Source organism: Bombus fervidus, chromosome 15 (genome assembly GCF_041682495.2).
Source record: "Bombus fervidus isolate BK054 chromosome 15, iyBomFerv1, whole genome shotgun sequence".
Lineage (NCBI taxonomy): Eukaryota > Metazoa > Arthropoda > Insecta > Hymenoptera > Apidae > Bombus > Bombus fervidus.
The window spans coordinates 4400515-4544693 of NC_091531.1; the positions used below are offsets into that span (position 1 = coordinate 4400515).

Here is a 144179-nt window from a genome sequence, read left to right on the forward strand (position 1 = left end):
ACTTGAGCCGTCACTGCGCTCTTTCCAGTCACCAAGTTCACTCGTCTCGCGCGATCTGCAATCGTTCGGCTGTCGAGCAACACATAAAGCGAATACGCCTGTAGCGGCGCATGAGCTAGAGGACAATTCAAATCATGTTGTTTTCTCTCGGAGTAGCAATATCGTTAGGATAAACATATTGTAATAATAAATAAACTCCGGGTAAAACAATGTCGCCGCTACGCGCAGCCGTCAAACGTAGACGAATTCGAATTTTCCGACCCTCCCCTGATTAGTATAAATAAACGCGATCGTAAGGAGTTCAGTCGAATCAATATCAGTTTTTATCAGTAAGTTAGTTGTGCGAATCGATGCACTGTCTTTAGGGAATATTGTCTGTAGTTATTTATTTATTATTTTAAAATACACTCGAGGGTTTCAACAACAAGTGATCTCGTCATTCAAAGCAACTCAATCAACAAGCCTCTGCACGCGTTTTGCACAATCAGGTTACGACGATTAATACGACAATAGTATACAATACGTCGGTAAAATAAATCGCAATAAATGGCAAACGTCGGAATACTCCTGCGCATACGTTGCCCGTTTACGTCGTTCGCGATTAACGATAGGTTGGACACGCGAGTAGCAGAAAATCGGATTAGTCGCGTCCGAAATTCAGTAGGTTCGTGGAAACAAGACGAGTCGCGTTTCTCGCCGTGTCACGATCCATTCGCAAGCGGAAAAGGCGCGATCGCGACAGGTAGACTCGAGAAGAAGGGCCGGAGAAAAGGAGTGGAACACCGCACTTCCGGGCGTCATCGTCCTTCGTGACACGACAATGAGAAAAGGTGGGAGCGAGCCGGTGCGCAGTGTGCTCCGTTGAAAAGGCCGTACTCGACGTCGTCGCGGAACTCGAGTTACCTTTTTCACCCCTGAGGCCGTCGAGTGGTAGCTCGAGGAGGGCCACGATCTGCCCTATCGACATCTATAGACCGTGGAGGGCGCTAAACCGTTTAACGCAGCCCTCTCTCCTCGAGCCGCCTCGACAAGTGCATCGGTTTTCTCTCGCACGGTTTGTATAACGATACCTCGAGTGCCACTGGTTCTCTCCCTTCAGCCGCTAGTCTCGCGGATGTTCGCCGTTTCATCGACTCAACTGGCTAACGTCAACCTCTACGCCTTTCCATTTCCAGGCTCCAGCGATCATTCAGTCGTTCCGACTCTATTGTTCTCTCGACTTTTTTGCCGATTAAGCTGCTACGAGAGGCTGGTTGTCGTCGGATAAGGTCGCCACACTTAAATCGAGGATCGAGACTTTCTCGTCGATCGAGGGGTTGCTGGATCTTTCGACAGGCGGGAAACAAGCTCGTAAAATATTTGCAGAATGAGTCGCTCGTGCTTGATAACGAGGTAGGCGTGTCTGGTTTTCCGTCCGTCAGGATGAAAAACTCGGGAACCTTGAAAATCACGTCCCTCGGGGCTGAGGATTTACCTCGGCGCGTTCCCTCGTCCAATGTATTCTCTCATTCTCCCGGGAATACGTTCAGTTTGCTTTTCTACCGTGTACACGTGTTTTCTTATTTTCCTGCCGGCCTGCGACACGATCGCCTTCCTTCGCCACGTGTACGACATTTTAGCTTTCGCTTGAAACACGTTTCTTTCGTGCTTTTGTAACAGTTGCTGAGATTTTATCCATTTTGAGTAGACGAAACGAACTAAGATCGTCTCTTAATTGATACAATAGAGCTGTAGTTTAGGCGATAGCGCGGTAAGGCGCCTAATTCACTTCGTGCGCCAGTCGTGGCCCACGCAACAAACGCTGAAGCAGACGGTGGAGCAGTGTCCGAAATTTCTTGAAATATTTCTTTCGTAATTTCTCGTAATTATTCCAGTCTAGCGACAAGTTGAAAAATCGTGAAAGGACGATTTATATTAATATGTATATATAGTATCTATAGTATAGTATATATAGTATAGTATCGAAATAAAACTCAAAATTTTAGTAAAAGGCACCACAAATGACATTTAATGGTACGTTTCCTTTATACTTCCAGTAAACCTGCTGTGTATTTTTTAAAAAAGTGTTTGTTTTTCTTATTATATATAGTTATATATAATCTTTTAGTATTATATATAGTCTTATTATATATAGATTATTCTCTTTGGTATATCGGCTATGCTCGTGGTATAATGCTTTCTGCAAATTCATTCGATGACTTTCGATGATTTGTGTATTTTACTTTGTACCGGCTATTTCCCGAATTCTTTTCTGCACTTTACTATATTATTTTCTGGAAGTTTTCTAGATTTTTAACAACGATACCATTCTCAACGACGAATCCTTAATTTTTTATCGAATAAGAACCCTTTCTCGTTTTGCTTTACGTTTTTCGTGAAACGCGGAACCATTCGCCCTGCGGATACTCGTCGTTGCTTGATTTTGTCTACGCGTCCCGTAAGGAATTTTTCATACTAAACTGCGCAGATTAATTTGTAACATTTCATTTATAAGAAGATATATGATTGCTAAAGCCATTTATTGCTCAGTTTACCTATCGCTCATCGTTCTTCTTATCCTAAGAATCGCGCACGTTGGAAGCTTGAAACGACGAAGTGATCGCGATTGGAAAGTCTACACAGCCATAGTAAATAACGGTCATTGAATTTTCGCGTCGATCCATCACCGAAAGTATAGTCTCCGGTGTTCGAAGGCTACAGCCGGCAATTACGAAGGTAGAAAGGCGTAGGAAGGATCGGGCTGTCGGGAACGTGGAAAATATCGAGCGGTAATAACAGAAATTAGACGCGCAGCTTCCGGTGTTTGACGGTTCCGATTGTTAGCGCTAGACTACCGTATAACCACAGATCACCGAATCATTGGGAGCCGGGTGAAGGTGCGCGAGAGAAGAGAAGAGGAGGAGATGGTCCGGTGAAAGGAGGGTTCGTTCAGGACCTGTTATTAGAGTAGGATCCGACGTTCGTCACGTGTCAGACGCTAATCACGCCGCGATTAACCGCAATTAGACCAATTAAGTCGCGTTACAGGCTCCCATGGCCTCCTCTTATTTCGTCCGAGTCACTCGTAAGCTAATTATAGAGTTACGATCGAACGTAGCTGTCTCGGGATTCGCGGCCAAAGGGTTTCGAAACGGCGCTAATATTTTTTCCAGCGTCGTAAAACTGCTTTAAACGCCACTTTTTTCTTCCTTGAATCGCATGGAAAAAAGGAAGATAATGAGTGGGGGTGTGAGGGTCGTGATGGAACGAAGAGAGAGAGAGAGAGAGAGAGAGAGAGAGAAAGAGAGAGACAGTAAGTGGAAAAGTTAGAGACCGACTTCTGGACGCGCCGTAAAATCGAAAGGTATTGCCCGGGTTACCCTAATCCTCGGGAAGAATACGAAATGGCTGCAGTCACAAGGACACCCCGCATCGAAGGGTGGATCGTTATTTACGACCGCTGAAATCGATACCTCTGCAGATCAATTATGACAATATAACCTTGCTGATGGTCCTACCTTTGTCTATTTTCAACGATTTCCTTTCCTTTCTTCTCTTTAAACGCTTACGTCTCTACAACCTTACTTCACCTATACAAACAATGTAATACGCATAAAGCTTCTGGAATTTTGTTCCCGATTGTACGTCACATCACCAGATACACCGTCCACGAGGCTCTCTCCTCGTGGAAAAAAATAAGAACGAGCAGAAGATGGTCAGTTTCGAACGTGGAAAATCCCGTAGCGAGGAAAAGCTCGTTAATGAGAAAGATGGCGGAATAAATCGTAGCTGGCTGCGTGAAACGCGGGGGTGCACGAGATGGCAGGGGTCTCGCGTGAGCACGAGACGTTTTTTACATTTTACGGGGTTCGCACCGACCATAAATCAACCACGATCGACCATAAAACCGTGGTATTCGCGCCGAAGGTATACAGAAGTAAGCGCAGCTCGTCTCATTCCTCTCCCACTGTCCTGCAGTAGACCAGAGGAGCGAGAGGAGAACAGGCAGAGCGCAGGCAGGGTGCCCGACACAAGGACAATGGATCTTGGGCACATAAGACATTGCGACATTTCGGAGCGACACATTCTCAGGACGTTCGTGATCCCTCGTACCTGCGAGCTAAGCTGGCTCAGACTGTTCCATCGACTAATCGGCTATCAATGTCGCGAGAAATCAGCGAGAGAATTGCAAAGTAGCTGCACGAGAAGCAGATTCGAATTTCCCTCGATTTTCGTTTAACGAAGTTCGAGCGCCAATCGTTTGGACGACGTATGTTCGTCACGGGACACGTTCGCTTCGACGGTCTGGCTCGACTGCAAATATCCTGCGAGACGACACAGACCCGTTTCTAATCGCGTCTATGAAGCACAGGTGAGTCAGGTAAACGTCTCAGCGGGCTGTGGCCGGCACATCTTACCGTAGATCCCCCGGTGTCATCGTAAATATCGGTAATGCGAAACTGGGTCACCTCTGTCTCGGCGTTTCTGCCAGGATACTCGAGGTTCTAGGTGAATTTCCGTTCGGCCTATTCGTGTCGAGGCTCAGGTAAACGCGTCGCCCTTGCCAACAAGAGGAAACGGGGCGAGAAGCTTATTGTAGTCGAAGAGCGCACGAAGAATTCTGCCAGAAGCGTTCTAGAATTTTCGCATTTGTTTATTCGTTTGTTTGTATTTGTACTTTGTTAAGGGGGTGTCGTGAATTAGAATGTCATGACACAGCGTCTTTTTGTGATTTTTTCTAGAAGGGAAGGAAAGAAACGAAGTTATTGAATTTTGAGGTTTGGTTTTGTATGTTTAACGAATACAAAACAATTCTTTTTTAAACAATTTTCGTGGAAGTCTCGTCGCTGCAGTCTTCGATCGGCGGCAAAGATCCACCTCGTAATTCTTGACTGAAAAGAAAAACCAAAAAAGGATTAAATTGTTATATATTTTTCCTCTGGGTGAACTAAAAAAGTTCGTCAAAAAGTTTATTTAAATAATTGTTACAGCACCTTGAAGTTTATTCTTTCTTTTTTAAAAACACATTTTTTCCTTAAACCCGCCAAAATTTTTAATTTCACACTATTTTCTGCCTTTTGTTTAGTTCATCGGGAAGAAAAATATATAACAATTTAACCCCTTTTTGGTTTTTCGTTTCGATCAAGAATTACGAGGCGGATCTTTCACGCAGATTGAACACTGCAGCCCATGAAATAGAAATTTGTTACAATTTTTTTTTTACTTAACAAAAATTGTTTTGTATTCTTTAAATATATATAAAACCATTCCTCAAAATTCAATAATTTCATTTCTATTTTTCCCTTCTGAAAAAAATCACAAAAAGACGTTGTTTTAGAACATTCTAAAACAGTCGAACGCAAGTAAATGTTCGGACAGGTTGGTCGATTTGTAGCGACAGTAGGTGAAATTTAACCAAAGTATAAAAATTGAATCGATAATAATCAATAATTGCATCAATTATTATACAATTAGACGTAGCACACGCTGTTGTTTTATGGAACCAGCGGAATATTTGTATTAGAAGTTGTGTTGCGTATTAAAACACGCGACAATAATTTATTTTAATATATAGTGTGTAATATATAAATAATAATACACTTATAGAGTGCCGTGAATAATTATAAATTCAATTGCATTTTCAAGCTTCTCGTAATATCGAAAGAGTTGACGCAGTCGTTCGTACAATCGTGTAACAATACGGAACAAAATATAAGATAGGGGGACGAGAAATTTGTTTTCTTTTGGCGTTTGAAAAGTAAATTTTGTTTGTACGTTTAAATGTTTGTACATCTTCTTTCACTTTGTTCATCTTCTTCACATTTAACATTTAATGGATGTTTCTCTATCTTTCCTCGCTTCCTGACCGTTAGGTATTCTCTTATTTACATTCTTTCGTGTTTGAGTATCTGCTTTCGTGCACATTACTTCTCCTTTTAAGTTCTAGGGGATTTTCTATAGGTAGCTACTCCTGGTCGTAACCTTTTTTTTTTTTTTTTGCCGCAATCCTGCACAGCTTTCGGTCGGGTTTAGATCCGGGCACTTAATGTCGACCATCGTAACAATTCTACTCCGAAATCTGGAAGCAACTCTTTCATAGCGACGACCATACGAATGGGAGCATTGTCTCGTTGAAAAATTGTCTTTCCGCTTTTCATTTCGATTATGAAAAGCGATAATTCGCCACGTAACGTCTCCTCGTATTTTCTAGCGTTTACCATTTCCCAAAATTGACTGTTTACCAATTACAATTTCGCTTGACATATCCAAATATGGTGGATAGTTTTTCGAAGATATTTCCAGTTTGAGTGTATAATTTCTCACAGCGTTGTAAATCTGCTGTTCAATCGCCGGATTTCTTCGTCCAGGCAATTCTCTTATTTGTTTAGAATGTCCTTTTTAATTTGTATTACGGTTGGAGAATTAAGGAATTTCGAGATAAACAGCTCGAGCAGAGAAAGCAAATAGTTTCGTAAGATACGACAATTACAAACGCTGATTTTATTGCCGCGTATCGACTGCTGTGAAAATGAATTTGTACAGATTGTGCTACTATACGTAGCTACTTACGATAGGTAATTTTATGGAGGAGCAAACGAGCAGGCTTGGGTTGATTTCACTGTGGTTTTGTAATTAAAGCAAACGTTCCAATGCTTTTGATCGCCAGGCTACATATTCGCTTGGCGACTAAGTGACTGTGTATTTCGAATAGGAGGGAAAATTGAAAATTAGCCAGGCTGTTTTCAATTTTGTTGAATGCGATATTTGAGCTTCTCTGCGTTGTGCTATGACGATCTGAATCGATACTGGCCTTGATATGGATCTCATCAACTTCAACTGCATTTGGCAAACTAATTTTCACACTGTTTTTCTTTCCAGGAGCACGTAACTTCTTGTGATTCTGTAACGCGTTCTTGCCTTTTCGCAAATAATACGACAAAATATGTTTGAAATGCACGTCTTGTTCTTCTATTTTTGAGTTGGGATAAAAACGAAATTAAATAATTAATCGATACAATTTTTTACTAAATTAAAGGTGGCAGTCCAAACAACAAGGATACGTTGACGAAACAAAAGACAAAATCCGCAGTCGTTTAGTTGCCAACCCATTACACAGTAATTCGAAGAATCGATCGACCGTGTGGTCAGATTTCGAAGGAAATTTCCTTCACAGGGAGAACAATAAATCATGTTTCGTATAAATTATTTTCATTGAGATTAATGGATGCTAAAGGATAATTTGAAGAATTAGAAAAAGGTCGCCTTCGTCTGCCTTGTTTAATAAAAATGAGAAATACATAAATTGAGTCGGTTCGATCGGTTAGTTGTTAAAAACACGTAGCAACAAGATTCTTCGTTTACGGACGAAAGGAAACGGCACCTTTCCACATCCAATACCACCGAGTACAAAAGCCGAGCAATTTTTCACGCTAGAAAACTTTGTATCTCTCGTTGCGTCATACACTTTTTTTCGTCCATTCCTAGCAGTTTTTCTTGCCCGAGACGAATTGTATTTTACTTTGGTCGTCGATGATTCCAATGTCGACCGAGCTCTTACGAACGATCATCCGCCAATGATCGGAAAAGTGTAGCTTTCTCGACTACTCGTAGTGAGATTGAAAATATCACGTGAAAATAAAGAAACGAATAGTAGAGAGATAAAAAGATAGATTTCGTGCGTTTGCGCGCTAATTGGTGGTCGTTCGGTAACCGAGAGCCACCCTGTGCACGCGCAAAAAGGCAAACAAGAGGGAAAATTACGTGGGTCCGAAAGGGGTTGTCAATCGCGGGTAACCGAGGATCGATGGCTATCTACGAGCCAGATAACCGGTTTCCTCGTGAGAATCCGCTAGAAAATGAATACGATAAGCTGGCAGCGTGGAGCGATGGACGAGCTGACGTTGGTATCCGAAGGAGATCGAACGGGCCGGCCACTTATCTGCTGCTGGTCCCGGCCAGATAACCGCCGCGTGGTTTTACACGGTGTCGGGGCGTGTCGAAGATACATCCAGGGTCGGGGCTCTTTCCTCGTTTGTTCGAAATTGAAGTTTATCGATGCGGCTGTTGTCCGTCGGTCTTATCTCCGAGGCGTGGCTGGCTGGCCGTGGCCCGAGCCTTTTACCGTCGACACGAGCCGGAAACACGTGTAATCTCGCCAATTCGAAAGGGTTTCCCGGCGTAGACCGATTTCCGGTCGGACGACGGTCGACTTTTTACGAGCGACGAGCTCGATTCTTGTTTTCGCAGGACTACTACAGGACTACAACAAGAAGTTAGAACCGATAAGGTTGGGGAAAATTTGGCGGCGATTTAAATGTATCAGGCGCGATAAATTCATAAAATAGCCGGGCCGAGTTTAAAACATTGAATTTTATCGGGACGAGGAATTTATGGTGGAAAAGTTTTCGAGGCGTGGACGTGCCGTATTTTTATGCAAATTTCCTTAGGAGGGCCTGGGACACTTTGGAGCAGAACGATTTTAGGGTGAAAGGTCTGGGATACATTGTGAACCTGGCGCCAGGCCTTGTAACCTCCGAGTGCCGTTTCCCTTCTCTTCCACGCCCGCGGCCCCTTTCTTTCCTGGGGGTTAGTAAAAGCTCGATGGCTTCGTCTTACGCCGCAGTATTCCTTTTCAACCACTGTCCCGTGTCGTTTACGACGTCTTTATGCATTCACGTTTCACGGCTCTCTTTGTATTATCCGCAGACGTGTACGTGACCCGACATAAATAATCGCCTTTTCAAATGCTTAATTCAATTAACCACGCGACCAACGCGTGGCTATTGCGAGGAGTTTCGTTTACCGACGATCTACGAATCCAGCAATTCGAAGAATCGATAATTTTAGAAATTTGAGAATATTTAATTGATTAGCTGTGTTACGACGAGCCCTGATTAATTTAATTTTCTATGGTAGAACAGCTATATATACTCGCTGTTTGGCGAGTATACTCGTCGCTTACTTTTTACGACACGTTCTAGATACACGCCTTTCAATGTTTGGTTTCCGATTACGTTTAGATTTTTTTTTTTTTATTTAATTTGTACTTTATAATTTGCCCACCTGGACATTTGGTTAATTTTTCTAACTTTATTGTTAAATAACATTTAGATGGCTATCCCCAGCAGAATAACATCTTCGAGTTTGACTATTTTATTTCTACGTTTTGATTAATACGATTTCCGAAATCTCTTTTGCTTCTCTATTTTTCCTTATTTCTTGTCATATGATTTTTTTTTTTTATTATTATTTAATTTGTACTTTACAATTTGTTCAGCTGGACGTTTGTTAAATTTTTCTAACTTAATTGCTGAATAACACGTGCACGGCTACTCCCAGCGGGTTACCACCTTCGAGTTTGACTATTTTATTTCTGTGTTTGGATTAACACAATTTCCGAAATCTCCTTTGCTTCTATATTTTTCCTTATTTCTTGTCTTATATGTTTTTTTTATTATTATTTAATTTGTACTTTACAATTTGTCCAGCTGGACATCTTCGAGTTTGACTATTCTATTTCTACGTTTTGACTAACACAATTTCCGAAATCTCTTTTGCTTCTCTATTTTTCTTTATTTCTTGTCTTGCATGGTTTTTTTTATTATTTAATTTGTACTTTATAATTTGTCCAGCTGGACGTTTGTTAAATTTTTCTAACTTAATTGCTGAATAACACGTGCACGGCTACTCCCAGCGGGTTACCACCTTCGAGTTTGACTATTTTATTTCTACGTTTGGATTGACACAATTTCCGAAATCTCCTTTGCTTCTATATTTTTCCTTATTTCTTGTCTTATGTGTTTTTTTATTATTATTTAATTTGTACTTTACAATTTGTCCAGCTGGATGTTTGTTAAATTTTTCTAACTTAATTGCTGAATAACACGTGGATGGTATCCCGCTGGGGATTTCGAGTTTGACTGTTTTATTTCTACGTTTGGAATAACACAATTTTCAAAATCTCCTTTGCTACTCTATTTTTCCTTATTTCTTGTCTTATGTGTGTTTTTTTTATTATTATTTAATTTGTACTTTACAATTTGTCCAGCTGGACATCTTCGAGTTTGACTATTTTATTTCTACGTTTTGACTAACACAATTTTCAAAATCTCCTTTGCTTCTCTATTTTTCCTTATTTCTTGTCTTGTATGGTTTTCTTTATTATTTAATTTGTACTTTACAATTTGTCCAGCTGGACGTTTGTTAAATTTTTCTAACTTAATTGCTGAATAACACGTGGATGGTATCCCGCTGGGGATTTCGAGTTTGACTCTTCTATTTTTACGTTCAGATTAACACAATTTTCGAAATTTCTTTTGTTTCTCTATCTTTCCTTATTTCTTGTCTTGTACGATGACTCGAACAGTTTATTCAATTTACTTATCAAAGTATAACGCTAATTACATACAAATCCCCAAAATTACTATTATTATTATTTAATAGTAGCGAGAAAGCATAATAAACAAGATGCATCGGCGGATAACGTAACATTTTCATTTATAAAAATTGAAAAATGATTGCATATCGCGACGAATCGTATTAAAGTATGGCAAACAGCTTAAGTAAGGTCCTTCTTCAAGTTTCTTTACATTTTCCACACAGCGTCTTTTGTCAGCATGTTTGCTCTGTTTCTTATTTCACCACAACGTCACTATGCTACGTCGTCGATGACGTTCACGCGAATGATAACACACATCAATGACGTTCATGCATCCTGCGGTCGTTTTTATCAGTCGCCCCACTTGGTTCGTCTTAATTTTCATCTTTTCTCACCGGACTACATTGTCTACGAGCAATTGTGTATTTGCTAAACGTAAAACCTAGATTTTTCCCAGTTTTCTAGCCAACTAGATTTCCCGCCGATATATAAATACGAAAATAAACACATGAAAATATGCGTTAAATCGCATCTGCCCGATTTTCCTCTCATTCAGCCACCGGTTGAGCCGCTTCATGGCGCCAGAAATTTGTTTCTTTTTATCATTCAATTTCTACTTTACAATTCGTTCAGCTGGACATTCGGCAATTTTTTCCAACTGACGCTAGAAATTGTCGCACGCGAGAGCTTAAGCGCCCCGGAAATGATATTACCTGTGCAAATATGAAACTGTCGAGCCGAGATGGAAGCCTAAACGGTAGCCGATTCTCGTGAAAGTGTCCATGGCAAATTCCGACGAATGATTTATGCGAGCGCGTGGCCGCGCGCGAACCCTTGCCTTTGCGGAAACGGAACGTCAACGAAACGTCGTCACGCCCTTAGAGGACGTCGGTCTGCCAGCTTCGCCGCAACGTAATTGCCAGTGACTCCCTGACTCCATGGGTCGGCTTAACCTTTGCATAGTTAATTATTCGGCTGGGCCGTGCTGTTCCGTCTCTGTCCGGACTCGTCGCAAACGGGAAACCGGTGTCCAGGTGCTCGGCGTAACGGATTTACGCGGCCGTCTCTGCTGGCGCAAGTCTTGGAAATCCCGCTACCTCTGGAAATCACCTGAGCCTAGTTTCCACGATCGTCGGACGATTTTCATACGGTTTGTCAGCGACGAGTGGCGCGCGCGACCGAGCGACGCGAAAGTGCAGAAGCAACGAAGCGATAGAGGCCGCACGATGGTAGTAAAAAGAGTAGCATTGGAGAATGCCGGTCTTCTTATCATCGTGGCATCGACAACCGTGAAAGATCTCTTTTCCAAGGTGGACGTTGCCCTCCTCCCCCTCGTCTTTCTTTTTACCTTCCACGTCCGCCTTCGTCTTTCCTTCGTGCTGCCTCCTCCTGCTCCTCGTCGTCGTCGTCGTCGTCGCTCCTCTGCCTCCACCAGCGCGACCGGGCCTATCTCTCCTCCAAATAGGTCTTGTAGTACTTAGGGTTCATCAAGATAACTCCGGTCTGGCTTTGTGTTTCTTCCAAGAGAACGCTGTCGAGCTCTCTCTCTCTTTCTCTCTTTCTTTTTCTCTCTGTCCGTAGGTGGAACGCGCCAGAGGGGCGGGAGAGGTCCGCGAGGAACGGGGAAGACATTGTACGGCGGTGCGCGTGCTTTATGTTTTGCCCTTTTCGAGATCCTAGCCAGCAGCTTTAAGCAGTTTCTCCGCGTTCCTGCGCCTCGCCGCGTTTCCCCGTTTCTGCGCCTCTTTTTACGCTGCCCCGCGCTGCCTCGCGCTTCTCGAGTCGCGCGGACGCGCAGCTGTTGCCAGCCTCTCATCGTCTCCGAGCTTCCTCCTGTCTGCCGGTCAAATCTTTTTCATTTTTTTTTTTTCCCGGAATTTCGAAGGATTCGCTGCCAGTTAAAAAGGAAAGGCGAGCGGGACGAGATGATATCTGGTGGAAGAGAGCCACGAAAATCCTCGGAGAAGGAAAGAGTGGAGGGACGCGTCGTGAAAAGTTTCTGTCCTCCTGCCATTGTCGATGGCGGACAAAAGGAAGGCACGAACAGTTACGATCAGCACGCAAACAGATCGGCGAGTCTCTTTGTCCTAGGCCCGGCGATCGATTGTCGACGATCGTTTCGATGGAATCGAGTGCCTCGGTTCCACGACACGAGACCAAATCTTCGTAGTTTTGTTTAGGAAATCCTCGGCTACCGAATAAGAGACGAGGAATTCGTATCGTTTAAGGAAGACGAGTGGAGATTTAAAGGCGCAGGTGAGGGAAGTATCGCGCGTAGAAAGCATCCTCGTGGTCGGTGCATTAGCGTAATCACAGAGATCCGCTTGGGCCCTCCTTCTTTTTTTTTTCTCCCTTTTTTTACGCCCGCCCCGAACCGCTCGTTTTCCGGGAGCCTTCCATCCGGTCGATGCAACACGTTCCTGACACGCGTCTATATATTACAATCGGTCCACCTACTCCGCTTCTCGCCCGAATCTGCTGCGTCGACTCGCTGAAAATATCTACAGCCTTGTCAACATTCGGTGAACTTGAACAGTTGCTTCCTCGTGCGATTCTGCGCCACTTTCCTCGCGCACCACTCTTTCGTAAAAGGAAAATCCAGTTTAAAGTTTACGAAGTTTCACGTTGCCGTGTGAAGCTGAGACGCGAAAGGAGTGTACATTTCTTGCAAATAGAATGATTCTTCTATTGCAAAACGTAATCGTAGGAATAAAGGGACGTATCTATACGCCTATAGGTTGGTTAATTAAATTCTTACATAAAAGGCAATTAAAAGAACTAGGGCGATAAGTGCGTCGCAAGAAATTTATTGAGAAAGGTGCCGTTTAAAGGCACGAGCGAGTGGCTTCTCGATCGCTGCTCCTTCTCTTTCAAGCGCGAACTTTCGGTTCCATCGTGAAGAATTTAAGTCACTGAAACGTCGAAAGTGTAGGATCGCAGGTTGGAAAGTGGAGAAGCGGAGATGGGGTGCGAGCCGAGGATCACTTTGGAAACGTACTGTATGGAGAGGCGGGCTGTGACTCTGCAGGAATTGGATTTTTGTGGGCTGAAAGCCGACATGATATTTCGTTGCTCTGGCTCCCCACCCTTTTCCCCTTATCTTTCCGATTATCGAGGCGATCGTCAGGCCAGAAGCCGCTATCGTTTTCAGCTCGACAAATCAGGCTGCGAGTTCGATCGATCGATGGAACGGAGATCGCCGCTCGGATTTAATCGCGCCAACCGGCCGATACGACGAGCTTCGTTTCGTTAAAGGCTGCATTATCGCATTGGTGGCGAAGCGGGCGATAAAAAGGATGTGGTTGGCCGGCGGTAAATCTGCCAGCAACTTCTGAAGAAGCGCTAAAGTTCCACGGGCCAACTTGCAATCGGCGCCGAAGAAAATGGCCAATTTCGTCCTCTTTAATCAGACGGCCGCGTTTCCTCCACGCGGAGCCATTTTTACTTGCTCTAAACTGCAGAGTCTCGTGCAAATTCGCGTTTCTCGGAATATTCGCTTGGCAACTAAGTGATTACGGATTTTATCGTTAGATGGTATCGACAAAATCCTCCAAGCCAATGTAATCGAGCTTTTCACGGACATTACGTGCATTTGCTGCAACGTTACGCTTTCCAAAAAGAAGCTACGAAACGTAATTTATTGCGTAAACCCGTAAGTATGCCATAAACGCACGAGAATCCGCGGCCAGTGTATGGAATAGCAGAGTTTCTCTTTTTCGGGTTGAGCTGCCCGAATCCCAAAGAATGACGTTTATGTGCCATTCGTTACGATCTGCTGCGACCCGTTTGAAATCGACCCGTGAAACTGAAATGGGCAACTGTAACTGGACTTAACAGCGAGAAGCGTCTTAAATCAAACTTCCACGCGGGAAAACTCCTTTCGAATCCCGCGAAAAACAAAAGGGGTCGACTGTTCTTTTTTTTCCTTTTTTTTTTCGTTTCTTTTCTCTCCTGGTCCGTTACCTGACCAGGTTGTCTCATAGCTGAGGTATCGATGTCCTTCTAACGAGAATCGTTGGATCTCGCGGTCAGGGTCCTGTAAAGTGTCTGTGTTTTACGAGTCCAAGTTACACAATGTAAGAAAGTCGAATGGACCTTGCACTGCAACAGCAGACGTCGTAAATTAGCCGAACGAGGGTAGGCAACCTCTCGCAGGAAAGCTCCGTTCCTTGTTTTTTCAGGCCTTTCTCCCGGTAGTTTTCTCCGCATACTCGTCCACCATTGTTTGTTTATCCCGACCTTGGAATTCTTTGCAGTGGGCTTCTCGCCCTGTTCAACGATATCGCTCGTTTACTCTGTGACATAAGTAGGCGAAACGATATATGTATCATAGAGTCAGTGATAGGCGCTGGAACCTGAGTTTCCAAACGATTTGATGTGTCTCAAGGCTACCGAAATTTGAGTCACTTGGGATAGGTAGATTTAGATTTAAACATTAGTCACTAATTATTCACGTTATAGTACCACGTCAGAATAATTTATTTATTTCTCAATGAGAATTGATTGCAAAAATTCTTCCAAATAAAAAAAAAAAAAAAAAAAATTGGCTGCTGAAGCGAGCAGAAGTCTCATAGAAAGAAGACTAAAAAACACCCCACTGACCTCACTAAAGAAATAAAATAGTGAAACTCGAAGATGGTATCCTGCTTAGCCATCCACGTGTTATTTAGCAATTAAGCTAGAAAAATTTAACAAATGTCCAGCTGGACAAATTGTGAAGTACAAATTAAATAATAAAAAAAATCATACAAGACGAGAAAAAAGGAAAAATAGAGGAGCAAGTGAGATTTCGGAAATCGTGTTAATCTAAACGTGACGACGTTTAAATAAAAGAAATAAATAATAAAAGAAATAAAACAGTGAAACTTGAAGATGGTATCCGACTGGGGGTAGCCATCCACGTGTTATTCAGCAATTAAGTTAGAAAAATTTAACAAATGTCCAGCTGGACAAATTGTAAAGTACAAATTAAATAATAAAAAGAACTATATAAGACAAGAAATAAGGAAAAATAGAGAAGCAAAATTGTGTTAATCCAAACGTAGAAATAAAATAGTCAAATTCGAAGAAGGTATCCCACTGGGGGTAGCCATTCACATGTTATTCAGCAATTAAGTTAGAAAAATTTTCCAAATGTCCAGCTGGACAAATTGTAAAGTACAAATTAAATAACAAAGCGAACTATATAAGACAAGAAATAAGGAAAAATAGAGAAGCAAAATTGTGTTAATCCAAACGTGGAAATAAAATAGCCAAATTCGAAGAAGGTATCCCACTGGGGGTAGCCATTCACATGTTATTCAGCAATTAAGTTAAAAAAATTTACCGAATGCCCAACTGAACAAATTGTAAAGTACAAATTAAATAATAAAGAGAACTATATAAGACAAGAAATAAGGAAAAATAGAGAAGCAAAGGAGATTCTGAAACTTGTGTTAATCCAAACGTAGAAATAAAATAGTCAAACTCGAAATCCCCATCTACGAGTTATTCAGCAATTAAGTTAGAAAAATTTACCAAATGTTCAGTTGGACAAATTGTAAAGTACAGATAAAGTACAAATAAAAAAAAAAAAAAAAAGGAAGAAACTTGGAATAGAATTCGACGCCCGACAATGCCAATTTATGCTATTTCACTTTACAGCGACACGTTAAATGCTGCTTCCATCCTCGTTTTATCAGTAGATTTTAAAAGTTTCGAGCTTTCATGGCTTTGCTTACTTTCCTGAGTTTCGAAAATTTGGCACTTAGTTAATAGTTAACAAGCATTTGATACGCTTTGCTCCAAACGGTATGTCATCGACGCAAGGAATTACTTTACGAGAACCTTTGCTTCCGATAACATCGGGCGGTGTCGTTAAGCACAGGTTAAACATTACTGTCCGATGACATCACGTTGACATTACGTGCAAGTCGACTCTGACGTAAAGTTTTCGAACGTGGAACTTTGTAAGGAAAATCACCAAACCTATCTATCGTTCAAAGTCACTAAATATTAAACTGATGCATAAGAATCTTCTTTCTACAAACACGTGTCTTTTACAACAATTTTATAACAATATGAAAATCCGTCAAATGTTGTCTTTATTTTAACAGAACAAAATGGATCATTGGTAGTTGAATAAAATAAAAATAATATTCGTAGTTGAAAGCATTAATCGAAAGTAGTATTAGTATTAAAATAAAATTCGTAGTTGAATAAAAATTAATAAAATCGTCGTGCATCTACTATTTCCATATAAAACGAGGGAATCTTTCAGCACAAGCTAACAAATTTACACATACAGCAAACCGTCGAAGAAACCGTAAAAAGTTCAGGATATTAGAAATTCGGAATTTCATTTTTTCAAGATTTTCTTCAAGGAACCCTCGGACGAACAATGTGTATGCGTTTTAGGATGTTTCGATTCGAAGATGCCTCGCACAGTTGTTTTGCCACGGAGTATTAACACTGACCAACGCACATAGTATAATAAAGAAACTCTGGACAAAGCAATTTCGTTGCTACGTGAACCGACATCCAGCCACAAGTTCGAACCTTCCCCCCTCGATTAGTATAAATAGACGATCATGTTCTCCAGACACAGTGAGTCAGTCGTACGAATCAATATCAGTATCGAGTCATGAAGATCATCGGTCGAGCGAATAAGTATAACAATTAGTATCAGTACCGCAGTATCGCGCGATCTTACAACGAATAGCATCGAGCGAGCAGCGCTTGCGATTAACTTTGTATTCTACAATTTAAAATTAATTAATTAATTTAACCAACAACGCGTCCACCACAAATGTACGCTATTTGCAATTTTTCAGAATTCTCAAGGCTATTGCACGTGTGCGACATTACTGTAACCTCGGACGATTAACAAACAGTATCGTCAAACGTTTCGATATTATCGATAAATATGGAACGTGTTAGGGAAACGCAGTTTGCGAATAACGCGGATTCGCGATAATATAACGATGGTTCGAGGGTCTGTCTATTTCTCGTCGGTTTTGCAAAATTAAGCAAACGCGTTCGATCGCTCGACGAGCCATCGCCAACGACAACCATTTGCTCGCGTATTAGCTTTTTCTCGCAAAGGGTCGAGCTTGGCTGTCGAAGACGATTCAGGCTGGCGTTTCTAGCGAAAATAAAAGTTGGTCTGCCGGTCGATAAGGGACTGCTGTCGGATAAAGGACCTTCGGAAAAGTAAGTAGTCGCGCGGCTGCGGCGCAGAAAAAGCTGTGGCGCGGTATCAAACGGTGGAAATAAACGGGCAGAGGAAAAAGGAAAGAGGGAAGGCTCTCTGGGGTCTGCTTTCAGATAGCGAGACTTCTTTTTCTTCGCCGGCTGACCTCCCAGAAGTCAAATTTTCCCCGATAATAACTTTTCTTCCTTCCTTCTCGCGCGTCTTCGCGTATCTCGCGACGAAACTTGCAGCAATTTATTTACCGGGAAGCTTGCACTCGCGAACATCGTTTAGCGATCTACGGTTCCAGCTATGAGCAAGAAACGATATCGCAGCACAGATTTTCAAAAATCTGACAGACGAACGTCAAAAACTTCTGTCGACTATCTCGGTCGTTCGCTTCGAGATTGTTCGCTTTGCCAAGAACTGTCGTCGCTGGGCTGGTAGTTTGATAAAGCGATAAATAATCCGAGGGAAAAACATGCGAGGATCGTTAGCTACGTTCTTATTAAATTGCTTGCATACCTGATTGTATAAGTAAATCGTCTTAATCGATAAAAAGATGAAACTATCTTTCCGAGGAATATAGCGCACCTGGTGCAGAGGTAGCCGATATCGATGTTCCATATTTGCAACACGATTCATGTCCGTTTAATGTTAATTCGATATTGGAAATTGTTGGCAACGTTAGGAATAAAAGATTGCACTGGGCGAGCGTAAAAACGTTGCTCGACAGTCGCAAACATCCTTCGCTCGTTGCGATTGATTTTGCAAGGAAAAAGTTTCAAAGACAAAATGGTATTCTACGTTGGGTCGCTTTTTTCTGTAGTCGGAAAATGAAGGTTGACGGGCCACCGCTTAAAGTGATTTCGATAACGACGCCTAACGATGGTAATACTCGATGGCTCGTCGTTGACCATTAGGCCAAACTCATTATGCCTCGAATTCTTCGTCGCATTCGGCAATGGCTTTCGAATTAGCCATTGAAAGAGACTGTCGTGCTTTCAGGATAAAAAAAAAGATAAGGGACACTTTGTAACAGGGTTTTGTACCTGGACTGTCGGACAAACCACTCGTCCATTGGTCTCTGCCGCAAATTCGCGGACGCTTTATCGCAAATTGCCTACTCGCTGAACCCGTCATTTGCCGAAGAACGACACTCCTTTGATGATTTTATTGGCCTTTAACTTTCCAATCTCTTTCTAATTTTACTTTTAATACCTTAGACGCGGTGTCGAGCTTCTCGAGCTTCCCTCCACCAAAATCAAATTTAGTCTTCTTCGTAATTGGTCGAAAGTGCTCGCTATTTTGTCGAATTTGGAAAAAGACAGCGCGAGCGGAAGAGAAAGAGGACCGAAGATCGGCTGGGCGGATAGAAACGCATCGATGTTAATGCAACTATTTTACTTTCACAAACAAAACCAAACGCGATAGAATTTGCGGTACTCGCGTGTACAGCCACGTTGATTTATTTCCTTCTGTCTGTGATATACACGCGAGTATTTACACTCCTCGTCAGAGAGGCCAAAGAGCTACCTGCAGCTTAATATTACTGAAAATTGCTGGGCAGAATGGAAGGCAGTATCAACACGTACAAAAATTAAAATTGTACGTGCATGAGATACGTTAAATCAAAATTACATGCAGAAACTATATAAATCGATAGCAAATCGTAGAATATACGTTTGATAAGTAATTATCAGTTAACAACGAAGCAAATAATGGAAAAATCTAGTGTTAGTGCCAGCGTTTCAAGTGTTCCTCGAGTTCTACTATCCTGCAAAAATATCAAGAGGCTAAAATTGAAAAAGAAAGCTTCGTTAACAACGAAGCACAAAGTAGAACGTTTACGCTTCGCAAAAGAAAGAGTGCATTGGAAAAATAAATGGAGAAGTATGCCATTTTCAGACGAAAAATATTCAACTTGGATGGTCCTGATGGGTTCTAATATTATTTTCACGACACAAGAAAAGGGACAATGTCGGCAATTCGACGACGAATGGGAGGAGGCAGCGTGATGGTTTGGGCCGGCATCGGTTGTTTCGGCAAGACAAGTATCAAGTTCATCGTTGGGAGAATGAGTAGTGTCCGATACATAAATTTAATCAAAGAACAAATAAAGAATCATGCGGAACGCATTTCTGGACCTGATTACATCTTTCAACGAGATAATGCACCTGTACACGCATCAAGATTGGTCCAATCATACTTTAATGAAAATAATATATCTATTTTGCCGTGGCCTGCACGCTCCCCGGATCTTAATATTATTGAAAATTGCAGGGCAGAACTTGTTCACGGCGTATACGCGAATGGAAAGCAGTATCGACGCGTACAAGAATTAAAAATGCAATTGTACGCGAATGGGATACGTTAAGTCAAAGTTACATGCAGAAACTATGTAAATCGATAGCAAATCGTACAATAGAAGTAACAGAAAATAAATGGGGATGTAGCCATTATTAAATAAATATATACGTTTGATAAGTAATTATTGTTAATTACAATTTAAGTTGATTATTATTTTCTTATTGTACATGTGCTATCGTTTCGTTCTTAAAATAAAACAATTTTTTTGTTACGCACTAAACCTCGTAATATTTTTAATTATTTTCAACGAACCGCACATTCTCAGCTTATAGTGTTTTGATATTATACGTTACACACGAAAAACTTTACGCTCGTCATGGAGAAATTAAAGATTGCTCACGTGGGCTATCTCTTTGACGAGGAGTGTAATAGTATTTCATTTTATGCAAATATTCTTATGTTGCCAGAAGACTCGTTTTAAACAAGTCGAAGGTAAAAAGGTACGTAGCGGCACATGAGCTAGATCATATTGTTGTTTTGCCTCGGAGTAGCAATATCTTTAGGATAAGCACAATGTATTAATAAACAAACTCCAGGCAGAATAATGTCGCCGCCACGTGCAACGTCGAACAAAGACGAATTTGTATTTTCCGACTTTCCCTCGACTAGTACAAATAAACGGACGAGATCGTAAGCAGTTCAGTTATCAACCAGTTATCTAACAGTTATCGTTCAGTATTTATCTATCGAGTATTTATCAGCGATTTTATTTTGCGATTCGTACACTGTACGAGTCTCAGGGAATATTGTCTGTATACTAATTTATTTAATTATTTTTAAATACATTCTCGTCTAATAAATCTCACGATCGAACATCCCCTACACAAGTCCTCTGCAGGTACTTTGTCGTGGGCGATCGAATTCGAATCAGGTTACGCTACTCGGAACTTGTGTCAAGGAAAACACAATGGCCCCTCGAGGGCAGCTGCCCCCCCGTAATGTTCACGACGATCGATCAATTACCAGGAACACAGGGATCGATTCTCGCGAGTAGGATTTTTTAAGAAATTCGAGAACGAGATTGCGAAGTCAGTGGCATTAGCCGAGAACTCTACACGAGCCATCCCCAACAACTGATCTTCTTTCTTCCTTTTTGCAACGCTAGGATCGCCGACCGAATGGCTGAATAAAATGTCCAAGCGAATTGCCACCGTGTTACCGTGGATATCCGATCGACGAGTTGCTGTACGCGATGCAAGTGCAGTGTATCGCGCGAAATGATCATTAGAGCGACGCATAGAGCAGTCAATAGAGTAATCGTTAGAGGTGTGATTTAATCGTGGCGCAGCAGGCCGAAAACGAACTCTCGCGGTCGACAAATAATTCGATCGAACTTTATTCGCGACCGCTGCCGGCCAAATGAGTTTCCGAACACATTTAACGATAATGAGCTTCGACCCCGGTGAGAGGCGGGATTATTTCGCGCGCCGCTTATTCCAAAGGCTGCTTTCGCTAAATCTGGATTATCAGGTGGAGGGTGAGGCAGAAGGGGGATGGTTGTGGTTAAAATACGCGCTCGGTGAAAGTGCAAGTAGTCGCGATAACGTGGCAACCCGATGAACCTAAGGTCACGCGCGTACAGAGACAGAAAATTATCGGCCAATTGCTGCTCTATCGGGTGAAACCCTGATAATAAAGCGACGATAGAAGCTAGAAATATCGGATAATTATTGAGAAAAAGTTACCGATTTCGTAACCTAAATCGCTATTGTTACTCGCTCACGAACAGAACGCATAAGTAGCTGTACGTAACTAAATATTCCGAATAATACTCGTGGCGCTATACCTTCGAAACGTAAGGTCGACACGCCTAATGTACTCTATGCTATTGATATCCCTGTTCTTCTTTCACCGAATATTCGGAAGAATGCATACGCGGCAACCTAATAAACACGCGCGTAGAGGAAATATCGAGGTAAGCGATAAGAGGAAGTGACATGTTTAGCGTTATAGCGAAGCAAACACAATTCGAGATACGTGGTTATTAATTGATCGTTAATTGTTGACTGCTGATTGCCAATAGTCTGAACATAACCTTTTTCGTTGAACATCAAGAGTGTTTCTTGCGAGCACTTTCAGCAACAACCACTTCGTACTATACGTGGTACCTTGAAAATTACGTTCGACCGTAAAGTAGCAACCCGAACGATGGAATCTAAATAGGTAGGTACCTACTTAGGTGCTTTTGCGCGTAGGTACTTGGAAGATTAAGATCGAGCCGAGATTACAAAGTTGTTTGGACGTTGTATCGACGACGATACACGTTCGGTTCTTCGTACATCGACCTATTTCACAGTTTTCGAATTCGGTGAGTTGTAATTAGCGAATATCGTGGTCTGCTCGCGTTGTAACTCGCAGCTACTTGGGGAATCGATGGCCGGAGCGCGCCGATTTTTATTCGGCTCGCCAGCGGATAAAGTTAGGGGAATGGCCATAGATCAGGTGGCTACGTGAGTCTTCCTGGAGCAAAGATATCGACGCCGATTTATTATTCCGGATGAAGGAGTACGCAGGACGAATAGCTAAGCAGTGCTGGTCGAACTATTCTATACGAAATGGAGAATGGACAGGGCAGCGTGGACAAATTACAAGGTCGGATTATCGTTAGGGCTGTTAGTAGCAATTAGAGGCTGAACGAAGGACAATTTGGAGAATAGAAAGTCACTCGAAAGCGTATTATCCCGGAAGAGTATCCGGCGCTTAGATGATTTACCCTCGTTATCCTCAATCTCCGAACGATCTCTACGATATTTTCCATTTCCGATTTTCCAGACCGAATAACCGCTGGGAATCGAGACGCACGGCCCGTACGTCGGCAGAAGATCCCGTAGAGCCTCGGGAAGACGGGAGAACGGTAAAGAGAGAGAGAGAGAACAGAGAGGGGAAATAGAGAGAGAGAGAGAATGTGTGAGAGAGGGGAAGAGAGGGGAAACAAGAGCGGTAAAAATGAATCGATAGGCGGAGTTTTTCATGACGCGGCGCTGGAGGCGCCAGAGGGTGGGGGTCGCGATAGGCGGAGTCTGGCTGATTTAGGGCCGCCATTTTGTGACAATGGACGAGAGGGGGGGTATGCCTATCTGATTGGCTGATCTACGGACTTCTCTCGTCCCGAACAAGCTTCTACAGATTGTTCGGTTGTACTCTCCGTCGGTACTCCAGCCACCCGGCGACCCGGCAACGCCGCCAACCCGTCCACGTCCCTTTCCCCCACCACCGCCGCACGCACACCGCGCTTTTACCCCCACCCAGCCGACCCGCAGCGCCGTGAAAGCGAGACACGCGTCCTTCCCGCCACGGAATCGAACCGACTTGGCCCGACCACAGAATCACCGAACCCTTTCCTCGCCGAGATGCTTCTTTCGGTAAAGCGCCTATTACGTTGTTCTTGCGATTAGCCGAAAGGCTGAGAGCTCTTTTCCCATCCTAGTTCGGATCCTGCCGATCTTGGAAACCGATGGTCGATAAGACAACGAAGGAATATCGTTCGTTGTAAACGGTCGCCAGGGCATTCCGCCGTTTATGTTGTTATCGTCTCGAGATTATTTATCTTCCAAAACTCGTCGTCCGTCGCGATGGTCCAACGAGCACGCTATCGTCGTACGAGGTAACAGCGCGACTAACAAGTTGCGTGGAAGGTTGCTTCCTGTCGCGTATTTGCGTCACAGAGAAGAGAAGCAAGAAGAATAAAGGACAGGAGGAACACCGAGGAATGGAGATAAGAAAATACATACGCATGCGTATAAATAGACAAAAATGGGTGAATACGTGCTACAAAGTATACCGAAATTCTATCTGAAAGCTAATGTTCCTCGAGAATCATCCCCAGCCTCGAAGGTAGAAAGCGGTTCGGAGAACGATCGCGCGTCCAAGATCGTTGGCCCGTGAACAGATCCCGAATCGACGCGTTTAAAAGACTTTTAGGTGGAAGACAGATTCGAATTGCGTGTAGAGGTTCGAGAGGGCAACGTGGAAACCGGTGCAGTAACGCGCGGATCGTTAACGCGATCTCACAGAGGAAGCATAAATCAACGATCGGCCTTTTTCTATTCCTAGAGAAATGGACTTTGCTGGCTGCAGTATTTTCCAGTAGACTATATTCTTTAGAATTTGAACAGGTTTGGAATTACGCGATAGGACGAAAGAAAGCTGACGCGTTATCGATACCTATCGATCGTCGGAGTCAATCGGTTACTCGTTAACGCCGTTTGGCGACGTTATCGACGAGTTCTCGCGGCTGCATCGCGATAGAGCGGATCGGAAAAGTCAGCCGCTATCGGATCGCCCGACCTGGGCCAACTTGTAACGCCAGTCGGTGCACTCTTGTCGTCTCATCTCTCGTTGCTTTCCGGCCTCTGGTTTTCGGAGGAGGGGCGTGTATCTTAATCGTCGTATCTCATCTAGATAGGCCGCCGGCATCGAGATCGGCTTACGGAAACGCGTGCACGCGTGTACCTGTATCTAGGTAGGCACGTAAGCTCTGTATGGTCGCCCGACCCGCTCCAAAACCGAACAACGTATCATCGAATTACCAGACGATCTCCAACCTGATTCTGTCGCTCGTCATTTTATCCGTCCACATCTCCGACATACGAAAATTATAATGGCGAATTTGAGTCTCTAACACGTCGACGATCGATCTTTACTTGCCGCGATGTCGCGTGGCAGCAAGATCTTCCTACGGTACCTGTCTTTCGCGAAATTTAACTTTAATGCATCGCGAAATGTGTATCCTGGTTTCTCGTAATTTCGGAATTGTTCGGCCACGTTCGAGGTTGCCGATAATTTAAAAGTACGCGTCATGTAGAACGCTCGGCGTAGTTGAATGGGCGGATGAAAAATTGGAAGAAACGGCGGACGAGATTTCTTCGAACGGCACGCGGAATCGCGCAATTATCGGCGGCACGCGGTGAATATCCGCGGCGATAGAACGAGCGCCAGTGGAAAATTCAATGTTCCCGAGCGAATTTAATGCAGTTCTCACCACCGATTGGCAGATACTGCGGCTCGACGCTGCCAAATCGTTCCATCAGACCGTGCACGTACCATATGCTCGTACGGCCTGCTTTGAATACATTAATAACCCCCGGCGACTCGGAATATTTGCACGACAAATTTGCGTAGATCGCCGATAACCGCGCGTCTAACCTAACGTGCAAAGTATTTTACAATGGAACGCCGGCGAAATTTACAAATGTTTGCCCGTTATAAATATTTCGGCACGTTACCCCTCCGCTACGTGTCTTCAACAGTTTTCGCGAGATCCAGCGACCAAATTTCACCGTTTTAAGGTCCGTCAAAAGAAGAAACCGCGTCATCCAAACTGGCGAACACCGCGTTGTTGTTACACAGATTTCTTATTGTACGAGTTTTATCGTACAATCCAACTAACTTTTGTAACAGGCTTTTGTAATAATTCGCGTAGGCAGATACAAAGATCAACTGTGCTAACCTTCGACGTATTTCTCACTGCAGTTGATCGAGACAATCGTTTCCAGAGCGAGACCTACGAACGTCTGACAGCGTACAAGGTAGTTCGTTATCCTCGCGATGAGAACATCTCGACGAATACCAGGAACAACAGTCTCAACCAGTCAGACTGGGAAACAACGCAAACGTCGGAGACTAGGAAATGTGACTGGGAAAAGTGGACACCGTGGATGGTGACGAACGCGGTATGGATGATGTATAATACCTAAACTGTTACATACAAAAATATGGTAACTAATTCGGGTACGTTGCACGTCCGGCGCACGGAAACAACATTGCACGGTTGTGTATAAATGCACCTTTATTTGTTTGTATTTATTCGTTCACGAAATTCGATACAAACTTCTATACACGCAACATGCACTTGTTTCTTACGATTTAAACGCGCGGCCAGATATTCAATCGTATAGATACAAATACAGTCCTTTGGTGGTTGATGTATCCTTTTAATGAAAATTGAAAGATTTTCGAGTGGTCTGTCGAGCGAAACGCAGCTAACTTGAAATGCGTGCAGTGAATTTTTCTAACTTTCGTATTAGAAGTTTTTAACCGTGGTAAATATATATTCTATTTACAGTAAATATAATTCCATGCCGTGAAATTATCTTTTTATAATTCCCGTTCGATGAATTTTCCTTCGATCCGCCACTGTGTATCCGCGTACCTAAGGGAGCAGGAAAATAACAATGGAAAATGCAGAATCATTTGGATGAACTAGTTAATTTTCGACCAACAGATAGCAACGTTCGACGAGGATTATTGAGAACTCGATCTGGTGGAAGGCAAAGTGCAAGGGCGAGTGGCTTGCTGTTTCCTAGACTTTCCAAGTACCGTAAAGATGTCCCCCGGTGAAATCCAGCTTATCGAAGAAGGAATATTATGTAGATGCGGCTGCTAGCCAGGGAGGTGTTGAATAATTCCGTCGGATCAGTGCGCTGATTTCATCGTTCTCTGTCGCGAGCGTGTGCGAGCGCGTGCCTTTACGCAGGTGTACGTGCGCCTGTGTGCGTTTGTGGCGATGAAAGAGATGCCTTGCGCGATCGGTCGACCCAAATTTAGATCGGATCGAGGAAAACGGGAGGCACGGCGCGTGCCCCGCGCGAAGATCATCGCTCAGATAGACGCTTTCACGCATACTGTCCCTAGCAATGCGATTGAAAAATTTGCTCCGTTAATCGGCCTCCTACTCGCCGCTAGCCTTCGCCGAGCCTCCGATCCAGCTTCGTCTCCGATGGATTTTCCAGCATTGTTTTTTCAAATAATGTAGGTATGTAGGTAGATACCGTGTTTCGATAATAGGTTACTATGGATACAACGTTTGGCCGCAGTTCGCACTCGCAATATTAATTAAGCACACGTCTCTCGTTTACGACGTTCGTGACAAGAAAAAGGAAAAACACCTGTAACCGTTATCGGTTGCTGAAGAGAGCCTGTCACGTGCCTACGCGCGTTCACACACAGACGTCGCGATTATGTTAATTGCGATTCATTTTCCAACAGTTTCTTCCGCTCTTTCTCCGCTCGATCTGCCCGACGTTACAAAAGTATAGAGAGTTCGAAGCAACTACGACAGGATCGTCATCTGTGTGCGAGATCTCTCGTATCGATTTCCTCTGAAATATCCTGCTAAACGGTAGTCTGAGTCGTTTTTCGAGGGAGAGCCGGAGAAAGGCGGAGATGAAAAGATTGGAAAAATCGCAAAAGGAACATAGGGATGTTTCAGCCGGGTACGTAAATTTCCCGGCTGCTGTTGACGGATCAACCGGAAAGCAAGAAACTGGAATCGTAAACTCGTTAGCGGTTCTGTCAAACGTATTAACCGCGAATCCTCGGATTCCGTGCACATCCTCGATTCGGCAAGCGAGTGTAAAGAGGGCAGCCCTAGAACGAACAAGGGAAAGAAAAAAAGGCGAAATCGCGGTTGGAAAAACAAGAGGCTAGGCACCGCGGAAAAAGGAGCGCCGCTCGAGTCCTACTGGAAAGAAGGGAGAGGGTCAGTGTTGACAGGAGAAGCAACACGAACGCTGCTGGGTCGTTCTCGTTGGTTCTATGGTGGGGAGAGAGTAAACGCCCGCTAGTAGGTTGGTCCGTGGCGGTGGGCGTGACCGGGTCGTGCCGAGTCGTGCCGAACGCTGACGAACGCTAACGAACGCTGGTGAACGCGAGGGGAACGTCGAGACCGGTGTTTTCGTTCGCCTTAGTTCCGCGCCGGGTGCCACGACAGTCGCATCGACTCGAGTTTACGTGCGCGCGCGCGCGTGCTTCCAAAAATCTTTCTCTCTCTTTCTCTCTCTCTCTCTCTATCTGTCTCCCCTCCCAACGCGGATCGAGCAGTCGAGCGAGAGGAAAACAGACGGCAGAAGGAAAGCCAGGGGAACGCGCGGAGACACGCGAACCTGACATCCCGACGACCCGGTTTGAGCACCAAGCCCAGCAGCTTTCCGTGCACGATTTACCGTGCTCGTTTTCCCTGTGCATCGGTTTCGTTACATCGTACTGTTGTTTCTCACGAACGGCTCGGCTACGACTTGGACGACGACTTGGACGACGACTTGGACGACGCGCGCGATACACAGGGGCCCAGCTATCGACGCGGGCAACCATCCGAACGCCACGATGTGCTGTGTGTGTGTACTGTGCAGTGTCTTCTTGGTGCTAACTTAGTGATAACGATATTGAAACACGCCCACAGAGCAACGAGACGCCGCGCGGCGACATACCGCGCCACTCGGAATTCATAACTGTTCAGGTAAGCGTGTTTGGCTCGTAACGATCGCGAACCGCCGCTCCACCGACCGCCGACTCTTTTTCCAGAGAGGAGCAGCGTGTGCCACTCTACTCCGCGAACCACGTTCTATCCTTTCATCGGTGTAACGAACGCTAAGTCGAATTTGCAGTAGATTCCGTGACAATTTCCAGCGAATAAGCGCCAAATCGCCGCACACTTTTCCTCTGGCGCCTCCATTCGACTGTCTTTCGCGTTGGACTATTCCCTTCCGAGTGTGCAATAGTTCGATAGTCGGTTGTTTTTCCTTCCGCCGTACAGGGTCGTTGTAGGAGGTCGTTGTACGTCACCCAAGGAGATGTTTCTGTTCGTGTTTCTCAGTGCGATGGAGTTGAGAGCGGAGTGAAAATCCAATCGCTGTGGAGCAAAGTCTGCGTCGTAACGTCAACGTATCACGATAGAGTTGCCATCGGTCCGTAGATCGAACGTCGGAGAAATCGTAATTGTAGAGATCCGTGTGAGAGAGTTTTCAGAGTCCCATCGATACTCCGATTCTCTTTCTGGTAGAGAAAGTACGACTTTGGAATTTTGGAAGTCTCGAGTCCTTACATGGGAGAAATTCAAGTTGTCGGTAGGTTGCTTTCGAAATTCGTCCTTCTATCGTTTGCCTACCTTCGCGTGAAAAATGTAACGGCTTATAGTCGGGCGCCTGCGATTTCATACAAAAACGGCGGCGCCTTTTTATTCGGATGGGTCGTTGACTCCAGTCTATTTAGAGGTCGAAGAAATTGCTTGTTTGCTCACAGCAGTGGGACGAAAAGATGGCGCCGACGGTCGCTAATTCTCTTTCACGCTCCGCTGTTTATCTTCAGCTTGCGTACACACCACCCTACGAAACTAAAAGTTAATTCGAATCTTGGGAAAATTCGCTTGGCGTTACCTCGCGTATTCCTCGCACAGAGACGGTCAGAGAGCGACAGAAATGTCGCGTAATCCTTCCTATTCGATTCGGAATTTTAGGTTCCCAGGGGAAACCGCGGCATAGGAGAGTCCAGTTTTTCCGATCGATCGGATTACCGGCTTTCCATGGCAAATTAGAAACCCGATGCACGAATAATACTCGTGTAACTCGTTACGGTTGATTGCCTAACAGTTTGATTTCCACGAAAACAGAAAGAGACATAGAGTGTGTGTGTGTGTGTGTGTGTGTGCGTTAGGCGACCGGAGTCGATCGAACTCCGACGGCGCAGGTAGATCGACCAACTCACCGGAAGAAACCCGGCGAGAACGCGTGGTGAGTCAGGACTTTCCGCGACTCAGGATTTTCCTTTGTTCTTGCAACGGCCCTTTGCCTACCGTAGCGAAATTTGTTGACGCGGAAATGAAAATTACGAGCGTCGTTAGTGTCTGTCGTAGGTATCGTCTTTGAGAAGCAACGAGCTCCGTAGAAAAGTTGCTCCGCTATTCCCAGTTCTTTTCTAATCGATTAGCGAGTGAAGGACGATCGATTCGAGGGTGACGTCAGCGGAATGATTTAAAATTGTTGTAGCTAATCCCTTTAGGGATACAGCGAGATGATTCGCCGCTTCGTAAACGAAGAGAATTGTCTTTCAAAGTTACCAAATTCTCTACCATAGCGCGGAATTAGAAGTGGGAAAGAATCGCATATTCGTTGCTTTCTAAATGCAAGTTTCATCGTATCGCCATCGATTCGTATCCTCTACGCGGCTCGATCAGTTGCGTTTAGTTTCCATGTACGTTCCACTTAGCAGCTTATTAACATACGTTAACGTCAATCATATTTTCTTTTCAACCATCAAGTTGACAACTGCTGTGACCAATTGTTACGTCGGGTCGATTGCATTCTCCGTAAACACAGGCCGTTGTTCGTCTCTTTTCAAATTGTAAATATCTCGTTCGGTTTGCGTTTGTAAGATTCCATGGAGTTTGGATGTCGAGTAAACAGGAAAAAATCGCAGGTCAAAGCGTAATCTGCGTGTTGCCATCGTTTCCAATATGCCAGTCGGACGCTGGCAATTGAATTTTTCGGAGCGACAGGTAGAAAATTGGAGGACAGGGCGGCGAGTCGGCGAGAAAGTGGATGATTTTCAAAGGGAATTCACCCCTTGCAGAAGGGAGGCGATATCGGCCGATGGTTTGCGCGCGGCCTATAATTGCTAATTTGCAAGTATAATAAACGACCGTCGGTTTCTGTTTTCATTTATTAGCCGCGAAATGCCTCCGCTTATTAGCGCAACCATGCATTCGAAGCAATTCGCTCGTTTCTTCGCGATAAACATTCTCTTCGCCGACGAAACGCCGGCTGCGTTGCTTCCTCCTCTTCGTCCTCATCCTCCTCCTCTTCCTCCTCCTGCCTCGCCATCCATCGATTCTCCTTACTCGAATTTTTATTTAATTATTCTTCGTCCTTCGTTCCTTCTATGGAGCAGCGTATTTAATGGAAAATCACGAGGGAATTTTTCCAGCGGAAATTTATATACGCGGATTTCGCGTCCCACCATCTTTAAACGTAGAGAATCGACTCTGTCATCGATAGACCGCGCATTTTCGCTTCGTTTCATATTTTTACCGATTGCTACAACTGGAAAGAAACAGAAGAGGAAGGGAAATAGTATGGAAATAGGCATTTGATTTATTAAATATCGTGATAAGTATCCTACTCTGGATATCTCGCACATCTTTCAGACATCGTACACGAATTGTGTGCGGTGTTCTACACCCTCGAATTTCTTGTAAATGCGCAAGTCTAGTCATCGGTAAATCGAAGACGACGATATCGTAGATCACGAACGAGTGCTCCATTGTTTCTGTAATGAACAATCGAATTATTGGTCGACACGATATCGAGTAAGATCTTCGTATTGCGAAAATTCTTGGTAACGTTGGCTCCAAGGATCTACGCGTTTTTCTGTTCGTCGGAAATCATCGAATCCGGTATTTCCCATTTAACAGATTCGATGTGAATTACGAGATCGGGCAATTCTTCGTATAGACGATCGACGTAGAATTCCGCCTGCCACTCGTCGTCGACGTCGTCGTTCACTTTGCAATGAACGTACGGTGTTTTATTCGACAAATTCCAGGGGCGCGTATTTCCAGCAACGTTGCTCGTTGATCGCGAGACCGAGAGGTTCGCAGGTCTGCGAGTATCGCGTTTCCCTGTTGGAGCCTCGATCCGACGGCTGGGAGTCGCACGCGCGTCTTATTCTCATCTCCGTCGTTCGCACTCGCGTCGACCATCTCCATCGTCGTCGAGTTTTCACGTTTTACGACTTTTCTGCCTGTCCGAGTCTGCAGCTATCGCATAATCAAAACTCGCGCTGGATTTTGCAGTGACTGGGCAAGTGGTGAACGAAAGAAAAGTTTCTAAAACGAAAGACACAAAAAGACATTGTAGTTTTGCAAAACGTACTTGGTGAGAGCAACGAGTAAACGTAATACGTACATAGCAAAGGATTGTTATTTGTATGGTAAAGCTATCGATAAGAAACTTATGGTGTATCAATTTGAAACTTTCTTTCATCCGACGATGAAAGTCGAATTTCGGTCAACAGCATAGGATTCTCCGCGTCGCTGTCTTTCGCTCGCGTTTCTGAAAGTTCTAAACCAATTCTACTTCTTCGCTGATCTCTCAAGAGATTCTAACAGCATATCGGAAATCTATAACACCTGATGCGATCTCCGTGGTAATTTAAATATTATTCCATCGCCGCTGCTCCCCGTAATACTTGTAATTCCGACTTACGCTGCTTCGTCGGACAATCAATTTTCCGATCTCGCTCGGACCGACACAACTCGAAACGTTACGCTTCCACAGACGCCATTCGAATACGCGTAGTTTCCAAATATTTGCTTTTTCCATGCGATGTGATTTTCTGGTCGCCACTAAAATAAAGTAGCCGAGAGAAAGACGGCGTGGGGAGAGACGAGCGAGCAGCGATCCAAGAGGCGCGTGATTAATTCAGGCTCGTGGAAAGATCGGCCGGAACAGGGCAAAGATACGTTTCGCGTTGCTTCGGGGAATAATCCGGCTGGATACATTTTTTTCCACGTTGCACGCGAGTCTTTGGTGGACTTTGCTTCGGGTTCGAGGTCGCCGCTTAACGATTTTCGGCACGGTGTCACGAAATCGGCGGCGATTTGCTCGCACGTGCAACGCGACGTCGTTCTTTTTTTTTCGGACGGAACAAGATTAACGAATCTCGATAAGATTAGTCTACGCGATACGTGATCGGCCGGCTCGCTTCGATGGAGGTGTTTTTTTTCGCCGCGATGATGTAACGTCGTCACCTCGTGCGATAAATCGTAGAACGTCGCGTTGCCGCGATTTTCGCGCCGATGACGCGGCGATGACCACGATGGAAGTTAACCGGGTTCTATCCCGAACCTTCCGGGCAAAAATCTTATCTCTGCCTCGCTGATAAAACCAGATAAGACCCGTTGCCTTGCATCTTTTCGTGAAATATCGTCGTTCCTGCACGAAATCGCCAGATTTAATAATAACGCAGTTGGACTCTGAACTGCCAACGACTTGAACTTTGACGATTCCACCGTCCGTCGAACTTCACCTTCTCCACCGACGTCCTTCGAGCTTTAAATCTTCTTTTCGTCTCTGTATCGCTCGAGATACCTGGATTTTTTCAATTTTTCTACCGATAAAAGGAGATATAGTACACGAGAGGTGGCGAAATTGCGTGGGAATGGTAGGATGAAATATTTCAAAGCTACGCGTGTCTTCGTAATATTTATCGAAATACAACGTCCGTTTCCGCTGACAGTCGTAGGACAACGTGGTTAGATTTCGCATTGCAACTGCTGCGTCTGTAATGGAAGATTCAGACTGGAAAGGGTGCGACGAAAAATGCGTAAAACGCAGCAGCGTACATTCTCTTGGCTTATTTTCGACTTGTCTAATCTTGTCTAAAGTCATTTGGTAGTTTTCTTATCGGCTGGCGAGGTTGCTTATCTCGATGGTCGAACCATTCAGGCCCACCTCACGATTTCAAGGAGTGATCAGCCGAAAATATCGACGCCGGCAATCGCGATCGTCTTTCCGCTTATCCCCAGCCATCTCTGCCGTTCGCTTTCGCGCGATTCGCTTCCTCCCGCGACCCTTCGTCGTCGCGTAACGCAAAAATCGCAGTTGGGCCGGCGAATTCTGTCATTTTTCCATCCTCCGCTCGACCCGTTTCTACGAGTTCCGCAATTTTTCTTATCTTTTGGTAGAATCGCCGCAAGACCTGACTTTGGGTATTTTTGGATTTCAGTCGGAATTTATGCAAAGGTTTTAGAAGTTGAGAATCATCCGAGACACTTGGCCGTACAGTTCTTTGATTTTCCAAACGCGATGTTAGGCGAACAGCCACGAGAAAAGTAGTCGTCGGCTACGATGGACGTGCAATAACTCGAATTCGACAGGATCGTAATCGCTTGGAAATGGAATGGAAGGAGTCGCGTACGCGTATTTGGCTGCAATTCCGCTCGTTAACAATGTCGCAGACGATGATAGCTCGGAGGTTACAAATTGGAACGTTGTGCACTTTTCCCTAAATAATGGAAAAATTGGCGATAATTGTGAGCGTAATTATAGAATCGTAATTAGCGTAGAAAGTAGCGAAGAATTATTGGAACCGCGTAGAGGCCGATTTCGTGCTGTTAATCTTATCGCCAGGCTTTTTGTGTATATCTTATCGGATCTCGTTCTCGAGTATTTTGTTTGGCCTGGACATATAATTTTGAAAACGCCTCGTCCCTCTGTCATCGACTACCTGTACGTACGTAATATATTTTTGTAGCAATTCTATCGACCATTGGAAACATTTATTTCCACAAATTTATTCCCATTTCTATCGAATTCGCCGCGTTTCCGTGGGACGATCCTCTGTCACGATCTTCTCGAGGGGCAAAGTTCTTGGAACCAGCGTATTATCATTTTCACGCGTTATGTGTACAGTTACGTATCGTTGCCTACAGCCTGACTGGCCACACTCAAATTATACAGCAAACTGTTCTATAACTGTAAATAAATAGACGTAAAAAGACTTTGTCCATCGCGGTGGTTTTCCGAGCGTACAACGCTCTATCGATATCGGGCGATCGGTCCTTTTGGTTACGTCATCCACGACCTTGATCATTGACTGTGTACCCGGGCCGATTGATAAATCATTTGGAGGCACTCGATGGTCGAGTGGGCCGAGCACACATCAGTGTCGCCTGGCTGAAGCGCGCAGATCGGGAGCTAATTAACCGAGATCTGTCGGAGCGATCGGCTATCGTGATCGCGGACGGGTGAGTCTGGCCGCGAATTTCTTGGTTTGTTCGCGCGTTTATCTACGAAGATCTGGCCGAGAGATCGACCCACCACCGCTGCCGCCGCCGGCCGGAAGGAAGAGCCGTGGAAATTGGCCGGTCGATCGACGCCAGCGCGACCAACATCCGATTACCATGTTGGGCGTGCGCGCGCGGCATCTTACATCGGTTGTTCGCGCTGCTAGTGCCTTTTCCCTCTCGTTATCTCGCAGCTTTTCACTTATCCTGGCGCGTATTTGCAGAAGAAAACAGCGACGTTCCTGTGTCTCCTTTCATCCGCGTCTAGTCGCCTAACCAGATAAACCGACTGTTCGCAATCGGATCCCGCGGTTTTCGTCGGTCACGTCTCCAGTTTCGGTGATGTTCGTGTTACGTAACCGACGAATGACATGTTTTTCTTTTAGTAGCAGCCGGAGCGAAGTTACGCGTGCACGCGTAATTTTCGACAAAACGACGTACGGCAACTTTGACCTTGCGCGATTTCAACGTTTCGCGCCAATGCCTCGCTTCGTTTCGCGACACAGGCGGTTTCGTAGTTTCGTAAAATCGCTCGCGGACGAGTAAGAAAATCGATGTACGTTGCCACGAACGAAGTGAGCGACTAACTTACGGACGACGCTGTGTACCTACCTTTCCTCCGTCCACTAACCGCACACGCTTTTCTTCTTTGTCGTTGCAGAAGCCGGGGTCAGAGACAGATTTTCCTCGTGATCGTGAACGAAGCGCCAGGATTACCTATGATCTGGCCGAGCGTCTTCAGTAGGACCACGCTTCCGGCAGAGAGGCGTTTTTGGCATCGTTCCTAATCCCTTTTCCATCTCCCTTCCCCCTCGCGTCCCCCTACCCCTGTACATCCTTCCTGGTTCTCCCCCTGCTGGAGCAACCCCCTCTGAACGATCCGATCGTCGACCTTTCACCCTTCCGCTAGTCGCAAGAACAGCATTCTCGACAGGATGGACATGAGCAGCGAGTCGAGCGCGGCTAGGTGGTACGAGCCCCCTAGGTCCACGCTGGAGCCGCCCTCGGGGGGCGCAGGAGTCGCCGGAGTCGTCGGCAATCCCACCGATTACAGGGGTTACTACCCCCACGCAGGACCAACGGCCCATCATCCCGCAGCCGCCGCACATTATGCTCACAGTAAGTGTAATTATCTTGTTCTTTTTCTTACCAGCGCTTCAAGTACGCTTCGTTAACGGACTGCGAATTTTCATGGGAAATGACATTTTCGACGGTGTAACGAAGCGTCCTTACCGAAGCGAGTATTTACAGAAAACAGCGTACTATCAGGTCGTCGGAAAAGCGTCTTTCCTTTCGCAAACGTGTCTTTTACAACGGTGCACCTTCGTATAAAAGTGAAACCAAGTGTGTAAAATTATCTCGACAGAATAAAATTCGAGAAAATAATATAAAAGAGAAACGTTGTGCGTCTATTATTTCCTCGTAAAACGAAAGACAGTTTTCGGATAACCTAATAGTTCAGACGTCCGTGTGTTTTCGATATTTCGTTGGTTCGGGTCGCGTGCGTTCCAGTTGCGCTTTCCAGTTTCAGTGTATTCGCTACGACGAAGCTGATTCGTCGTAATAATTTCCATTTTCGTGTTTTTTTTTTTTTTTTTTTTTTTTTTGAGATTAGAGAAGGTGTGGTTGGAATTATTCGGCTTCTTTCGGCAAGATCGTGCAGGGTGCTGGCCGAATTTACAGATAAGATATCGTTACGTTTGCTTAGGCAAATACACCCGCGGCACGTAACCTGTATCTTATCGTCGTCTTCGCCGAATTCTTCTCGCTTTTCGGTGAAAAGAGACACTCGATTTCCAGTTGATCGATCGATAGATAAAGCCAAAGGAAGCTTCTTTATCGCGGCTGATCCTACTCGAATCTGGATTTTTTCCTTCTTGCGCGTTAACCCTCGGTGTAATCGATGAAAATGTTCAAACGGCCTATTCGCGAGACACCAGATGTACGGCGATAATTTTACTCTCAATTTTCCCTTACCGTAACGAGCACCGTCTCAACGTATCCGTTCGAGCGAAAAGTCATTCGAAATTGCGATATAATTTCACGATGAAGTCGCGTATGTGCGTGACACGCATTGCTACGCGTTCACCTTGCCTCTTCCGTCGCTGCTTGGTAATTGTAATTTATTCTATCGATAATTGCTATATAATATATATATATATATATATGTGTGTGTGTAATAATTATTACGTTAATGATTATAATTCGTAGTTTGGATAATAATAAACAAGTACCTCCGGAACGCGACACTTTGTATAATCTCGTAAAACTTCCCTTCGTAACTCCAACCATAATTTACTCCGTATGGGATAAGTGTATGGGGTAGCCGGTTAACCGCTTGTGTAAAAAGCGTGGGTATAAATAAGTTTGTCAAGCTTCGTTATACAAAATATTTTGCATACATTTTTCTCTAAAGAAACGAGCAGGAAACGTTTTACGATATTTTGTCATAGAACGTTAACGATTGTCCAAGGGAATATAAAAATTGGTTACTCGTGTAACCGGTTATCCACACACAGGGGTTAAAGATTAAAAATTTGTAGAGGGAAGGGGTTGCCGCTGGCGTGCAACGGTGTTTCCACCCCCGACAGTCGTAAAGCTGGCCGACATACTCGCACGGGGTAGAGTACGCGGGTCGCGTCGGTTGGTTTTTTCGCGTGTCTCTCGTGACTCGGTTCAACGATCGGCTAATGGCGTCTTGGTCTAGCTCGTTAATTACCACGCGGATATTTAATTATGTCGTCGTGTCCAGGCTGCCCTCCGGGGCACTAAAAAATTCCTGGAAATTTTGCAAAACATCAGCCTGGCTGCACGAAACTCGCCGTTAAATTCTTTCGGCGGCGTTCTTTTTTCGCGGTTAACGATTCCCATGGTCGACGGTTTCTTTCGAAACTGCTGGCCATCGTTTCACGCGAAGACGGACGATCGCGTACTCGCCGGAAGTGGATGGAACGCCGGCCTCGAATTAGAGGCGAGTACGGCGATTGAAAACTAACATGCTGCTTCTTAACCTCGAGGCCGGCATCTCGGTGCGCAATCGAGCCTCGATTATCCACTTTCGAGCACGCGAGCGCGTACGCCAAAACGGCGGCTCTCTTTCTCTCTGTCTGCTGCTCGCCGGTTCTCTCGAACCCTCGACACCTTTGGCAAATGACTTTTCGTTTCCAGTCGATTATTTCACCGCGGTCGTCACACCGAGCTCTACCCGGTTAACTCAACCCTGCCGCGATCCTCGAAATTTTATGTCGCGGTTCTGCCACCAACAAAAACACCTTTAACGCGTTGACTGCCACGACACCCGTATTCGGGTGACAGCAAAGTTTCCGGTAGGGCCGCGTCACCCGCAGTTGGGTGTCGCTTGTTTGGCTACCTGCGAAGGATCGTCGTAGGTATTTGAAAAGATATTGCAGAGGAAATAATAAAACTATCGAATTGTTGTAAAAGTAACACGGAAATGGTTTATTAAGAAAATGACTTAGAATGTAAAACTTTAAAGCATTCTATGCGTAGCTGAGGTTGGTCGGGATAATTTGGACAATAAGTTGTTGTTATCTTTAAATTCTTTTGCGTCTTTGTTCGGTCCATTCGACGTCTTTCATTTGCATAATATAGTTTGCATGCGCGTCTAATACTTGTTCCGGAATCATTTTTCCCAACGGCGATGTTATGCCGACTCCGTTGAACACAAGGATTTTTTGTATTTTCAGACAACCCTAATAATTTTCAGCTAATAACTCTCCAAATATTCTAATATTTATATCCTTCCTTGTTGCAATTTTGTGCACCGTCAAAGCGTTTTCAACAGAAATTCCCAGAAGGAGTTGAACGCCAAGTTTTCTGTACCATTTGATTCCTTTTCTAATTTTGGTGGCATAAGGAACCATTTGGTCGGAATAATCCATACCTCACTTTCCTTCGTTATATTCAACAACAGCTAGTGGTTTTAACATTGCGAACAAACGAAACGAGAGATCATTCTTGAGACCACCACTCGAGTGACTCGCATTACTAAAATATCGATGGGAGTACCTAGCAGAGAACGCTTGGTACTGCGGCACGCGTGGCCTTTTTTTTCTTTTTTTATTTAGTAGATTATTTACAATCAATTCTCATACAGAATTTCAAGTAAATTTCTTTGGCGTGGTACTGTAACTTGGATTACAAAAGTTCATAGTATGTTTGATTCTAGTTGAATCTAATGCTTCGATCTAAGGGGTATTTCCTTTTTAGTCTGCGGATCTGCTCCGTCGTGTCAAATAATTGCGTAATTCTTTAGCTGTAGGTATCTTAAGGTGGCGATGTATTGTTTCCTTGGTAACATACCAAGATGCATCTATTAAGGATCTTAGAGTTTTTGATTGGACGCGTGGCCTGACGGAGATGTCAGTGAAAACACGCGTGCCAGTCAACGTGTTAACGTTGAAATCGAAAGAAGAATTCACACGCGTATCGATAACGATTCTCTGGTATTTCGCTGATGACTGTGACACAGGTAGTTCTCCATATCGAAGGAAATGGAATAATCTGAGCGAAAAAAGGCCGCGGGGTTAACCAAGCCTGGCGAAGTTTCAACGGGCCTCCATTCTCTCGTCGTTGGTTGTCTGTTTGCGCGTCGCTTTTCGCCCGTGTGTGTAATATGAATTTAAAGGGAGGACGAGGCCGAGAAAAAGCGATAGCGCGTACGGTCTAGGTAACGCCGATAGTTCTCGGTTCTCCGTCGCTGGCCAAGCATGAAAAAGCAGGGAAGAGAGAGAAGAAGCTGAGAGAAAAAGAGCGCAAAAGGGACTGAGAGAGAAAGAGAGAGAGAACGGGAAAGGGTGATGGCGGTGGGACAGAGGAGGGAAAGGAGCCAAAAAGTGCACGAAGAGGCACGAAACTCGATACAGCCGGTCGGATCTCGAGGCCCTGGAACGCGATATCCCTGATTCTTGCCGACGTGCATGGATCATACTCGGTCCTCTGTTAACTCGTGCTGCGCTAAAAAACCAGCGCCCTAATCGGAATCAAATCTCTATCTGTCGTTGGAGCCGCGGCTGCTCGCCATCCCTGCGACTTCTTTACGACTTCTCTCCGCTCTTCTTTCCCTCTTTCCTCTTTCTTGCGCTGGCTGCGTCGGTGCTTGACCCCCTGACACCGCCGGCCACGGTCCTCAGGAATTCCTGCTGGCCGTGTGAGAACGTGTTTCCAGAGCAAGCAGTCGTTTCTCCGTCTTGCCAACGTCTGATTATCGCCTCCGATTGAAACGTCACTACCTGTATCCTCCCCGTCATCCATCAGTGTACCAGTCGCTGTTTTGACAGCCGAAGCCTCGCCAACCTCGCGAGCAGCAGACTCGAGCACGCGTATCGTCCCACACGGATTCTTCCACTCGATCGAATCGAATCCTGTTTCACGAAACGACTGCCACGCCAGGAATTTCTTACAGCGATGGTCGTTGAGAATTTTTGACGAAAGTTTGACGGGTTTTTAACGAAAATTCTCTTCGTGCTCGATTAGCGCTAGATCCTGCATTTCTCTATGTTTGTGGGAAATTTATTATATTTCAATTGCGCGGGCATTTTGTTACTCGAAGGTGCGTTTAACTTGTTCAACGTTGACATAACGTTAGAGCTACCAACGATTGAAACGTGTAAGGATTGCATAGCAAGAAAATTAGCGTGGAAGATAGGAAACGTTCGTCCGTTTATTTTACAAAGAATCGTTCAAAGTCTCAGAGATTCGTCGTTGCAAGCCTACGAAACTCCTATGGAAAATCACAAATTGGTCGCTTTGACCGTATACCTGCTTGCACTAAATGACGCGAAAGGACGAGGCAATGTAATATTTCTGCTTTCTGTAACAGTTGCTAGGTAGAACAATTCCACTTGTTCCACGGCTATTCTCAAAAATACTTGTCCGCGTAAAAAATGCGCAGTCCAGTCGTTGGAAACGTACGATCGCTTGCAGTCTCGGGTCGTCCGAATCTGCCAGCCTGCAGACTCGTTAGAGAAACGGTTCCCGGAGGATGTTTCTGTCCGCGAGTGATCGATCGAGGAAAGTGCCACGCGGATCGGGGGCGTGCAGGGCGATGGGTAAAAAATAAACAAGACAGGCGGACGCTCGCGCTCCCCGGGATGCATAATACACACAGTGGTTGCGGCAGACAGGAAGGAAGCGCAGCCAACCGCGAAGCCCACGGGCTCTCAGAGAGGTGCATACGTAATTGCAGGCCACGCGGGAGGCGCTGCTTTTGTAGGTTACCCTCTCCTCTCTTTCTTTCTTTCTTTCTCTCTTTTTCCCTCTTTCTGACTCCCTCCTTGTCCTCCTCTCTCTCTCTCTTTCTATTCTTCCATCTCTTGCTATCTTTGTTCTCGACCTGCCGATCCTCCCGCTGCGCTCTTCTCGTGCGTGTTTATCTCGGTCGTTTTATCTGGCTGGCGTTGCACCGCGCGTTTTTCCGTCTATCCGCTCTGTCTCTCGCATTTTTCCTTCTCGCTTTCCTTCGTCTACCTGCGGCCGCTTAATTGCTCTATTTACCCCCTGCTCGCTTCGGTCTCCTGGCTGCGTACGACCCCGTCGAAAGTTTCGCCGTGCAACAACGAGCGCGGAGTCTCGTTTCGTGCGAGCAAACTGTGCAGGCCCGTTGCGACGAGCAAGCCGGAGGATCCGCCGGTCGAACACGGCGCACAGGTCGTGCAAAACTCGCGACCGCCGCCATCTTGCGCAAATGCACACGCCAACCGAAGGCGGAGCCTCTCCCGGGGCTCTCTCTTTCTCTCTTTCCCGGTTGCGTCTGTCTTGTTGGCCTCTCTCTCCCCCGGAGAGAGCAGAGTCTCGCGAGGCAGATGCAACTCGCGATGCAGCTTCGCCGCGATCAATCTTCCTCCTCGTTGTTGCTTCTCTCTCTTTCTCTTTGTATTTCTCTCTCTCTCTCTCTCTCTCTCTCTCTCTCTCGCTCGCCTCTGGCTAAGAGGGTTCCTCTGGAGTCTCGAGTCGAGTGCAGCGAGTCGGTAGCCCCCTCTCGGTGTCACGATTCGACGGCGCGCAGGCTACGCTCGCCCTCCGCCTGGCAGATTTTTTACTTTTATCCAGAGGTCAGCCAGTTTCCTGGACCCGCGATCCGTTTTCTTTCGAGCTGTCGCGAGCGCTCGCGGCTTCTCGCCGTGGATTTTCGATTTCGCGATTTTCGCTTCGTTTAGCCGTCGGTGACGGCGAGCAGAAAATAAGAGACGAAAAATCGATCTCGTGGTTTCTTCTTGCGAATAATTGGCGAGCGCTTAAGAGAGCTCGCGGCGAGGAAAAAAGAATCGATAAAGCCAGGGCAAGCGTATGGGGTGAAATTGCATGTTATTACGAGAAAGCCGCTGGTGGCGGTCGACGACCAAATGAGACGTTATTTTCTCCTGGAATTTCGTACACGCCGTGAATCTTATTACGACCGAGGCGCGGTCTCTCTCCGCTCCTCCTTACTTCCACCCCTCCATCTGGCCTTTTTCTTTTTCCCTTTGTTTGCCATCGTAATTCGGCGATTTACGACGTGCCGTGCCGAAGTATTTTCGCGAAAATAACTATCCTTAATCTTTACGTGTCTTTAATGTTGGGAGATAAGTCGCGTTTCGTCGGTAGCGTTCGATGAACTCGAAAACTCTGCCTCCGCTTCCCCCTCCCCTCACAGCCGTTGCCAACGAAAATCGAATCGCGAGAAAAATCGCGAGACGGTTACGTCGGTTAAACGAGTGGTCGGTCGATTCGTGGAATCGCGGACTGTTAAGGGCGATAGATGGCTTAATCGCGGAACGGTGCACGACGATTGCTCGATGACTTACTCGAGCAAAGAAGAGGCGACGTAACGAGGGAATAATTAGCCGGAGCTGTAGAAACGCGGTTGGAGCCTTTCCTTGAAATAGCGACGAGAGCCGCGCATAATTCACGCGATTTCCTTTCTCGACGCGATTTTCTCCTGGCTGGCTCGCGGTGAATGAAATGGCCGCGTTCGTTATCCGCCGCGATCTCTCGCCTCAATGGAAAACAAGCGTCCGCGAAATGGCCGCCAGAAATCAATTTCCATGCATTGGCCGGTGTTGAATCAGCGTGGTTAAAAATTCGTGCATCGACAGGCTTCCTTGCTTTCTCGTTACGTCTTTTTATACGTTTGTATACGTCGATAGGGAAAGGCTCGTCCTTTGAAAGCGACGGCCCGACGCTTTGAATCCTTTCCAGCCTTTCACGCTCGTCGCTCGTTCACGACGCCTGTGCACAAAAGCGACGCGGCCACAGTCAACGGTCACCTCGGGGCGCCTAATTATTTGGAGTGCAGCCGCTTTGATGTCGAATGCCGACCCAAACGGAGATACCACGCGTGTCACCGCGCTTTCCATTCACCGGATAAATCGCGCAGAGAAGATTTCGCGCCTCTGGAAACTCCACCGATGAATGAGAGAATCCTCTGCTTTTTCCATCGCGTCGCTCGCGTAAATCTCGCAGTCGCGCACTTGGTGCAATCCAATTAAAAGATCCGTATCTTTATTGCATTTTCAATCTTATGGAAATTGTATACGTAATGTCGGATATCCGCCGACTTGCGAGACCGTACCGCGTTCGACCTTGAAACGTCTCATCACGCGCTCACTTGTCGTCTTCTCTTGCATGGCAAACTCGTATTGCTTCTGACCTGCGCCACCGTGCGCGAGTATTTGGACACCCGGTACAGCAATCCGATCGAAAGACCTGGTACTTTTATTACATTTTCCACGTTAGGAAAATCGTCGTGTATGTAACGTCGGACACGCTGGCTCGCGAGATTGTACCGTGTTGGACATTGAAACGTCTCATCGCGCTGATTTATCTTCTCTTCACAGAATAAATTCGATAAACTCGACATACCGTGTTGCTTCTGACATATATAATCGTGCGGAAGTATTAGAACACTTGGAACAATTTAATCGGTAGATTGGTATTTGTCGAAGCGAGTTCCATTTCAAGGAAAACTCAACGTCTTTTCTAAAGTTTAGTTTTCTTAACCCGAGAACCCATTGAGTATTTTTTAGCACTAAGTCAGTTTCAAGGGTCTCTTAAGCATCGTAGTTTTCCAGCAACATGCGTTGCTCAGATGCAACAGGGTACAGACAGGTCAGTTTTCGGTAATTGTACGAATACCCATAGACCCCCATGGCTTCCAAGCTCTTTCGTAAAGCAACGCTGCCAGCGGATCTGTACTAGCATACACATTTTACTTGCACTTAGACTTGCTTAAATATTTTTTTTTTTATTATTTAATTTGTACTTTACAATTTGTCCAGCTGGACATTTGGTAAATCTTCTAGCTTAATTGCTAAATAACATGTGGATGGCTACCCCCAGCTACCCCCAACATCTTCGAGTTTGACTATTTTATTTCTTTAGTTTTGTTTTTTTTATTATTTAATTTGTACTTTACAATTTGCCCAGCTGGACATTTGTTAAATTTTCTAACTTAATTGCTAAATAACATGTGGATGGCTATCCCCAGCGGGATACCCTCTTCACGTTTGACTATTTTTTTTTCCACGTTTAGGTTAACACGATTTTCGAAATCTCTTTTGCTTCTCTATTTTTCCTTATTTCTTGTCATATGGTTTTTTTTTATTATTATTTAATTTGTACTTTACAATTTTTCCAGCTGGACATTTGTTAAATTTTCTAGCTTAATTGCTAAATAACACGTCGAATACCATCTTCGTGTTTGACTATTTTATTTCTTTAGTTTTTTTTTTTTTTTTTTTAATTTAATTTGTACTTTAAAATTTGTTCAGTTGAACATTTGGTAAATTTTCTAGCTTAATTGCTAAATAACATGTGGATGGCTACCCCCAGCTACCCCCAACATCTTCGAGTTTGACTATTTTATTTCTTTAGTTTTGTTTTTTTTTATTATTTAATTTGTACTTTACAATTTGCCCAGCTGGACATTTGTTAAATTTTCTAACTTAATTGCTAAATAACATGTGGATGGCTATCCCCAGCGGGATACCCTCTTCACGTTTGACTATTCTTTTTCCACGTTTAGGTTAACACGATTTTCGAAATCTCTTTTGCTTCTCTATTTTTCCTTATTTCTTGTCTTATATGGTTTTTTTTTATTATTATTTAATTTGTACTTTACAATTTTTCCAGCTGGACATTTGTTAAATTTTCTAGCTTAATTGCTAAATAACACGTCGAATACCATCTTCGTATTTGACTATTTTATTTCTTTAGTTTTTTTTTTTTTTTTTTTTAATTTAATTTGTACTTTAAAATTTGTTCAGTTGAACATTTGGTAAATTTTCTAGCTTAATTGCTAAATAACACGTCGAATACCATCTTCGAGTTTGACTATTTTATTTCTTTAGTTTTTCTTTTTTTATTATTTAATTTGTACTTTAAATTTTGTTCAGTTGGACATTTGGTAAATTTTCTAGCTTAATTGCTAAATAACACGTGGATGGCTATCCCCAGCCGGATACCACCTTCGAGTTTGACTATTTTATTTCTTTAGTTTTTTCTCTTTATTATTTAATTTGTACTTTACAGTTTGTCCAGCTGGAGATTTGCTAAATTTTTCTGACTTAATTGCCGAACAACACGTGGATGGTCTACTCTCAGCGGGATGCCATCTTTGAGTTTGACTACTTTATTTCTTTAGTTTTTTTTTTTTTTTCTTTTATCATTTAATTTGTACTTTACAGTTTGTCCAGCTGGAGATTTGCTAAATTTTTCTGACTTAATTGCTGAATAATATGTGGATGATCTACTCTCAGCGGGATACCATCTTGGAATGCTTAATACTAGAACTACCACATCAGTCAAATTGACTGGTTTGACAGTTTCATTTTAAAATTCGTGTTTTATATTCTTTCTACAATGATGTAATGACTTTCGAAACGACAACTAAGAGAATAATATAATGAATTTTATTTTATATTTTATGTATTCAAACTGAAAATAATTTCGTATCGAGGCTACTTATACCAATACCAGCCAAAATATAAAATTTCTTACAATCTGTTTATCGAACCCCAATTTCCTCGTTTTCTACAACTTTCCACACGTTTTTCAAATTTTTACCACGTATCATTCGTTATGACGATAGTCAGTTATCAGAAAAATTCCAGATCGATCGCTGGATCGCTAGATGCTAACACTAGAAATACCACAGTAGTCGAAACTACTGATTCTACAATTTTATAAATTTATCAGCCCTCGTTTAGGAATCCCAAATGGATTAATAATACCAAAAATTTACTACATAACATTGAATTGCTTCTGTGAGAAAATAATAAATCAATAAATATAAAGATATTCTATTATTACGTATTTTTTAAAGACCAGTCATTTTCACCGGTTTTGGTAGAAATAGCTTCGTGTTAACTATAAGTAGTTCTAGTGTTAAATATCTTTTTCTATTATATATTCATCCACGCATTTCCTTTCTCTCTCTCTCTATCTCTATCTCTCTCTCTCTCTCTCTCTCTCTCTCTCTCTCTCTCTCTCTATTACGAGATAAAACCTTAACAGTAGTTTTATCAAGTACGTTTGCAACGCTTCGTTAGAAGAATCTTTCTCTGCTGCTAATTCCTTGCTTCTTGCCTGCTCCGCTAAATTGCAAGTAAAACGTGGAGTACAACCGTATCGATCAAGTTCCATATTTATCTTTGATAAATAGCTGACGCTTGATCGAATCTGTAGGAACTTGCGGAACGCGGTTGAAAACACATAAGTATTCCACTTATTCCAAGATCTCGGCATTCAACAAATACATTTATATTCGCTGAATTTACATATTTCCGTAGAATCAATGTGATTCACTTTCGATTATTGCTTCCTTATTTATAGCAATTAACGAAAGCTATTTATTTTTATCAATGCTACTAACCGTATCTATTGGGTTAGCAACCAAGTCATTAGGTGGTAATGACAAAATCCGCAAATACTTTTACGTGTATGAGATGAGATGGGAGATGAAAATCAGTGCTCTATAAAAATATCTGTTTAAAACTACAGAAAACTCTTATGCACATACTGCACGCGTTATGTAACGCGTTTTGCAATTTCATTAACACTGCAACGCCTCACACGACTGTCGTGATTCATCGAACTTGAAATGAACGTCAGTTAAAAAGGTGTATAGAAATTGCAAGCTGTTTATTGCAGACGTGAATTTACTACAAAATTATCAAATAGCTCGAATAATCATCTTGCGTGTAGTAAGTGTCATATTATCCTACTAAATAAGTTTAAAGATTTATCAACATGACGAATAGGCGAGTCGTTCGAATCGTGAACAGAGATTAAATTAAACATCTTTATTCCAAGTATACTTATCGATAATTTCCACGTGACCACGAAGTATACTTAGACGCGTCAATGTGCACGTTGTGTACGCGGAAACGTCGAAATTAGGAGCGAAAGTTTAGAAAAGAGATAGGCATGATCGTTCTAATTAATCTCGGCTCGAATTAGTATGCGCATAGTGCACGATATCGCATCTATAGGTGCGCATCTATGCCACGTAGAAAACGAGCTGTGGAAAAAGGCGTTCGAGGGCCAGCAACAATTGCACGCAAATTCGTCTGCTCGAATCGAAAGGAATATAGCGGCGAGCTATCTCGATCCGGTTGCTAGATATTCAGCCGACGAGTCAATTATCATATTAACAGCCGGAATGTCGTATCGCGACCGGTGTGACTTATCGCATCGAATATTTTCAACGCGCGTGGGCGTAGTCTGGCGAGGAGTCGTCGCGATCGAGTAAGCGATTAATGGATCCGATCTAGATTGCGCGTAGATCTCGCCGCTTTATCGCCGACCGATCGTGTAGCAGTAGCTGCAGCTCTAGTCGAGAACGTACGTCGCGTCGTTCGAGGACGTCGAATTCCTTCCGCGAAAACAGGTTTCCACCGAGAGACGCACGAACCACGTTCTTTTCCTCTTTTCCATTATTCCTGCCATTTCGTGCTTTTCAAAAGAGTTTTCGAAAGATCCACTGTCATCACAGGTCCACCGACGCACTGACGTTTTCTCGCCTGTCGCCCATCAGCTCCGATCAGAACTCTTCTATGCCGGTGTCTAAGGTGCGGATTTGCCAGCTTAGCTTAACCCACGATTCATCTAGCGGACTATGCCGTTTATCGCGCTCTTTAGATTTTGCGTGGAAAAGTGGCAGTACATTTGAACGCCGACGACCGATGGTATTTTGTATTTCATTTTTATCTTCTCAGTAATTTTTATTTCTATCGAACAAAACTTGGAATATTCATAATAGTTATGCATATTTAATAATATAGATGTTTCTGACAAAGTGAGGAATATGACGAATGCTATCGTGTCGCTTGTTGCTCTTCGCAGTCGATTAACACGATTAATCGATTAACGTTATCGCGCTGTCTGGGACTTTTCGAGCCTGTTTCTTCAAAGACCCCCGCGAGCCAAACGGATATTCCACCTGGCGCTGGAGTTTTTCCTGGGTTTTCGGTCTTCTTAGCGACTGCCGCTAGCTCGTTGAGTTTTACACTCCTGTCCAATTAACGATGGCTTACATCGTGTAAATTAGCGTTCCACGGCATCCTATTTCGCCATGCACTTGTCTCTCTATTTTACGTTTTATCGTTTCGTTTAGCATTGCAGCCTCGCGGACCATCTTCTTCGGTTTCGGTGTCTGTACGTAGTTTCCAATATCTCAGGTTTCGCTTGTTCACTTTCCACGCGCTTTCCTTGCTTTTTCCGACGCTCTTCTCCGACATTCGACTAACAGCCCCATGGGAGGTTGTTCGTTGCAGTTCGGCGAAAAAGTTCGTTAGCATAACGCGAATAACGCGCGCAAGTTGGGCATCGGGAAAAAGGAAAACAGGCAGCGCTCGAGGTGGAAAAGCGGCGCCATATTAGAAGCGACCTGTTTCGAAACGATCGCCTTGGGAATCGACGCCTGAGCAGCTCCTCGAGACTACCTTAACGAGACCTCTTCGCCTTTTTCTCCTTTTCCCGGCGTCGCGACGTTTGCCAATCTCGCTGCCGGTGAAATTCACGCGTCGATCGCTCGCTCCACAGAAAAACTTACTCTCGGCCGTGGGTGGAGGAGAAGCGAGCGTGAACGTGAATGAGAATGTCTCGGGGATAACGAGAGACGCGGCAGCTTGCGAGATGGCGGCCGCAAAAAGCGGAGAGGACCGGCGCGCAAACGAACGAAAAAGAGCGAACGTCTCGCGGAGAAAGGAGAGGTAGCGGCATGATAAATATCCCTTAGCGCGAAAGTTTTTACCGAAGGAAGTGCGAACTGGCTTCTGCCCCTCGTTCCATCCGCCACGTTGCAAAAATTAACCCGTGAAAATGACGGATTTCCGATTTCCGTATTTTTGTAACAAGATTTTCATCGATTTTGGTTTAGACGGTCGCGTAGGTCCGTTTAATTCAATTAATATCGTCTGAATTATAATAATTTACGCGTAGAATGTTTTTAAAGTTACAATTATTTTCTGATCTCGCCGGTTTAGTTTCTTTCGTGAATTTATCGCGTAGTTTCACGATCTCGTTGTTATTCTTGTACGACTTTTGTAATTGATATTTATTAACAAATAACGTTTTCTCTGCTTTCGTATTTATCGATATTAAGTGGTCGATGCCCGCTCAAAGGCACAGAAATGCATAAAAATGCGTAGAAAGGTAAAGAGTCGGACTTTACGACAGGCGGAAGTATCTGAAATCACCTGAGAGCTTTTTTTATCCTCTCAATTATTAGCACCTCTTCGCTTACCTGCCTTTATGATAATTAACCCTTCGCACTCCATGTCGAGTGTGACTCGATGTCAGTTTTTATTCGAGGAGCTGCTTTGTCGAGTCCAACTCGACATTCTTTCACGTCCAAATCGACACATGTCCTAGAAAACTAGGATCGCGTCCTGGAAATTGTTTCAAGATATATCATACACTTAAAAATTGCAAAATACAAAAATAGAATAAAACTGATATTTAAATGAATTTCTTCCTTCCTTTAATTATTTTAGTTGTCTTATTTTTTAGTTAAACTAAATTTCAAATGAAACACTTAAAAGCTACTGGTAACGAAATTGAAATAAAATTCGCAGTGCAAAGAGTTAATTATATATGCATGTGCGAAAGAAAAGCAGGATCGCATCCTGGAAATTATTTCAAGATATATCATACACTTAAAAATTGCAAAATACAAAAATAGAATAAAACTGGAATTTAAGTGAATTTCTTTCTTCCTTTATTTATTTCAATTGTTTTATTTTTTAGTTAAACTAAATTTCAAATGAAACACTTAAAAGCTGCTGGTAACGAAATTGAAATGAAAATCGCAGTGCAAAGAGTTAATTATACGTATGTGCGAAAGAAAAGCAGGATCGCATCCTGGAAATTGTTTCAGGATATATCATACACTTAAAAATTGCAAAATACAAAAATAGAATAAAACTGGAATTTAAGTGAATTTCTTTCTTCCTTTATTTATTTCAATTGTCTTATTTTTTAGTTAAACTAAATTTCAAATGAAACACTTAAAAGCTGCTGGTAACGAAATTGAAATAAAATTCGGAGTTTCACGTCCAAATTGACAGATGTCCTAGAAAACTAGGATCGCGTCCTGGAAATTGTATCAGGATATATCATACACTTAAAAATTGCAAAATACAAAAATAGAATAAAACTGGAATTTAAATGAATTTCTTCCTTCCTTTATTTATTTCAATTGTTTTATTTTTTAGTTAAACTAAATTTCAAATGAAACACTTAAAAGCTGCTGGTAACGAAGTTGAAATAAAATTCAGAGCGCAAAGAGTTAATTATACGTATGTGCGAAAGAAAAGCAGGATCGCATCCTGGAAATTGTATCAGGATATATCATACACTTAAAAATTGCAAAATATAAAAATAGAATAAAACTGGAATTTAAGCGAATTTCTTTCTTCCTTTATTTATTTCAATTGTCTTATTTTCTAGTTAAACTAAATTTCAAATGAAACACTTAAAAGCTACTGGTAACGAAGTTGAAATAAAATTCAGAGCGCAAAGGGTTAATATCAATATCGTTCGGTTTCACCGAAAAATAACACGGAAATGGCGAGGCAACGTGGAAAACCCATAAAACAAAGCACCGAGTACAAAGGTCCAGGTACTTAGGAACAGTAGCCAAGAACGTTGCGCGCGGTATTTTGCAAAATTGGCGATCGCGAGCTTTCACCGAGATCTTGCTCTCTTGTTTACTTTCCATCTAATGCACGAGATCCAATTACAGGCGGGGCATCGCTGCATTCGATTAATTGCATGACGCTGCAGCTGCTCGTCCCGTGCTCTCCCTCTTGATATTACGTTTCATGCTCCTAAATTTAGACGACTTTCCACAGCAGAACCACGTGCATCTTCAACTCGTCGTTCGTTCCCAACTAAAACGTTGATCGCGATACGATCTGTCTCGATTCTCGGTGATTTCGGGCCACTTACGTTCTGTCGGACGACAAAATTTCTGACGACCAAGCGGCGGCTGGAAGAGCCATAAGGCCACAGGTAGAGTCGTAAGTTTAGCGAGGAATACGGAGCGTGACGTCGACTCGAAGCTCGAATTAACGGTCGTAATTCAGCTGCGCCGAGGGGTGCAACGGGGTGGAGTTTGGCAAAACATTCGCTCGTTATCAGCGTATGCCGCCGAGGTGGCGGAGCAACGCCGGCAAGAACCATTCGATATATCGATCGTGCTCGTGCAACTTGCACCCGACGTAAGCAGGCTTGCGCCCGAGTCACGAATTTGCACGAAACGATTCCTTTTCGCGGAACCGGGTGGAGGCAATGGTTGGAGGAAACGCGAATCCTGGATAGGCAAGGCTGCAACGTTGCAACGTTGAAATCGTTAATGAACGTCTAATTATACCTAGCCAGAGGCGGAGTCAATTCTCTCTCTCTCTCTTTGTCTCTTTCTCTGTCTCTTTCTGGTATAAGAATGTACGGAATATAAGGGTGAATGCACGATCGCGAACGTTAGAGGGAGGAAAAAAGAGGGAGAAGCGATGATAGCGCGCGTGTCAAGCGAGAGCGGGGTTTGCGCGTGTAATTAAGATGTCCTCGGCAATTAGCTGCCTTTACGATCGACGTAAAAGCCGATCATTCAGCGCACGCACGAATCAGGTTCTTCTCTCGGGCGCAGGAAACGATCGCGTTGTTACGAGACCTGTGGAGCACGTCGCGTCGCCACCATCTCTGTCTTTAGGCACGTTTGATAGTAGATCGACCTCATTGCAACGATAAGCTCGCGGTCGAAGCTGGAACGCTAATACGATCGTGTTTTGCTCTCAACGAGATATTGTGCAAGGTGTTGCCGATTCTTTTCTTCTTTTTACCGACGTATCTGCGGTGTTTCGTACGAGGCACAGCTTAGATCTATGTAGATAGGGTGCTTGAACGTAGAAGATTGAGAAGGAAAAGAGCGAAGAGTCGTCTAACCAATCCGTTTCCGTGCGTTCTTTCAGCAAGGATGTCGAGCAGCGGCGTGACGAGCGGACCGGTGAGCCAGGTCTGTCGGCCACATTTCCACAGTTCCGTACTGCATCCGTGGCTATCGGGCAGCGGGGCGGACACCTCGAAGACGCCCTGGGGATTCCCGACGACGACAGGCTCGAGCGGCGGCGGCGCGGTCAGCGACGATAAACCGCAGAGCCCCCTGGGCTCGTCTCTGCCGCCAACCACCGGCAGCTTGTCGAGTCACGGCGGGGCCGGAGCTGGCCACCATCTGTTTTCCTTCCCGCCGACGCCGCCGAAGGACGCTACCCCCGACAGCATCACCGCCGGCACCACCTCCAGCACTACCAACAACAATAACAACAACAGCAGTAGCGCAAACAACAACAACAACAACAACACGAGCAATCCTCTGTCAGGGTTAGGTGGCGGAGCGAGCAGCGAGTATCAGGCGGCGGTGGCCCACGCGGCGGCGATGGGCGTGTTCATGCACCATCAGGACGCGCTGGGTGCAGGGGGCGCGAGCTCCTGCGACGTAAAACCGAGCGTGATGTTAGGCCACCATCACGGAGCACCATCGCCGCCGCATCAGCAACACAACGGGACGACGAACACAGGAAACGCTGGGAACGGGACGAACGGCGGAGCGACCGGTCAGGTGAAGCAACGAGAAGGTAATAACCAGTCGGGCAGCGTGTCCGGCAGCCAACAGGCGAGCACCACGCAACAGCAACAGCAGCAGCAGCAACAGCAACAACAGCAACAAGAGGCTGCGTATCAGGGGAACAACGTGGCGGCGGGCGGTGGTGGCGGTGGTGGCGGTGGTGCGAGTTCACCGTCGTGTAGGGACAGTTACGCGGCCGCTGCCGCCGCCGCCGCCGCAGCCGCGGCCGCGGCTGCCTCCAACACCCACCATGCCACCTCCGGATCCCAGTACGACCCGGCAACCAGCGCGTATAACATGTACCAGCACCTGCAGTATCCTAGTACCACCCACCACCATCACCATCACCATCATCACGGCGTCTCCTCGTCGTCTTCGTCTTCGTCCCACAACCCGCACAACGGGACCGCGGTTTCCGGTATTTTCGGGCATCACGCCGCCGCAGCCGGGGCCGGCAACGCGACCGGCGTGGCCGGCGTTAACGTCGACTCGAAGTTGTTGGTCGGTCACGCGCACGCCAACACGCCGAGCTCGCCTTCCGCGCAGCAGCAGCAGCAGCAAAAGCCCAGGAACAAGTCGAGGACGTCCGCCGGTAAGCGGCACGCCTACCACCTTTCCCTCTTACTTTCTCTTTTCTTTCGTTTTTATTTTCTTATCCTCTGGGTTCTTCTTGATTTTCGGAATTTCTTGGTTTTCAAAACGCAACGGCCTAGCTTCCGCAAGTTTCTAGCCACATTTCGGAACATCGAAACCGCGCTTACACACTACGACAGAGAACCGCGAACACCACATACCCAGACGTCCGTCTCATGGGTTATTTCTCATAGCCAATCGCAATTGCATCGCGTATCTTTGCGCGTTTAACCAGATTTACGATTCTCCGACGCGTTACTTCACCTAAGAACAGAAAAATCTACAGTCTAATCGCAAAAGTACACGATCGACCGACCGTTTAGGATCATCGATGTTCGGCATAAATTACTTGCTCTCAATGGATTTTGCTTTCTGGTAATACCATTCGTATCAGCCGCGTCTTGTAACGTAAAATGTTAAGCGAGGTAAAATTTCTTGGAATCGTGGCCATAAAAAAGTATCCGCACAGCATTGTATCGCAGCATTTACATAAGCATTTACGCGGAAGGTGTTTGTACACCGTCGTATTTATTACAACGTATTATTTATACATATCGTTGTACGTATTATTCACAATTAGTCAGCTATATCGAGGTATATGAAACTAAACTGCGCAACCTGACAAAATGCGCCTCGTCGTAAACCGCAAGCGTGCGTGCCAATACGCTTTGTAGCCACTGTAGGTAGCTGATACTAATGGCCGGCAGTGTGAGCACGCGTATTGGCCGAAAGTGCCAACGTATACAAGTAGAATAACATAGGAACGCGTGACAGTGAGCGATAGAGAACAGAGTATCTACCTCGATCGTCTTTCTTTCGGTTATCTTGGTAGCTGCGCGAGTACCAACGTACTTACGGAGACGAGGCCGTGCGAGTGCTGTCGTTTCTGGTCTTGGACTTTTTCCCTGTTGGACGTGGAACGTAGCAAGTTCCACGCAGTAGAATGGCCAGTTCGTGATCGGACGAGCCTCGTTCCCACCGAAACGACCGCACCCCATTTCACTTTTTCTTTCCTTTGGTTTCACCTTAACGCTTTTGGTTTCCTTAATTTTGCTTGCACGCACGAACCCCGGTGCACTCGACTATCCGCAAGCACTCGAAGCACCGGGATTCGCGCGGTTTTTCGCTTTCAGTTCCAGTATTCTTCGTTTGCTTTCACTTTTGTCACACCGGGTACTTTTTCGTTGGTTTTATTTATCGACTCGAGGTTCGCCTGCACGGCGTTCCTCGCGCCAATCGATATTCCTCGAGCACTCGTTCCTAGAATATAGCGAGGCACGAAGAACACCACTTCTTTCTCCAAGGAGAGAAACCTCGAGTCGTCTTTCTTTTTCTTTCTTTTTTCTTTTCTTTTTCAATTTCGTTCCGTTTTTTGATCCCCGAACGAGCTTTTGGTGGCGGTCGTCTTTCGCTTACGGTTCGTTGATACGAACGACCAACACGTCTCTATATATATATATATTTTTTCTCTTTGTTTTTTTTTATCGAAACGAGCTGAGTGTTGTCGGCGAGAGGGAGACACACCGACGCGTATTTTTGTATTTTTGCCTCACCGATGTGTTTTTTGAGTGGCACCCGCGAGACGTCGAGCGTGAACAGCACCACACCTGATTGATTTTTATGACGAACGTGGATGCACAGGGCGGGACACCGAGAACGGCAACGCCTAGACGTCTCCGATTCCAAACGTATGAGAATCTCGTTTATTTTTGTGAACAACGTCTATGCTACGGCAGACGGTGCACGGTAATGTCTCTCGATAATTGTCCGAAAATGGGCACACGCGCCGACTAATTATCGGATCGTGGAATTGACTGCGAAGCTACAGATGATGTGTGCCATTTTGCATGGAACGTGGAAAAGGACAGCGCGAGTGAAAAAGGAAGAGACCCGAGGATTGGCTTTGGAAAACGAAGCATATCGGCGGGACAATATTAACCGCGATGACGAAAGGTTTTCAGTTTTGTTATAAAACGTTGATCTCTTAGCAACGCGATATCGCTCGCAGCTAATTTGCATATTTAACGACGTTAATTTATTTTCCGTCGTCTGTTAAACGCGTGCGTGAACGCGATTTAAACTTCACCGTGTTTGGTCTCGTTTTAATCAGAAAAATCTCGCAAACTGGTTGCTCAAGGTTTAATTTAAAAAAAAAAGTCACAGGTAACAGAGTTTCGTTATTGCGTTAGTATTGTCACGCTGACGTTTAAATTCGGATCGGATTACGCTGGTCAGCGGACGAGATTCGCGCTGCGTCAAAGGAAACTCTTGGAAGAAGCTGGTCTAGCGATGCAGATGACGACCGGACATTTACCAAGTATGTACACCACGGTGGGCAATTATCGAGACGTTACCGTTGCTCTTATTTTTTTTCGAAGCGTCGGAGACGCTCGAGCGTCCGCTTGCAGGCGACTCGACTCGGCGCATTCCTTTCTCTGTGCCTTTCTCTCTGTATAGTTCTATTATATATATATATTTTTTATAAATACACACAGGTGTAAGACACACACGCGCGGGCGAATCAGCACACACGTACCTGTTTTTTTCTTTTTTTTCTATGTATCTCTCTATCTCGATGTGGTGTGGCTACATGCTACTCGTTTTTTGGTTTTGTCACTAGCAAAAATCTCCCTCTCGAAAAGAGTCTGCGGACCAACGTTTTTGCCGTGCTTTCTCGCACGATTTTTCTCTGCGCCACGTTGCAACGAAGCGTTCGACCGATCAACTCAACAGCCAATTCTTTGATTCGGAGAAACCGCCGCGTATACTCGAGCCGTTTGACGGGAAACTAAAGGGCGGCCACTCGGCACAGCTGGAAAGCGGCAGGAAAATCGGGCAAAACGGAAATCTGGGTTGTCGGTGGCGATCGAAGGGGAGGTAGAAAGGGGCGAAGGGGAACGGGAATGGGAATGAAACGGTTGAAAAATGCCGGATACGTTGATTGCGGTAATAATAGCCGGTCTGCGGCGAGGACGGCGCGGCGTGGTAAAAATCCTAATTCCGGGAACAATGGCCCGACTTCGCGGCGTGGAAGTCCGCTAATTAAATCGACTTACGACACACACAACGCACAGCGTGCCAGCCTCGATGACGGCGAAGTCAGACAAATCGTGGGTCTCGTACAAAGCTACGACCAAATGTATCTAAATGCTCTTTTAAATCGGTAGAATTCGTACCATATTAATTACAACTTGTACGGGGTGTTCTCTAATAAGCGAGCAATGTTTGAGTAATCGTTGCTCGTATCCACTTGGGTTCCTTCGATCTCGTTTACGAGATACAGCCAACTTCCTGTTCCATCGTTTCGTGTCTAATTTGTCTTCAGATATGCTGCAAACGATTTTCTCGCTTTGGAACGCGTGTCCGGAGACTCCTTCGATACAGCCGGATATTTCTTAAATTTGTCGAAATCCTCGTTCAATTTGTTCAATGTGTTCGAAGAACTTGAATAGGTGTGGATTATACAAGAGACTTCAAGTACGCCCACGAGGAAATATGCAATGCACGCGTGCATTGAGACGCAAGGAAGTAAATTTGAGTACGAAGGTAATCAGATACGAAATGATAGAACAGCAAACTCGTTACGCAAGTATATCTCGTAAACAAGATCAAACAGCGTCGATTGGTAGCCTTTTTTATCGTTTTTGAACGCTGTATCCGTTGCTGAAATATCGCTCGCCTGTTATGAAACACCCCGTATACGTTATAGTTGTATGATTTCGGTAATTGGAAAAAGAAAAAAAGAAAATCGAAAAATTCTTCGTTTTGACGAGTTGCTGTGGCGCAAAGGCTGTCTGCGAAGAGAACGGACAGCTTTAGCGCGAAAGAACCGCGTCACGCCGCGCCTATCGAGTCGAAAGTAAAAATTTAGCATTTCTAATTCGCGAGAGTTACGAGTCTCGAAATACACGCGACGCGTATAATTTTCATCTTCGTTAGAATGTTTCTTTCGGCTAATAGCCGTAGAGAGATTTCTCTGCCGCGGATGGTTTTATTAATTAATCGTTAACGAAGACGCGTGTTTTTGCCACAAGTGAAAATTGCAATTAACGAGCCAGCTCATATTCCGTTGCTTTTCTCCTCGCAGCGTTTCATGCTCTTTAATTCGAGCGTCGTTTTCGTAAAAAAAATCTTCGTAGGCCTGGCGATTCGAAAGTTTAGACGACAACGTCCGAAACGCCGAGCGTTTCATCGGCAACCGTTTTCGCGCAGCAATCGCTCGAAATCGGAATTGAGAAGAAGAAGAGGAAGAAGAAGAAGAAGAAGAAGAAGAAGAAGCAGCAACAGCAACAGCAAGAGTCGCCGGGCCAAATTCGTGACGGAACGCCGGTTTCCTCGTCCTGGATCATAATTCATCCGTTTATGGCAAAAGTGGCACGGCTTCCATCGGTCTCGTTCCCCCGGTCGAACTCGTCTTTTCGTCGAAACAATCCGCCTCTTTCTCGTAAACATCGTTTTCTCGGACGCGATACCGAGACGTTAACGATCAGCGATCGCAATTAAAACAATCTCGAGTCGTCTCTGAATGAACGTCTGGACTTGCGACACGATAAATCGCGTTAAAAGAGCAAAGATTACGATTAAATTAGAAATCGTCGTATGTGTCCTTTTTTCTTCTTTTTTTTTCTTTTTTTTTTTTCTTCTTCTAATATTTTCCTGCCCCCCTTCATTAATCGAAGAGTTTTCGAATCGCTCTTTGGCCACGTCGGTTGCGTAAGATTCGATACGAAAAACGCCTCGGCGCAGTCTACAGATCTTTTGCAGTCATGGCGAACGCTCGGTTCAATCTCGAGGAGGATGCAGCTCGAAGGACCACTTCGAGAGACGCGGATTTCACGGCTCGAGGAAAATTCTTGCCTTTTCACCGGATAACGTTCTCCCCTCCTTTCTCTTCTCTTCTCCCTTCGCTCGATTCCCAAAACTTTCAGGCTCGTTCCTCGTTAGACAAATAAAACACTCAAAGCAATAAAAAGTATGTTTGATCGATTTATGGCGAGTACACGGCGTATTAGGATTCTTATCAAAGTGTACGTATGAACGATCGGTTATTATTTAATTAGGAGCAACGACTATTACTTTTTCATGAAATCATGCCATAAATCTGTAATTGCTTTGAAAAAAACGTAGCAGTAACATGCTTTGATATTTATTATACGTAGGTACTGCCGTAATTAACTACGGTTAATTGCCGCTGTAATTAAGAAATTTTAAAAATCTGAAGACGAAGGATTTGTTAGGTAACAAATTAATTTTATACGTCCTGGGAATTGCACACGTCGGATTTATCATTGCACATTGATTTCCAGTAATCGGTTAAACCGGTTATAGTATTAGTATCATACGTAGTTACTATGATTATAAGCAATATAGTCATCGCCGTTTAATTTGTCTATAATTCTATAACTAGATATTTTACAACTATAACTGTCCTACTTGTTTCTTCTTCGCCACCCTATCTCTTCAGAAGTCTCTTCTTCTTCGTTTATTTTACTCATAGAACAGTCTGTGCATCTCTTCGCACATCTTCTCTGCTTAAACTATTTTGCTCGTAATAAGCGTGAAATACACAAAAGGTAGGAAGATCGCGTTAAATGGTAAAACCAAGTATTGCAATGCATTTCGGGTCGCGACGGACTCGGGTAGAATTAAACGGACGATAATTAATCATCGAAAAAGAATACGACGCCTGAAACTTTTGATCCTTCCCTTTCCGTGTGCTGTCTGGTGGGGGTTAGAACTAACGATACCAGGTCTGTTCATCCTTCGTCGTGCAATCCCATCTGAAACGTCGTCCCCGCTATTAACAAGCCGCTATCGGACGATCGTGTTCGATCCACGAGTCCTTCGAACGGCCACGGTCCTAAAGAGACTCTGCTTTTGCTCTGGTAATCGCTTGATATGGTATGTCTGCAACTGCATGCGACTTCCATCACCGATCTTCGTGACTTGGTGTTCGCGTCGGGCACGCTGACTCGTCGAAATCCTTCCACTTTCTTCTTAAACGATCTTCATCGACCTTCAAATTTTCCACTTGCTCGGTCGTTTCGAGAAGCCAGCGTGCTCGAGCTTTTTCCTAATACGCTCGATCGGACGATATTTCAGCGGAATTCTTCCAAACGTAATTCACGAACGTCGTATAAATCGTCAAGATACTTTTGCACGGTCGGAGCTTAGTCTTGAGCGTAGTTTCAGTGTGTTTTGAAATTAAGCGAAATGAAAGGTAGCGGAGGAAGAATCCCATTGCTGATCGTTCGATCGACGTCATCGGACGTAGCTTCTCTTTGATACGAGGCGCTCGAACAGCGAAGAATTAATCAATTTGTTGTTTTGACGGTGCGACACCGACAGAGGGCCGCGAGTGTGTGAATTGCGGCGCAACTTCCACGCCTCTGTGGAGACGAGACGGCACTGGCCACTACCTCTGCAACGCTTGCGGACTCTACTACAAGATGAACGGACAAAACCGACCTCTCATCAAGCCGAAACGACGCCTGGTAAGTACCTAAGCTGAATCATTTTGTTACACTGGCGTGCGCAAGTACTTGGACACCTGGCGCCATCGGAAAATTCGCTACATTTTCGACAAGCAATGATTCTTTCATTCTCTTGATTCTTTGCTTCTTACGTTAACCAGAATCAAACGAGTGGAAATTGAAAGAAGAAAGAGTTTCATATTCATCTGCGATAATAAAGTTTTCGAACGTGTTATTCTCGGGTCGCAACGCCTACGGTTGCAATGCAAGCGCATTTGATTTTCGTAGAATTTGTAGCGTCGTTCTTTTATCTGTACTAATTAATATTAACTAACGTTTTCATCAATATGTACCAAGCGTACATGGCCGTTGTTCAAAGTACGTTTTATTTATCTGCGATAATTCGTGAGTGTCGAAATGCTTATGCATGCCGGTGTATTTTTACCGGGAAGGATCGAAAACGCACACAGCCTTCGTGCCATTTGCATTGTAAAGTCGTGGAAAGGAAACTTTACGTAACGGCGAGGCGCCGTCGAAAAATGTTAGTTGGAACGTCGGACCTTGTCTAAGTGGTTTGACCTGTGCGCGTATCGGAAATCCGAGATTACGGCGCCGCTTGCAAAAGTGTCAGTGCAAAAGTTTTCGTTCGGTGTAAACCGGAGGGAACCGACGAATCGTCTAGGAGCTGGTGCACCTGTCTGCCTCGTAAAAGCGTGTCCTTGATCGTTTCCTCGGTGCGCATCGAGCTGCACATTACACTTAATTAATACACGGCAGTTGTGTGTTTCTCGCGATATGCAGATGCAGTCATCAGAATGCAAGATAAAACAAGGCCAAGCTAATTTCCTATATACGCGGCTATTAACACACCACGTTCCCGTCCGCGTATTCCTCGTCGATTCCAGCGTTACGAACTGTCCGAAAATCGCGCACAGACGCTGGATTTTCTACCAAATGAAGATGGTGTCTCGGAGGAGCAGGTCTGTTTTGGAAAAACGATTGTTAGCCCGTTGAGCGTGATAAAACGGGCGAAGCGATTTAAACGCGGATTGTCCGTTTTCCGACGATTCGTAGTTTGCCTCTGACAAATATCTTTCGACAAAGAAAACTGCTGACTTTGAAAGTGCGCTGTAGCAAATAGTAGCAGGAAGATATATGCAGGTTGGCCGTGAGATACGATCAATCTGGTTCGATCAAATGCCATGAATATCCATTAGAGCGCAGCGGCAAAAAATTCTAATTTATCGTTTCCCAGTTTTGCACCTTTCTCGAATGAATTATTTGTTGCTTGCAACGAGTTTGACAAAACCGACCGGCAGCAAATATACCACCGTGCGACGCGTTAGAAATGGAAATTTCGGATCACCAGGTATCGGTAGGGGCGAATCGATAACGCGAAGGGTAACCGGGGCTTTCGTGCGATCGGCCCGTACGACTCCTGCGAATTCCATCTATTTTCGTCGAGCAGACGCTCTGGCACTTACGCAGACGGAATGGCGAAACTCGATATCTTCCCTCCTTTCTACGTCACATTCATAAATTCGCGTGTTTCTACGGAATAGTTGGCTTTCGGAAAAACGTTTGGCCGACGAAATCGCCGAAGAATCGTCGATTCGAAGTGAAAGTGCAGGCTTTCGGCCAGTGGATCGAGGCGAGTCGCGTTCGCGAGAGAAGAGTCTGCATTCCGCGGATGCAAAAGCGCATAGCACGGTGACGTTTCACTATCCCTCTCGCGCGCTTTCTCCCGTGCGCGATAGAGCAAAGCTGATGGATTCAAGCTTTTTCTCGCCGCCACCTGCTCCTCTAATTACGCCGCTCACGCACGCACTAGATTTATTAATCGTCGCGTTTTTGCCATCATTTGTCGGCCGGCTGCCTCGGCCTATCGACTCGCCAAGCGCCATCTCTAGCTTTTGTTCGGGTTCAACAAATCGAAGCGGTTTCCAACGTGTCGTATTTTTTGTCCAGCGAGATGCCATTGGTTTTCGAAATAGGTGCATGTTTTAGCGATAGGAAACTCTAGCAGAGAAACGGGGAAAGTGGAAAATACATGCGCTCGCGATCGTTGCTCATCCCCAGGCTGCACGCGTGAACAAAGATCGCATCGCTGTTACACCTTTCTGCTCGTTTTGTTTATCGTTTCATCGGTTTCCACGTGCAAGTTAGACATCAAGACCAGAAGATTTATTTCTTCGTTGATATTAACGATTCACAGTGTCTTAGTAAAAAACTGTAGCTAAAGAGACGCGTGTAATACGAAGTACGTAAATACGCGACTCTCGTTTCCAACACCAAACGGAGCTGATCGCTTCCAAAGTGCGCGCGAATGCCAGAAAATTCCAAGCGCGATACCATGGAACAGAGTCCTGAAACATTCGCCCCTGATATAGTAGTTTTTCCCGGAAACAGCGCGAGGGTCTAACGATCGCCGCGTAGTCAGCTCAAATATTATGACAGCGCGACGAGCCGAGCCCGCCCACCTATCACTCACACAGCAAGGACGTACTCGCGTAGATCGGTAGGCGCGAGCCGAACCTATAAAATATGTATCGGTTTAAACCGGTAGGCGTCGCCTGATAGCCGGCACGCGTGTCACATTTTCGGCCCGACGCTATAATTTTCTTGCCGTGGCCATTTCCTCAGGCAGCAGCAGGCTTTCTTCGCGCTGTGTGTTTTAATAATCGACCACCGGTCTCCACCAAACTTTGCCCTCCATATTACGCGAAAGCACCGGTCACGAATAAATCATTCAATAGCCTCGTGTTTTTTGGTAATTGCTACGAGCCTTGTTCCTTCGCTTGCCTCTTCCCCCGAGCTTCTGTCATTTCCAGCTTCGACTCCTTCGACTTGCGATCGAACTCTGATAGACCGTCGAGAACGATTAATTTTTGCTTAGAAATATGTACAAGGCGAACGTCGGGCGATAACATTAGCGTAATATTTGCATTCCTTAGAGGTTTATCCCCAGTGCAATATTCCCCTAACGCTTTTATTTATCGTATAAATCCGCACTGTCACCAGGTGGAATTCTAGTATCTTCTGGACTAATCTCATGTAACAATTCGCGAGGCAATAGATTGGTTAATGCGAGAGGATCCAATGGATAATTATCCCTGCTGCTATGCTCATTCTACAAAACAGACTGAATCATTCATTTCCGTGTATCATTCGGACGTACCTAAATATATTGTGGATAGCTCTACAAGTGATAGGATTTTCTATAACTTTTATAATATTTCTTCTTCTATTGAATTAAAAGGAAATTTTCTATATATAATGGCTTCCTAACTATGGTTCAATCTATTGTTTCTGTACAGTATTGAAACAAATTGTTTAAGTTGATAGGTTTTAAGCACGTTCGTACCCGGTGCGCGTATATCGTTGGTAGGTTTTAGCGCAACGTGTTATATTATAAAGGTAAATCGTGAAGCGGACAGGATGCGGTAAGCGGAAAACGTGAGTTATAATTGGAAGGGAAATTTCGAAATACGATACCGTGGAAGGAAAAGATGGGAATCGTCAGTTACATCGAAACTGAAGGCTGCGCTGTGAAACACGGATTAAAAATGGAAATACGACGAGCTGTGTATTAAGAGGGAAGAGGCGTGTGCGCTATGGGAGGAAGAGCAAGAATCGACCAATGTGTAGTACAAGGTTGAAAATAAGCAAGGGGAATACAGTTACGGAATTACAAAGTATGGAATTAATCAGTAGCTTTGTAACACGGCGTATAACTTTGTAAATAACGTCGATCGATTAGCATCTTCCACTTCGAATCTCTCAATACGCGGTTCATTCGCACCGGCCATGGCGTCGCGTCACCATCCTGTAGCTCTTTGACGGTCCCATGAAATTTATAGTTTCGATACAAAAAAACCCGTATGTTTCCTACGTTGCATTATACTCTTGTTGGTGATAATCAACGTGAAGAAGAAAGCAGAAAGTGTGAGCGGAATGTACAAGTTGGTCGTAACAAGGCGGCGTGGAGGAGGGACGGGGGTCGGTCGACCCCCTCGCGAGACCTCGTGGAAAAAGGCCCCGAAAAATAGGAGGAGCCACCCGGGCCATATGCTTTTCGCACAATATGTCGCGTTTTTACGGGGCCGAGCCATGGGAGCGAATCCGGTCGCAGATGTGACGAGAGAGGAGAGAAAGAGGGCCGCCGATACGATCAGCGAAACAAAGGGCGGCCACCACCAGGTATTCACCCCCTTCTTCCCCGTACTCTGTCTCTGCGCCGAAATAATAAAGTCGTGGCACATATCGGGCCACGTGAAAACGCATTGTGCCGACGTGTCTCTTCCACGGAAATTCCAGCCGAGCGTTATTATGAACGGGTACGGTCTAACGTGCTCGAAAGCCCCGATGGGCCAGATAGCAAGGGTTGAAACCCTCTCTTCGTCGCTCGGCGCGTCGTCCCGCTCAACCGACCGCCGCCATCTTTGATTCGTTGCGCAGATAGCCTGGAACAGCTGGCAAGTTTTCGCCGCTGCTTTTTTTTTCCTCTCTTCCTTTCTGTCCGCGCCGCGTTCTACCTTCTCTTTTTTCTTTTTTGCCGGTTCCTTGCCCGGCTGGATGTCTCTGTTTTATCGGGCCGCAACAGGGGCGAGAACCACCCCTGCTGTCATTGCTTACGGTTACCTTCGCAGCGGACGTGCCTTTCGTTATAAAACTATCGCGAGTTTGCCCTCCAGGGTATTTAACTTTATTTGTTACGATGGAGCTCGATTTGTTCGGCCAGATTTCGCTTAACGCGCGACTAACTCAATTTTTGCAAGCTATTAGGTCGTCCGATAAGTTTCTTTCGTTTTATAAAATAATAGACGCTCAATGTTTTTTTTTTTTTATATCAGTTTATTGAATTATGAATAGAAATATGACGAGATGGATCGCACCTGATTCAATAAAATAATATAAAACAGAAACTGTCGTTCGACGAGAAACTGTCGTGTGGACGAGAAATGATACAAAACTTGGCGAGTTTCTATTACGAGAACTCCGGTTGTATGGGAGAAAAGCTCAGGTAAATAGAGTTTTATCGCAGTGGACACTGCGTCGAGACTATTCGCCAGTATCCGAACCGATGACTCTGTCGAGTCACTGTCGACGCAGCTTACGAGGAACACTGTGGAGAGCAGCTCGTGATAGTTTCAAGCTGCAGCTCCAGCCACGAGCTAAGTTCAGCTAAATTCGAGAACGTTCGCTTCGACGCATCTGTACGGAACTGCGTGCACCGGAAGCACCAGACAATCACGACTAATCCCACTCTTTCCGTACGATATTTTCTCTGTGAAATCTCAGTGACGATTCAAATTTCATCAATTAAAATTCGTCATTTAAAATTCACCAAGACTCCGAAGCAGAACTGTAAGAGCGAACGGAACTCATATCGAATGAGCGAATCTATGGAGCAGATTTAGTAAGTTCGTGGACGTGTTTGCGAGGAGAAATATGGTCGCAGGAGGTAAATAATTTGAATTGTGAACGTTGTACGCAAAATTCCAACACGTCGCACAACGTCATCCCTGGCTGACGCTAAACGTCTCTTTCGTTTCACGCGCAAACGTATTTTCTACGTTTACGTTTGACAGAAAATTATGTCACACGTGTCTGATCGTTAACTATATCTATTTTATTATACCGCGGCTCATAAACGCGTGGCAGGAAATATTTTCAAGCCCAACTTTGCTCGGTGTAACTCGCCGCTGAACCTCCGGCTTGGGCTGCGCTGAAATGCACGCGGAACTGGACGCGCGTTGCGTTGAACGAGAGAAGAGGAGTCGCGAGGGCGAAGATACTCGGCGGAAGATTTTCCAACGAGCGAATCCTCGAGAACGTCGTGCAGCCACGAGCAGAGAGGCAGAGGGCATGTGGGGCAAGCGGAGGGGCCAGGCTTCTGCGAGGAATCGCTCGTTAACGGCTGTCCTACACGCTCTCCCTTTTCTTCCCTCTCGTCCTGGCGATGGTTATCGCGCGCGCCATGCCACGCCGCGCCGTGCAACGCCGAGTTACGGTCCTCCGGGCGTTCCTGGACATTCCGGTGGCAACAGAAGCGCCAGCGTCGCTCGCGGCACCCGTTAATCCGGCCGCAGGAATTTTTTCCCCGAACTCGCCGTCGTCTCGCGTGCCCTTTGACATTTTTTTCGCCGAGTCCGTGGTATCTCCAAGGTGAAGGGGAAATTCGAGAAGAAAATTCGTTTCCTCTGGCTCGGCAACGAGCATAGCGCCTTTCCTATGGCTCGCAAACACGCACGGCACAGACAGACTACAGTACCCGACGTCGAGGTACCGGAAAGCACGCGGAGAAACAGGAAGTGAAAGTTTGATGGGAAACGCGAGATGCGAAAATCGGGAAGAAGCAAATACTGGGAAACCTGGTTGTTGGTGGGAGGAGCTGGACGGAGTTGGCGAAATATCGGAGATGGGATCGTTGAAACGTTTAAGAAGATGTAGAAACAGCTAGGAATCTGGAAGATCGTGCAGCCACGAGAAAAGTCGACGTGAGAATAAAATATCGAGACGCGATACATCGGAGGATGTAGCGAACTGATGGAGATGCGATTGATTGCTACGCTTAAAGAAAGCAATGAGAAAATAAGCCACGTAATGCTAGTTTATCGAGCGAGGAACTGAGCGAGTGTGAGAGGAGTAGATGAACAAGCGTGAGCATGTGTTGCGCCATAGTTATCGCCAACCTAGTCCTGTTTCTCTCTCGCGAGGTTCGAATCGAACGAACATCCGACAAACGTTCAATCTTTCTCCACGCCTCGTGATCGTCTCTCACAGCCACACCGCAATCTTGCGCGCTCTGCTGCAGAGATTTTCGAGTATCGAGTTGCGAGAGACGGCCACGTGTCGCGAGCATGAATCGGCCAGCGACTCTTCCGAGAAAAGAATCTGCTCCGCTTGGCGCGGAATCTCGAACGACCGACGAAGAAAACGTCGTTCGCAGTCGCACAATGCGACTAGGTGTCGTCGTTATCCGAGACAAGCATCTACATCGCCATTGTTGGGATTCGCGCGTACAGTTGAATTCGTGAAAGCGTCGTCGCTCGATTTTCCTGCTGGTCGAAAGTAAAGCGAGTTTTCGCCGCTTTGCGAGAACCATCACGCGTTGATTATTATACGGAAGTGGACGTGCCAATGGAAGAAGCAGTTGCTGGATGCTCGTCGTGGAAGCTTCGAAGCTTGGAAAGAGAAGGAATAAACCCGAGGAGGGAGAGGAGGCGGAGATAAAGAGGAAAAAAAGGCGATTTCCCTGGCAGGCGGATTTCGTGAGATCGGCACGGTGGTTTATGAGCAGCACACGCAGCCATGGTCGGGGGCAGAAACGTCGACTGAATTATGTACCAGATGCAAATGTCGTCGTATTGTCCGGTGCCGGCGGCGTGCTCCATCCATCTTTCAGCTTCCTTGAAAATTCCGCTCATGAGAGACGAGATTTGCATCCGTTCACACTTTGAATACGTCGCTGTCCACCACAGGAGATCCAACCACGCTCCACTGCTCTCTTTCTTTTTTTTTTCCTCGAACGAGAAGGCAAAAAAAGAAGAAGAAGAAGAAGATCGTGTCGCGATTCGAGATCTTCCTGTCGATTTCTTCGCGCCTTTATTTCTTCGTTGCTTCTCTGCGAAGTAGAAGTTACTATTTGGTGGAAGGAACAGGTTCCTTCTTCCATGCTCTTCGAATCCTGAAATTCTTATCGGCCGCTGGAATCGCGAATTAGATCGACGATCCTCTTGCCGAGAGAAGTTGCGAACGTTTTTGTCGTCTGAGATTTCAAGGAAACAGCCAAATCGGACGAAATTTCAGTCATAAAGCCGCGCGTCATTCCTTGTCGTCGCGACGTTGACGTAGTTTTCAGGCGCGGACCAGGTCGATCGTCCAATAAGTTGGTCGCGCGTCTCGTTTCGCCGCACGACAAGCGCCGCGATTTATTTCGCGAATTTATGCCTGGCCAGAATTGCTTACGTCTCTCGACTGCACCAGTCGGAAGCAATTTACAAGTTAATAGGTTACGCGGTCTTCGACCCTGCATTTATTCCGTGCGATCGCCTAATTGGCTGGACTACCTCTTTCGTCGCCTAAAGGCGTTCAGCTTCTCGTCCAGCTTCACGCTCCGCTGTCGAATTTTCCAATCCAGAAACGGGAATCCCTTTCGTTCGCTGGAAAATCCAGCTTTCTTCCCTTTGGTGCTTCTTTTCGTCAAAGAGGCAGCTACACGCTACCGTTTAAACATCGAAGCAAAGAGAAAACGCTAGCACATTTGTCGCAACATTTGCGTTTATTGAAAGAGCCAATGAAATCTGAGCGAAGTAACGTGAAAGGATAGAAAGAAGATTTGTAATATTGACGAATTGTGATATTGGGTTGGTTTTGCCATTAGGTGGTAATGACAAAACCCTCAATCACTAAGTTGCCAACCCAGTAGATGAGAAGCTAAATTGCAACAGAGAATACGCACACGTGTACACATCACGTTATACGATACAAACGATAGGTGAAATATGTTTCCGATGCTGTGGATGCGAAATAAGGAAGAAGGAAAGACATTGGATTGGTAGGTAGATATTAACACTAGAACTACCGATAGTTAACACGAAGCTCTTTCTACCAAAACCAATGAAAATGACTGGTCGTTAAAAAATACCTAATAATAGAATATTTCTAAATTTATTGATTTCTTACTTTCTTACAGAAGCAATTGTTATGTAGTACATTTTTCGTATTATTTGTAGCACACGAGTCACAGGACAATTCAAATCGTGTTGTTGCTTTGCCTCGGTGCAACCGTTGCACAAAGACGAATTCGAATTTTCCGAATCTTCCCGGACCAGTACAAATAAACGAACGCGAACGCGAGCGAGTCAGTTATTAGCAGTTATTATACGAGTTATACGAGTTATCGATTAGTATCTTCGAGTTATCTGCGAGCGATTATACACCGTCTTTGCGAATACGTTTGTACGAGCGACTTTGGACATTGTCTATATTTATTTATAATTTATTTAATTTATTTCAAATATATTTGACGGGTTGCGACAGCAAGTTCTCGTCACCGTTTTATCAATCCTCTACAATTCCATCACATGTTAATCCAGCTGGGGCCATGATCCCTAAACGAGGGCTGACACATTTATAAAATTGTAGAACCAGTCGTTTTGAGTACCGTGGTATTTCTAGCGTTAGCATCTGGCGATCTAGCGATCGATCCGGAATTTTCCTGATAACTGATATCGTCATATCGAAGGATACGCGGTCAAAATTTGAAAAACGTGTGACAAGTTGTAGAAAACGAGGAAATTGGTTAATTGGGGTTCGATAAACAGATTGCAGGAGCCTTTTACATTTTCACTGGTATTGGTATAAGTAGCTTTGATACAAAATTATTTTCAGTTTGAATACATAAAACATAAAATAAAATTCATTATATTATTCTCTTAGTTATCATTGCGAAAGTCATTAGATCATTGCGGAAAAAAAGATACAACACGAAGTAGGAATTTTAAAATGAAATTGTAAAATCAGTCGATTTGACTGACATGGTAGTTCTAGTGTTAAATAGCAGGGACTGTGCTAACACTTACGGACGGCAGTGTATGTTTGGAGGAGGGTGCAGAGTTTGAATTTGAATCGCAATCGATGCAATAATAAGAGAGTGGAATCGAGAGTGGACACCGTTAGCTCGAACAATACTTTTTTCTCGTGGCCGGCCGGCTACTTAAGATTCGGCACGCCACGATTGGATGACCAGTTTCGACTGTCCGACAAGTCGATCGATCATTCACCGACACAAAGAAACAATCGGCCGCTCGATAAACTACCGTGCTGTACAAGCGACGCTCTCGAAATTGATTTACCTCGGCCAATTCGGCTCGCAGCGAGATCGCTCCTCTTTTTACGCCCCACAGATTTGTTGGGAAATTTTCATACGCCGTTTCTTACCTTCGTATTTGACACAAAAAAAAAAAAAAAAAAAAAAGAAAAACGAGAGAACGTGTACACAGTTAATCCGACGTAAAAGTGGTTTCCAAAGATTTCCACGCAACCGAAATGGAATAGTACGCGGCGTTGGCAGTGGAAGAAAAAATTGGTAGGAAATTGCAGGTGAAACGTAAGCGCGTAGTATTTTGCGCGTAAAAGCCGCGCCGCCGTGACCACGCGAGAAAGTACGAAAGAATTTTTCTCGCGTGCGTCCGCTCGCTTCCGTGCTCTGGCCGCTGCTTAAAACGATATTCCCCTGCCGAGAAACCTCGCGGCTAAATAATTAAACCGGCCGACGAAAGAAAATCTTCCGCCTCGATAAACCTTGCCCGCTCGTGAACGATAACGAGGTGGAAAAAGACGAGGAGAAGGGACGAAGGGTTGGCTGCGCAACGAAAGAGAAATTCATTTGCAGAGAAGAAAATGGAGTACGAGTGGATTGCAGCCCGCCCATGGAAAAGTCGATCGTGGCCCGAAGAATGCATTGTTTCGAGGTCAGCGCACCAGCCCGGCGTCGTGCACACAGGTGCACGATGCAACCATGTTTCACGGTGATCGATCGTGTGTGCAGCTTGCGATTTATATGCAGGAATGTTTACTCGCAACGAACACTCGCCAGCGTGTAATTACAGACAATCGCATTTGCAAAAACTCTGTTCCACCTTGCCCGAGACCTAGCAATTTCTCCTATTGTCTGTTCTACTTTCGTTCGCCCCACGCAGAGTCCCCGAAATTGTTATCGTTTGCCACATGTGAACGTGATTAAGGGTAGAATGTTGTGTCGTTAGGGTGGAGAAATAGGTTGGCAAGGGAAGAGGAGGTAATCCAGGCTCCTATCGTCGTTTCGAGGCGTCAGCCTCGCTGCCCCTCGTCAAAAGGGAGAAGGAGTCTTCGAAGAAGGATTCGTAGATTCCCTAGGGCAGCTGCGCTCGCTATCATTGGTCGCGATCTCGATGGATCCCACCCGAGTCCTGGAAACGACCCCTCCAGCGATCGAGCACCAATCCTATCCCGTGTTTCCCATGCCGAGGGTAGATCCCTGCCTGGGGTGGATTTTTCGGAGCTGCCGTCCCCGGACGAAATTACACGGGGCGAAAGATCGGAATCCTCATGAGAAACGTTAGCCCCGCAACTTTCCAGATATCGCTAGGACTTTCGCCTTATCTTCTTCTTTCTTTTTCCCGAATTTTCCGCAAGTTGCTAGGCATTCCTAGCGAACGACGAGACAGCTAAAATTTTGCCTGCTTCGTCGTTGACGAGCATCTTATCGAGAAACTATCGTCCGAGGAAGACCAGGAAATAATAATAATTCACAATAATTAACATCGAATCTTGCGTTTGAAGAGAATCGTAAAATCTGATCTTAACTCGTCGCGTTTTATCGTTGTTAATCGACGATCGAGGAATTTTGATTTTCCATTGGCAAATGTTCCATGTAATTGCATGATATATTTATATTTTCGAATAAAATATAAGTGCAATTTCCCTTCCTAAATAGCTGTTAATGATGCTTGAAAATGCTATGAGAACGTCGCCTCTATAGAGAAAAATACAAGTGCCGATAAATAAGAGTTAATTGTTTCTCCACTTTTATCTGTGTCGTCTATCTAAACGAGTGGAACATTGAGTTTCCTTTAGAACTAAGAACCAGCAGGTACAAGCTTCTCTACGGATACTTTACGCGTTTCTTTTTCACGAATTTCGACCACGTTGTTGCGCAAGTTCTATTTTCCACGAACACTTTTCAATCTCCCTTTACGAAACGCATCTCACGCGTTCATTTCCAACTTACGATCATTCGAGGACAGACAGTCGCATCTATCATTCTTTACTTTCTCACCGCATTTCCCACAAACGGTCGTACGATACATTTACGATACATCGAGGCTTATCAGAAGCCTGTGAATTTCTACGCGTTTGTAGGAGACGTGAAAATGCAACATAATACGGCTTGCGATTATCTAGCGAACAAGGTAATTGCCATTCTGAATTTAAACGCCACCTCATTTACAAACTGTCTTTAAATTTCTACCTTTTCGAACTTGTATTCGCAAAATATGAATCAGCATAGACGTCCGCTGCTTGTTAGAATTTCAAGCGCCTCGGAAGGGCTGTAAAGTTTCACCGTCCTGCTGTTACCGCGATAAATATCCCAATAGCGTTCGCTTTATTTAAACGTCGCGAGGGAAGAATCGGACGCGATACAGAAAATCGGCCAACGACGGGATCGTTCCGTCGGAAATCGCCACGGACCCGGTGGAAGCTGGCGCGGAACGGCTACCAGAAAAAGGGTCTCGTCGATCTAAAAAGAATCGTCGTGGAAGTCCATAAATCTTGGCGAGGAGGCGGAGAGGCGCGGGTGGACGGGGGTGGTGGTGTAGGCCGACTGGTTGGCTGGCTTCTCCATGGTTGGGGCCCGCGGGCACGAAAAACGCGGCTGCCGGTGGCGCGGTCGAATAAATCAAACTGGCGTGAAAATCAATTGTAAGACACTCGCCTCGCGTGTAGTCGTCCTCTCCCTTCCTCCCTCCCTCTCTCTCTCCCTCTCGCTCTATCTCCCTTGTGGCGTGCTCTCGTGGCTTTCGTGCGTTATCCGTGAACCGAGTCACCTTCCTTTGTGTCCCCCGCGTTCCCCGCGTACGCTCGTTCCGCGTTCGTTCTTTGTTCCTGCGCGCTCGTGTGGCTCGCGCGGCGAAGGGTGTGCGTGAGCGTGTACGCGCCGACTCGAGCGAACGACACAGAGAAAGTAAAAGAGAGAGAGAAGAGAAGCGTCGCGGATGAACGAGGAGGGCGAGGGGGAGGGACGTCGGAGTCGCGGGGACGCGAAGAATCGCAGAGGAGAGGGTGTAAAGTCAATACGGGTGGAAAGGCGCGCAGACGCCTGGCGTCGGCCAATGCCGGTGTCGGGCAGCGCGCATGGCGTCCCTTCGGCGCTGGCGTCGCTCCATCTTGCCATCGGGACGCCGCGGGTAGTTTCTGGTCGACGGCAGCTTGGAATTGCGGCAGAAATATCCTTGGACGACGCGACGCCCTACCATGATCGCGGTATCGCGAGGAAACGTAGACCAGCAGCATTGTCGGTACAGAACTTTCGCACACGGTGGCGGACACAGGAAACTTTCAGATTCCTACGCTATGAATTTTGGTAACATTTCTGCTAAGAACATGCATTTTACCATTTTGCCATTCGTTCGCGCGCGCTCTATTCGTCCGTTGATTCTATCATATACAGGGTGGTTCGTAATAAGTGGGCGGTATGTAAGGGATTCGACGTCTGAAAACGATGGAAACGGTTCGTATGGGTATAATACGTGCTCCCATTCATTTTGTTTACGGGACACAGCTAGTTCTTTGTGCTCTGTCGTATCTGATCACGTGACTTCGTACGAGACGCTGAAAACGACCTCCTTGCATTTCAATGCACGCGCACATTGGATTTTTATTTATGCGGGTACTTGGAGTCCATTGAAAGCGTCGAAGCGCTACTTTGTTATGAAACCGCACGAAGAATTCGACGAATTCGGCGAATATTGGAAATATAGGAATCACGAGGCACGGAAAGCGTATAGCCACGTCCACATAGCGAGACAGCAACGACGTCTCCGCGTTGAAACGCAAAAAAAATCATTTTCAGCATCTCGTACGAAGGCAATCGGATACGAAACGATAGAACACAAAACTCGCTTCGTTCTCCTAAAGAAGATCGCGATAACGTACGTCCATGTCCTAACGTATTCTTCGGTTGCTCTGAACGTCCCTTAAATATTTCCCCTTACTATGAAACACCCGGTACAAATCGATCTGACCAAATTCTCGTGTCTCGTTGTACTTTCTTTCTATTTTAGAATCTTCCCCTTTCTCGTCGCTGTGCTACCAACACTAGCTTGGCCCCTCAAAGTGTCTTTCGTTTTACAAGGAAATAACACATGTACATCTTTCCTTTTATATTATTTTCTTCGTCCATTTTGTAGCAATGGAACAAAATTGAATTACGTATGACGCATCCTGCGGTAATAGAACAGAATGGGTCACACATAATTCAATGAAACGATATGAAACAAAGATTTGGTGCATCTGTTTGTTATTTGCCGATTATAAAATGAAAGAAACTTTTCGGCAAGCTACTGGGCTGGCAACTAAGTGACTGCGGATTTTGTCCTTACCATCTAATGACAAAACCCGCAGTCACTTAGTTGCCAACCCAAATATACGTATCTGCTTGGACGCGACAATGCCGCTCGTAACCGTCCACCGGCTCGATTCAAGGACCGGTCAGGTGCGTTCTCGAAAGTACGCTTGACGAAATAATACGTTCACCGGGGAAAAGTGCAGCGACCCCTTCCTCGAACCGTAACAACGTCGCGTTATCGAAGCTAATAACAGCTCGAAACCAGAGTGGTCGTTAACGAAGACAAAAAGCGCAGCGCGCAATTAAGCGATACGATTGGAGCGGCTGCTGCAGCCACGATATTTGCTTGTCACTCTCCGTATCGCAATCGAGACGGCCGCGACCCGGCCGGCCCGCCAGTCAGAACGAGTAGATCTTTTTCCCTTTTTTTTCTTCTCAAGCAGAGTTTTTGCTCGACGTTATCTCGCGCGTTGTAATCCGGTTAGAAGGCAGGCGAAAGCACGGAGAAAGCAAGAGACACAAAGGGAAGGAAAGAGAAGCGGAGGGGGTTGATAGGGGCGGTCGCATCCCGCAAGAGCAATGAAATATACGAATATTACGTTACCATATGCCTGAAAAACTTGCTTGCTAATTTAACGCCAGCTCGTTCAATTATTTATGCTATAGTATCATACTAAAATACAAATTAGCAGAGGATCTGAAATCACGCGCAAGTTTCAAAAGTGTTCCCGCTTGAAAAATAAAAAGGACTCGGGATCGTTTTATCCTTTGTCGGAGCTGTCGTGCGGGATTACCTGGTTACGACGCGATAAGGCTTACTCTTACGAGTTAATATACGTTGAAGGGATCGATATCCGCAAGTGTTATTATTCGAGTAGCTACGTTATCCGCGGATCATTTGCTTGACAAGCAACGGATAAGATAACGAGGATGCTTCCAAATTGACGGACTATCGCGCTCCGCTTTATTATAGCAATTAAAAATCTGTTAACACCTCGACGACTCGTGTATTTCTAATTCCATTTAATACCATTGCCACGATTTCAAACAAACGTTCTATAACACAGAATACAATTAGATTACAACAAGTAGTTAAAAAATATACTTTTCATCATTAGTGTTGAGGTTATTGCATGTATGAACAAAGGAACGCGTGAATAAATTGCAAGGTAGAAAATATATTTTAATACATTTTTAATTTGAGGTGGTCCAGATCCGCACGGTAGCAGTGTTACCCTTTGACTGAAAACCCTGAAGCCATCGTCGCCTGTCTACTGTCTTTGGTCTGCCTTCGACCCAGTCTTTTGTCTATACGCTGTCGATGACTTCAGTTCTTGAGGAAATTAAAAAGACCAGATGTAGAGTTCTCTTAGAAGTGGTGGCCACTTCAACAATTAGTTTGCCATCGTACGGTTTAGCGACGATCTTAATAAGAATTCCGTGTTACTTTTACACGTTTCGGCCTGCGCCGAGGAAGACTCCTGGATCCGCCACTGAGGAGAAGAGCCGGTCAGCCGTGGTCGTGGTTGGTGATCGATTGCAGAGCGTTTCCGGTGGAAAGTCGGGAAAGGAATAATAGCGTGCGCGCGCGGGGGTGGCCGCGCACCCCCAGGAGGAGCCGTGGCAGAGGGTGAGCGACAAGTAATGGCCGCCGCGGCCGTTATTTATCGCTCTGTCCCGCTGCACACGCGAACACGTAGGCGCGCACCGGCAATTTCCAGCGATAAGCGAGCGCGTGCTCGCGCTCGCTCACGCCTGTCCCGGCGATTAGTCGCGCGACTGAATAAACGGCGTGACGACCGCTCTAAACTCGAACAACACCGGCCTCGCCGATTAACCGCGCGCCTCCTCTTCGTCTTGTCGTCAGCGGCCTGAAATCGCGCGTACTCATCGAATCTTTCGGCTCCTTCTGGACGCAATTCTTATCCATCGAAATAAAATACGACGCAGCGGTCGAGTCGGCCATAGGCTGATCAGGACACGCCTATCAAGATCTTGGAATAAATTACACGCTTTACCTGGCTTCTATTGTCTTCTAGTAATTTTCCTGCAGATTTCTTATTCCGTTCGTGTGTCGTATTTCGTCGTTTAATTCTTAGTCGGTTCAGTTGCGTTGTATTAAAAAAGAATGTAATTAATGTAATTAATCGATCGATTTATAGATACGTAGGATCTTTGGTACGAAGCGACGAGCTTCTTCCCTTTCTTTTAATCGCTAGCTTCGAAAATCCTCTCAGCTTCGTTTCAAGTTTTACCTCCGATACGTTTCTCCTTAATTTCAATCAAATGCAACGATGTAAAATCGTAAGTAGCTTTTTAGTTAGTCAGAGGATATTGGATTTCTTCTTCTTATTTATCTAATTTCTGTCCGATTAGATTCGATTCAGCCTAGAAACGGACTTTGCTTACGATTCCTTTCGTTCATCCTTTCGTACTTATCGTATCTGCCTTACTATCGCTCCTTATTCAACACCAGTTGCCTATTTACTTTCAGACCGTTCTACTTTTATTTCTACTTTATTGCTGCCTAACCATATCGTTGGTTTTGCCCGCCCATGGGATATTTTACTTCCTTATTTTCCTATTTCTATGAAATTAATCCGCGCAAACTGCAGACTCAATTTTCTCGGTTTACAAGCTGCTGGGATAGAACGGTCGACAACTGGAGCGACGATACGCGTCTTGTCACGCAGAACTCTAAACGGAGTATTGGTTGGAATCGTCGAGTAAACACGACAAATGGGTATCCTAATTACGTACGGCCTGCAGTGTGAGCGTATGTGAGTCTGGAGGACGATGTTGGTCGGAAGATGGGAAGCCAGGTTTCTTTGGCGGACCACGCTGCTGGAAACAGCTGGGCGCCAGGATTGGAGGATCGATGGAGTCGCGGATGTTGGGAAGTCTGCGGGTGCAACCGCGACGAACGTAATTTATCGCGACCATATAAACGCGTACGAACGCGCAACAGCTATTCCCGGCGACAGTCATGGGTTTTACTGCCTAAGATACAACACTTACCATTCTCATCATTAAAACGTCGGCCGGTTGGCCGACGCTCGGGGAATAAACCACGCGCAGAATGTAAGCTACGTACCTAGTCGACCAAAGCGAACACATGTAGCGATAAGCGCGGTTGGTATAAATTACGACCGATAAAAAGCTTTTACGGTAAATATTAATCCAAGTATTGGCTCATTAAGACGAGCAATCTGTTTGGTTCGAGCGCTGCCTTTTATTTCACCGTTACGCGGAATAAATTTACACGCCGCCACCTTTCCACGGTCCACGATCGATTCCCGATCGTGCTAACCGGTGTATCCACTTTCTTCCTTGCAATTTTACATCCTGCGTCTTACGCTTTACTTCTTCCTTTTCCCAATAGAATTTCCATGGAGACCGCGTCGCGTGGAAAATCGCGCGCGCCGCTGATTCAGCCCGACCGATTGTTTAATTCACCCATTACACTTACGTAAATAATAACCGCGATTGCGTAGACGGAACGGCCGAGCCTTGAATATTAAAACAATCGTCCCGACGATACCGCCGATCTATCCCGGCAGCGGTGCAATTTTATTTGTTCGTTGGCTTCGAGGGCAACTTTCTCCGGCGATTAAAACGTTCTATAACCGGATCACAGCGTGCACCGTGGAGGATGGCAATTTTTCGGAGGAATAATCGCTTCTTTTTCCAAGATCCGCAGCCGTTGGAGCGTGCCCAGACCTCGGCGGAATAATAAACGCGAGGCAAGTGGGTACGCCGCAACAAAGAGCCTTTCTACCGTGCTTAGACCGTGGCATTATTATTTATTTATAGCGTCATTATGTTGTCTCTATTGTTGTTGCGGCTCGAGAGCGTATGGTAAATGTTGACCGGGTCTCTCTCCCTCTTTTTCCCTCTCTCTCTCTCTCTCTCTATCTCTCTTTCCTTTCGTCCTCGCGCCCCCACCTCTCTCCCTCTCTCTTCGACCGCTGCCTCTCGAGCCACACGATCGAGAATACATAATTATCGAACGCTTTTGCCGACGGCAGGAATCAAGGACGATACACGTGTATTTTTTCTTCCATTAACAATTATAATGGACTGGACCGAGAGGTTCGAGATCGAGCGATTCCAGAGAGAGGAACGACGACGATTAGCAGCGGAAAAGTTGCACGGACGATGGAAAATCGTGGTGGAGAAACTGCCTCAGCGCGGTGTTTCTAACCCTCGTGGTTGACAGAGTTTTGCATAAATATTTATCTGGGATAGTTGGTTAATTAAATTCGTATTAGCGAAATGTTTTACGCGTGCAATTATTGGCTTGGCAATTAAGCGATTACCACCTAATGGCAAAACCCGCGATCACTTAGTCGCCAAGCTAATATTTTCTTTATATTTACTCGAGCGGTGATTGTACAATTATTCGACTGGTAATACGAAGAATTGTTTCTGCTTAATTTCGGACACCGGCGCGACTCTTCCTATTAATTTAGCAAATAATTAATTAACCAGGGACGATCAACTTTTTAACCCGTCGTTTGAAAAAGGTTGATTGTAAAAGGCAATGTTGCGACAACCGGGCAACGTAGCTTGAAAATATATCTCACGTTCGGTACCATGTCCATCCTCGACGTAGCGCATAAATATTTATGCATAATACATAATTTTATCCGAATAAGCTCTTATCTGAATAAGTTATTCGATGAAACTTTTATTAGGATAAATTCTTACACGAATTTCTTGTTCGAATAAATCCTTATTCCCTGGGATATTTATACATTAGCGACGAATAACATTTTATTCCTTGTTTTCTTTCCTTCGCTATCTGTTGCTCGAATAAAGCTTTGCTCAACTGTCATCACCTCAAACCCGATATTCACGTTGTTCCTTTTTCATACACATCGAAGTTTCACTTTAACGCGTCTAACGACGTCTCGTTCTCGCGAAATGTGTTTAGTAGTTATAATAGTTTTAGATATATCGTTTAGTAATTATAATAAAAAATATTTCTACCGTGGAATATGCACGTTTCAACGAGCAAAATTCACTTGCACAAGTGTGGTGAAAAACGCATGTTAGCCATGATATTTCCGAACGCTACATGGAAAACTTGTAGCAAGAGGGTTAATACAATTAACCGGGCGAACGTGACAACCCAAGACGAATTGTCACGAGCCACCGCAGATGACAGCGGTTGAATAATTACCGGCAGCTAGTCTGGTTTTATCGTTGACCGAACAAATAACAGAGACCTGAGTATGCTTAATGCGGTCGAAAAAGGGAGGAAAAAGGAAGAACGCAGGTGATGAATGACCGGCACGTGGAAACTCGGCGTGTTTACCAGCTACGTGGAAAACCCAGGAGAAAAATCACAGCCGCTTTTTTCCTCATATCGTTAGAAATGTAAATCCACTCACACCGAAGCCACATAATCACGACGCAGGCGAATGATTAATTCAAAGTCGATACGGATCGTTGGATAGGTTGTCGTTTTTATCGAGAAACGGAAGTCGATCAGGCCACTTCTTCCTTAGACTTTGTAACGCGAAGAAGCGGACGAGCGGTCTGCTATGGCACCCGAAACGTTTCCCGTTTGAATTTTCCATTGGGAAGTCTGTCTCGAAAGTTTCGATCGCCTTGAATAGATAGCGATAGACTTGAAACGAGATCAAACGTAAAAAATTTCCCGGTGATTGCGACGAAGCTTGTGAAAAAATAAGCTTACTGCATATGCATATCGCTTATTGAATAACATAATCGTGTATAATAAAACGTAATGCATGCAACGAAGTAAGTAACGTATGCGCTTAAATAAGTCGATGATTAAATAATGACGATTCAGAATACTTTTATGATGGATTTATCTGATAACAAAAACCTATTTACAGCTGTTAATTTATGTCGCAGACTATAAACACGAGTAGAACGTATTTACGAACTCTCCGCACTTTCTTTGGTATTTTTTACCGACGATGACATTTGGGTTCGAAGATATTGACCATACGCCAAGCTTCCAACGCTCGTGAAAATAACCGAGATTTTCGAAATCACGCACTTTCACAAGACTCGTCGAAGCGGCCAAGATGTTCAGCATCTCCGTCGGTTTCGATAGTTTGACGAATTCTTGGACCTTTTCGAATTCGAAGCTAATTTTCACGATGTTTGAAAAACGTCGAATCTCTTGGAGATTGACGTTCGAACGTTCATCGCTAGCGCTGGCCGAATGGGCTCGCGATGGAGCGTAGCGCTATCGCGCCGCGACCGGTATCAAAGTGGCAAGGCTGGCCACCTTGCCCCAATAAGCCTGAACAGGATATTCAATCCTGTGCCGTTGTCGGCGTGCCGCGTTGTATATTGTCTGACGTGCATACAGCTGGATTGCACAATTCGTGGCACGCTTATGCACGACAAACTCGCGATATATTTACCTGTACACGGTTTTACGTGTATTCGCGCGCCTCGTAACCACTTGCCCGCGACGATGGAGTTGAGTTACTTTGGTTACTCTCGCGGATGATTGGCGTGGATGCAGCGCGCGTTCCAGCTCCGCCAGGCTTCCAGAGCTCGATGTTTCTTTCCACTTTCCATATTTTCGTTTCCACTTTGCACGACCATCGCGTACGACTCGTATCGCATAATGCGATTTGAACGAATTTTATTCTCTCGTCGTCGGTGTCACAGAAACGCGATCTAGTCGCACACGGTCGCTTTCGTATAACCGTAACAGCTCGCGCGCTACGGTACAAGCGTTTTGCGCACAAGTCCTTCGCTGCAATTCAATAAAAATTCAATTAAGACAGTCGATACTGTCGTTGTATTTTCGACGTTGCGTTACGTTCTCTTCGCTTCCTGCAATAACCGCGACTAAACTTCCCCGTGAATCGAAACTGAAACGAGCAATACAGCTGCATCGATCGAGTTCCATAGTTGCCTGTAATAAATAGCCGACGCTTGATCAAATCTATAGAAACTCTTAGAAGGCCAGATGTTTCGGATTCTAAGATCTTAACATTCGTAACAGATACATTTAAGGTGCCGTAACTTGCGTGTCCCTCGATTTTCTATCGTTGCTCCTTTATTCCTACCAATTAATATCGACTATCGATCGGTCGCTTTTCATCGATATGGACCAACTGCGTATATGGTTGCCGGAGATAAGGCGAAATTCAAATTGAGAAGCTTAGCAGCTGGAAGCAGGTTTCGTACGTCTGCAATGATCTGCGAGTGTCAGAGTACTTGGACACGGCGGTGCACGTAAGTCGGAGAAAAGTGAAGCAACTGAAGCTGCAACCAAATGCACGGGATTTGTGGCACTGTCGTCGAAGGGATCGCGTGTAAGTTGGAACAACGGTGTCTAGTTACGAACGCGCGGGCGTCTAGGTGTCGTAGCAAGAGAGCAACGTTGTAAAACGACTTAAATGCCACACACCAGCGGCGTTACACACCTGGATAGCGATACTCGTCCGTTGGTGAGGTAGGCGACGCGCGAGCGCGCTGCCGCATACGAACGCGCACGTGCACCAACAAGGACGCACGTGTACTACAAGAGACAAGAAGAGAGACAGAGGGTCGTGTACGCGGCGTTATACGCGTCGGCGGTGGCGAGGTTTTGTCCAGTGACGTAATTAATGCACTGGCTAGGCTGGAACTTTCTCGCGTCGAGGCCGGTGTAACACCCGCCAATTCCGTCTAACGCTGATTATATTTTGGATGTCCGAGCATTCCCACACCTGGACCTCTAGCTCGCCTAGAGCTTCTAAAAATACCAACAGCCAAGCTATTTCTTTTCTCGTTCGCTTCCAGCATTTCTTAAGTACTCGTTCCTCAAATTACGAGTAGATTTATCCACGTTATACCGTGACGCGTTAGGTTGCGTTAGACAATTGCATTTATCGATACGTAAAGCTTGTACGCGGTCGCCGTTGTGATTTAACAGTGGAAAATATAGCAGGCACAAGTATGTACGTATATGGGACGGTATCATCGTGTATGGGATGGGTATGGGATCACGTCGTCGATGAAATCCGAACCCAACAATAAACAGCGCAGCTTTCGTGGAGCAACTAGACTCGCGTGGTTCTTCGAATAATGCGCATCTTCAGAATGTCGACCTGCGGGGAACAGCGGGTAATTGCAACATAGAAATTCTCCAGCGATTCCAATCAAAAACTGTAAGATCCTTAATAGATGCTTGATATGTTACCAAGGAAACGATACATCGCGACCTTGAGATAGCCACAGTTAAAGAAGAAATTAGAGTTAACAAAACCCGTTAGTTACTTTTACTTTTTACTTTAGATTTAAACATTAGATTCGACTGATTTACTTAGAATTCTCAGTGAGAATTGGTTGTAAAAAGTCTACCAGATAAAAAAGAAATCTTCAGAGCATACAAAAAGGACCGTAATTGGCGCTAGAACTACAGACAGATAAGGTAGGAACTGGTACGCGTGGAAGAAATGAAAACGCAGAGAATAGGAAATTGTTTGTAAAGCAAAAGACACGATGTTTCTGTTATTCGTGCATTTTAGAGAAAATCGTTCGAATCTGTAGAAATGCACGGTTGCGAGTAGAAAATTTCAATGGAAGTTACGAATCGACCATGTTGAGCGTGGTAGTTTCAGCGTTAATGGACAGAATGAAAATTGTGAACGTGCGATGCGACGAATTTTAGGTTCGTGCGTCGATCCAACGGCATTTTCCTCTCGCGATCGCGTAGATCCCGTGGAAACGGCTTCTCCTCGCGCGGCAACGTAATGGATAAACGTTAGCCGGACACGGCATTAATATACAGCGATAATGAGGCTCTCGAAGGAGGGGAAACGATTAACGTTCGATCGAAAGTAACGCGGCGCGCTACTCGCATACGGCGTACAGACAAGATAATTTTTCCTTGCAACATAGTCGTAGCTGCGGTAAAAAAACGTCTCTAATTGGATCGGGCAATTTGTCACGATCGACGACCACACGGAGAAATCATCGCGTAAGCCAGCTACGATTTTCAATTATCGGTTGATCTTGTCTTTCACGTTGATCGCGTCTACCATGTAATAGCCGGTAAACGACATTGCAATTTTCTGATAACGGGAATTGATTTTAATTCGAGCCGTAACGATGCTCGTTTAGAAGCCACGGGCGCCCGCACCCGTCCAAACCTTGCCATATATTTCCTGCGCAGAATTCGCACGTTCAAGGTTCAACGAATTCCCCATCTCCATAAACAGCGAAAACGATCGATCGGTAAATTGAACGCGTTCGAAATTGCAATCTCGTTTCAGCTTTCCCACGCCGGTTTCAACTTTTTTCTACTTCCCGCACGAGTTTTCAGCTCGTCCTTTTTCCATCCGCCACCCGTTACATCGGATACGCCCGGACGAAAGTACACGGTCGAGTGTGGGTGTGTGTAAGAGGTCCAGCCTTGCCTCGGACGGAGGCTGGGTGTGGCCGTGACTAAAAGTTCACTAGAGCACACTTAACACACTTAACACGCGGTTTCTCCGCGCGATAGACGAAGGCCCCCGACCGATATGCAGGTACACGCTGCCAAGAGAAACCGTTTCTTCGCCATCCATCTTACAATTACAGTCCTCTGTTATCGTTCATCCTCCACCAGCTTCACCGATGCCCACCACTTCCAATCGCAGCGAATGTCCGCACGCGCCTCACAATTAGGATCGTTGTTATTATACTTGAAGTAGCAACCGATACTCTAAGATACCTGAAAGTGTTGGAAATTTTGGTCATTTAGAAAGTCTCGCGAGACACGAAGGTCTTGGTTATTTCGGTAAGCGTTTTGAAAGCTTGGCGCTCGGTCAATATTTTGCGAGCAAAGATGTACAAATATCGTCGTATTAATTTCGAATTTTCAACGTGATATTGACTTTTCCGTAGATGTAATTTCATTGTTCATATATACGTTGTTTATTATTCGAGTCGATAGTATGCTATGCGGTGTCATTGACGTAAATGTCGGAGAAAATGTAACAAGCTCGAGATATCGGAAATGCATTACGCCAACCACTACCAAGACACTTTCGGCGATTTTGTGGCATAGAATCGTTTCCAAAGTGAGATATAAATGTCCGTCGCTGAGCAAGTCTTTTTATCGCTCGCTAAAATTCTCTAGAAAATCGAGCAAACTTGCGGATGTACGCGGCGTTTCTTCCCACGGTAAAAAATCAACGAATTATGAAACTCTTGCGCGATTATTTTCTGCTACTCGAAATTACTCTTCGATTTTGCGTTACAACTCGCGGACTGGATGAAACTAGAGATAAAAAGAAAGCTACTTAGTTTAATTAGAAAGATCATTCGGTAAAGAGTTTATCAATGTTACGGCGATTCGCAGCTTAAAATCGGCAAATAGTTCGAGAGACAATTTCACGCCTCGAGAATAAATTTGGACAGCAAAAATAAATCGCGTAATACACGTCTGTATATTCTTTGCATATTCCCAAAGTTTCCCAAGTTTTTGAATTTGCGTATCGAGGAGGCATCTTCCCTAGTTGGCGTGAAAGATGGAAACCAAATGGGAAGCTCGTAGGTTGTTGGTTGATGCGAGGGAAAATAGCCGATTGGAATGAATAATCGGCTCGATGGACGAGTTTCTACGGCGGTTTTTTGCCCAGAGAGAAATTAATATCGCGTCCTGATCGAGTGGAGAGCATTTGCATATCGACACGTGGAAGATCGCGTCGACTCCCGTTCGAACTCGGCTCCATCTCGTTCACGGGAAAATTGATGCGGCTGTGATCGCGAAAACTCGACCACCCAGTATCCCGCAGCCTTGCGAGCGAATTTTTATCGAATTTTTCCAAGCCTGGCGTACGCGAAATCGACGCCTCTCTGATTTACAGCTTCACTGACGATGATGACGACATTAACGTTATCGATCGTTGGCGATCTTTCGCGGATACTCGAGAAGTTGTATCCACGTCCTCTCGGAGCGATTAATAGCCTTGTCGCTAGTCGTTTTTCAAGCGCGCGTCGAGGAAAGCGTATTTCGTTGATTCACGAGAGAATATTTTCATTTTCCGCGACGTTTACGCTCGGATCTCGGATCGCGTAAAACATGACGATAGCGATCGCGATGGTATTTCGACTGTCCAGGAGTTGCTTAATGGCTGTCCATTTAGCTGGCAAACATCTTCTTCCCATAAAAAGGGAAAAGCAAAAAGAAAAGAGTAGGGGAAAAAAGGGGGAAAAACAGGTTAATAGCGTGGAACGCTGGTGTGATTTTTTCCAGCCGGGCGTTACGGATTGACTGGTGAAACGAGAGAATATTCAGCTGGATCGACGCGACATTAACGATATCGTTAGCGTAAGAAACGACGACCGATACGCGCGGCGTTTGCTCGCTCGATCGACAATTTATTCGCTCCGGACGCGGATCGTTAATTACAAAATTACAGAAATCAGTTAAGTCAATGAAATCGCGTAACATAGTGTTTGAGGCCCTGAACGAGGAGGATGATGATGCCATTAAAGTGGCATCGAGCCTCCGTGAGGCAGAGAGAACGGCGCTCGCGCGCTCCGGCCACAGACCACACACGCCTGTCTACACGTGTCTACACGCCAGCCAACTGTATGGTAATCGTAGCCAGGCTGCCAGCCATCCTATCATACCGTATATTATCTAACTGCGGATTACGGCCGGCGAATCGCAATTATCCCGCGTCGCCTCGTGCCTATCGTTTCGCGCGCCTCACCGAAAGCCACCATTTTACCGATCATTAGACAACGTTTGTCCGTGATTAGTAGGCTACGGATATTTACGCGAAATTACATTTTTATAGCCACGATCCAGGAGATGCCAGCTAACCAGACACGTATTTATTAAGTATCTTTTTATCGAGTATCCTGATGAATACTTAACGCACACCTATACCGTTTACAGATTCTTCAGAGAATGAGAAATATCGTCGCAATATCAGAAGCATCGTGGTGCTTTCACGCTTTTGCTGCATATATTGGTTGGCAACTAAGTGATTGCGGTATTTTGCATCAGGTGGTATTGACAGAATCCGCAATCACTTAGTTGCCAACCCAATAGCATACCTTTGAACTTCATCAGCGGCATGTTGCTAGCAGATTGTCAAGTTTAACGAACGAATTCAGAGACGTAAGTTTCTTCGCGCGGTCTACGTCTTCGTTCCAATCGAACGTGCGAAAAGCTTTCGCAGGTGTACTGGAGTTTCTCGATAGACGTACTTTTGTTTTATATTATTTTGTCGAATTGCGTACGATCGATTTTGTTCCGTCGAGATAAACACCGCGATATTTCACACGGTTGGTTTCACGTTTGTAGGAAGGTACATTGTTGTAAGAAACACGTTTGCGAAAGAAAGACACTTTCTGAAGACAACCTAATATATTAGCATCGATCATGTACCTTGCGACATTGTAAACAAATAGTGTTGCGTATTTTTCCACTGTTAGATTTTTCTAGATGGAAATAGAGAAATGGTCAACGAGTTTTCTCTATCCGTCCGTCTGTTCGTCTCTCTGTCTCTCGTCTATTTCATCTTTTTCTTTGCAATTCAACGAGAAACCAACGAGCAGGGACAGTGATCCGTGGAATTTCACTTGGTAATCGCGGTGCAGTCACTTCACAATTCTCGCGATCTCGATATTCTAATTCGGCCACGGTGAGAAACCGTATCTATTCAAATTGCCCGCCGTCCCATCGGTCGGCGGCGTGAATTTAAAAAGACGCGTATACGCGTTGGTGGGCGGTGGAAAAGGTTAAGAGTATTCAGCACACGTTTTCTGCGTGCACGCGTCCGACGTGGGAATTCGTAAAAGCTGCGGCGACCTACGATTTTCGTTGGCGATCGACGTTCCTTGAAAAAATCGCCGCGCCAACGAGACAAACGTGTCTGCAGAAGTTGTTCGCCGAGAAACGACTCGAGACACTCAGCGGCGGCGGCTGGCCCCGTACGGTAAAAAATTGCTCGTTGTTGGTCCACCGAGGACGACGCTCGAGGGAGCAATGGGATCTGTCGTTGGAGAAGAAAGAGGAGAAACAGAAAGGAGGAAAACCGCCGAATCTCGTGGCGAACGCATTCTCCGTTTCGAATATTCATCGGAATTCGATTGCGCAAGCTTCACCTGCCGATCGCGAAGGAAAAGATCAAGGTGGAAGAAGGTGGACTGCGAGAATACGTGGAAATCCGTGTCGAACCAAGTTCGCTATTGAAAGATCGAGCCGGTGGAGATTTATGTCGTGTCGGGACCGTTTACTTGTAACGCCTTGAATCGTAGATGGCTATCCTTGCGGAAAGCCGCATACGCGCCACTATCCCGCGCCAACAACCAGCCGTTGAGGTTGAAATCGAGCCGCGATTCCGTGTCATACGAGAGCCACGAGCGGTTCTCTTGTTCCTCTCGCTGCACAACGACGATTCCAAATTTCTACGTTTCGCGAAATTCCTACGGATTCCTCGAGTCTTCCGCGGATTGCCAGATTCCAGCAATTTGCGAGGTTATTTGTATCGCTGGAAAGGCGCGGTAATTACGGCGAGATACGGCGATCGCGGACAACCGGTGAGGAGACGAGAGACGAGAGGAGAGGAGAGGAGAGTCGTCGGGCGGGTCGTATGCGTTAGCATTTAAGCGCGGGTCCGTTGGACTGGCAAGGGCAGCAGCCGGGGGCTGCCGGCCTCTGAGCAGTTAGCCAAAGTCATAAATCGAGTTTCGAGAGCTGAATCGCGGCCACGGGACGCACACGCACTCGGAACGCGCGTGCTTTATGCATTGTACGCGCGTAGATAGGGGTGGCCCGCCATAATTCACCCTGCTTCTTCCCTCTTGGGATTTTTGTTTCGTTCGACTTTATATAATACATCGGCCACGCTGTCCGACCTGCTATATCCTACCTCGTTATTCCCTCTTTATTCCACGAAACGTGAAACAGAAAGTTTCTCCAAATAATACGATCGTTTGTTCCACGCTATCTGCTGCCTTGATGCTACGATCTGCAAAAAAATTGTTCCGTTCGCGGGAAATGTAAGTAGATCGGGTCGTGCTTTGTCCCGCGTGCTCGCTTCCGGCCGTGGTTTTAGCTAGGGAAAATTAATTTGGAATTTAGTATACGACCTTAATGGCCGTGTCCCATATACACGTAGATACGTGTACGTAGGTAGACGACTTGTACACGTGCAGCGAGATGCATTTGAACGCATCCTGGTGTAACTGGCAGCATTGTGGCGGGCCGGTCGATCGTGCCGGCGCCGCTTCCTGCTGGCGTAATAATTAACGAACAGACCGGCCAGCTTTATGTTTGTTTAGGCAGCTGAACGAGCTTCGCGTGAACTCTCGCCATCTCGGGAAAACTATAATGAATCTCGTGTCACCTCGTTGAGTGCATAAAGAGCTGACCTTAATTGCGCGCCGGCTCGCCGCGACGCCGCGCCACCAGGAAACCAACTCGTTTGCCGCGCCGCGTCCGTCCCTTCCTTATTTCCATCAATTCCTTCGGACGAACCTCTCCCTCGGTTCGTTCGTTCTAATTGCTAGCTGCGATTCAAGTCGCTGACACGTTCCAGCAACGAGGATGATGCACGTTCGCTCATCAAAGCGGCAGAATTCTTTGCAACTGTTGCGATTTCAATTATATTCTACTCGGTTTTTAAACCAAATTATTAGATAAATCGTATTAAGAAGAAACATGGAAATAAAGGATATTCCGTATGAAGCGTAGAGAATATGAAAAATGGTGTTTCTATGAAAGCGGATACGACAAAATGATCGTAGGAACTGAAAGGATGTGGAGGCAGAGACCACGCCGCTTCGAAGCTTCTTTTCGAATCGCAAAGCAGATTGCACGACGAGGACACGGTCGAACGAATGGCAGTTTCGCAAAACGCCCAAGATCCTAATCGTTCGTTGCATATAGCGAGGAAAGCACCGCGGCGCTCTCCCAGGCACACGTTATTAACCCATTGTTTAGCGCATGGTAGCACTTAGAGGCAAGTGGAAGATGCAGTAATTTAAACGTCCTTTGATCCGCGAGAGTTGTTTTCAACTATCGCCCCGTAAATCATCTCGCGCTCCATAAAGCTGCGGCCTCCGTCTCGCTCTCTACTCCACTTTTCTCGCTCCTTCGCCCCCGCTCCGCGGCCAAATAACAGGCCACGATTTACAGCGTAGTAATTTACAGCCGAACGTAAGCGTTGCATACCGCGGCCTCATCGTGTAAATACGCCACTTTATTTCGCCTGGGTTTGCCCCTTCCATGCGGCTCTCTTCCACGCGATTCCGTCCATTTCTGAATTGTCTGGCAGTGTGCGCGCATAGAAAGTACAGTCAGCCGAGAAATTCCTTGCTAGAGAGAAAGAACGTGGGATATGGTGCGAACACAAGGTGCAGCAGCTGGCCGAAAACGCGATGGAAATGGCAGAGAAAAAAGTGGTTGGACGATGAGTGGCAGAGGCAAGAGGAGCGCAGCATCTGTAACGAACCCGCGAACCGATTGCAATTAGCAGGTAGACAGTTCAATAATGCCACGAGAATTTCATACGCCAACTAATTATCGGTTGCTTTATTTCGCCGGTTCGACACGTACCGTTATTCGCCAGCTTTCTGCGCTGTAATTTTCATCCCGAAAGCTCTGTCCGTCGCGCTTGCTCCCTTCGAGCGGACGGCAAGAGAGAGGAGGACGCGCGAAACTTCATCTTCCTCGAGTTTCTCTCGATAGGTTGCCGATAAATTGCTAGGGCTACGAAAAATCGAAGGTATAATTGTTAGTTCCGCGTTGCGATCCAATTAATAATCGACGGTGAGGAGGCCGTGCGAGGCGGATACGCTCTCGGGACCGGTGCAATCAAGCGGTGCACAGCACGCGTAAGCCGGAAACCGGCTCGATGGCTTCTGGGTATCTATTTAACGACGTTACTGCGTGGCCCGTTCGCAAAAATCGCCACTACCGTTCCTTGTACCTTCTCGTTGCTCCTTTTATTGCCAACTCTTATAATCTCGCCGATAATAATTCTTCGTACAAGTAATTCCCTCTGGCGGTTCCCGTGGCAATTCCAGGCTACCCTCGAAGGGGCGAGTCCAGTCGTTGGTTGTCGTTGGTGTTCGCGTCGTGCCGTGCGGTCGTTTAAAATTTTAAGCGGAACCGTGGCGCGGAGTGTCGAAAAGAGTAGAAAAAACGCGTGGCAGAGAGAAACGAAGGGGGCCGAAGAGGGTGGGAAGAGCAGCGGAGGTGGTTCGGTGGCGTTGTCCCACGGGGCGACCCACCGTTCGACTTCTCCCCGCCTTATATAAACCGGCGATCCAGCACGCTTTGCTGCTCCTTTTGCTCGATTTCGATTGCGCCGGCCCAGAAGAAGCTGCTGAACACGCTGGAACATTGCTCGCAATTTAAATAAATTCACCGTGTCGTCCCCGTGGCTCTGCTCCAACCGTTCCTACCTTTCCTCCTCCTCCTCCTCCTCCTCCTCCTCCTCTCTTTCCTTCTTCCACGCTCCTCTGCTCAGCTTCGTTCGGAGATCGCGAGAGCAACCGTGCGACAGCAACGACTCTCGATTTTTCGAGTCGCCGCGAAGCGCCAGACAAAGTAGAAACGTCGCCAAGTAACGAGCATTGCGTACGAGTTGGCGATTCGGCGAACGAACTCGGTGAACGATAAGGAACGCGGCTGGTTCGGCGTAAACGTCGAGGTGGCCGAGTCAGGACGACGAATTAAGACTGGTCGGTGATCGGAGTGATTAGAAAGGCAGAGAGGAGCGTTGGATCGACGGAACGCCGCGGCGTGGTCGGCTACGTCACGGCGCGTATCGGGTACGCGGTGAAAATCGTTTGCCACGTCGCGTCGCGTCGATCCGCGTGCCGCGTTGCGCGTCGAGCGGATAGAAGATGAGTGAAAGGTTGCCTGGCCGGACCAAGGTCTGTTCAATGTCTCGTGCCGGCTTCACCGGAATAGCGACGAACCGTAGAAAACGGGTCGTTGCATCGAACCCGGTCGCGAACGAAATTTACTGGCTCGATAGTTGGCAATTGGAATTCGCAATTTGAAAGGAAACGTCAGTTTACGGATAATTCCAACCTCGAGGGACCACCGATCGACTTGGTTCGCGTTAAATCTTATTGCTTCCACTCTCACGCGTACTTTCTTACGTTTATCGCGTTTAAAGCTTCTCCTCTTTTACTTCGTTCTCCACTGTTCTTAACCAATTAACTATCGTCCGCTTTTCGCTTGCCTTCCTCGTCGCCTTTCAGTGCGCAATTTCCTTTTTCTGCTGTTCTATTTGGCACAAGCGTAATTGGAGAATTAATCGAGTCTCGGCTTCAGAAAATCAGGCTTCTTCTTTTCCAAGAGTTACTCTGTCTAAACGAAAAACGTTGCTCTATTTTCCGCGAGCTGGACGATTAATTGGATGCCATGTGAATTCCTCTCGGCGAATTTGTTTTCGCGCCGGATTCGGTATGACGCGCTTCTTCCCTTCTTCCTCCACAACATCGACGAACGTTTCGCTCGGCCGAGAGGGTCCGAGTTTCTCAAGGATAGGCGAGGCTGGTTAATAGCGCGACACAAAGAGACTGTTACGATGTCCTTTGCTTCGTTAAATACCAGCGACGATCGCTCGGCCGCGATGTATCTTCCCTTAATAGAATATTATTCATCGGTGAATCGCGCGTAGCGAGAGAAAAACGGCTCTTCGCGCGATTCACCCGACTCGTTTCTGCAGCGTCGCTTTTCCAATTTTCTACGCGGCGATCGTTTCGACCGGAAGCGCAAGAAACGCGTCGAAGACTACAGGGAAAAAAGCGGAGGCGCGATATAAGCGGCGGGTTATCACGGCGAGCCGGGAAAAATCCGGCTGGAAAACCTGTCGGCGAGACATCGGATACGGCGGTCATTAATATTAATCGAATAAATCCAGACGCGTTTACGTGGCAGGCAGCCGTTGCGATTTTCACACGACCTCGTCAAGGCGACATCGCGCTTCCTCGCTGCGTTCTGTTAGAAAAATACGCAAAGTATGTGCAAAATAGTCTTCTCTCGAAAGCGTGTCGCTGGTTTAACTAACTGACGCGTGACTAGCCGACAGCGGCCATCCTTCGTTCGCTCGTCTGCCCTCGCGAGCCAGCAATTCTAATAAATTCTAATCGTATGAGTTTCAAACGCATAAACCTACAATCGCTCGTAGCAGACGCGATGGGAAAGTTGGAAGTTTCTTTGAAAGTTAGAATAATGGGAACGAAAGAAAAAAGAAACGTGGACAAAGTTGAATGTTATAAAGTGGAATCGTGCGTTTTAATTGCACCAATTGTCCAAGTCACCGGCTCCTACACGGTCCGTTACAGTAGACGCGATGAATATCGGCGGGCCAAGCTCATCTCGCACCTCTCGATTTCACGCTAAATCGCGTGTCGCGAACTTGCGAATCGAGAATGTTTAGGCGTTTTGCACGAACCCTCGCATCGTTCGTATCCTTCTCTAGCCGGTGGCCAGGACTCGTGGAACGGAAAACGGCGAACAGGGGAGGAAAGAGACGGGGGAAGAGAGACAAAAGGGGAAGGAGAAGGTGCACCGAGAGCGGGTCGAGCGCGCGCTAGTGTTAGGAATGTGGTACCACTGCTTGTCACAGTCACAAGCGCACGCTGCACGGTACCACCGGTACCTTGTATTATGCGGCTGCGGTTGCGTATAAGTGCAGCGCGAGTAGTGGCCCGGTAGGCGTACGACGCCTCGTGCGTTCGTCTATAGTTTATATTGTATATCGAGCGGCTTGCCGAACGCTGGCCACGTAGCCGCTTGCTTACCTGTGCTTGCCTTCGCTTCTGCGCGTCCAACGACCTACGATAATTGGCCCTGGCGTAACAGGTTTCGCAAATCCCCTCCACTTTCTATCGGTTCGAATTTCGGAAAATTCGAAAACTTTCTGTTACGATCGAATTTCGCGCGCCTCGCTACTTGTCGCTTCACCGCGCTCGATAGCCAATGGTCGATGGTCGGTCGGTCGGTCGGCCAGTCAACCGAGACAATCGGTCAAGTTGTGTTATTGTCGTTTTTATTAATCATTATTATTATTATTATTATTGTCATTCGCAAGCGATTAAATACAAACGTACATATCGTAACGTCTTCCTCGAAGGTCCGAGCGCGCGACTAAATTCGAAACGCGATTCGGTTCGCGAACACGAAGCTCGAGGTGTATCGCGCATAACCGGCATAGTTTCGCCTGGCTGAAATCACGAGGCATAAATTATCGCGCATATCACCGTGGCGATGCAATCGGCGTACACGTAGGATCGGAAACGCAATTAAAATAAAATCAGGGTCCCGGCCGGTGCGCTGGCTGGCCGCTCGCCGCCAGGGAACTGCGCGTCGAATCGATGCCCCTCCCATTGTTTTCAAAGAGAATTGCTGTAAATCGGAGGATTACCAGGCCGGCCGGAGAGATCGAGACTTTTCCGGCCGGATCGTACGAGTACGAGTAAACGATCGTTTTACGAGCGTAGCCCCGATAACGATCTCCGTGTATCCTTGACTAAATCGTGACTAGAAGCGGAGGGAGTGCGCCGATACAACCTCGATACAAACATTGTTCTCATCGGGATACAAATTGCTCGTATGCCGATGCGGTTCGGCCCGTGGTAGGAGAATAAATAAAATCGAAGGAGAAAGGGAGAGAGAGAGAGCCCGGACAGCCACGTCCTTAAGCAGCCTGTTCCTAGAACAATTGCATCGGCGATTCCAGGATTTTTAACATCCTTCGCTTAATTCCTTCGACGAACTTTCAACTATGTGTGTACGTATGTACATAAATCTAGTGTATACGGTGAGACACGAAAGTATTCGCACAATTGGAATATGGAAATAAAAAGAGAAACCTTGTCCGTCTTATCAAACGTACTCGGATACGCGTAATTATAATATCGTACACAGACATTTACAGTGAAATAAATACACTGTACGAGCTGTTTTAATAAGCTCGATAAGCGAATAATTTAATTAACGATTTATTCGCAGTGACACATACGACGTAACAATTAACACAGTAATTTGCAGTAAGAAACGTACGAATTGTGATAAACAAGGCGATATTCAAGCGGAAATATTTCTCTGTTTCCACGTTACGAAGATCCTCGTCATCATTGTACGGTATGCGGCTGTTCGCAACGTTTCAGTCGCCGTTATCTCGACCCTTTGTTTAACCCTTTGCATGTGATTTTTATTTCAATTTCGTTACCAGCAGCTTTTAAGTGTTCCATTTGAAATTTACTTCAACTAAAAAATAAGCAATTTAAATAAGTAAAGGAAGAAAGAAATTCACTTAAATACCAGTTTCATTCTATTGTTGTATTTTGTAATTTTTAAATGTATGACATATCCTGAAACAATTTCCAGGATGAGATCCTAGTTTCCTAGGACATCTGTCGATTTGGACGTGAAAGAATGTCGAGTGGGACTCGACAAAGGAGCTTCTCGGATAAAAACTGACGTCGAGTGACACTCGACATGGAGTGCAAAGGGTTAAAGTCGTCGGTGAAGCTTCGTTTCGGATTTCTGTAAATAAATCGTGCAGCGTATCGCGGCAGAGAATTCGGCAATGATAATTCTATCGGCGGGTGAGATCCGGCTGCGATTTAGGAACAACGGCTGCAGCGGTAGCGCGATAACGGGACGAGACTGAGAGGAAAAGGAAACGAGAGTCGGCTACCGATACCTCGGTGAGAGCCACGCAAGATGCGTCTGTCGGCCGATCGAGCGTTATTAATTAACCCGATAGGCTGATTAACGAGCGGACTCGCGACCGCCGGTGCGCGCACAGTGTACGTCTTTCATCCTGATCGATTCCGCCTTTCGCCGAATCGGCCGGTTTTCGCGGAATCGCTCGACGATCGGGGACACGCGCGCCGCTCCGCAGGAAGTTCGCCGCCCAAGATTTATCGAAGCGCGAGTTTACGACGAGCGAATATAACAGCGGGCGCAGACTACGTACACGTACGCTACCGTGCATAAGTGTCTGGACACTTATGAATTATGACAAACATATAGAACAATAAAAATAATGCCCTGTTATACAGATTACGCTATAGCACACGTATTAAGAAGACACATGTACGCGCATATCCACACCACGAAGCTACAAAAATTTACCGAATGCCCAGCTGGACAAATTATAAAGTACAAATTAAATAATTAAAAAAACCACATAAGACGAGAAATAAGGAAAAAATAGAGAAGCAAAAGTGTGTTAATCCAAACGTAGAAATAAAATAGTCAAATTCGAAGATGAAATCCCACTGGGGGTAGCCAACCACGTGTTATTCAGCAATTAAGTTAGAAAAATTTTCCAAACTTCCAGCTGGATAAATTGTAAAGTACAAATTCAATAATAAAAAGAACCATATAAGACAAGAAATAAGGAAAAATAGAGAATAGCCATCCACGTGTTATTCAGCAATTAACTTAGAAAAATTTACCGAATGCCCAGCTGGACAAATTGTAAAGTACAAATTAAATAATAAAAAGAACCATATAAGATGAGACATAAAGAAAAATAGAAAAGCAAAAGTGATTTTGAAAATTGTGTTAATCTAAACGTTTGAAATAAAATAGTCAAACTCGAAGAAGGAATCCCACTAGGGGTAGCCATCCACGTGTTATTCAGCAATTGAGTTAGAAAAATTTAACAACTGTCCAGCTGGACAAATTGTAAAGTACAAATTAAATAATAAAAAGAACCATATAAGACAAGAAATAAGGAAAAATAGAGGAGCAAAAGAGATTTCGAAAATCGTGTTAACCTAAACATGGAAACAAAATAGTCAAACTCGAAGAAGAAATCCCACTGGGGGTAGCCATCCACATGTTATTCAGCAATTGAGTTAGAAAAATTTAACAAACGTCCAGCTGGAAAAATTGTAAATTTACAAACTAAATAATAATAATAAAAAATATCCACACTACGATGCGTGTAAATTTTATTTAAGTACAAGTCTGTACATGTACATTGTGTATTTCGATTCGTGCGATTTGACCTGTGTTATTCCAGTAAACTGTAAATTGTACATCGAACTACTCTAAATCTTCTATTAATCACGCAATCTTTCAGATTCTCTGGATATTTGTGTATTAGGTGTATTAAGTTGTCCAAAAAGTGTCTTTCTTTCGCAAACGTGATTTTTACAACTGTGCACCTTCATATAAAAGTAAAACCAAGTCTGTGAAATGTCCTGGTGTTCATCTCAATAAAACAAAATCGACGTAATTCGGCAAAATAATATAAAAGAGAAAACATTGTGCGTCTATTATTTCCTCATAAAACGAAAGAAACTCTTCAGACAACCTAATACGTTAGGTACATTAAATGCATTAGGTACGTTTAGATAAACGTGAAATATTGCACGAGTACGCGTGTAATAAAAGGTATATGGATTTAATACACGCGAATTACAAATCTCTATTAGACAGTCGATAACGATGGATTTGAATGAAATTATTGGATGGAGAGTCGGAGAACTGGATCGCAAGAAAGTTGATGGTTTCCGTCTTTGATCTTATCTCGGGCAAGCGTATACGCTTGGTGGACACTGATAACAACGATCATTCATATTAATTAGTATAAATAAAAAAGCAATAAATCGAAGATTGATGAAAATTGCTTTAAGCGTAATGTTGAGATTTTAGAATAAGTGGAGTACGTATTCGCAACGATGTTTCAAAAAGTTTCTATACATTTGATCGAGCGACAGCTATTTATCGAACACGAATATGGCACTGGATCGACGCAGGTAAATTCCTTCCTGCAATTTCAATTTAACATTCGATCACAGGTATAGGAAGAAGCGAATAATTAACAGGCAGAGAAACGTTCTTCTAGTATAAAGCGTTAAAATATAGATCTTACGATTGGATTGCACCAGGTGTCCGAATACTTATGCGCGGTTTGCGTACGTCATAACCGGTACAATATCTCGAGGACTGAATTTATTATCGAACGGAAGAGGATAAATCAGCGTGTGATGAGACGTTTCAAGGTCCGCCACGGTACAGTCTCGTAAGCCAGCATATCCGGCGTTAGATACACGACAATTTTCATAATGTTGAGAATGTAACAAACCTATCGATTTGTCGATTACATCGGGTGTCCAAATACAAACGTACGTACGCGATAGTGTATATCGATCGAGAGAGTGACGCGCGCGCTCACCACGTTGACTCGATTCCGATGATCGGCTATTATGCAAGCGGTTCCGAGAAATCGAGGCTGGAAAGCGAAAGAAGGACACGAGTGGATGGGCGAGTTCGGCAGAGTCGGATACTGGAGCAGGCAACGGTAATAATTGCTCCCGCGCCGTCTGTCACGAGCGATCGATAACTCGCCGGCAATTAACTTTGAAAAATCGTCCCGAGTCACGTACGATCCGGTTTCCTACGGATCACGCCGCTCTCCTCGTCCCTCTGTTTCTCCGTCAACCACGATATTAGATTCTCTTGGACGAACAGTCTCTCGTGCGCGCGGTCCAACAACCACGCGAGCCCTCATCTTTCGAAACGTGTTCTTACCATTGTTTGAATTTCGCGCGCCTCGATAGCTGGTCCCGCGGACCATTAACAGCGAATAAACGGTCGTGCGGATCTTTATCGCGTTATCATCGGTATCGTTGTTATTATCGCGATCGTCTACACGCTAATAAATAGCGCGCAGCAGTTAGACGAGGTTTCGTGGATCGTTCAGCCGAGAGAACGAGCGACTGCTCAACCGGGACACCCGTGCACGCATTGTTGAGCGATTAGGCGGTTGGAACTTGGAACTGCGTAGGATATTCCCCTCGAGAGACGGCCTTGATCGAATTGGCCGCGAGGAGACTGGTTCCGTGGAATCGCGCGACGCTCTCCGAACCTCGATAGAATAATCGAAAATCCTCGATCTTCTGAGAAAAAACCGTTGAGAATCTAAGACGAAAAGAGGAGAACCTGCTACCGTGCGAACGCGCAAGGGTTGAAAGAGTTTCTCAATCGAGATTGGCCTCTTCTCCGCAAGATTTCTCGTTTCTCAGCGCTAATTTCTCGGGTGATTCCTACCAAAGCTCGTGGACGTCCTCGGGAAATTAAAAACGCAGCAATCGCGAGACATTTGCACCAGGCGGAAGCCCTCACGCGAGCTTGACTCTAGACGACGCACGCAATTATCACAACAAAGCGGAGATGAGGAAGACCTGTAGAAAGGTTTCTCGTTGCTTGTGACTGTTTTCCGCGGTCGTTCTGCCTAACGTTGGAATCGGCGTACCGATCAACGGCCCATCGTAACGAGCCGTAACACCCTCGCGAGCGGAGCCATGTTGTGACGAGGATAAGAGCGACGATAAAATTACAAACGAAGCTTTTGCTTAACGAGTACCCTGACGTGCAAGGGATTTGCAATTCTGAGAATCGTCATTCACGGGGGTGGGAGAGCCGACGATCGAGGCCTAGCGCACACGGTGCCACCGATTGGCCGTGTAATCGGCGTTTCACAGGGTGGTTAGCAGAGTGGGGACGATACCGACGCGATCCGCGAGCCGGGAACCGGTTGCCTTCGAGGAGGCACACAACCGTGGACACTGACGGATATGACATTTCTGAAGTTCGTGGCCATCTACGTTTCTCTTCTCGTTCGTTTTACCCGCAGCTCGTTCGTTGGCCGTGTGCGAGCGCGCGCGCTCTCCTCGCATCCTCGTCCCTTCGACGTCCTCCTTTTATTTCGATTCGATTTTTCTGCCGGTCTTGTTCCCTTATTATCTCGTTTTGCTCGTCTCCGGGCCACGTCAGTTTCTCTCTCTTTCTTCGGCTCTTACCGCTCGGTGGTTCTCCAGCGTTTCGCGTGCATTTCATTTTGCCCTCCCTGTCCGTCCGCCCGTCCAGAGGGAGGCTCTTCCTTCCACCCAGTGCGGCGCGACGGTTCGGTTCGTGCTTTTATTTCCTGTCGACCTTCTTGCCGCCCCTTTTTCCTTCGACCAGAGGGCCGCGCGCGGCTCCTCTTTCACGTCCCACGAATCGTTCTCGCGTCATTCTCCAAAATTTTTTTTTATTATTTAATTTGTAGTTTACAATTTGTCCAGCTGGGCATTCGGTAAATTTTTCTAGCTTAATTGTTAAATAAAATATGGATGGCTACCCCCAGCGGGATACCATCTTCGAGTCCGACTATTTTATTTCTTTAGGGAGATCAGTGGGCTGTTTTCTTTTTAGTCTTCGATTCTCCAAATTGAACGCTCTCTTGCAATCGAATTTCGCGGACACGTCCCACGCACTTCGTCCGATCGCGACGGTTAACAATCGAACGAGCAGTTGCAGCAAAACGAGCACCTACGTGGGCGTTAATATTACTTTACCATCGTCCTAATTATTATCACGAATACTCGAACAAACGAATTCGTCCGTTGGAAACGGTGCTCCCCTTCTTTCTCTTTCGTTTCATCGAATGTCCAACTTTCCCAGACAGCTTTTCCTGATCAATTTGGAAACAACGCAGCTTGATTGAACGAGCGACAGCTACGCTTTTCTCCCTCGTTTAATAACCATTAGACCGACCAGGCCTCGGACGATTTTCAGGCGACTCCACCCCCTCGCGCTGGAGGCCGGCGGGCGCGAAGGTGAAAGGCTGGACGCGGCGAGGGTGTGAAAGATCTAGAGCAGATAGGGGCCTCTATATTGATGAGCTGGCTCTCCGCGTATTGATTGCACGCGGAGGGGCTTCGCCGGGGCCCGGAGCACCCTGCAGACCCCTTTTGCTACGCGCCAGCCCCGATAAGATCCGCCAGATAAGCCATGATTACACACCGCGTCAAGCCACCCCTCTTCCAACGTTTTTCTCTCCTTCCTGTGCCACCCCGCCACCGACTGTGTAAACAGTCTTCCGCCTTCATGGCTGCTTCGTTCTCCTTGTCGACCAGATAACTCCCAGTTTTCCCTTATATTATTTTATTCGCACGAACAGTTACCATTTCCACGATCTTACGCAGGTTAACACTGGAAATACCACATTCCTACTTCATGTTGTATTTTTTCCGCAATGATGCAATGATTTTCGCAACGACAACTAAAAGGATAATATAACGAATTTTATTTTGTTTTCTATGTATTCAAACTGAAAATAATTTCGTATCGAGGCTACTTATACCAATAGCAGTGAAAATGTAAAAGGGTCTTGCAATCTGTTTATCGAATCCCAATTAACCAGTTTCCTTGTTTTCTACAACTTGCCACACGTTTCTCAAATTTTTACCGCGTATCCTTCGATATGACGATATCAGTTTTCAGGAAAATTCCAGATCGATCGCTAGATCGCTAGATGCTAACGTTAGAAATACCACAGCAGTCGAAACGACTGCTTCTACAATTTTATAAATGTGTCAACCCTCGTTTAGGGATCATGGTCCCAGCTGGATTAACATGTGATGGAATTGTAGAGGATTGATAAAACGGTGACGAGAACTTGCTGTTGCAACCCGTCAAATATATTTGAAATAAATTAAATAAATTATAAATAAATATAGACAATGTCCAAAGTCGCTCGTACAAACGTATTTGCAAAGACGGTGTATAATCGCTCGCAGATAACTCGAAGATACTAATCGATAATTCGTATAACTCGTGTAATAACTGCTAATAACTGATTCGCTCGCGATCGCGTTCGTTTATTTGTACTGGTCGGGGGAGAGTCGGAAAATTCGAATTCGTCTTTGTTCAACGGTTGCTCCGAGGCAAAGCAACATGATTTGAATCGTCCTGTGACTCATGTGCCACAAATAATACGAAAAATGTACTACGTAACATGGAATTGCTTCTGTAAGAAAGTAAGAAATCAATAAATTTAGAAATATTCTATTATTAGGTATTTTTTAACGACCAGTCATTTTCATTGGTTTTGGTAGAAGGAGCTTCGTGTTAACTATCGGTAGTTCTAGTGTTAGAGAGATGGTGCGGGCGCACAGACGAGAAACTAAAGACGAAGAAACCGCGTTTTGGAAAATTGCCTGTCATGACAGAGTGGCTTTTATATCGTGAGTTTTCTAAAAAGTAGGGTTGGAATACTGTTAAAGTAGAAATTGACGAGAGAAATGGGCCAGCTGCGTTGCGTATTTGTCGTTCGAAGCTCGAGATTCGAAATAAACTCGACGTATTAGGTTGCCCGAAAAGTTGCTTTCGTTTTATAAGAAATAAATTTTTTTTTTTTTTTTTTTTTTTTTTTTTTTTTTTTTTTTTTTTATTTGTTTTATTAAATTTTTACAATTTGTCCAGAAGGACATTTGGTAAAATGTTATAGCTTAGAGAATAAAAGAATAAAAAAAATAAAAAATAAAATAAATAGAAATAAATAAAATATAGCATGTGGATGGTTACCCCCAGCGGGGTTCCATCTTCTAGGTTTCCTATTGCATCTCTATTTCGAGGTCTGCGGGATGCTTCCTCTTCAGTCTTCTTTCTATTTTGGTTTTATTTGTTTCAGCAGCCAGCTGGTTTGGGTGTGCTGCAAGTCTTTCTTTGTACTTTTTTGCGTATCTAGCGATTTCCTCTTTGACTGTTGGAATTTTTAGATCTTTTCGTAGGTCTTCATTTCTGACGTACCATGGAGCGTTAACTATTGTCCTTAAGATTTTTGCTTGCTCTATTTCTATTTTGCTTATGTGACTCATTGCTGCCGTCCCCCATAATGGGACTCCGTATGTCCAGATTGGTTTGATTATTGTTTTGTATATATTTAGTTTATTCATTGTGCTTAATTTAGATTTTCTATTGATTAACCAGTACATCTGCTTCCTTTTTGCACTTATTCTGTTTATTATTGATTTTATATGGTGCTTCCATGTAAGGCGTGTGTCTAAATTTATTCCCAGATATTTGACTTGCTTTGATTGTGCTATGTGGGCGCCGTTCAGTTGAATATCTGGTGTTTTTCCTTTTCTAAGTGTAAATGTTATGTGGTTGCACTTGCTGGTGTTCACTTTTATTTGTTTGTTTTGCAGCCATTTTTCTATTTTTGTAGTGTGTTCTTGTAGTAGTGCGGCGGCCGTTTCTAGATTTGCATGCCTCACTAGTATGGCCGTATCGTCCGCAAACGTCAGTGTTTTACTGTTGACAGTTGTTGGTATATCTGCCGTGTATAGTGTGTATAATATTGGTCCTAAGACACTTCCTTGCGGTACTCCTGCCTTGATGTCCTTAATTTCAGAGTATGCATCATTTATTTTTACTACAAAGGTTCTGTTGTTTAAGTAGGATTTGAGTAGTTTGTAGATTTGTTCTGGAAATTGCTTTTTGATTGTTTGAAGAAGTTTTTCATGGTTAACTTTGTCGAATGCTTTTTCGATATCCATAAAGAGTGCTGTGCAGTATTGTTTTGTTTCAAGCGACTGTAAGATTTCGTTGACGAGTCTATGCATTTGTTCTATTGTGGAGTGTTTATTCCTGAATCCAAATTGATGGTTCGGTATTAGTTTTTCTTTTTCTATTGTTGGTTTTAAGCGGTTATATATTATTTTCTCTAGTAATTTGGAAAACGCAGGTAGTAATGATATCGGCCTGTAGGATGCAGTTAAATGTGGGTTTTTGTTTGGTTTGGGTAACATCACTATCTGTGCTATTTTCCATAGTGTAGGAAAGTACTGTATTCTTAGAATTGCGTTAAATATTATCGTTGTTAGTCTTATTGCCTTTGGGGGAAGGTTTTTTAAGATTTTCCCATTGATCAAGTCAAATCCTGGTGCTTTACTTGTCTTTGTTGCCTCAATTAAGTTTGTAACTTCTTGCATAAGAAATAAATGCACCACATTTCTTGTTTTATATTATTTTATTGAATTACGTTTGATCCATTTTATTCTATTACTACAAAATAGATCATACATAAATCCGTAAAATAATATAAAATAAAAAATGCCGTGCATCTATCATTTCACTTATGAAACGAAAGAAACTTTTGAGACAACCTAGTACTTCTTACTCGGGAATAAAGCTTCTTTAATTTATTCGTTGTAGGAAATCTTTAACCAAATGGACAATTTATATATCGCCAAGGATATAGGTAAATATAATACATAAAAATTGTTCGTCATTATAAACAGTTTTAGAGGAGCAGACGCGTGGGTATCGAGCAGATCGGAGATTGTATCGGCACAAAACCCAACAGTAAGCAATTACCGCGATAGCCTCGATTGTCCACCTTCGATTCCAAAGATCTTCGAGCGTGAAACGAGAAACGAGGATCGAAGCTCATCGAGCTGCTTGCGATTACGAGAATTACGCGTACGCACGGATTCTTGCGGCGTTTTGTCGAAGCAAGACAGGCGAAAACGGTTACATTGTGCGGATGACAAAGGGCGAGACGCGCCCTGTTTTTCTCGAGGACTCTCGAGACCAGGACGATACAGAGACACCGAAGAAAAAGAGGAAAAACAGTTGCGTGGACATTTTATATTCGTGGACACGCGCTCGAGAGACGCATTGTGACGGGGGCACAAAGGGGGTGCAATTTCGACGACGCGTTTTCGCTCAAACAGCTTTCAATCGGTTTTCCATTAGAGTCCTCCCTTCCGCCTGCGTCCACAATGCCTGAACCGGGTCTGCTTTTCGTTCGGAGGTTAAGTGGCCGATGAATGGAAAGCGAGAAGGACGATTTCCAAACGAAACTCGACGCAACCTGACCCTGTGAAGAGCGTGCGACGATCATCGAGGATCTGACAAAAGATATACAATGTTTAACGTAGATTATAGATCATCGATCGCAATAAGGTTCCCAGAATCTCTCGAGACCCAATGAGATTTAGTACGCTCGATGCCACGCGCGAGTTTTTGGAAAAACGTTCGAGTCGCTCGAGTATCGTTGTTCGAAAGCTCGTGCATACCTCGAGGAGACAAATTTGCTGGAACAGTCGATAACGCGTCGCGTTTTTAACAAACCATCGAGCGTATATTTATTTATACACCGATGCTACAGAGTTGCATAGACCGGTGCTGTCACGTAAAATCCGTAACTGTCGGGACGACGCGACGAATCCCTTGGTTCTCGTTCGCCGATGGGGAAACAGGTGTAGCGGAGACGGTCTCCGATCCTTTTACGAGTCTGTGATCCGGGCTCACAGGTAAGAACACGGGCTCGCATTTCCAATCCCCGGGACGAGGATTATGGGCGGCCGATTTCACGCGATCCCGGCTCGGTTTCTGGCTTCTTGATTCTGGAAGCTTCTCTCGATTCTCCTCCCACGAATCCCACGGCCGGAGAAAAGCTGCAAAGGAATCCCTCAGACCAATTCTGTCGTCGAAAGCTTCGCCCCCTGAGTCCACGGATTAACAGTTTATATCAACTTTTGGCTGCAAGCGGGCCAAATCGTCGATCGTTTCGACATGCGTGGTTCGCTAAACGAAACGTTCGTTCGAACAAGTTGGGGGACAAGACAGTTTCGATAATAGAAATTCGCCAGACAGTTCTTACCGGGTTCTTCTAACAGATTCGAATATGTATCGTATATGTAAGCGTTACGATTTCAATTGTTCCTTCTTCGACGCTCGAATTTATTTCGAATGCGAGTAAATTACTCAATTACTTGACACGGATCAGATCCGCAGGCTAAAAAGACTACCCTCTAGATTTGAACATTGGAATCAGCTAGAACCAAACATACGATGATAATCGTTTGTTATTCACGTTATAGTACCGCGCCAGAATAATTTACTTATAATTCTCAGTGAGAATTGATTGTAAACTACTTCCAAATTAAAAGAAATAGTAAAACAAACGAGTAAATGACTGCATGCATTAGTGTACTCGTTGCAAGAACAAGCGTTTGTACCGCGGATGATATCAATTGATAATCAATGATTAGCGGACTATGGTAGCTCGCCATTAACACTAAGCTCACCAGGCTGTATCTTTAGCCAAAAATTGAGAAATCGATTAGTTAGACGATATAAGAATTTTCGTAGAGTTGGCTGAATGAAGGAAACGAGAACTTTAAATTCAATTTTGAAACCGGTCATTGCGAGGCCTGGTAAAAATCTGTTGCAAGATCGGTAAGTTTACGCAAGGATTATTTTTTTTTTTTTTTCTTTTTATTATTTAATTTGTACTTTACAATTTGTCCAGCTGGACATTTGGTAAATTTTCTGACTTAATTGCCAAATAACACGTGGATGGCTACCATCTTCGAGTTTGACTATTTTATTTCTCTAGTAAGGTGAGTAGGGTGTTTTCTCTTTAGTCTTCTTTCTATGAGAGTTTATCGGTGTGTGCGTGTTCGATCCTGCCGATCCTCGAAAGCCGAGTCGACCGCGATCCTAGAAGCTCGAGATCGGGCTGGAAGACGGCGAACGACTCGGTTGGTTAATGCGTTACAGGTGTGATATCTGTGTGTTTTCTTTTCCAAAACTGTCGCTGCAGAGCGCGGCGAGGCGGGCGGGCACCAGCTGCGCCAACTGCAAGACCGCGACCACCACGCTGTGGCGGAGGAACCAGGCCGGGGAGCCAGTCTGCAACGCGTGCGGCCTCTACTACAAGCTGCACAACGTAAGTAATCGATCATACATTCCCTCCGTATCGACGTTTCCTCCGCTGGATCCCCAGCCGCGACCAACCAACCAACCAACCAACCAACCATCTTTCCATCGGATTCGACGGTTCAGTTTCGCGTCCGCCACGCCAAACGCCGGTGTATCCCTTTGTCAAACGTCTTTGGAACAAACGGTGCTTGGCTATTATACTTTATTTGCCGACAACTTCCGTTCGGAATCGGGGCGAGCGATCGAAAGCGGAAGATCCGTACCACTCGATACAATGTTTTCGAGAAGGGAGACATCGACAAAAGGGGCCCGGGTATTAAAACGACGGATACGAGATCCGACGAACGAGAGCGGCCCTTCGATAAACAGCGGAGGCAAAAGGTCGTTCTTTGGCCACCGTCGAAGCCACCGATCGTGAACCGGCCCGTGTAACGTAATATCGGATCGCTATTGTCGCGGCCAGCCTCTCCAGAGTTCTATTGTCGACCCGTGGAACCTAATTCCTCGATCCTCTTTCTGCTGCGAGCCGCGGTGGCCGGATTTTCCTCGCATTCTCCGCCACTTTCCAATCTCGCGGCGCGTTACCGCTCCGACATTCCATCTCTTTTTAACTCGTGCCGCGCGCCAACCAGTTTCTACTCCGCGGATTTTTATTAATTGTTTGTTTATTTAACGGGCACAGGGCCTTCGGTGTCGCATACCAGCTTACGCGAGTCGAAGCGTAAAAGAGCGAGCTGCAATCTTTTAAACTGAGATTTTCATGCAATCTTCGTGAGTATAGTTAGAGTAGTGCAATTGAAATAGGCTCTTGCGTCATTTACTGAACGTTATACGTAGCACATGTATCAATGATCGTCGCGTACACGTCTACGCGCAGAGCTTAACCTATGACCTGTTTTCGACGAATATCTTCGTCACGAAGAAATATTTCGTTGCAATATTTCATGTTACGTGGGAGTGATTTCGTGAGGACTTAATTTTGTATTATATTTAACAGCCACACGTGCTCTGTGTTTTTACAAAATCTTCAACAAGGTCGCCACAGCCAACTAGTTAAAAATTCGACAATTCTCACGACTCGCTTGCGCGCATCTCGCCACACAAATCGCGTGTTCCTTCGCGTATTACGGTTTGCAGGAAGGAGCGTAGGAAGCCGTGTAAGCAACTTGCAACGTGAATCTCGAGGGTAGTTTGGTTGTTTGCGAGAGACGCGAGAGAGCGGGTGGCCACTCGAGTCAGCCCTTCCGCTTACGCGACGCGACCCTCTGTTGTGGCAACAATTAGGGTGCTCGGCGGGTCGCCGGACGTGCGAAGAGTGTCGCCAGGATCCCCCTCGAGGCGGCGGCGGCGGCGGGGGTGGAGCGTGCTCAACGGCGTGTGACACAGGAAGCAGCGAGGAAGACAAAGGGAGGAGGGAAAAACGGACATCCTGCGCGCAGTTTTTCTCAGCAACTCGACGTATTTCACGCGGCTAGCGATCGCCCTGTGAAGACGCTCGGAAGAACGCGGCTTGGCGTCGACCTATTTAGATCTAACTACGCGTCTGATCGCTCGTTCCAATCCGAGAGATAACGGAGATAGTTTCATCTCTTAGATGCGCTATTTTCTCGCAAGATGACGCGCAAACTATCGAAATAGAACACGAACAGCCATCATTTTTACTACAAACGCGCCGGCTCTTAACTTAGCGTTGATATTGTAATCGTCGAAATATCTAATCCGCTTCGGGGAATTTTCTGTACGTTCGGATGAAAAGAGGACGCGAAAGAATGTTGTATGTTCGAAAGGTAAAGTACACGTCGTGTAGCGGAGACGCGGACAATTTCAATGAAGCGCCGTCACCTCGAGTAGTCGCTTGTACTTTCTTGGTTTTTGCGATCGACGTAGCAAATTGAAGCGGTTTTCAAGCTGTAAGCGATCGTACACTGCTCGCTTTTCTTCGCCTTGGCGGAGTTTTCGCGGCTCGGAGAGGGCAGGCCAAAAATAAGGCGCGTCTCTCGCGGGATCTCGATAAGGATTCGTTTGCGGCTCGCGCTAATTGGCCCGCGATGACACAACGGCTCCCACTGTCCGCCCCTTCTGCTGAAAGCAAATGGTCCGTTCGAATTTACGCGGCTTTTTTCCCTCCTCTGCCGACTTATCAGCCCATCTTCGCTTCAAATACGAACGCACAGCGAGCCTCTGAGTCCTGTTCGCGATCCCCGTCCCGAGTTATCCAGATTGCACGCAGTTGCAACGCGTACAGTCGCGGACGCCACGTACTTTTCGCTTGGTACTTTGTACTTTCCATTGGAAATCGCCGGACCAGCGCTACAACCAAATCACCGACGGAAGAGAATCGCGTTTTCTCGCGACGTTTGTCCGACCGAATCGATAACGAAGACGAAGAGAAGGGTGAGGCGGGGGCAGGATAGCGACGAAGGCAGCAACGTACAGCAGCAGCAGCAACATCCTCGCGCTGGTTAATGCCGGGCATAAAGGCCAGGCCCAGACACGTTTCCTGGTAATCATTAATTAAGCGTAGGGCTCCCTTCCGCCCCGCCTAGCGACATGGGACGCCGTGCACGCTCCACCAAGGGGGGAATAAATTCGGCGACTCTCTCGGTGGATTCTTCCCTTCTTCTCGTGCGGCGTAAAACGTCGAGACGGAAACGCGCGAAACTCGTAGCTCCGTTTCCAACCGACCTCGTCTTTCTTTCACTCGCGAAGAACCGGGTAAGCCGGAATAGGCGACTGTCTTCGGTGACGTTAAGCCGACACGTTACAGTCTCTCGCGCCGAATCTCGGTTGCCCGGTCCGGCCACTCCGTCGAACAATCGGACGGCGAGGATTAGCCCCGGGGTCCGTGCACTCGTCCAAGGTTCCCTGGATCGGTCGTCGACGATACAGAAAATTCGATGGAGCAACAACTACTCTGGTAGAATCGACGCGCGTACACAACGCAAGGGATCCCGGATCTCGGCTGGACGAAGGAAAGGAGAGCGGGTGAAAGGTGGAAGGAGACGAACGAGGAAGGAAAAAGAAAAAGGAAAGGAAAGAAGAAAAAGAGAGAGAGAGAGAGAGGAAAGAGAATCGATGGCTACCAAGTATGCGTAAGGAGGCTCGGGCGAGAGATCAATCATTTCGAGAGCAGCGTCTCCGGCAGTTTCTCTTGTACCTGCCACCAGAGGGTATACGGCTGTTGGCCGGGCTTGTCCCGAGATTCGAGATAGACACCGTTGCTCTGTGGCGCGAGTGGTAGAGGAAGAGAAAGGAGAGGGACGCGGAACGACAGATCTGGCGTCGTTAAGATAGAGCGGACCGATAGCGCGGTCGCGGTGGCGCGCGCGCCATCCAGCCAGCCATCGAGCCACGGCTAGTCGAAAATACACGGATTATTCGTGCTCTCGGCGCCGAGCTACCGGCTGCTCGAAATATGGTAATCGCCGCTCGAAATCCTGGCCGGAGGGTCGCTGGGGTCGCCGGAGAAATTCCTCGAACGAGGACGATACTCGTCCCCCGGAAACCGCGTTCCACGATCAGCAAAGGAACCGGAGACTCGAGAATTAGACGCGCGAATCTTCGCCTCGCGCGCTTCGTACAATTTGCGAACGTTCGATTTGGCGGCGATTCGGACGCGTTTAAACGAGCCGCAGGATGTTTAACGTAACACGAATTACGTATACGCGTTAGATACAGCGCGGTCTTGAATTAAACCATTTAAGGAAGCAACGTTCATTGACGTAGGCGCACCCAGAATCGTGCGCGTTTTGTTAAAGCGTTTTAAATCTTGCGCCGCGCAACATCCTTGCGAATTGATATTCCGATTACGATCTATCGCTGAAATTACGCCGCGTTGCTTTCCCGCCGTCGATCGCCTCTTCTGCCCCATGCTTCTCGTTACGAATTGGAAAGCGCGTCTTTTTCTCGAAAGATGCTCGCAACTGCTTTTTTTATATCTCCGCAGAAACCTCGTTATACGCGCTCCGAACGTACCAACTGTAGCCACTCGCCGATTTTACGACCGACGCGTCGTTCGCATATCGTATCAACGGCTCGAAAGGAGAAAAACGTCGCGTCGATTCCGATCGCCGCGCAACTTTAACTTACTTTGTCCGAAATCGATTTCGTCGGTGGAGTACGCCAGCGTATCGTGAGTTGCTGGAGGAAAGAGGTGGAAGATATACGCGAGAGGAGAAGCCGCCTGAAATTTGAAATGGAAAAGCGACGAAAATAGCCGAGTCGGGGGATCGTAAACAGTGGGCCGCTGTCTTTTCCCGATACGTATCTCGATGTCAGGTTGAAGATAGGCACGTGTGTGGCCCGAACGCCGCGATCGACCGATAACACCGGCAATTTTGGTCGTTTCCACGGCAGATCGACAAGGTTCTCACACTTCCTTTTCATTCGAAGCGCGGCTGCGGATAAATCACGCGGACGTTCGACGAACGCAACAGCGCATCGCGTCGCGCGGCTTTGTCCCCCCGAGGAAGTTGTAAAATCGCGCTACGGGGAGGAGGAACGGCGCAAAGGGCCGCCAATTGATATGCCCCCGACGAGCCGGCTACGAGACATTCCTCCGTGCCGCTTTCTGCGAACGTTTTAGCCGAGCTAGAGATCCGAGTCGCCTCCGCTCGCCTCTGTTCTCGTTTTCTACGCCACTTGCGAACTCCTCGCAGAGGACGAAACACTCGCGTCGCTTCCGAAAATCCGCACGTTCGTCGAGCAATTTTCAAAATTGTCGCCGGTCGTCCGCGAAGTAATAGGACGCCTCGGTTCTTAACTCGTCTAGTCGCATTTTTCGTGAAACCTGTGATTAACCGATCCACGATCAATACAAATTCGTAATAATACGATGGAAATTCTACCGGGTGAGCGAGAAATATTCCTAGCTCCGTACAACAATGTCAGGCTTTGGAAACTTCAAACTCTGTTTTCTTTGAAGATGTGAAACAGTTGAGAACTAGAGCGACGAAATGCATTCGAAAATGTTTTCTTTATTTCCAACTAACATCTTTCGATATACTCGCACGCCTTACACCGATACTTATCCCAATGTAAAACGAGTACATACGTATACGTACGATACGTATGTAGATATCTCTGTCACGAGTTTGCATAATTATCGTTGCACGCTGTCCTCTAAATTTAAATCATCGTTTCCTGCGAACCGTCCTCCCAGAAATTCTTCCAGTTTTGCGAAAGGATGGCCCGTTTGATAGGTCGACGCGTTTGGAGTATAAAATCGTAGACACGTTTCTTGATGTTCAGGACGCTTGCTATCGCGCACACAGTCCTACCGTTCGTATTGAATGCTCGCAACCATCTTCTTACCGATGATTCATCCACAGCCTGGCCGCTATACCGCGAATTTTTATGCACATTCGTATTTTTATAAACCTAATTAAACAAACGGAAATTCATACATCCAGTGATTATTATACTGCTTGTTATATTTTTGCATGTCACGTATATCGCGCGAATTTTGACAATCTTAAATTTCCTACAAATGTGTACACTGTTGCAATTCGACGGCGAATTTCTTTGGACGAGAGTTTTTAACATTTCAAAAGCGCGTGAAAGACCTTTGAAAAGAAACCTATCTTCTATAAGCACGTTCCATCGTCTCGTAGAAGAAAATTCGTCAACTATACTTGAACGCGGTCGATTCCGGACTGAGATTATGTAAATCGAAAATAGCAGGACGCTTGGTTTCCGAGAGAAATAAATAAAACACTTGGCCATAGATCGTAGATCATAGATTACAGAAGAGATCGTGCACAAGGTCGATTATTCACTAAACACGCGCATATCCTGTTTTCTTGAAAATGAATAAAAGCAAGCAATTTTATTATCCGCTTTTCCACGTCTCCGCTAACACCTAGTCGTTATCAGACTGCGCATAGAAGATGTGAAAAGGCGGAATTGCACCAAACGCGCATAATATTGTTCGGAGCTTTTTACCATATTTTACCAAAATTCTACTTTCTCGATTATATTCCCCAGGATATGACTTTGCATGAAAATTCGCAGAGTAAATATCATCGATTAGCCAAGTTCGAGTATACTCGACAAAAGTTCAAACTCGATCTTCTCGAAAGCGAAGCGTCGAAAGACAAAAACGTGTCGCTCCATCTACATTTTCACGTAGATTCGCGAGTGTTCTCGCTTGTACGATCGCTTCATCGACACCCCGCGTAACTTGTACGTAGGACCATTAGAAACTTGGAGTTTTGGAAATCCATAAAACTTGTGGAGCGCCTGTTTCGACAGCTGTTCGTTAATTCATGAGTAGCAGACCTCGTATTCGAGGAACGAGCGGGGAATCGGTGTTAGAGAGTGGAGAAGGAAATTCGACCGTAGGTAGGCTCGTCTCCGATCTTTCATTCATTGACCCCACCCGGCGCAGGTTCGCGGCGCGATTTCGTATGCGATCGGTGTGCGGTTGCATCGTGTGTGACCACATCAATCTGCATTCGAATCTCCGCGGATGGGGCCGTCTCTCTCCCTCCGGTTCGCTCCTCTCTCCGTCTCTGTCTTTCTCTCTCCCTTTCTCTTTCCCTCTCTTTTGTTTGCACCTCGCGCTCGGTTTCGTCGCTCGGTTCCTATTAAAGCCGCTCGTATTGTATTCAAATCGGTTCGAGCTTTCTTTCGTGTCTGCCTGCCGTTCTTGCTACTTTTGCTCGCTCATTAAGCTTCATCCGTCGATCCGCTAAAATACTGCGTTTTCGAGCCTCCCTCGACTCTCGACCTCCGTTCGATCCTCCGCTCTCGCCATCCTTCCCATTCCTTCGTCTCTCAAACGTTGTCTCTTTCCACTCATATTCGTGACACGCGCGGATGCATATTTATACGAAAGTGAAGCGCGTCGAAAGTTCGCCTTTTCGCGAACGACGACTCTGTGAAATCTACCACGAAGTACACATTCGGCGTAAGCTTGCCGTCGATTCTATTTCCCGGTAATTTTGTTACAAATCTATCGTCGAATAACGAGGAATAAAGTAAAATCCGCTAGAATCCTCGGATAATGGCGTACGGCAGGCAGCGTGATCCTCGCTAGCGAGTAACATGGTGGTCGCGTGTGACAGTGTGACTGGAATCGGCGACGAGAGTCAGAGATCGTTGGCGATTGCGTTTAGCTGATGGATAATTTCAAGGCGTCCCGGACAAAGCATCTCGATCGTCGATTCGTCGATGTAACCGATCGATCGAAAAAGCTGGTCGCAGAGGCGGCAGATTTTCGCGTCGCAGGACCAATTATGCGTGCGTGTGTGCGCGCGGATGCTCGCGGTGCGCGTGCAATGCTTAAGTACGAAATAACTAGGTATGCAAGTGTGGTGTGCCGCATGGTTGCGGCGGCGGCCGCGGCGGAGGAGGAAATGCACGGGCGGCGGGCGGAGGGGCAGGCGGCAGGGGTGGAGGAGGAGGCGGAGGCGCGCTTTGTAGTTGCCGCGACGTGACGCAACTGCCAACTTAAGGAAAAGGTTCCTGGTATTGCGGGATGCGCGAACGAGCCTCCGGAGGTGGCGGTCGTGGCATCATCCTCCCTCGTCCTCCGCCTGCCCAGCCCCTCTCGCCTTCTCTCTCTGTCTCTCCGTCGCGTCGTTCTCTCGATCGCTCGTCGCCTCTCCTTCCCTCCGACACCCAAGCCAACGTCCAGACGGTCAACGACTCTTTTCGGAATTACGCGATTGCTCGAATTTGCCGAATTACGCCCGATCCCATTAGAGTCTCGGCACGCTGCGCTGCTTCCCCGTGACCCTTCGGTCGCACCGAGCCACCAGCGTATCCTTCGCCACTAGAGCTCTAGCCCTTTCGTTACGGTGGTTTCTGCTCGCCAACACTCTGCCATCGCGCGTGCGTATATGCGGCACATTCCACGTGCTGTTACATTCGACGAGCGTTCAACGTTATCGGCCGACCATAGCCAACTATAGCGACGTTAGCAACTTGCTACATAGCGAACGTGAGAAGTGACTATAGCATTCGGTGACCATAGCCGCAGTTGGCAACAAAAGGATTAGACGAAAGTTACGGTTGGTCGATCTGCCTCTGAACTGTTCTTAACGCGTAGAGAAAACCGAGTTGCGCGTTTGCGAAGTTTGACGTTGTTGCACGCAGCTGGGAATATTCGCCACTTCCTATATGAACTGCTAATCCGCTAATTGCAAACAGCAGTGTTTCCCTGGCGAGACTCGCATGGGAATTGGCGGGTAGTGACCGGCACGCGAATCTCTTAATTACGAGTTGAAGAACGATTGATCGTGCCCGCTCCCTTCTCTCTCCTTGTCTACGCGTATCAGAGGGCTGATTTATTTCCATTTCATGTCACTTGCACATCGGTTGCCCTGGTTGGTGAGAAGCCGCGTTAGATTAAAGCCGATCGACTCAACGAATTGTTGGCTACGACTCTTGCAGGTGAATCGGCCGCTGACGATGAAGAAGGAGGGCATTCAGACGAGGAACAGGAAGCTGTCGTCGAAGAGCAAGAAGAAGAAGGCCGGCGGCTGCCTGGGACTTGGCGGCGTCATGGGCGATATGATCAAGGCCAGTGGTCACCTCGATCTCGACAACAAGCCCTTCCATTCTGGCTTCGGCTCGCCCATGAGTAAGTACTGAACGCTCTATTCTTAAACTCTCCGGCAGATTTTCTTTACCTTGTCCACGCGATGCTTCCAATTTCATCGGTGAATTTTAGTTTTGCCGGTTCTCTAATCTTCCGCCTCTTGGCCGACTACTTTCCCAATTTCTTCTTCTCATTCCGAATGCGCGTTTGTCCCCATACTTGGCAATTATTACTTTACAAATTCACGTTAATCGTAGACAAATCCATTGGGTTGTCCAAAATGTTTCTTCCCTTTTATTAGGAAATAATAGATGCGCAACGTTTCTTGTTTCCTATTGCTTTATTGAATTACGTACGATCCATTTTGACAGCGTTTGGCTCATTAGGTTTCATGTTTGCATAAATTTACATTGTTGTATGAGGCGTGTTTGTAAAGGAAAGACACTTTTGAGACAACCTGATACAATTTAACCATCGACATACTTATGTATGATCAACTTTGTTCTATTTAAAATACAGACCACAACATTTGGCTCATTAGGTTTCAAGTTTGCATAAAGTTAGATTGTTGTATGAGGCGTGTTTGTAAAGGAAAGACACTTTTGAGGCAACCTGATACGATTTAACCGTCGACAAACTTATGTATAATCCACTTTATTCTATTTAAAATACAGACCACAACGTTTGGCTGATTAGATTTCATGTTTGCACAAATTTACATTGTTGTATGAGGCGTGTTTGTAAAGGAAAAACACTTTTGAGACAACCTGATACGATTTAACCATCGACATACTTATGTATGATCAACTTTGTTCTATTTAAAATACAGACCACAACATTTGGCTCATTAGGTTTCAAGTTTGCATAAAGTTACATTGTTGTATGAGACGTGTTTGTAAAGGAAAGACACTTTTGAGACAACCTGATACAATTTAACCATCGACATACTTATGTATGATCAACTTTCTTCTATTTAAAGATAAAGACCACAACGTTTGGCTCATTAGGTTTCAAGTTTGCATAAAGTTACATTGTTGTATGAGGCGTGTTTGTAAAGGGAAGATACTTTTGAGACAACCTGATACGATTTAACCATCGACATACTTATGTATGATCAACTTTGTTCTATTTAAAGATAAAAACCACAACGTTTGGCTCATTAGGTTTCAAGTTTGCATAAAGTTACATTATTGTATGAGGCGTGTTTGTAAAGGGAAGATACTTTTGAGACAACCTGATACAACTTGATAAACTTAGTTCTAATGACTCGGTCGAGAGTTCTCGTAGCTTTAACTTGCCGCAAGCTATCGTACTATAATAATGAACTATGGTTTCTGTATTTTGATTGTACATTTATAATTCGTGTAGCTCGCACCGGATCCGGTTGGCGGCCGGATACCACGATATTTAAATCGACTGCTTTCTCAATTAACACCACTACAGGCTACCAAACCCGTCAAAATAACGGGTTCTCCCAATTTTCCATTTTTACAATTACCGAAAACATGCCGATATTTTTAGTTCGTATTGATTTTTTATTTAGACAAAGACAGACAAAGACATAATTACATAGATTTATTTGCTTTAATTAATTGCACTCGAAGTGTGCTATCTTACTTATAACTATGACTATAACGCTAACTTTATGAGACGCGGTCAAACGACTGGTTTCAAAGTTTCATTGAAAATTCTGCACTCGTCGTTGTTTCCTTTGCTCGTCTAACTTTATGTAAATCCTCCTATTATCCGATTAATCAATTTCTCAATTTTTCTTAACAGAAGAATCTACATAAATAAAGTTGGACGAACAAAAGAAATAACGCGAACGAACCTACAATCTTAAATTGAATTCTGAAACCGGTCGTTTCACTGAACCTGGTTCCTGTCAAATTGTCCCATCGACGAATATTTTCTCGTAAAATCTCGACACTCGAATGAGCCAACCGCCTACGCACATCGCTGACTGTTAACACTTTCGCTACCCGCGAAACATTGAATTTCATAGGAGCAGGAAATACGAGACGAAAATGATTTCTGATTGCAGGCACGTCGCAACATCATCACACGATGCATCCAGCGATGCAACACTACATGTACCACACGGGGGTGGGAGTGGCAGGTGGTCTTCACCAAGGGTTTGCGCCCCCGGCGCCTCCACCGATCCATCCCCACTCGCATTCACACTCCCATTCCCATCACATGACGAGTCTTCAGGGTCTCCAGCTAGCCGCCACGACGAACGCGATGGTGAGTCCTCCATTGACCACGTTTCCGCCCTTCTAGCTGCCCTGCTTATTGCCACATAGTGGAATTAAAGTAGACGGAGAGAGCGGTGGTTGGATGGAAAAGCCACATGGATGTTCTGTTTGTCTGGTTTCAGACCGGTTGGCGATCGGAGTACACATGAATCGCGAGTGATCAGCAGCTCAGGACGCAGCCCACCACTCTAATCTCGTTCTAACGTGATCGCGAGCTCGAGCTCTCCTCTCTTTCTCTCTCCGCGAACGATACCGAGAGACGTTCGAGAGGCGCACACGGACGGAAAAAAAGAGAACGACGCGAACGAAAAAAGAAAAAAAAAGAAAAAAAGAGAAATTAACGCACGAGTCGCGATCCATTTAGAATAGTGCGTTGCCCCCTTTCTTCTTTTTTTTTCTCCCTTTCTCCCTTCTTTCTTTTCGTTTCTCTCTCTGTGTCATCTCGCATCTGTCCCCTTTCGTTTCGCGGTCTCGCGTCGCTGTAAATATGTAAAGTTTCGCACAAAAGGTAGGGCCGTCGAGCCCGGGCCCCAAGTACAAACAAAGTCAGCTATAACTTGTATCTGAGTCTAATTAGACGTGCTCTGTACATAGACGACGCTATATCTTAAACCAAGAGTTTCTATTACGTGCGTGGCGTGAGAAACGGGGGTGAACGCAAGCCACCCCTCCTCCTTTGTCGTGTAATCGATCGTCCCTCCGAGGAGGCTTCGAAGACGATTCTTACAGGGTGAACCAGCGGAAAAAATTATTTATTCGAGACGTTCGAAGGTGTTCAATTGTTTTCGAAAGGGTATGAAACCCTCGGGAATCGGAGTCGGTCTTCGGAGGCCGGTGTGAGTAATATTAGATATTAAGCGTGTATCCGTGAGAGAAATCGTGCAATTTTCAAAGTCTTTTTATTAAATGAGAATCCCGCGTGGGGACCATTGGACGCCGATTTTCTTCCCTCGCTTCTCTACGTTTCTACCTTTCCATTCTCAGCGCCGTTCTGCCTTTTCCACGTCGTAGGTCGTATTCATCCGTGCTACTGCTCCTAAGTGTCCGGACAAGTCGTGACGACAGCACGCAAATTTTACCAGAGTATACAAATTAGTGCGAAGTTAATTATCAGAAGCAGCCATCACCGATCTGCCAGCATTTTTAAATGAATTTGTAAAAGTACATTAACCTCTTGGGTTCGACGCGCCACTATAGTGGCTTTCGCGGGTGTGTTACATTACGACGCGCCACCATAGTAGCTTTCGTGGAAGTTCTACATTACGAAGCGCCACCATAGTGGCTTTCGCGGATGTTCTACATTACGAAGCGCCACCATAGTGGCTTTCGCGGATATAGTGGCTTTCGCGGATGTTCTACATTACGAAGCGCCACCATAGTGGCTTTCGCGGATGTTCTACATTACGAAGCGCCACTATAGTGGCTTTCGCGGAAGTTCTATATTACGAAGCGCCACTATAGTGGCTTTCGCGGATGTTCTATATTACGAAGTGCCACTATAGTAGCTTTCGCGGATATAGTGGCTTTCGCGGATATAGTGGCTTTCGCGGATATAGTGGCTTTCGCGGATGTTCTACATTACGAAGCGCCACTATAGTGGCTTTCGCAGATATAGTGGCTTTCGCGGATGTTCTACATTACGAAGCGCCACTATAGTGGCTTTCGCGGATGTTCTACATTACGAAGCGCCACTATAGTGGCTTTCGCGGATATAGTGGCTTTCGCGGATGTTCTACATTACGAAGCGCCACTATAGTGGCTTTCGCGGATATAGTGGCTTTCGCGGATGTTCTACATTACGAAGCGCCACTATAGTGGCTTTCGCGGATGTTCTACATTATGAAGCGCCACTATAGTGGCTTTCGCGGATATAGTGGCTTTCGCGGATTTTCTACATTACGACGCGCCACTATAGTGGCTTTCGTAGAAGTTCTACATTACGAAGCACCATTATAGTGGCTTTCACGGATATCTTACATTACGACGCGCCACCATAGTGGCTTAGTCTACTGACTAATTCGTTCACCATTTGAATTGAATAATTTATTCAATTTGTTTTGCTTCACACTTTTTCACCCTCGCAATGTTTTTTGACAGTGTTAACAATATATAATTTGTTTTTGATACGCCAGTGTCAGGTATCAATTTTTGCTTCTCGTTCAAATAAATATACCATTGTTAGACGCTGTTTTTAACATGTTGATCTGTATCCTTATAATTCTGCAGAATCTTCAATCTGAAAGTTCGAAATAGAAAACGAAAAACAATTTGAAAAACACCATCGCGCTATGAGTGTGAAAATTCTGACGCGGTTCTATGTGTTGTACCATGCTTTAACTTATATCATACTCAATTGTATTATTAATTTTATTAACATTAGGTTTACGGACGTTTCTTATGTACCTATCTCTACGAGGACCCGTCAAATTGACGAGTAAATAGCGCATTTTCTTGAAAAAATCAATTTATTCAAATTAAGTTTGAATGGAACAATATTAGGCTTCACGTTTAAACAAATTATTAATAAGTAAAAAGTCTTTTCCTTTTAAACTATCACGGAAATGATAACAATAATATTAACGCTATAGGCTAATCATATTTATCGAGCACAGTTTTTACAAATATATTAAATTTTGTTTGTGCATTTTCCGCATATCACCTTCTTGCAATATACACAACAATTATTGCTTCTGTTCCTTTTTTTTGCAGTAGCCCACCTGCAACTTTTTCGCACTTCTGACGTTGAAAGTGACAGAAACAAAGCGTCTGATCTTAAAATATGAACTCCTTTCTCGATATTTTCGATCCGCTGCGCTCTTTACATAATATCCACGCGTTTATCGCTGTCAAATCTAAAATATTGAAAATAGCTTGAAGGAGCCATCGCAAACTCCTTGCTTTCACGCTATATTTGCGTGCCATCTTCTCAACGACGTCCACACCAAACTTTGTTTTATTATAAAAACCAATGGTTTCTACAACACATTTACAATCGTCTTCTACTTCTTGTACACCTGTATGTTTGATACTTAGAAGAACCTTTAGGTTTACTTTCGTACACAGTAAGCGTGCAGTTTTCTGATTTACATAAATGTGAGGAGTCATCTTGTCCTTTTTCCCCTGAGCATCGAGTTTCATCTTTCCCCATAGAAGGGAAACCATTCGAAATACATTTTGTTTGGACGTCAACTGCAAACCAAAACTTAATGCCAAATTTATGACGCTTGCGAAAACCTGCATCGGGCTTTCGTTGGATGTAATTGTTCATCTATTGAGATATTTTCATATGGCTTGTAACATTACTTATAAACCTGTTCCATATTTCGGATATCAGCGCAAATTTATTTGTTTGTAATCTTTCGGAGGCTTTCAATGATCTCGCTTCATATGCGCCCCAAGCAAATAGAATTCCTAGAAAGCTACGTAACTCAGCAACTGTGATCGTCCGTCTTTTTTCAAAACTCGATGCGCCTCAGCTTCAGTGCAATCTTTTACGTGTTCCATTATGTGTCTGTCGATTATCAATACGAAAGCACTAATTACACAACTCGACATAATATTTCTCTTAGTATAGCCAGCAGGTCCTGCGATATCCTTGAACATCATACGAACGGGCGTGCTACCCCTAGATCCGCCTGCTTTCAGTTTTATCCACTGCGTCCCGAAATTGCAATTTCAATGTCACCCGTTACGTTCTGACATGCGCTTGGAACGCTCGTCCTTCCATCCTCGGAGTCAGAACTAGAAAAAATTCGCATCCTTTACACTTCTAAGAAGCTTCGCTTTTTCACTATCCGAAGATCCTTCCACTTCTCCACTTTCAGTGTATTCAGAACTTCCACTGTCAGCTTCGCTTTAGCCTAATTCATACTGATCTTCTTCGCAAGTATCCTCGGAACAATCTTCATCGATGTTGACAATTTTGCTCAATATCTTATTATATGCCCTGGACTTACTCATGATTGTTGGGAAAGGGGTATTGGTGGTAAAAGAAAATAATCTGCTCAAATTCTATTATCCCATTCTAAATACTTAGAATAAGCGGAGACAATAATGTGAAACCTCTACGATAACTGAAAAGTTTGCACACTGTCTTTGAAAAACGGTTTGCTTATAAAATCAGCTAAGTTTCGTAGAGGCAGGTATACTGCATACAGATCTCAAAAATTAGAAAACCTAGGAAAAAGTAATCGTGTGTATCGATTCTTTGGGCGAAATGATTAATCTACGATGCAAAATGGTTAAAATTAATGCTGTGCTTTTTGGCATATTTCATTTCGAAGTTTGAAATCCGTCGAACTGACGGGTCCCGTAAACCTAGTGCTTGTAGTATGTGCATCATATGTTTGAGAAAAATTATATTTTAGTCATCAAACAAATTGCAATGTGTTTGCGTAGAACATTGTCCGTCACACATTGCTGTAATTCTCGTCAAACTCTGCCGTGCAAAGAAACATGTTGGCGCAAAATTCCTAAGAGGTTAAAGGCGTAACGATCATATATTTTGCTATCCATTGAGCACACTGCCACGTAGCTGTACCGTTTAAGCGTCAAAGTTTGAGCCATTAAAGTTTCGAGTTTCTGTAGCTGAAGAACCTAAGGATGAAAAGTCGCGAAATAAAAGATTGTATACGGTGTGGCAAATTGCCTGTTTACGATCGCTACATCGGCGTTCGAAGATCAATCGATCAAATTTTCTATTATAATTTTCTATCAGCCGATTACGAAGAACAAAGTCACGGAATTTCAACGTTGGCAACGTAGTTTTACAATTAAAATACGTCGTATGGAAGAGAAGCAAAAATGTCCGGACGCTTTCGAGCGCCAGCGCTGTTCTGTTTCGGTTTGCGAGGATCCTGCGATCATTCACAGCGACGGCGGAGAAAACGTTTCGACTCGCGAAATAATTCCGCGAAATCTCGTAGCGTTGGGCAAATTTCTCACGAACTGGTTACGTTCGTTAGCGTTGCGAAACGTTTTCTGTCGCCACGAATGTCTCACGTCGACCCGCGGCTTCTCCATCTTCAACTCGTATCGCTCGACTATCGAATAGTTTGGGTTCGCGTTTTAATTTTCCCAGTTCCGGTCGAATTTCATTTTCCTTCGTGAAGGTGAAAAGTGAAGCTAAGAAAGTTAAATATCCTAAAGACGAATAGTCTGACGTATAATAAATTACTGTCATCAATGGTGTGCGAATATTTATGGAAATTCGTATTTTTGTAAATATTATTCGCGAAATCGATAGCCGAATGTTTCACCTGTATGGAACACAGCCGTATTTTACCTTACGTGCACTTTTGTATCCTCAAATTTCCCATAAGCGTAGATTTGAAATTCTACCGTCTAGTGATCTGTAATCGATAAATCAACAATGCCGTTTTCAGGGCTAATAACACGCGATTTCTCCGCTCAAACTTAGTTTCACCGTTCTTCGATCGCGCTCCATTTTTACACTTACTTTTCTACGTTTCCCTCTTCCGATTTTAAATGGCAGAACAGCTTTCCATCACCCGTCGACGATACGCGACAGCGCTAAGGGAAACACTCCGCTCACTTCGTATTTGCAGATAATTTTCTTATTTTTCTCCCTTTCAATCACTCGCTTACGGCCACTAGCCGCTTGCGGACGAGGCCGTTCGACGAGCTAGCGTCGCTGTCCGAGTATTGACGCGCATAGTTGGGAAATTGTACACGTCGATGGTTTTGTTCACTGCCCAGGCTTGTATTATTTTTATCAATATTTAATTCATTATCATTATCACTGCTACTAGAGATATTGAAGCTTCTTCTACCTTGTCAGCTTCGAAAGAATATTCGTCGTCGCTACTATCGAACATGTCCCTTCTGGATTTAAAAAAAAATTGATAAAAAGCTTGCCGAGTGGTCTGGTACTGCCATCGAAAGGTTGAAATTCGTTCTGACTCGACCAGCATCCTGCGTCGCGAGTTTAAGAGAAGGTCTCCAAAGATGTCTAATTTTCTTTCATCAAAAACATAATACTATTTCGTTTACTATGCGTATTATTAGTCCGAAAAGTAGACGTAGGCTAGCTACTTGAAAATAAGTGTCAGAAACTGTGAACAGATTTGGGCGGCTATGTGAGAAGCGTGCGGAACTGTGAAAAGACTCGCGCGACTATTTGCCGACACTCGTCCGCAAAGGGCTGGTTGTCCTTTGGTAAGTTCGAACGAGATTTGGCGGATGGCGGAAGGAAACTCGCGAAACAGGTTTCGCGCTAGCGACGTTCCATTGTTTCTTCCCGCGTGGCGCACGCAACGCTCTCCCCAATTTTTCCGCCGGGAAATCGGCGTCCAGTCGTCCGAGCGTCGCGTCGTGTGTCGTACCGGTTTAGCGATAGCGAGCAACAAGTTAGGTGTATAAAGCACACGTAGAGAAGTCGGTAAATTATATGGAACTTCCGGTGATCCAGATCGCGAGTCGGTCGTCCCCGTCGAGAAATCGAAATTCTCGATTCGAGGAACGAGTGGAAAGCAAAGAAAAGAAAAAAAGAAAAAAATAAGAGAAGATGGAGAGGATAAAAGAGAAGGAAGACAGGGACTGGACACGAGAGACGGAGCACTGGGCAGAAATGCAAAAGCGAAAATACAAAAAAAAAAAAAAGAGAAATAACTAAATAATAAGATGAAGAAAACTAGGGTAATGAAAACGAAAAAATCGCGCTGTAAATTTTGTATCTTCGAGATTGTGTACCGTTATCATTGTAATAATAGTATATATATATAAATATTATAAATATATATATATGAATATAAACGAAAAAGTCTATATATATAAAGATGAATATAAATATAAATATATATATATAAATATAAATATTATAAATATTATAAATAATAGTTGAGGTGTGTGTGTGGATGGTGGTGTGCGTGCATGCGTGCGTGCGTGAGTGGAGGCGCGCGACTGGCGAAAAGCAAAATGAAGTCAAAAGGGTGGGGAGGAAAGAGAGGAGTAAAAGTGATTGTGCATAAATTAGCGGTTAATTGCGCATCGTAAGATTTGCATCTAGATAGTCGGAGCGCGCGATGGTAATTAAAACGATTTATCGCGAGCGAGAAAGGTTAATAGCCGTGAATGACGATTATCATTATTATTCTTATTACTATTATCGTGGTCGCCGATCGGCCGGTATCGCCGATTATTCATTAATCTCTCCTTCTAATTAATTAATTAATCGCGCGGGCACACTCGGCACGAGCCGGCCAGATTCGTCGCAATTGCGATCCTTTCTTTTCTCGATCTTGCTAGGCCGTGAACATCGAAAACGACACCCTCCGTTCTTCGCCATCTCGCCACCCCCTCGAACATCCGATCTTTCGTCTCTTCCTTCGTGCAAACGTTCTTCTTTCCTATCTGTATCCTCCGCGTTCGCTTTTCATTCGCAACGCAGATCAACGTAGATTTTTCTCTCTTTGGAAATACGTTGCCAGCCATAAGCGTACGGACAATCGATGGAAATAGTTTCGTAGAGATACGAACGCTGCTCGCTGCTTTCGTTTCTTAATTACTTCGTTACTCTTACGCTCGAGCGTTGCACACGCGCTTTATAATTAGACCGCGGTTGTTTACGCGTTTCTTTCTCTACGCAGACTTCAGATCTGGAAAATTTACAACACGCATATGACACGCAAGAACCTACGATGTTCAGAGTACACGTCGCGATACGTCAAATTTCTATTTAAATTTCTGCTCTATTTAGATGCCGTTTGTTCGTGGCCGTAGAAATAGAAAACCACGTAAACATCCACGGTCTACTTATAATTCGACTTGTTCGAGTAACATTTGTTCCAGTCGTTCGATAGACGTAGCCAGTAGTTGTCCCTATGCTTATGACGTAAATGTATCTGTAGATTTCCAATTTTGCAGTAGTTTCGCCGCGATGGCGTGCACAAATCTCTTCCAATTATTTTATACTCGAGAAACGATATCTAAAAGAAATTCGAGTAACACGACGTCGGATATATAGCGAACAGTGTCGTACGCTTAGTCGGGTCCGGGTGCTTGAAATTCTTTGCGATATCGTTTTCGAGATGCAACGTAACGAGAGACAGAGAGGTCCATCCGACTGGAAACTTTGCTCGTCACTGCGTCGTCCTTGCAGATTCTAGCGAAATAGAATCGCGCGAAAGCTTTCGAACCGAAGGTTTGCAAAGCCGATTACTGGGATTCTGTGCGGAGCCGATCAGATAGCGAGATTGAAAGACAGACGCGGTGGATCGATTGTTCGAGGTGCGAGATCGCTTCGTTCGAAGAGATGGCGGGCGGCCTGGAACGGCGTGGTGGCTTCGAAAAGCATTGGGACGAGGGAAACGAGAGAAACGGAGAAGGAAAAAGAAAAGACTGACGAGAAGAGGAGGGAGAAAGGGCGGCGGATATTTTGCCGCGGCCCCTTTTTTCGCGAACGGGTCGGTACGAGACGAAGAGACGCAGACGGCGGAGAGAGGACAGATTATTCTAATAAAATAGTATTATTAGGGAGTAGCGTGTAGACTGTATAAAGAAACACAAACGCGATCACACAGAAATACAGACACAGGAACGCGGAGGAAACGGAGAGGGGAAAGAGCGCAAGTACGATGATTCGGAAGGCTGGACGTTTAGAGGGATGGAAGAAGAGCCGGAGGGATGTGACTGGAGGCCGAAAGTGAATTCAACGACAGAAGTTTCGTGGAGATACTGATTTCGTGAACATGTATAAAGCGACATTGTAAGATATCGTTGTAAAAAAAGGTTTTAACTTAAAATAAATTAACGATAATTCACGCATAAACGCGCATGTTTTCAGCTTCCGAAGCGTAGTTTCTGCTAACAGGTTCGCTGCCACGCGAACCTCGCCGGTTACCCGCGTTTTCTACGATCGTTAGAACGAGCTAAATTACACGGACCGGAGAAAAGTGCGCGATCGAGCGAAAACACGAAGTGTCGTTTCGATATTCGAGTATTGTTCTCGTCAAATCGATCGCGGCGAACGAAACATCTTTTACGGCTGTTCGGCGACGTGTTCGCGTTCGATTTCAGTCTCGTCGTGCGGATACCGTTACGACAGCAAATGTAACATCTTGGAAAAACTGTAACGTGAAACCGCAGCGAATTTGAATCGGTCGCGGCTGTCAGGCGAGAGCAGAGAAAATTCGCGTGGCAGTAAACGCGTCAGCCGTGTGTTCCAATTCTTTAACCGGCCCTTCGCTCTCTTTCGCGGAAACAGCGCAGATCTCTTGGAAGATAAGCATCGGAAGAGCCGTAGCGTGTTTTTCCAAGACGATTTTCGACTCGGATGCGACACGAGAACCTTATTAATTAGCAGGTGCGAGTTAATTAAGCGTTATCGAGCCGACGCGACGTGTTTACATGTAAATCAAAGGCCGGTGCGCGAGATAAGTCGGCGGCTTTCGCGAAAGCGAATAAATTCCCTGCCGCCGACCGATGGCTATCGATATCCGGCCGAGGGACGTTTCCGAACCGGGGCAATTCCCGCGCAACTGCTGCTTACGCGATCGCTGCGTTCATTTCGCTTCCATACAATTTCACGTGCGTAATTGACACAGCAGCTTTGGATTCTCGGCAACTCGATCCGCGAGCAACCGGTCGACTTAGAAGCTCGCGCAACCAGTACGAACGACGCGGCTTTTCCACCGGGTGGCGAATTTTCCCGAATACGAATTAGCAGTAACGGTTGTTGCTACGACGGTTTATTCGCGCTACGACGTGAATTTTTTTGCCGAACCGATCGTTCGTCTCTGGTACAGCGGCACACACGGTGTATTCTCTAGAATCGATCGCCATTATGTTTCTCGTAATTGATCGGTGTCATCTCTGCTACTGGGGGCTTCCCCTTTGGGGGATCCTTGTGTTCCCTTTGAAACATGACGAAGTTCGACGGCCGAGTGATGTAACCTGATCGAAATCGGTGCAGGAAAAGACGCTTGTTATTCAGGAGACAGCTTGCGTAAAGTAATAACGATTATCCTATTTCGTAGGATGATATCGAGTATCCATTCGCCTTATTTTTACGATTAATTAATTACTTTACGCAAGCACAAACCCAAAACGCGCCGATAATACTCGTTTCGAAGGGAATTGTAATGGACGTGTCTTGCTGCCTCGCGTTGTGCACGGGGCTTTACGCACAGCCATAGCCGGAATTCACCGTAGCGGTACCGACAGTTCTTTCCGAATATCTCGGAAATTGAACGAGATAGACGGTTACATGTATAGGGAAAAGTTGTTGGAAATTTTGAGCTTTACGACATATTCAAAAATCATCGACATCGGAGAGAACGGAACGGTTGTGCAATTTTGCTGTTTTTTTGTTTATACTTGAACTCTTGTGCAAGATTCTTAAAGTTTGCTTCTTGGAAATTTATTATTGGAACATTGGCAAAGGCGACGATTAAGGACAATTGTATTTTTTCAAAAACTCGAAGCAACTTGAGCACAAGGAACATATTTACACATAGATAGAAATGCGCGTAAAAGAATATAGTATAGTTGTATTGTTCGTGATTGTTGTCGCTATTAATGACGTCACCCATTCGTCGTCGCAGAGTGCAGCGTGATTTTGTTTGGTAATCTGATACTTTTGTCTAATACTCAAGTATACCTTTGTGATTGTATCTTATCTCTCCGTTGTAAAAACACGCGAGGTCACTTGTTGTTTTTGTCGCGACGTTACAAACTGCAAAATTTGCAAATACCCTCAGCATTCTGAACAGCTAAAATAAATAGAAGGAAAAGGTTGGAAGATTGTTTACGGTGGAAGCGGACTCCTCGAGTTTGAAGAGAAATTTTTAATGGCTCGTACTGGACATCTCCAGTTTGAAGAGAAATTTTAAATGGCTCCGTAGCGAAGGCAAAAGGTTAAGGAGTTCAAGAACGAGTAACACGTGGTTATGAGAGAAATTCGAAGGGTGGAACCTAATCTGTCCGCAATTATTTTGCCGCGAGGCTTCGAAGGAGGAGGATGTATCGTCGATGGCTGAGTGAACATCAAACTATTTTTAGGTAAATTTATAAAATTAGTAGAGCATGTTATAGCACTAACTCTTTGTCGTATACAGTTGTTGAAAATTTCACGCAATAATATTATTTTTTGTAACGTAGAACGTAAAATGAAGATCGTAAGATCGGTTCCCTCTGTCTTTGTGTATACCTGTTTTAATAATTTCGATAATAGTTCAGCGACTATTTATCAGTTAATTAACAACTTGAGATTTGTTAACGTACTGAATGGTTTTATTATAGTTATTGCACTCATTTAAGTTGTTGGATAACATCACAGTCGTGTAAAATAGCTTAAACTATTACTTTTATGCAAAAAGAGAAATTCCATGCGATACATTGTTTAAATGGTTTAATTAAATATTAGAAATAAATTGTTTTCTTTTGTATTTATTACAGGAAAGCTACTTTGGGGACAAACACAGCAATCAGGAGATCATAAACAGGCAACAGCAACCATGGATGAACAGCATGAACGATCTTCTTGGGAATAATTACATAATACAATAACAAATGAAATTATTCATTGTAAAATAATTGTACAGAGTGTATGCAGAAGTTTCAACAAACTAGAATAATTTAACAGCATTTTACCATCTTGTTAATAACCCTTTTCATTATCCAATCCCAGAAACGTTCACAAATAATTCCGAGAAACAATGTCATTTCCAAAAACCGGCGAAATTCGTGTCGCCTCCTCTGTCTTCGTGTTCTCCTGATACAAAATGGCAAAGTCGGTCGAAAATCTTGATCGAAATTTCAGAAATCTCGCTTCGATGAATTCCTGGTAAATGACGTCATTTCCAAAAACCGGCGAAATTCGTGTCGCCTCCTCTGTCTTCATGTTCGCCTGATACAAAATGGCAAAGTCGGTCGAAAATCTTGATCGAAATTTCAGAAATCTCGCTTCGATGAATTCCTGGTAAATGACGTCATTTCCAAGAATCGCCGAGGTTCATCTCACCTCCTCTGTCTTCATGTTCTCCTGATACAAAACTGAGGTTTTCTTTCCACACATTTCTCGTTCGAGTGGTAAATTTTGTGCTCTCGGGTTTCTCAGATAATGACGTCATTTCTAGGAATTATTGCTCAAACCACTGGGAATTGGAAGGACTATAAGGACTGTGGATGTTGGACTTCAAACGGCTGAACTCCTTTTTAATTTGCTCAATTGAGTTAAGCTTTGTTTAATTGAATTTGTTTATAATAATTGTACAATTTCATAAAGAATTAATACTTTTCTGCGTAATGACTTGTCTAATTATATAACGTTACAATAAGTATCCTCGTACGACGAATGCGACGCCTTGCAAGTGAATTTTCATCGAGCCTCTTCAGCGTTGTTTTCGTATACGAACTTCCTGCGAGAAGTTGAGACTTTCCAGAGATCTTCCTACGCAGAAAATCATGGAAAGATGCATTATTATACATAATTCCTTGCTACATTTTATCATGAAGTTTCATTATAAACGTAAACGTGGAGTATCATGATCAAGATGCGATAAGTGGAAAACATAAGTCATAATTGGAAGGGAAATTTCGAAATACGATACCATAGAAGGAAAAGATGGGAAGTGGGAATCGTTACTCTGAAACTGAAGGGTGGAGTGAGAAATACTAATTAAAAATGGAAATATGACAAGGCAGGTATTAAAAAGGAAAAAGCGCGTGTATTGTATAGGAGGTCTGACGTGAAACTGAAGGCTAAGGATCGGGGAATGCGTAGTACAAAGTTGAAAATAAGCAAGGGGAATAGAGTTATGGAATTACAAAGTACCAAATTAACCGGTAACGCTTGTAATACGGCGTATAACTTTCGAAATAATCGCAGCGTTAATAAATTAGCATTTTTAACTTCAATCCCTCAAATGCGTAGTTCATTCCGAGCGTGACCAGCCGCGTCAGAATTCTTTTTATTCCTTCGACAGTCCGATAAAATTAGAAGGTTGGGATTAAAAAACGTATACCTCTCGTATATTGCAAAATACTTGTATTTACGATAAAGAGTTTATGACAAAGAGAAAACGCGCATTGCGTCTAGCTTTGTTTAACGACGAACCTTCGTCCACGGAAAGATTTCGTTTCGGTGTAATTACTCGAATGCAGAATTAGTAAAACGGGCTAAATTTTGGATAATTTCTTCGTATCCGTCGGTTATCGTCCGTAAAATCAGCACGAGTTCTCAATGATCGAAAATGAAAAAAGGTATTACAAGCTATTACATAATATTATTATATAATATCTATAAAAAATAACAAATACGTCACACTCGACGCAATTATGAAAAAGCAATTGGTAATTTTATATGAAACTATCGAGGTGAGCTAAGGTTAACTATCGTTCTGTCTCAAATTACCCCTTAAACTATGCAACCAATGGTTTACAGCCGCGGCTGCGAAGAGTCGCGGAGGAATCCAGGCGATTGGCGAGAAATAAGGCGATTCTAGGGGTGGAAGGTCTTTCTGGAGAAGGCAGGGGCTCGTTTCACGGCGAATTAAATCCGTGTATAGGTTTCCACTAAGTCTCGGCAGCTGGCCGGCAAATGGCCGCTTGCGAGCAAGGGGAAGATCCGGAGGAATCGAAAGGAACAGCCACGGGTAATAGTGGTCGAAGAGAAGATGCGTTGGTCTCGGGGAAAACTGGCTGGGATTTCGCGTAATCCCGTTCCCTGGGAAGCTCCTTTACTCCTCGAGGTCCTCGAGTCAACCGACTCCTCGCTTTTGCCTCGCTTTGCCTTTGCGCGGTTCGCCGCAGCTGTCCCGAGATCGTCGTGAGCCGATCGTGGAATCGATAGCGCGATCGTTGGCAGAATATCCTTGTCGAGAGACGTTTAAAAGAAGGCAATTTCGAATGCTAGTTATCTCTTGTGAAAACTTGGAGCTATATTGATCGTTTAATTAGCTTTTGTCAGTCCGACTTTATTATCGCAGTGACGCGACGGTCTATCAGTCAGTGGTATTCTAATTTCGTTATTTGTTTGAAAAAGATTATTCAAAGTTCTCGTACTTAATGCTTCTATCGAAAGCAGAGCTTCAAAGTTCACAGCAGAAGATAAACAGCAGCTGATCGGCGGCGACAAGTGTCTGCCAGTGTGGACTGAGCTTTAGAACGACTCGAATCGAGGGACTTACGCAGATAGCGAGGCGAACTTTCAAACAACGATGGATACCTTCGCTAAAATTCGTTCGAAGCTGCGTTATTCGTCGATCAAACTGGAGTCGTCTCGATGTTCTATGTCAGATCGATGGCCGTCCTTAAAGGTCCCCCTAGCCATAAACTGGAAGCGGAGACTCGATCTACGAGCGACTAAAATTCTTGCCGATAAAACGGAAAGCCTGGCACAGCGCTGGATTAAACGTATCGAGGTAAATCCGTTGGAAATCGAGTGTTTCCGCGTCGATTGGCAAAAGTGACGCATGGACGCGCGACTCTCGTGCCAAGAATCGGCTGCAAACCCTATGGAAAATCGGTGAGTCGAAACCGAAACAGACTGCACGTAATCCCTGTCGCGTATCCCGCCGCGTGGGTCAAGCGGCTGGGGTCAGTCTCACGTCGAGTGTGAAACTGCGGGATTTCCAGCTCCTTGGGGGAAGAAACGGGAAATCAATCGGCAGGATTTCCACTCCGGGCACCTTACGGATCGACTACGGTGACGTCGTCTCTCCGTTGACCGTATGTTTCCACGAGGATGACAGACAGGTACGGAGGATCTCTTTTATCGATTAGCCATGACGTTTGTCCACCTTCTACCGGAATCTGTTCGCTGGCAGAGCGATGATATAGAAACGGAGAAGACAGAGAGTAATGAGAGGAATCATCGAGCCGTTCTTCGTGATTCGTCGATTTAGATGTGTTCCGATTGTTACCAGCTATGGCACGCAACGCGGTTTAACACGTCACGCACTTTCAAGACGGGAATTAGCTCGGATTTCTACGCGCCGCTTCCACGAAGCCTCGATTCTCTCCACTTGACGCTACGCGGACGATGATTTCTGCCCAGCGCGTCGTCGTCATACGGAAGATTGGCGATCCGTCAACTTCCTCGCGGAATCTACGATTCCAGAATCCGCAAGAGTTTCGTGTAGAAAATATTAGGAAAAGTTTCTTTCGGTTTATAAGATGATGACAGATGAACAACAATTTCCATTTCAGATGAACAACATATCCATTTCGTTCTATTTCTATTATTATTTTCGTGCATAATTCAATAAACTAATATAAAACGAAGGACATTGTGCGTCTATTATTTTCTCATAAAATGAAAGAAACTTTTAATACTTTCTTACGGATAGAAAATAATTGTTGCACAGATAGAAAAAAATACAGCGAAGTTTCGTATTATCCGTGGTGTTCCCTTCGTTTTTCTTCGAAACGTTCACACCAAGACTACGAAAGCGTAAATAGTCGAGTATCGTGCAACATACCTCTAATTAATAATTAGTCAAATCTAAATGTACCCGACGTACTTGGATAAATGTAATTACATCCGTAACGTGCAGCGTTAGGTTGTCGAAACGTTTCGTGCGATTCTATTACGCCAGGTCCGGGTCGCAGCGAATCATCGAGCTTCTACAATATGAATCTATTCGGCTAATTACAAATAACGTGAGAGCAACCTGTGAAATTCAAGAAAGAAGTTAGTACTTTTCAGACAAAGTGGACAAAACACTTGGCTTTCTAATTTCATTTCATTTCAAAATACGAGAGAAGCCCACCGAGCTACGAATGCGATGAAAACGCGCTGAAAGAAGCTAAGAGGAGCTGCGGTACAAACCAGCAATTGTTAGCAATCGAGTAGATTGCACGCACGGGCTGTTTCCAAGTTTACGCGTAAACCTACGGGATGAAGACGCATCCAGGTTGGCGAGTATCCTCGAAGGAGCCTACAAATTTAGTAATTTTAACAGCTGTGCACAGTGGGCGAAATTCCAGCGGTCTTTTAATTGGCTGTTAACGAGATCCCGAGCGATCGACCTATGGATTCTACTCTGGCAAAAGCTTCAACTCGGCGTTCGGACCGGCGCAAATTCCAGGCCAATGCTCGAACGAGAAAAATCAGCTCGGACAAGGGGAGATCGATTAGCAGAAAGGCAGCGGTGTATGGAAGAGTGGAACGAAAGGAGGTTAAAATCGAACGAGAGAGTCGGATAGGAAGGAGGAAGGAAGAAGAGGAAGAGGAGCGGGCGCATTGTTTCTGTGGGAGGATCCCATGCATAAGTTAGAAGGGCTCGTACAGGTGTAAAAGAAGAATGCTCGCGCGGGTATTATGGGTGGCAGAGCGGGGGCGAGGGAGGCGGCAGGGCTGGTTGGAGGCTGGCGTACAAAGGCGCGAGTTTCGCCAAGTAATCGTGCCCATTAATAACGATGCTGATCCACCTCCTCCGACCCTCCTCCGCCAAAGACTCGGCCGCCCCTTGGACACTATCCCCTCGAAAAGCAACCTTCCATCTGACCGATTCCGCGTTCGTTTCGACGATTCCTTCCACCGTCTTCCAATGTCCGTTTTTAGCCCGTTTCGCCGTGTTTGTATATCGCGATAAATCACTGCACATCATGCGCGTTCGCTCGCTTTTCCGATCAGAACGAACAGCGTGCAGCAACGAGAGCTTCCAATCGGTAAACGTGCGATCGTTGGAAGCGGATCGGAGGATCGAGGGAGACGGAGGATCGCGATCGTGGACGCTTCTCGCGATGATTCCTCGGCGATTAATTTTAACGGCGAACGGGTCACCAGCGCGCAAGGGGAGGTCGATCCGGATAGGGTTGGCCGATAGGATAGAAGCGCGGAACTTTATCGTTCAATTATCTACGGAGGCTGCAGCGTCGAAATTCAGTTGGCCGATTTAATTGCAGGTTGATCATGAACGTCGGCTCGCGGAGACGAGACGAGAGGCATCGACGCCTCGTAGACGCCCTCGTGCTCGATTTTCGAGCGCAAGATCGCGGCTCTCGATCGCTTCTCGCCCGGCACCTCCCCCGGACCGACCGATCCTTTTTCCCGCTACGCTCTTTCTTCCCCTTTTGCTGCCTGGCCTCTCTTCTCTCTATACCAATCACCTTCCGTCCTTCTTTTTTTCTTCCAACTCTGGCGATATAGCTGACGGTGCTCGGTTTTCGATCGAGAGGAAGAAGGCGAGCGTTCGATCGGCCACGTCCACCGGATTAATCGCATCAACGGCTGATCCTGTTAATCCAATTCTTCCTTCGGCGCGATAAGATCGCGGTCGATAGGGAAATTTCGCGCGTGGACGTCCGGCTGACGGCTCGACGCCTCCCAGCCATCCTGCGCCGTAGTCTCGTTAGCCAGAGGAAAGCTCGTTAACCGTCGCTCGTGAGATGACGCGCGTCATAGGAAAATTTCTAAGAGAAGCTTCCAGATAGACGAATTTGCCGATACGCGGTTACCTGCGAGCTCCGTTTCACTCTGTTTCTCTTTCTCTCTGCTGCGATCGATCGCCTACCGCGTACATACCGTGCGTTCACTTAACGTAAAATTTGACGAACGACGAACAGAAGCCAGAGATCGTAGTCGAAACGAAAATATACGATTCTCGCATTCGTTGGAAGGTTTATGCGCGAACAGTTGCGGGAAATTGAAAAATCTGGAACAGGACGCGGGCTGGTTGGACGACTCGCCATGTCGAGCGTGCGGTGGCAGGTCGCGAATAAGAAATCGCACAAATCACGATCGACTAGTTAAGCGAGACCGAGATAAAAGGAAAGAGAGACGGCAGAGGCTTTAATAACGGCAATTATCGGCGCCCTCCCGTTACCGAATCGTTCGATCGTGGCAGCTCGTATTCGGCAGAGATCGAATAAGGTAGGCGCGTGTTAATCACCGACAGGCAGTAAGAGAAAGAGAGGCAGAAAGAAAAGGAGAGAGAGAGAGAGAGAAAGAGGCGAGTTAAAACGAAGAAAGAGAGAAAAAAGAGGAAGAAGATAGAAGGTATCCCCGAATACCCGTGGATGACCAGTCATTGTTGCCTCATAAAGCCAGTGAATGCCCTCCCCGTGATTCCTCCTCGATGGGGCAGCCAAAAAACGATCGGGCTAATCGTCCAACGATTGTAATAGCTTTTCTTCACGGTCATTGTCCCGCCTTGGCTCCACTCCCGTGCACGCCGAATCCAAGAGAACACGGACTGGCGCGCGAGCCAGTTTCTCTCAGCAGCGACGTAAACGGCAACGCTAATTGGTAATTTCATCGGGATCGTTGAATCGTACGAGAGGAAGAATCGCAGCGGAGAGAGAAAGAGAGGAGGGGACGGAAGTGCGCGCAAAAGGAGAGCGTAAAATCTTATTTGCAAACGAGATTTCGAGTGTCCCACGGGCGGAATGGAAAAAAGAGCGGACAATGAGGAGCGTGAAGCGGCTCGGACCGGGAAGGAGGAGCGGGCAAACCGATTTGCCGCATGAGCTGCCCTGTTTGCTCTCCGGATCACCGCCACCTATAATTTCCTCTCGTCCTGCGTCTCCGATTTGATCCTGTTACGTGAATACCGGCGACCAGGAATCCATTCGAGCCCCTAATCTGCCTATTGTCGCGTCCGCTGCGTCGCAACAGACTCTCCGATCGATCGAGGGATCTGCTTTTCCAGCTTTCTTTGCGAGTCGATCGCGTCGCGCGGTTAGTTAACAAACCCAGGCCGATCCTTTCACGGGATTTCTGAACGGGAGGGAAGGGAGCGTGGAACTGGGATGGCCAGGGTTTATGAAGTCTTCGCTTCATCGCGAACGAGCAATCGTTGGAAAAGGAGGGAGACGTAGGTGTTCGGCCGCGCTCTACCCGCTAGTTAGCCTCCCATAAAGCCACGGCGTAAATTATCCGTGAGACTGACACTCCGGGGAGTGTTTGCGATGGTCCACCTCCCGTCGACGCCCTCGAACCTCCGCTCAGGGAACGCGAGCTTGCACGAACGCAGAGAGGAGACTTTCTCCGACCGCGAAATCGACCCGAGCCTCTCGAAAACGTTTTCCACGGGCCGGATCCGCGACCACAAATTTATTAACGAGGCAAGGATCCCCCGGAGGGAGCGAACAATGCGTCGCCTAATAGAAATCAAATCGCCTCGCCGTTTATAACGACCCGCCTTCCTTTTGTTTCCCCCTCCTCCCCCGCCCGCCATGGACCTCCTTCGCGCCGCTCTTTTTCGCCCATCACGGAATAATCGAACAAGATTGATGAGAGCGGCGTGACTGGCGCTTAGACGGAGACAACAGACGCTCGATTCTCTCCACTATCTTTCTCTATCTCCGCGTAACCTCGTTCCACGGAACGTTCCACGGAAGGTTCCCTCCGGTGTCACGGTGCCCCGTGACACCGTGCTTTATACAGACACCAGCTCCCGACGTCCGGAACATCTACGTTTCACGCCTGGAATTTCCATTGTGGCCAGATGCTTCAGAAAAATCGACTTGCACGCGCGACGTGGCACTCGGAATCGGTGCGTCCTCGCTGTTCCATTCCAATTCGACGACGATCGGACGATGCGTGGAGATTGTTATTAGTTCAGATCGACAGATAGACAGCCTGCGTGTACCACGCTTACCGCGTAGGTTCTTGATCGATGCGATCCGATCGAGACATCGATAGTTTTATTGTGTTGCTTTGTGAGATAGCTTACATCAGCTTGGATCGATAGTTTCGTTCGTTTTGTAGGCAAATGACAGATGCACCGCGTTTTTCGCTTTATTTCATCGAATGATTTTATCGATTTTTATCGAGCGATCCATTTCGCGGGGATAGAACGAAATAAAATAATATTGTAGGATCTTACTACGATTAGTTTGTTTACGGTAAATGGATTAAACAGGTGTTGGTTAAACGATGGTTGTTTAACGTGAACTAATAACGTACTATAATTAAGACGACTAGATAGTTCATTTGCGCTTCAACTTTTTACAATTGTAAAAATTGTATAAAAATTGACAGTTAAGGCATTTTGAATATAAATAGAAGATACTTTGAGACAGAAAGTGCCCCATTGAACAATTAAACATTTTTATCAGAACATCGATAAAAAAAATGAGAAGAAATCTTATTACAACAAATATTATTATAAACACACCTTAGAAAATAATTGTAAATGCTGCTTTATAATCATATAATTGGAGTTACAAGTGTGCACATACCTTGCTACTGCAGTATCGTAAACTATTACGATTAGTTTATTTATAATAAATGGATTGAACAGACGTTGATTGAACAGGAAACGATGGTTATTTAACATGAACTAATCACAACAATGTATTATAATTAAGACAACTAGATGATTAATTAGCAACTCTCGTCACCACGGATTCAACTCTCTCTCAACAACGTTAGCAACACTCTCTCGACATCGCAATTCGCACTCTCTGACTTCTCAACTCAAAATGACTGTTAATTCGTCTTTGTCCCTTAGCAACCCCCTGTCTTTTGCCTTAGCCGGCGTCTTTTGTCTTAGCCAAACCACGAAAATGTTCCGCAACCGCTTCTTTATAATCCGCCCGATATCTCTTAGGCCTTTCGTCCACGATACTACAATATAAAAAAGAAGATGTTGTGCGTCTGTTACTGAACCCTTTGTCCTAAAACAACGAATGAGACTCGTGGTAAGAAATTCGGGCCAAAAGCAATAAGATTTAAGCACAAGATTCGACTAGAATCAAACACACGATAGACGTTTATTAAAATTATTAAAATTACTATTTGTACTAATTTGACAAATTTACTTAGAATTCTCAATTGATTGTAAAATTCATGCAAATAAAATAAACAAATAAGAGCAATAAAAGAGCAAAGTCGGACTCGACAGTTTCTTATTTTACTTACGCGTAATTATTTCTTACGTTCACACGTTTAGATTATTATTTCCTTAAAGAATTAGACAACCCTTATACCCATCGTATCAGTGAAAAGAAAATCTAATATCGACGATAGTAGTGAGAAGTGTGTTATTATTGCGGATAGTTTCACCCGGTAGATCCTTCTGATAACGATAGTGTGTTTCCTATCGTGTTCCATTGTTTCGAGAAATATCACACAGTTGAAGATTACTAATTTCCTATTGAGATATGTATAATTTTATGTGCTAGATCAGGTTAGATGCGCAATGGTACTACTTGTATGTGAATATCAGTGTGTGGAAGCGTGAGTGTACGCGGATGAATGTAAACTGTTTAGTCGGTTAACAGTCTGCTATGGAAGAAAGTGCCGAGACGCGTGCAAGTGTGTATCGATGAATATCATTGGAATCATTTCTAAAATAAATATATAACTCGACAGCAAAATACCACCACTCGACACTAACTAAGGAGACTACAACAAACAAAGCGCAACCGCGGGTCCCATACGAAGTGTATAGATACTTCTTCAATACCTATCACCACCTATCCACCTCGTAACTATTCTAATATAAATTCCAAGTGTAAATTTAGCGTTCATACACCATTATCTCGGCGATTAAGATCCGAAATTCTCAACAACATTATTAATTTACAAATTGTTGCTGATACATTATCCACTTGTAAATGATAAATCATTTTTCTTCGCCAATCAATCGATCATAATTACTTGCACGACATCTTAAAAGTATTAGTTGTGCCCAAACGTGTTTGTCATTTCGCAATTCCTTTCCTTGCGCCGAAATGGACATGTCACAAGACGCGTACATTTTGCGCAGGTTCGAGCACACGGCTGAACAGCTCAAATGGCTACAGCTCAAAACGCGTAGCCGACCTTCTTGTTTATTGTGACCAAAGCAATCGGAAGTTAGCGGGTAGGACAAAGGGTTAAAATAAAAGACACTCGTAGCACGACCTAAGATTTCTCGATCGAAGGGCAGTTTTCGTGTAACTACTGTTTTAAACCTGGTGAAAATTTTGTAATCGATTTATGTTCGCGTTAATAAACTTTCGTACTGAATATTAAATCTGTACGTTTCTTACTGTTCCATAAATATAATAAATAATTATACATTTTTAATAGAATATTTAATATCGAAGCTGCTTGCCGCGCCAAAGCTACAGACAAGATAGCAAGTAGCTGTCAAAGATATTTAAAAGCGGAATTGTATTTTACTATAATCGTTACTATGATGGTCAACGTATCTAACAATAAATATATTCCAACCTTTTAGCGTGGAACTATCTTCAAGTTCCGATTTCAATTTCCTAGAAAACCACGTCCCATTTTCTCCGACCTACCTTTTCCACGTTCTAACGCGTCTTCGTATTTTACCTGTGCAAGTGCGTCGTGCATTTCGCAACTTCGTTACACGCAGCACAGTCCCCTGCACAGCGCGCGTAAGATCGCGTCTTTCCAAAACGAAACGGCGTTAAACGAGGTATCGAGAAAGGTGGAAAACCCGTTCGATTGTAAGATGGAACTGCGTCTCGACGTCGCTGTTCCCAATATTCTCCACCCATCAGCGCGTTTATCGACCGTTTAAACTTTATAGATGGTTTATGGATTACGATTATATTAAGGTCGGGTCGGGTTTGCTTCGGATCAGTCGAGGAGAATGGCGAGGGTTGGAGAGATCGAAGCAAGCGGCTCTCTCCGAGGGACCCCTGGCGCGAAACAACAAGCAGTCAGAAAAATGGATGGGCTGCTAACCGTGCCACACATGGAGCCCTCTCGGTTATTTCGCCTTTTACCTCACCGTCCCGCGGCGCGCAACGCGCTTTAATCGACTGCGTTCTTAATTACGTTTTCACCTGTGTCCCCGATAAACTACCATGGCCCGAGGTTGCTTTAAAATCGCGCGCCAGATACGCGACAGAACATCGCGCCAGTAACCTTCCTTTAATCGTCGCGCGGATCGTTTCGCTCGTCCGACTTCGTTTCGACTTCCATCGCCGCGTCTTCTTCAGCTTCAGCTTCTTCGACGTCGTTCGAAGCAGCGTCGAGGAGAGGTCAATACTTTTTACCTCTCGTAGGACGTACGTAATTTAATTGTAGGGCCAACTATTTGTAAAAGAAGCATTTTGTGTCAAAAGTGATTGTGATTCACTGCGAAACGCTAATTTTATTTATTATTCTATTTTTACTCTCGGCTTTGCACGAGTTTTCGGTTTCACATCTCGTTCACCTTTCACGCTTTTTACATTTTCTCAGACTTACGGCGTTATCACCCTATTGCCTCCTCCCTTATATCTATCTAACTGAATTCTAAACTCTTTTCCTTGTCTACATCTATTTAAATTCTTTTCTTATGTATCTACCTCGCCTCTTATGTTGTATAACTCTGTTATATTGCACTCCGTTCTATAATCTATCTCTAAAACTATGGCAACTTTTGGGCTTTTGCCTATTTGCTGCGCTTCCTTATTGTCGTTCCTCCCCGTCGTGTATTGCCCTTCTCTTCTCCATTATTGTTTTCAATTCCATCAGTCCTTCTCCAGTCTCGTTTATTATTTTTTCTGTTTACTTTGGTCCTCCCGATATTTCGCATTCTTCTCAGGTCTTCTTCTTTCCTTTTACATAGTCTGCGTCCTTTTTCTCCCTCTTCTTTTCAGTATTCCCTTGCTCTGGTCTCGTTTCCACGTCTGAATCTTGCTAATATTTTTCTGCCCTCCCACTTCATCCTGCCTCCTAACTCTTCAAAACGCTAATTACAATTAAGAAATGTCGGATATGAAGAGCGGAAAAGGTTGACTCGTCTAATCTGTTGGAGGGTGTACGAAAGATTGTTTAAAGTCTTTGCAGAAAACACTGGCAAAATTGAAAAACTGTGATTTTTTTATTGCGAAATGTTCCACATAGCGACGAGAATAATCGCGGTACAGAATTTCAACGCAATTTTCCTTTGTAGATAGCCGTTAATAATGCTGGTAGCTGGTGTCACAATGTCCCCAATAAATTGGTCAATTGGTTCTTGGCTTTTGTCTATGCCATTCGCATAAATGAACGGAACATGGTGTTCTCTTTGCGACTATGAGCACGTACAGGCTTTCCTACAAATACACCCTATTTTCTCATGAATTTCGACCACACACTCATACCCAAGTTTTATTTTCCTCGTGAAAAAACTCGTTTCTCGGCACTCACGCTGTTTTTCTACTGTCCAATTATAATTCTCAGCTGGCACGGTCGATCGTAATTGTGGCCGCGAGTAATTAATACAAAAGCTTGCGATTTACAACATGTAAATGTGTATTTATTTTTCGACCACATTGAAACAGCACAAGTTTTCTCTTCCTCCTGAGAAACTTGTTTCTTCGCATTCACAGTGTTTGCTACGAGCGTTCTTCGATCGTCTTATGTTACGTTATCTACCAACCATCGTTTCTTTCGACTTCTCCTCAAACTCAAAAGCATATTGCCGGTGGAGAAAATAAATAACGAGCTCGCATTGGCAAAGGAGTCAGCGGGCTGATCGAAACGAGGCTCGAGTGGGAAAAAAATAAGGTTCCCTCGGTGAGAGACGGTCGGAGAGCGGATCGATGGCCCTGTTTCCCCGGTATGTGCGAGAAACGCGGTCCTGGCGGTGGACGTTCGTGCCGAAGGCGTGAAACGGCCCCGCAGGAACTGCACGGGACGGCGTGGTGACGCCTCGCAGAGTGGCGTCGTTAAGACGCATTGCTTCCACCGTTGGTATCCGGGCATTTGTCCAGGACGACGCGTCCAGGAACTGGACTGCCGGCACACGGGGTTGGGGAGGATTTAGTGGCCGGCTCCCGCGCGTCTCCGGAATCGTGTTAGGATTTTCTTTAGCCCGAGCGCATGTTCTTCCCCGACGTTTCCACTCCTGCTGGCATTAACCTCTTCCGTACGCTGCTCGTCCATCGTGTACTGTCATCCGATGCGACTATGATATTTATTTATTTATTTTTTAATGGTAGAGACCTATTACAGTGGAAGCTCGATAAATTTAATAAAAATGTAATTATACAAATTTGTGCATTGTGTCTTTTGAGATTTTTTAAGTTGAAAAATACTTTCGCAATCTTCATTAATTAGTCGCTGTCCGAATCGTCTGGTGCAAGCAAACCGCGTACTGCCATCCGATGCGACTATGATATTTATTTATTTATTTATTTATTTGTTCATGGTAGAGACCTATTACAGTGGAAGCTCGATAAATTTAATAAAAATGTAATTATACAAATTTGTGTATTGTGTTTTTCAAGATTTTTTAAATTGAAAATTACTTTCGCAATCTTCATTAATTAGTCGCTTCCGAATCGTCTGGTGCCAGCAAACCGCGTACTGTCATCCGATGCGACTATGATATTTATTTATTTATTTATTTATTTGTTCATGGCAGAGACTTATTACAGTGGAAGCTCGATAATAAAAATGTAATTATACAAATTTGTGTATTGTGTTTTTCAAGATTTTTTAAATTGAAAAATACTTTCGCAATCTTCATTAATTAGTCGCTGCCCGAATCGTCTGGCGCAAGCAAACCGCGTACTGACATCCGATGCGACTATGATATTTATTTATTTATTTGTTCATGGTAGAGACCTATTACAGTGGAAGCTCGATAATAAAAATGTAATTATACAAATTTGTGTATTGTGTTTTTCAAGATTTTTTAAATTGAAAAATACTTTCGCAATCTTATATTATTAGTCGCTGTTCGAATCGTCCAAAATCACGTTCCAACGTCTTCGTTCTGGTGCAAGCAAATATTCACTTTCGATCGTCGAATCAATTTTGCTAACAAATTCGATCTTTTCGACGAACCTTTCAACGAATATTAACACTTTGCATTCCTACATCGAGTGTGTTTTTATCTCAGGAGCTCAAAAGCAGGATTGTATCCTGGAAATTATTCCAAGATATATGATACACCCAAAAATTACAAAATACAACAACAATGTAAATAAAACTGTTATTAAGTGAATTTCTTTCTTCCTTTACTTATTTAAATTGTCTTATTTTCTAGTTAAACTAAATTTCAAATAAAACACTTAAAAGCTACTGGTAATGAAATTGAAGTAAAATTCGCAGTGCAAAGGGTTAATTATACGTATGTGCGAAAGAAAAGCAGGATTGCATCCTGGAAATTGTTCCAAGATATATGATACACCCAAAAATTACAAAATACAACAACAGTGTATATAAAACTGTTATTAAGTGAATTTCTTTCTTCCTTTACTTATTTAAATTGTCTTATTTTCTAGTTAAACTAAATTTCAAATAAAACATTTAAAAGCTACTGGAAATTGAAATTGAAGTAAAATTCGCAGTGCAAAGGGTTAATTATACGTATGTGCGGAAGAAAAGCAGGATTGCATCCTGGAAATTGTTCCAAGATATATGATACACCCAAAAATTACAAAATACAACAACAGTGTAAATAAAACTGTTATTAAGTGAATTTCTTTCTTCCTTTACTTATTTAAATTGTCTTATTTTCTAGTTAAACTAAATTTCAAATAAAACACTTAAAAGCTACTGGAAATTGAAATAAAATTCGCAGTGCAAAGGGTTAATTATATGTATATGTTGTACAATGAATCGCGTTATACGAACAGAGTAATCGCGATATCTTTGGCACGTTACAGAAATTCGCGTTATACGGAGTCTGCTGTATGTGTCAGATACAAAGGCCACTTTCGATGTTGCGCTACAGAAGGCGCATGAGCTAATCGGTAGGAGTCAATCTCGTCAACAGTTGCTTCCGACGTATAGCTACGACATAGTGTGACAGGATGCGCGAAACCAATCGTCCGATGCATCGTCTGCTTTCCTCCAGCTGTTGCAATTGTCTCGAACAACAGACCAAGACGACGCAACCGATCTCCCTGGTTTCTCCATTATCCATGCGAGCTAGTCGTTTTTCGTCAATCGGACGAACAACTGTCATCGTCCATCGCGATTGCAACTTGTTGCATTTACTTTGTACGAAGCGAGTTCTAACAGGAAGCTGAAAACGCCAACGCTTCCCTGCAAGGTGAACGTAATCGAAGTTCCCGGAGAAGCTTCGACACGTCTAATTTTCCGTCGAGTCTCTTTTACGCGGAAACTTCGAATCCTCTGTAACTCGAAGATCTCAGCGCTCCGAGCTACCGAGGTTCGACCGTGTTACAAGAAAAAGAAGGAAGAAGATCGTAGACGTTTGTCCCCCATCACAGTGTTTTCTGTGAAATCGAACGATTCAGCCGTGAAGCCTCGCCAATTATCACCGACCGTATAATTGCTAAATAATAATACAAAAGGCTGGCGATACGATCGAGAACCGGGAGGGAGGATACAATGAGAGAATACGGTACTTTTTCCCTCGCAGCGTTTAATTAATCGGAAAAAGTAGGCGCGCGATAATTTCACGGTAACATCCTATTCGAGACTCGAGACAGACGCGCGGTTGCGTAACGAGACAAAGACATCGATCGTAAATCGCCTGATCGGACGCCATTTTGCGGAGCCTGGCGGTGGCGCCTCGGCTTCCGCGACACGACGAACGTCGTAAATCGTGTGCCGTGTACACCAACGATCGCGGAATAACTCTGGCGGATAATTTTCCGTGACGCGTAATTTTCCGATCCATCGTTCGTGGAAAAGGTCGTCGAATGGAATATTTCGCGTTACGTCTGCCACCGTTTATTTATACATTTATTTATTTATTTATTTATTTAATAACAATCTACCAGATCAAGATATGCGTCGATTCTTCCTCTAATCGAGTCTCTTCTTCACAGACAACAAGAGAATTTGTACGCGGATATAACGATGCCACTGTCCCATAGATGGCGGACGATTATTACGTCGGTGACAATGTCAGTGATAACATTGTTACGCTTCGCCTGAGACAGTCTACGCTCAGGTTGGCGTAACGGTAAAGCGCGATAGATACTACACGAAGGAAATTTGCAGGAGCGAGCGTACGCGGCGCGAGTTTACCTGGACTTTTCACAGAACCGGAGGCGGCGTTAATTACGAGCAGGATCCACGTCGGAGATTCGTGGACGCGGCGGGATAATGCGATTCCGAGACGATGGTAATCGCTGCCTCATTGTTCGCTGCCTGGCCTTACATAAACGCGCATACAGCCGCGGCAATTACTTAGCGTAATATATAAAGTATCGTGCAATTACTCCGGCGGCCGCGTTGCGCCCCATCTTATCGAGGGAAAATCTGATCGGACTGTTTAA

General features: G+C 45.1%; 1 protein-coding gene across 4 annotated transcripts; it reads left to right on the forward strand.

Annotated features, from left to right (window-relative positions):
• The first annotated feature begins 27599 nt into the window (after positions 1–27599).
• Positions 27600–118102, forward strand: LOC139995038 (uncharacterized). 4 transcript variants are annotated; one of them, XM_072018159.1, is made up of 9 exons: positions 27600–28134; positions 35120–35577; positions 51930–53174; positions 59564–59709; positions 105154–105279; positions 113670–113859; positions 115862–116064; positions 116198–117321; positions 118081–118102. In XM_072018159.1, the coding sequence occupies exons 2-8, from the start codon at positions 35394–35396 to the stop codon at positions 116222–116224; spliced, it is 2121 nt and encodes a 706-aa protein (XP_071874260.1). In that variant the 5' UTR covers positions 27600–28134; positions 35120–35393; the 3' UTR covers positions 116225–117321; positions 118081–118102. The 4 variants fall into 4 exon arrangements, with proteins under 4 accessions (XP_071874260.1, XP_071874258.1, XP_071874261.1 ...); XM_072018157.1 differs by having other exon boundaries at positions 59564–59706; positions 105142–105279; XM_072018160.1 differs by having other exon boundaries at positions 59564–59706; positions 105142–105279; positions 113694–113859.
• The last annotated feature ends 26077 nt before the right edge of the window (positions 118103–144179 follow it).

Coding starts and splice junctions, on each gene's coding strand:
- LOC139995038 (XM_072018157.1), top strand. CDS start 35,394: ATGGACATGAGCAGCGAGTCGAGCGCGGCTAGGTGGTACGAGCCCCCT. Junction 53,175..59,563: donor CAAGTCGAGGACGTCCGCCG/GTAAGCGGCACG, acceptor CGACACCGACAG/AGGGCCGCGAGTGTGTGAAT. Junction 59,707..105,141: donor TCATCAAGCCGAAACGACGC/CTGGTAAGTACC, acceptor TCTTTTCCAAAA/CTGTCGCTGCAGAGCGCGGC.